Source organism: Bubalus kerabau, chromosome X (genome assembly GCF_029407905.1).
Source record: "Bubalus kerabau isolate K-KA32 ecotype Philippines breed swamp buffalo chromosome X, PCC_UOA_SB_1v2, whole genome shotgun sequence".
In the NCBI taxonomy this organism is placed as follows: Eukaryota; Metazoa; Chordata; class Mammalia; order Artiodactyla; family Bovidae; genus Bubalus; species Bubalus kerabau.
The window spans coordinates 49,238,388-49,382,566 of record NC_073647.1 but is presented as its reverse complement, the minus strand read 5'-3'; the positions used below and the strand labels follow the sequence as shown (position 1 = coordinate 49,382,566).

At 44.5% G+C, this 144,179-nt stretch overlaps 5 protein-coding genes across 7 annotated transcripts; all 5 read left to right on the top strand.

The window, feature by feature from the left end:
- The first annotated feature begins 49,292 nt into the window (after positions 1-49,292).
- Positions 49,293-50,506, top strand: LOC129640000 (EKC/KEOPS complex subunit LAGE3-like). Its single transcript, XM_055565276.1, has 4 exons — positions 49,293-49,400; positions 49,456-49,589; positions 49,913-50,038; positions 50,227-50,506. Exons 1-4 carry the CDS (start codon positions 49,293-49,295, stop codon positions 50,339-50,341), a joined length of 483 nt encoding a protein of 160 aa, XP_055421251.1. The 3' UTR covers positions 50,342-50,506.
- A 21,082-nt stretch (positions 50,507-71,588) lies between these two features.
- Positions 71,589-73,093, top strand: LOC129639412 (cancer/testis antigen 1-like). 2 transcript variants are annotated; one of them, XM_055564554.1, is made up of 3 exons: positions 71,589-72,020; positions 72,488-72,610; positions 72,810-73,093. In XM_055564554.1, the coding sequence occupies exons 1-3, from the start codon at positions 71,680-71,682 to the stop codon at positions 72,946-72,948; spliced, it is 603 nt and encodes a 200-aa protein (XP_055420529.1). In that variant the 5' UTR covers positions 71,589-71,679; the 3' UTR covers positions 72,949-73,093. The 2 variants fall into 2 exon arrangements, with proteins under 2 accessions (XP_055420529.1, XP_055420528.1); XM_055564553.1 differs by having other exon boundaries at positions 72,485-72,610.
- A 21,708-nt stretch (positions 73,094-94,801) lies between these two features.
- LOC129639031 (EKC/KEOPS complex subunit LAGE3-like) lies at positions 94,802-96,273 on the top strand. Its single transcript, XM_055563880.1, has 3 exons — positions 94,802-95,367; positions 95,691-95,816; positions 96,005-96,273. The coding sequence occupies exons 1-3, from the start codon at positions 95,027-95,029 to the stop codon at positions 96,117-96,119; spliced, it is 582 nt and encodes a 193-aa protein (XP_055419855.1). The 5' UTR covers positions 94,802-95,026; the 3' UTR covers positions 96,120-96,273.
- Positions 96,274-117,353: 21,080 nt separating this feature from the next.
- On the top strand, positions 117,354-118,902 carry LOC129639030 (cancer/testis antigen 1-like). Of its 2 annotated transcripts, none has more exons than XM_055563879.1 (3): positions 117,354-117,829; positions 118,297-118,419; positions 118,619-118,902. In XM_055563879.1, exons 1-3 carry the CDS (start codon positions 117,489-117,491, stop codon positions 118,755-118,757), a joined length of 603 nt encoding a protein of 200 aa, XP_055419854.1. In that variant the 5' UTR covers positions 117,354-117,488; the 3' UTR covers positions 118,758-118,902. The 2 variants fall into 2 exon arrangements, with proteins under 2 accessions (XP_055419854.1, XP_055419853.1); XM_055563878.1 differs by having other exon boundaries at positions 117,355-117,829; positions 118,294-118,419.
- A 21,754-nt stretch (positions 118,903-140,656) lies between these two features.
- On the top strand, positions 140,657-142,128 carry LOC129639024 (EKC/KEOPS complex subunit LAGE3-like). Its single transcript, XM_055563830.1, has 3 exons — positions 140,657-141,222; positions 141,546-141,671; positions 141,860-142,128. Exons 1-3 carry the CDS (start codon positions 140,882-140,884, stop codon positions 141,972-141,974), a joined length of 582 nt encoding a protein of 193 aa, XP_055419805.1. The 5' UTR covers positions 140,657-140,881; the 3' UTR covers positions 141,975-142,128.
- Positions 142,129-144,179: the final 2,051 nt, after the last annotated feature.

Sequence of the window (144,179 nt, the reverse complement as noted above, 5' to 3'; positions counted from 1 at the left end):
TATCATTACCATCTTTCTAAATTCCATATATATGCATTAGTATACTGTATTGGTGTTTTTCTTTCTGGCTTACTTCACTCTGTAAAATAGGCTCCAGATTCATTCACCTTATTAGAATGGATTCAAATGTATTCTTTTTAATGGCTGAGCAATACTCTATCATGTATATGTACCACAGCTTTCTTATCCATTCATCTGCTGATGGACATCTAGGTTGCTTCCATGTCCTGGCTATTATAAACAGTGCTGCGATGAACATTGGGGTACACGTGTCTCTTTCAACTATGGTTTCCTCAGTGTGTATGCCCATAAGTGGGATTGCTGGGTCATAAGGCAGTCCTATTTCCAGTTTTTAAAGGAATCTCCACACTGTAATCCATAATGGCTGTACTAGTTTGCATTCCCACCAACAGTGTAAACAGTGTAAACCCTTTTCTCCACAGCCTCTCCAGCATTTCTTGCTTGTAGACTTTTGGATAGCAGCCATTCTGACTGGCGTGAAATGGTACCTCATTGTGGTTTTGATTTGCATTTCTCTGATAATGAGTGATGTTGAGCAGCTTTTCATGTGTTTGTTAGCCATCTGTATGTCTTCTTTGGAGAAATGTCTATTTAGTTCTTTGGCCCATTTTTTCGATTGGGTCATTTATTTTTCTAGAATTGAGCTGCAGGAGTTGCTTGTATATTTTTGAGATTAGCTCTTTGTCAGTTGCTTCATTTGCTATTATTTTGTCCCATTCTGAAGGCTGTCTTTTCACCTTGCTTATAGTTTCCTTTGTTGTGCAGAAGCTTTTAATTTTAATTAGATCCCATTTGTTTATTTTTGCTTTTATTTCCAATATTCCAGGAGGTGGGTCATAGAGGATCCTGCTGTGATTTATGTTGGAGAGTGTTTTGTCTATGTTGTCCTCTAGGAGTTTTATAGTTTCTGGTCTTAGGTTTAGATCTTTAACCCATTTTTAGTTTGTTTTTGTGTATGGTGTTAGAAAGTGTTCTAGTTTCATTCTTTTACAAGTGGTTGACCAGTTTTCCCAGCACCACTTGTTAAAGAGATTGTCTTTTCTCCATTGTATATTCGTGCCTCCTTTGTCAAAGATAAGGTGTCCATAGGTGTGTGGATTTATCTCTGGGCTTTCTATTTTGTTCCATTGATCTATATTTCTGTCTTTGTACCAGTACCAAACTGTTTTGATGACTGTGTCTTTGTAGTAGAGCCTGAAGTCAGGCAGGTTGATTCCTCCAGTTTTATTCTTCTTTCTCAAGATTGCTTTGGCTATTCGAGGTTTTTGTATTTCCATACAAATTGTGAAATTATTTGTTCTAGCTCTGTGAAAAACACTGTTGGTAGCTTGATAGGGATTGCATTGAATCTATAGGTTGCTTTGGGTAGTATACTCATTTTCACTATATTGATTCTTCTGATCTATAAACACGGTATATTTCTCCATCTATTAGTGTCCTCTTTGATTTCTTTCACCAGTGTTTTATAGTTTTCTATATATAGGTCTTTAGTTTCTTTAGGTAGATATATTCCTAAGTATTTTATTCTTTTCATTGCAATGGTAAATGGAATTGTTTCCTTAATTTCTCTTTCTATTTTCTCAATATTAATGTATAGGAATGCAAGGGATTTCTGTGTTTTGGTTTTATACCCTGCAACTTTACTGTATTCATTGATTACCTCTAGTAATTTTCTGGTGGAGTCTTTAGAGTTTTCTATGTAGAGGATCACGTCATCTGCAAACAGTGAGAGTTTTAATTCTTCTTTTCCAATTTGGAATCCTTTTATTTCTTTTTCTTCTCTGATTGCTGTGGCCAAAACTTCCAAAACTATGTTGAATAGTAATGGTGAAAGTGGGCACCCTTGTCTTGTTCCTGACTTTAGGGGAAATGCTTTCATAATTTCACTGTTGACGATAATGTTTGCTGTGGGTTTGTCATATATAGCTTTTATTATGTTGAGGTATGTTCCTTCTATTCCTGCTTTCTGGAGAGTTTTTATCATAAATGGATGTTGAATTTTGTCAAAGGCTTTCGCTGCATCTATTGAGATAATCATATGGCTTTTATTTTTCAATTTGTTAAGGTGGTGTATTATGTTGATTGAGTTGCGGATATTGAAGAATCCTTGCATCCCTGGGATAAAGCCCACTTGGTCCTGGTGTATGATCTTTTTAATGTGTTGTTGGATTCGGTTTGCTAGAATTTTTTAAGGATTTTTGCATCTATGTTCATCAGTGATATTCACCTGTAGTTTTCTTTTTTTGTGGCATCTTTGTCAGATTTTGGTATTAGGGTGATGGTGTCCTCATAGAATGAGTTTGGAAGTTTACCTTCCTCTGCAATTTTCTGGAAGAGTTTGAGTATGATAGGTGTTAGATCTTCTCTAAATTTTTGGTAGAATTCAGCTGTGAAGCCGTCTGGACCTGGGCTTTTGTTTGCTGGAAGATTTCTGATTACAGTTTCAATTTCCATGCTTGTGATGGGTCTGTTACGATTTTCTATTTATTCCTGGTTCAGTTTTGGAAAGTTGTACTTTTCTAAGAATTTGTCCATTTCTTCCATGTTGTCCATTTTATTGGCATATAATTGTTGATAGTAGTCTATTATGATCCTTTGTATTTCTGTGTTGTCTGTTGTGATCTGTCCATTTTCATTTCTAATTTTATTGATTTGATTTTTCTCCCTTTGTTTCTTGATGAGTCTGGCTAATGGTTTGTCAATTTTATTTATCCTCTCAAAGAACCAGCTTTTGGCTTTGTTGATTTTTGCTATGGTTTCTTTTGTTTCTTTTGTATTTATTTCTGCCCTAATTTTTAAGATTTCTTTCCTTCTACTAACCCTGGGGTTCTTCATTTCTTCCTTTTCTAGTTGCTTTAGGTGTAGAGTTAGGTTCCTTATTTGACTTTTCTCTTGTTTCTTGAGATATGCCTGTATTGCTATTAACCTTCTCCTTAGCACTGCTTTTACAGTGCCCCACAGGTTTTGGGTTGTTGTGTTTTCATTTTCATTAGTTTCTATGCATATTTTTATTTCTTTTTTGATTTCTTCTGTGATTTGTTGGTTATTCAGCAGCGTGTTGTTCAGCCTCCATATGTTGCAATTTTTAATAGCTTTTCTCCTGTAACTGAGATCTAATCTTACTGCATTGTGGTCAGAAAAGATGCTTGGAATGATTTCAATTTTTTTTATTTTACCAAGGCTAGATTTATGGCCCAGGATGTGATCTATCCTAGAGAAGGTTCCGGGTGTGCTTGAGAAAAAGGTGAAATTCATTGTTTTGGGGTGAAATGTCCTATAGATATCAATTAGGTCTAACTGGTCTATTGTATCATTTAAAGTTTGTGTTTCCTTGTTAATTTTCTGTTTAGTTGATCTATCCATAGGTGTGAGTGGGCTATTAAAGTCTCCCACTATTATTGTGTTATTGTTAATTTCCCCTTTCATACTTGTTAACACTTGCCTTACATATTGTGGTGCTCCTATGTTGAGTGTATATATATTTATAATTGTTATATCTTCTTGCATTGATCCTTTGATCATTATGTAGTGTCCTTTTTTGTCTCTTTTCACAGCCTTTGTTTTAAAGTCTATTTTATCTGATATGAGTATTGCTACTCCTGCTTTCTTTCGGTCTCTATTTGCGTGGAATATCTCTTTCCAGCCCTTCACTTTCAGTCTGTATGTGTCCCCTGTTTTGAGGTGGGTCTCTTGTAGACAACATATATAGGGGTCTTGTTTTTGTATCCATTCAGCCAGTCTTTGTCTTTTGGTTGGGGTATTCAACCCATTTACATTTAAGGTTAATTATTGATCAGTATCATCCCATTGCCATTTACTTTGTTGTTTTGGGTTCGAGTTTATACACCCTTTTTGTGTTTCCTGTCTAGAGGAGATCCTTTACCATTTGTTGGAGAGCTGGTTTGGTGGTGCTGAATTCTCTCAGCTTTTGCTTGTCTGTAAAGCTCTTGATTTCTCTGTCATATTTGAATGAGATCCTTGCTGGGTACAGTAATCTGGGCTGTAGGTTATTTTCTGTCATCACTTTAAGTATGTCCTGCCATTCCCTCCTGGCCTGAAGAATTTCTATTGAAAGGTCAGCTGTTATCCTTATGGGAATCCCCTTGTGTGTTGTTTGTTGTTTTCCCCTTGCTGCTTTTAATATTTGTTCTTTGTATTTGATCTTTGTTAATCTGATTAATATGTGTCTTGGGGTGTTTCACCTTGGGTTCATCCTGTTTGGGACTCTCTGGGTTTCTTGGACTTTGGTGATTATTTCCTTCCCCATTTTAGGGAAGTTTTCAACTATTATCTCCTCAAGTATTTTCTCATGGTCTTTCTTTTTGTCTTCTTCTTCTGGGACTCCTATGATTCGAATGTTGGGGCATTTAACATTGTCCTGGAGGTCTCTGGGATTGTCCTCATTTGTTTTAATTCGTTTTTCTTTTTTCCTCTCTCATTCATTTCTACCATTCTATCTTCTACTTCACTAATCCTATCTTCTGTCTCTGTTATTCTACTATTTGTTGCCTCCAGAGTGTTTTTGATCTCATTTATTGCATTATTCATTATATATACTGTCTCTTTTTTATTTCTTCTAGGTCCTTGTTAAACCTTTTTGCATCTTCTCAATCCTTGTCTCCAGGCTATTTATCTGTAACTACATTTTGTTTTCAAGATTTTGGATCATTTTTACTATCATTATTTGTAATTCTTTATCAGGTAGATTCCCTATCTCTTCCTCTTTTGTTTGGTTTCGTGGGCATTTATCCTGTTCTGTTACCTGCTAGGTATTCCTCTGTATCTTTATCTTGTTTATATTGCTGTGTTTGGGATGGCCTTTCTGTATTCTGGCAGTTTGTGGAGTTCTCTTTATTGTGGAGTTTCCTTGCTGTGGGTGGGGTTGTACAGGTGGCTTGTCAAGGTTTCCTGGTTAGGGAAGCTTGTGTCCGTGTTCTGGTGGGTGGAGCTGGATTTCTTTTCTCTGGAGTGCAATGAAATGTCCAGTAATGAGTTTTGAGATGTCAGTGGATTTGGAGTGACTTTGGGCAGCCTCTTTATTGAAGCTCAGGGCTGTGTTCCTGTGTTTCTGGAGCATTTGTGTGGTATGTCTTGCTCTGGAACTTATTGGCCCTTGGGAGGTGCTTTGTTTCAGTGTAGGTATTGAGGCATTTGATGAGCTCCTGTCGATTAATGTTCCCTGGAGTCAGGAGTTCTCTGGTGTTTTCAGGATTTGGACTAAGCCTCCTGCTTCTGGTTTTCAGTCTTATTTTTACAGTAGCCTCAAGACTTCTCCATCTATACAGCACTGTTGATAAAACATCTAGGTTAAAGATGAAAAGTTTCTCCACAGTGAGGGACACCCAGAGAGGTTCACAGAGTTACATGGAGAAGAGAAGAGGGAGGAGGGAGTTAGAGGTGACCCGAATGAGATGAGGTGGAATCAAAAGAGGAGAGAGCAGGCTAGCCAGTTATCACTTCCTTATGTGCGCTCCACAGTCTGGACTGCTCAGAGATGTTCACAGAGTTATACAGAGAAGAGAAGAGGGAGGAAGGAGACAGAGGTGACAAGGAGGAGGAAAGGGGGGAATCAAAAGGAGAGAGACAGATCTAGCCAGTAATAAGTTCCCTAAGTGTTCTCCACCATCTGGAACACACAAAGAGATTCACAGAGTTGGGTAGAGAAAAGAAGGGGGAGGGAGGAGATAGAGGCGACCTGGTAGAGAAAAAGGAGAGTCCAAAGGGGGAGAGAGCAGTCAAGCCAGTAATCTTGCTCCCAAGTAAAAATGGGTACTGAAGATTGGGTTCTTAAAAGTACAAAATTGATAACAAATACCAAAAAGCAAAGATTAAAAATCTAGAGTAGAGTTTGGATTTTCAAAAATACAATGTTAAAGGAAAGGAAAAAAAGTCACAGAAAATTATAATATCAATTTATATATATATGAAGTTTGCTTTAAAAAATAGCATCTTTTTTTTGCAAAATAATATTAGGTTATAAAAATGAAAATTAAAAGAGTAATAGAGGACTTAAAAATTAAAAAAAAATAAAAAAGAAAAGAATGATAGTAAAAATATATCTAGGACTCTCTCTGGTGTTGTTGTGGGCAGCGTGGGGTCAGTTCATTTTTGGATAGTTCTTTAGTCCAGCTTATATTTCTCAAGATCTATAGGCCCCTTTCTATGTAGTCGTACTAACTACAGTGTTTTAATCTATTGCACCTGTCACTTCCAAGGTGGGTCCCTCTGTTTTAGCTTCTGTTTGCTGATCTCTTCAGTGTCTTATTTCCAACCTGACACAAGGGGGCAGTGGTGGACACTTTTTTAGGCTCACTTGTTCAGTCGCGCTGTGGGGAGGGAGGAACGCTGCAAACAAATAACACTGGCGTGTGCTCGCAGTGTCTCAGCCACACTGGGCCTGCCCCCACTCATGGTGCGTGTGCCCTCCCTGCCCACACTGCTCAGGCTCTAGGTTGCTCTGCCAGGAACCGTCTGAGGCCGGCCCTGGGCTGCATGCACCTCCCAGGTCTGAGACGCTCAGGTTCAGGCACTCGGGTAGTCCTCAGAGGCGCAGACTCGGTTGAGCCTGCGTTCTGTGCCCTTCCCAGGTCCGAGCAGTTCAGGTGATCAGGTGTTTGGCAAGCACAGTCGCTGTGACTTATTGCCTCCCCCGACCCTCCGGTGCACCTTTTCAGGCAGATGTTGACCATCCAGAACCCCAAGAAGTCTTAGTTAGCAAAGAAGCCTGCTTGCAGTTTGGTAGATAATGCCTCTCTGGGGCTGCGATTGCCCCCTTCCGGCTCTCGCTGCCTGTCACTGGAGGGGGATGGTCTGCAGCCAGCTAGCTCTGTTCAGTTCTTTGTTCTGTGAGCGGGCCTGATGGTGTCTTAAGTTAGGGTTTTTCACGTGGTAGCTATCCCACAGTCTTGTTTGCTAGCCCAAGTTAGTTCCCTCAGATTGCCCTCGGGGCATTCAGGCCTGGTCTTTAAGCAATGCAGCCTGCGCCTCCCTGCCCAGCCCCCGCTTACTTGTGGCGGGTGCCGGCGTCTGGGCTGCTTCTCCGCTGGGGGAGTTACTGTTGGGCACGTAATCTGTGGGTTTTAATTATTTATTTATTTTTCCTCCCAATTATGTTGCCCTCTGTGGTTCCAAGGCTCGCCACAGACTCGGCAGTGAGAGTGTTTCCTGGTGTTTGGAAACTTCTCTCTTTTTAAGACTGTCTTCCCTGGATGGAGCTCTGTCCCTACCTCTTTTGTTTTTCATATTTTTTCCTACCTCCTTTCGAAGACAATGGGCTGCTTTTCTGGGTGCCTGATGTCATCTGCCGGCATTCAGAAGTTGCTTTGTGGAATTTACTCAGCGTTTAAATGTTCTTTTGATGAATTTGTGGGGGAGAACGTGGTCTTCCCATCCTATTCCTCTGCCATCTTAAGACTGCCTCCTCTAATAAGCTTTCTAAACAATAAGTGATAATTCATGTATAGTGACTAATAATGAGTGCAACATGGCTTCATTGGAGGGAATAAAATGAGCTCTGCTATGACCTCGCTACGTGATGAAAAACAAATTTACGTTCTAAATCTTTACCATTCATTTGACAAATATTGACCTAGTGCATCCTATCTAAAAATAAGAGTAGTCTTCCTTCCATCCTATCTAAAAAAAAAAAAAACAAAACAACAACAACAAAAAAAAAAACTAAGGAGAGGTTGTAGGCCCAGCTGTGTTTTTCTTTAAATATTTTTAAAATTAAAAAATAAAAGTCAAAAACATTATAACAATTCAGGAAGCATATTCAGCCATGGCTATGTAGTGGAAAAACAGGATTGATTCTCACTTTGTTGACAAAAGAATAAGATGTCAATTGGTAAAGGAAGGAGGAAATCAAACCTATTTTAGGTGAGGAGCATACACAAAGCAAGGAGATAATGGTGACTTAGTGCAGAGAAAGCAACCGATTTGGACAAGTAGGAGGAGACAAAAAACGTGTGCAGGAAATCACAAAGAGAGGGTGGGGTCTTGTTATGAGGGACACGTTGAACACCTGAGACTTCAAACTCGGAAGGTATTATGACAGGTTTGCAGGAGGGAAGGGATGCTTTTTAGAGGATCATATTACAGAAGTGTGAAGGATGGATTGGAGAAGAGCGAAATCTCTCTTTGTGATCCCATGGACTGTAGCCTACCAGGCTTCTCCATCCATGGAACTTTCCAGGCAAGAGTACTGGAGTGGGCTGCCATTTCCTTCTCCAGGGGATATTCCCAAGCCAGGGATCGAACCCAGATCTCCTGCATTGCAGGCAGATGCTTTACCATCTGAGCTACCGGGGAAGCCCCCTCATTACAGAAGTGTGAAGGATGGATTGGAGAGGAGAGAAATCAGGCAAGAGTTTAACAGAACAAGCAAGGGATGATAAGGTCCTGAATCAGGTAAGGCAGCAGCAGTGGGAATTCAAAGGAAGAAATGAAACAGCTGCAGACTACTGTACTATACATAAAACAGACAGACAACACAGGATTTACTATGTAGCACAGGGAACCATATTTACTATCTTATAATAAGCTACAATGGAAAATGATCTAAATACACACACACACATATATATATGTGTGTGTATGTATATATTTAGATACATAAATACATATATATATGATCTCTCTATATATATGTATATGTATCTAAATATATATGTATGTATAAGATCTACATATATAACCAAGCCAGGCTTTAGCAGTACGTGAACTGTGAAATTTCAGATGTTCAAGCTGGATTTAGAAAAGGCAGAGGAACCAGAGATCAAATTGCCAATATCTGCTAGATCATCGAAAAAACGAGAGTTACAGAAAAACATCTACTTCTGCTTTATTGACTATGCCAAAGCCTTTGACAGTGTGGATCACAACAAACTGTGGAAAATACATATGTATGTGTGTGTGTGTGCATATATATATATATATATATATATATATATATATATATATAAATATATAAAATGAATCACGTTGCTGTATACCAAAAACTAAACACAATGTTGTAAATCAATCATACTTCAATTTTTTTAAAAGAAAGAAATTGCAGTTGCAGAGATAAAAATCGAAGGACCCAGTAATTGCTGGGTGGGAAGGACAAGGGACTTGGAGGTGTCATAGATAACACTAAAGTTAGTACCATAAATGCTGACATTTAGCAATAACCTTTAGAAGCAATCTTCTTTGGTACTTTATCAAATCTTCACACCAATTAGTAGTAAATGGTTCTCAGGGAACATTAGAGCTACACCTTGTCTACTTAGAAACATGTTCAAGATAACTTTATATATATATGATTTTAAAGCTCTTTAAAGATTATCTATTTAAAAGCCTTTAACTATTTTACTTAAGCCATCTCAATTAGTTTAAAAAGAGTGACACATTAACATCTTGGATTTGGACAAGATGATCATTCAAAAGAACACTTCTGCTGCCCCTGCCACCGAAAAGGAAGGGGAATGTGCAGGGTCTCATCACCTCCTGAATAAGTATGTGTATATATATATATATATATATATATATATATATGAAGAAGGGAGGGGGGCAACGGGCACTGAGGACAGTTTGCTAATGTGTGAATATCACAGCAGATCACTCTCAATCCACAAACATCTAGTCCTCTTCTGGGTTTTTCATTCAGTTATACACTTAGACTTTTTCATGTGATTATAAATTTGCATATGAAGTCACTGTTAGTTACTCATATTCTAAAAGCGAATATGCCATAAATGTTCATACAATGCATTTGAAAACAAAAAAGATCTTCACAACTACAACTGCCTGGCTTCATATGTAGCAGCAACAGTTAATAGGAGAAAGGTAAAAGACACCTAGAGATGATTTACAAAATTCCTAAATTTCCACTATATATTTGTCTTCGGCTGATCGCCTACTCATTGCTGAACAAAATAGTTAGGATTAAAGGGTTAATCAATTATCAGTTTTCTTCACCATGTGTATACATCTAGATTAAATCCCCAGTTTGCAGTTCCCCATTTTAAATGACTCCCACAATACTATAGGCTTCCCTGATGGCTCAGATGGTGAAGAATCTGCCTGCAATGTGGGAGACCTGGGTTCAATCCCTGGGTCAGGAAGATCCTTTGGAGAAGGGACTGGCAACCCACCCCAGTATTCTTGCCTGGAGAATTCCATAGACAGGGGAGCCTGGGGGGCTACCATCCATGGGATTGCAAAGAGTCGAACATGACTGAGCGATTAACACTTTTACTTTCACAAAAATATAAAGGAATCCTATAACTAAAAACACATATACCAATTAGGCTGTATTCAGAACAATGAATTCAAAATGGAGAACGGTTTACAAGTTAAAGGCAGGCACAACCTAAATGTTTTTTTTACCCCCCCCCCCGATAAGTTTGGATAGACACAGACTATCTTCTACTTTTATATACACATTGGTTTTATGAGAATGTACTGTGTTACCAAATACAACAGACCTTCAGGAATTGCTCATATGAATTTTTAATTTTTTCAGCCTCTGGCTCTGAAGAAGTCTAGCTTGTTGAAGAACCTTTCATTGCTCTCAAAACATACGCTACAAATATAAAAGAAAAAAGTGATAAAATGTGGGCAACGTTTAATATTTGGAAAGCATGTTTATACATTAAGCTTTAAAGGAACTCTCTCTAACTCAATGCTTGTTAACATTTCCTGTTTTGACAACTTTGATGACCAAGTTGAAGTAACTGTGTTCACCACTACAAGACAGAAACCATATAATAATCCGACCCTATCAGTCACTGAGTAGGAGATTTTCTTTCTTAACAATCTTCAAAACATGTCATTCTTGATGTCAAAATTCACAAATGACCCTTCCAATAATGTCCTTACCACGGGTAGGCAAAATCTACACAGTAATCTTTCCTAACAGTAATTGCTGAGGAGCTATTCTTTCTTAACAATACTCAAAATGTATATTAATTTTTGGCCCTTTCAATATGCACGTAGATGATCCTTCTGATAATGCTATCCTTTCTGTTCTTTGACCTGAACTCCAACAATAATCTTACCCTCTTCCTTACATTAGCCACTCACTTCTATAGTCATATCCCATAGTCATGGGATTCAGTCATTCCCAAGAACTACCCCAGCTATATGATATCAATAAGAGCAAAGACTTATACAGGAACTACGGGTCAGGTATGGTTCCAACCACTTTAATAAACTTCTTCTATATGATCTCATTTTTTTATTCCTCAAAACAACTCTATGAGGTACATACTCTCACTGTCTCACCTTCTATTGATGAGGAAACTGAGGTACACAGATAAACAATCTGTCCTTGGTTTCACAGCTAGCACTGGTCAACCAGAATTGGATCCCAAACATTTACCATTCCAGGGTCCAGGCCTTAGACCACTGTACTATATATACTCTTTTTCCATTTCCTCCAGCATTCAACCAAAACCTCCCTGTTTTATACTTCATTCCCTTTCTTGCTACATACAGGTCAACACTACATCAGGATTAACATCCGTTGATGCCAAGACTGTTCATTGTCCCCAAACCCCACTCTCTTGACTTCCTCTTTCCTCCTTCTCAGCTTAAATCCTGCCATTGATCATTACACCTATGCCCTTGCAAGGTACCTTGGCCCCTTCTCTGTCAGTCTTCATGACTAAACCCCAATCCTGGGAAATCCACCTCTCCAGCTGCTCTGCATCAGCCATGTGGCGCAGTCTCACTTTAAATTCATGATCACTATGACAGCAACCTAAGTTGCACCCATAAATGCTGCTTGGCAATGATATCTCCCTAGTCCTCTCAAGAAACAATTCCAGGCTTCCTTCTCTGTTCCCCAAAGGCAACAACGTATACACCATCTTTAATCCTAAATGGTGACCTTACTACTTCACTAAATAAACAGAGGCACTCCCAACAGAACACTCATTCTCCCTTCGCTACATCTCCCACCCACCTTCACCCATCTGAGTTCAGGGGCTCTACCTTCTCTCCTGAGTGTCATTGCCTGCTGCTGCTGCTGCTAAGTCACTTCAGTCGTGTCCAACTCTGTGCAACCCCATAGACGGCAGCCCGCCAGGCTCCCCCATCCCTGGGATTCTCCAGGCAAGAACACTGGAGTGGGTTGCCATTTCCTTCTCCAATGCATGAAAGTGAAAAGTGAAAGTGAAGTAGCTCAGTAGTGTCTGACCCTCAGCGACCCCATGGACTGCAGCCTTCTAGGCTCCTCCATCCATGGGATTTTCCAGGCAAGAGTACTGGAGTGGGATGCCATTGCCTTCATTGCCTGAGCAATTGCTAATTGAAACTTTGATACAATAAGCTGATTTTAAAGCTAGGGCTGATACTAACAGCTAGTTTTTCTTCTTGTTCCTGGGCTTTCTGCATGTCTATATCCCACTCCCGAAACAAAGTCTGAAACTGCTGAGCATATTTGAGATAAAGATTCTGCCTGTAAAACATAAGAAAGAGCAGTGTCAAACTCCACAAAGATATAAACAAATAGCAACTGTATTTAAAACAAATTTGATTTGACACAATTTACACTATTAATGGAGATGGCAGTAATAGCACAATAGCAGCTGAAATATTCTCACGGGAAACAGAGAGGTTAAGTGGATAACTTACTCTTCAATTCCAAAAGTACTGCTCCTGACTGAATAAATACAAACACTATCACACATGCTCTCTACTTCTTGAAAACTAGTGATGATTTACTGTACTATAAATTTCCCAGAAACATTCATTTTATCTATTAATAAAAGCAGTTTACTTTTCACTTCTTCTTACTGAATAACCTATATGTCCTAATACGATAAGTAAATTCACTGAGTTTATGCTATTTATCAGAGAAGATTACCAAACAAGAATATTTCACTTAACTATTTCCCTTCTTTGGCACAACAATGAGTATTGAAAAAAAAAGAAGAGTAAACACAACTCAGTTAAAAGGTACACATTTTTCACAAATATAAGATTAACCTTTTCTGCATAACTGAATAAAGTTAACTGTCACAATAAAAATGGTTTAAGACATCAGCCTTATGTTCAGCTAGGATAGGTCTGGAAGGAATATAATTTAATACCATAGAATGAAAACTCAATTGTTCTTTGAAAGGGGAAGGAAAAAGGTCATCTTTATGGTCTTCTAGGAAATATATCTCAATTCTCTTAAGGAGTAGGATTACAAAACTAAAGTCTTTACCTGCTTAGGAAAAAAAAACAACAAGAAAAATATGTTTTGCACTGGAAAAATATAATAGTGTTTGTCTTAGGTTATATGCACCATGAGACACTAAGAAATTAGACAAAATATCATTGTGGCACAAAAACTTAAACCACTTTAAATTTGTTCTTGGTGTGTTTTCCAAACACAATCAAGTTTTTCATTAGTGGTTTTGATAGTAGCTTTTGTGTTCATCTCAAACTTTTTTCTCTTTGCAAGAAAAGCCTGTTTCATGTCAACTATATTAAAAAAATATTTACTCATTAAAGTCAAATGTTGAAAATTATTTTGTCCTGATACAGTCAAATCAATATGGGCAAATGCTGCCTCAGTAATATGCAAACACACTTAAAATTTGTAATACAGACACCATTTCAAACAGTAAGATTTGCTCCCTTTTCTCTTGAAAACCTTTCCAGTGATAGTATCACAATTCTAATTTTTCTAAGCAAAGACCACCTTTAGATTTAGAGATACTGGAAAAGTGATAACAATCAAAGAATTTTCAAAGTTTCAAAACTTGTATAAAGAATCTCAAGAGAAAACTTTCCGTTCATTCCTCATCAGAAAACAGTGAAAAGGCAAGTCTTTCTAACTGTGTAAAATATCCTGTAGTTCAAGGGACATGTTTAGATGGATTACCATTAGGATGTGTTGCAGAAAATGCAGAAAAGAACCCTTATGGAACAAAATAGAAAGCCCAGAGATAAATCCACACACCTATGGACACCTTATCTTTGACAAAGGAGGCAAGAATATACAATGGAGAAAAGACAATCTCTTTAACAAGTGGTGCTGGGAAAACTGGTCAACCACTTGTAAAAGAATGAAACTAGAACACTTTCTAACACCATACACAAAAATAAACTCAAAATGGATTAAAGATCTAAACGTAAGACCAGAAACTATAAAACTCCTAGAGGAAAACATAGACAAAACACTCTCCAACATAAATCACAGCAGGATCCTCTATGACCCACCTCCTGGAATATTGGAAATAAAAGCAAAAATAAACAAACGGGACCTAATTAAAATTAAAGCTTCTGCACAACAAAGGAAACTATAAGCAAGGTGAAAAGGCAGCCTTCAGAATGGGAGAAAATAATAGCAAATGAAACAACTTACAAAGAGCTAATCTCAAAAATATACAAGCAACTCCTGCAGCTCAATTCTAGAAAAATAAACGACCCAATCGAAAAAATGGGCCAAAGAACTAAACAGACATTTCTCCAAAGAAGACATACAGATGGCTAACAAACACATGAAAAGCTGCTCAACATCACTTATTACCAGAGAAATGCAAATCAAAACCACAATGAGGTACCATTTCACGCCAGTCAGAATGGCTGCTATCCAAAAGTCTACAAGCAAGAAATTCTGGAGAGGGTGTGGAGAAAAGGGAACCCTCTAACACTGTTGGTGGGAATGCAAACTAGTACAGCCACTATGGAAAACAGTGTGGAGATTTCTTAAAAAGCTGGAAATAGAACTGCCATACGACCCAGCAACCCCACTTTTGGGCATACACACCAAGGAAACCAGAATTGAAAGAGACACGTGTACCCCAATGTTCATCGCAGCACTGTTTATAATAGCCAGGACATGGAAGCAACCTAGATGTCCATCCGCAGACGAATGGATAAGAAAGTTGTGGTACATATACACATGGAATATTACTCAGCCATGAAAAAGAATACATTCTAATGAGGTGGATGAAACTGGAGCCTATTATACAGAGTGAAGTAAGCCAGAAAGAAAAACACCAATACAGTATACTAACACATATATATGGAATTTAGAAAAATGGTAATGATAACCCTGTATGTGAGACAGCAAAAGAGACACAGATGTATAGAACAGTCGTTTGGACTCTGTGGGTGAGGACGAAGGTGGGATGATTTGGGAGAATGGCATTGAAACATGTGTATTAACATATGTGAAATGAATCGCCAGTCCAGGTTCAATGCGTGATACAGGATGCTCGGGGCTGGTGCACTGGGATGACCCAGAGGGATGGTATGGGAGGGAGGTGGGAGGGGTATTCAATATGGGGGACACATGTACATCCATGGCCGATTCATGTCAATGTATGGCAAAACCAATACAATATTATAAAGTAGAAAAAAAAAGTGGTGACTACAGAAATTAAAAAAATAAAAAATAAATAAAAATAAACTCTAAGATTCCCACCAACCTCCACTAAAATCCAAACCGAACAGAAACGATCAGCTTCTGTCAGCCTTTGTGTCCCCTGAAGTACTGTTATCCTCCTAAAGGCATTTACGAGCACTCTTGTGTCAGCTGTGTACTAGGGCCAGGATATGCAAAAGCAAAAGGTGTAGGAGCCCCTGCCTTCATGGAGCTCACAGTCCCCTGGGACCAACATGCATAAAGCAAAAGTTGTACAAACCATCTTATTACAGCTAGAAGCACAAGGACTTATGGGAGAATAGAGCAGGGGCTCCTAACCCAATGTGGAATGACAGCCTGTGAATCGTACAAACTACTGTGTCCCCAGCCTAGCTAAGGGCCAGCACACAGTAAGTACATGAGCAAAACTCTTGAATAAACAACAAATGGAGAACAACGTCTTAACTGATTTGTACCAGATGTTTGGCAACTTGGGATGGGGGGAGTGTGTGAAGAAAGAGAAGAAACAGAAACGAGGAGGGAAGAGAATTTAAGAGTCTGGGATTTGCTTTAAAATATACTGGATGCTTGGGGCTAGTGCACTGGGACGACCCAGAGGGATGGTATGGGGAGGGAGGAGGGAGGAGGGTTCAGGGTCGGGAACACATGTATACCTGTGGCGGATTCATTTTGATATTTGGCAAAACTAATACAATTATGTAAAGTTTAAAAATAAAATCAAATTAAAGAAAAAAATATATCAACAAAGGAAAATGAAATGAAACAACAGTATCTTAACCATTGTTCAATGGGAATTCACTATGCCATTCTCCCGGATTTTTTGTATGTTTGAAAATGTCATTACAATCTTTGCTGAAGAAGCAGAGATCTATTGAGATGATCATGCTGTTTCTACTTCTGGTCCTGCTGGAGAGGTGAATAGCAATGATTTCCCAGTGTTGGGCCAACATTGCCTTTCTGGAGAGGGTCCAGCTTCATTGTCAAGGGTTAGGTTTTTCAGGAAATCCCTTGACTCGGGGTGCTAGTGCTGTGTTTGGGATTTTCATGGAGGAGATTGACCTGTGATTTTCTTTCTTGTGATAACTGAGCCAGGCTTCAGTGGCGTCACTGTCTTGATCACCTGGAATGAGTTAGACTGTGTTCCACTAATTTCTCCGCTCTCTGAGGAGGTGTGTGGTATTGGTGCTATTTCTTTCTTAAATGCTTTTGCCTGCGTACTGTTTAAACATTACTTTCGAATTTGTGACCTGATAGTCATGATTTGTATACTTTATGGCATGTTTTAAAATAATTTTAAAGTACACACTTTTGAAGAAAATGAGTAAGCGAATATCAATGTTTAACTTAGGAACTGTGTCCCTTGTCAGGTAAGGGCAATGCATTCATCTGACCCTAATGACTGGGCCAGAAATCCTACCCTGGCCTGGGTAAAAATCCTTCACACAAACTTGCATTACCACTGTCATTATAACTGACACCTACCGGGTAGGACTATATGGCAGACAGAGTGCTAGATGCCTTGCCAATATTGTTTCCTTTCCTCATCACTGTTAGCCTATGCCAGCATTGCTTCCTGACATTTTCAAAGAGAAAATGGAAGAATACCAAGTGATGTGCAGGATCCAGGACTCGACTTACATGCAGACTCTGTTAGATTCTTCTAACCACAGAAGTCTCCATTATGCCCAAATAGTCATTTCTCAAAAACTTTTTCAACTGTAAATTCTTCACCTCTAAAATGATGCCCACATGCCCCCCTAAATTCCTACCATATGGTAAAACCCTTTTAGATCCCATTTTTCCCAGTAAAAAATAAACATTATCCAGCATGGGATATTACTACACTCTCCTTCCATGGCTTTTCAGTTAATTTTAGCAGAGTTCACTACAGACTAATACATTGTCTTGAACCTGACTCATTGTAGTGTCACTCAAATGACTACTGGATCTGCAAAACAATAAACAACTCATAAAGTACAGTGGTTCATCCATACGATTAACAGCCAGCTTCTCTTCACAAACCATGGAGGCCAGAAAGCAGTGAATGAGTGAATGACATATCTTCAATGATGAAGGTAAAAAGAAAACCTGTCAGCCAGGGTGTCTATTAAATATGTCCAGGGAAATCAAGACACATCCATGTTCAAACAAAGCAAAACAAATAAAGAAAACCTGAAAAAAGAAAACCACAAAAAAACAAAACCTGACAGACTTCATAACTATTAAAACGACCATGCCCAAGAGACTAAAGGGCTAAAATGAGCTTCAAGTTAAAATGAAAGGACACTAGACAGTATCTCAAAATCATATGAAGAAATAAAGAATATCAGCAAAGTTAACCATACAGGTAAAGATAAAATCCTTTAGAAAACTCAGAAGTGGTCACAGGACAGGAAAAGGTCAGGTTTCATTCCAATACCAAAGAAAGGCAATGTCAAACAATGTTCCAACTATCACACAGTTGCACACATTTCACATGCTAGTGAAGTAACACCAAAATCCTTCAAGCTAGGTTCAACCATCCATGACCCCAAAACTTCCAGATGTGTAAGTTAGATTTAGACAAGGCAGAGGAACCAGAGGAAAAATTGCCAACATCTGTTGGATCATAGAACAAGCAAGGGAATTAAAAAAAATCTACTTCTGCTTCAATGACTACACTAAAGCCTTTGACTGTGTGGATCATAAACTGTGGGAAATTCTTTAAGAGATAGGAATACCAGACCACCTTACCTGTCTCCTGAGAAACCTTGTATGCAGTACAAGAACCAAAAGTTAGAACCAGACATGAAACAACAGATTGGTTCAAAAATGGGAAAGGAGTATGACAAAACTGCATATTGTCACGCTGCTTATTTAAATTATATGCAGAGTACATCATGCAAAATGCTGGGCTGGATGACGCACAAGCTGGAATCAAGATAGCAGGGGGAAATGTCAACAACCTCAGATATGCAGATGATATTGCATATTAATGACAAAAAGCAAGAGGAACTAAGAGACTCTTGATGAGGGTGAAAGAGGAGAGTGAAAGAGCTGGCTTGAAACTCAACATTGAAAAAAACAGATCATGGCATCTGGACCTATCACTTCATGGCAAATAGATGGGGTAAAGTTGAAAACTGATAGATTTTATTTTCTTGGGCTCCAAAATCACCGTAGACAGTTACTGCAGTCATGATTAGAAGACGCTTACTCCTTGGAAGGAAAACTATGACAAACCTAGACAGCATATTTAAAAGGCAGATTATCACTTTGCTGACCAAGGTCCATATCATCAATGCTATGGTTTGCCCAGTAGTCACATATGGATGTGAGAGTTGGACCATAATGAAGGCTGAGGGGCAAAGAACTGATGCTTTCAAACTGCAATGCTAGAGAAGACTCTTGAGAGTCCCTTGGATTACAAGGAGATCAAACCAAACCTAAAGGATATCAACCCTGAATATTCATTGGAAGGGCTGATGCTGAAGCTTAAACTCCAATACTTTGGCCACATAATGCGAAGAGCTGACTCACTGGAAAAGATCCTGATGTTGGGCAAGATTGAGGGCAAGAGAAAAAGGGCGTGACAGAGGATGAGATAGATGGATGGCATCACTGACTCAAAAGACAGGTGTTTGAGCAAACTGCAGGAGATAGTGGAGGACAGGGAAGCCTGGGTTGCTGCAGCCCATAGGGTCACACACAGTGGAGCATGACTTAGTGGCTGAACAAAAACAAAGATGTTTAAAATTTAGACACAGGAAAATAACAAGTGTTGTTGAGACTCTGGAGGAACTGGAAGCCTTAGGTACCATTGTTGTTGCTGTTGTTCAGTCTTTAAGTCACGTCCGACTCTTTGCAACCCCATGGATTGTAGCATGCCAGGTTCCTCTGTCCTCCACTATCTCCCAGAGTTTGCTCAAATTCATGTCCACTGAGTTGGTGATGCTACACTGGGGGAATTTAAAATCAAACAGTGGATGTTGAAAACAGTCTGGAGCTTCCTCCAAAGCTTCAACATAGGATTACTATCAGATGTAGTGATTTCACTCTTAGAAATAAAACACCCTCCCCGAAAAAAAGAAAAAAACAACTTTTAAAGCAGGCATTAGAAAAACCCAGGGACTATGTGTTCATAGTAGCATTACTCAAAACAGCCAAAGGGGGAAACAACCCAATTTTCAAGGGACAGAAGGGATAAATGCAAGGTGAACTCTGCATGAAATGGAAAAATATGCAGACAAGGAAAGGAATGTTACAACATGAATCAGTTGGGAAATCACCATTGAAGTGAAATGAGCCACACATAAAAGGACAGATATGGTGTGATTCCATTGAAAGGAGATGTCCCGAAAAAGCCAGTCCATAAAGACTGAAAGCCAATTACTACTTGCCAGGAGATGAGGGTGGGGATGGAGGAGGTGGAAATCAGGAGTGACTTCTTAGTGGGTAAAAGATGTCCTTTAAGACATATGGGAACATGTCATAAGATACAGGGGGTGGCTTCCCAAGCTTGTGAATTTGCTTAATGTCACTGAGTGGAACTACAATCATGGCATCCAATCCTATCACTTCATGGCAAATAAACGAGGGGGAAAAAAATGGAAACAGTAATAGACTTTAGTTTCTTGGGCTCCAAAATCACTGCAGACGGTGATTGCAGCCATGAAATTAAAAGACACGTGCTCCTTGGAAGAAGAGCTATGACCTACATAGACAATGTATTAAAAAGCAGAGACATCACATTGCCGACAAAGGACCATCTAGTCAAAGCTATGATTTCTCCAGTAGTCATGTACAAATGTGAGAGTTGGACCATAAAGAGGGCTGAGCACCAAAGAATTGATGCTTTTGAATTTCTGTGCTGGAGAAGACTTTTTAGAGTCCCTTTGACAGCTAGGAGATCAACCCAGTTAATCCTAAAGGAAATCAATGCTGAATATTCATTGGAAGAACTGATGCTGAAGCTGAAGCTCCAATACTTTGGCCACCTAATGGGAAGAGCCAACTCACTGGAAAAGACCCTGCTGCTCAGAAAGATTGAGGGAAGGAGGAGAAGGGGTGACAGAGGGTGAGATGGTAGGTGGTATCATCGACTCAGTGGGCATGAGTTTTAGCAAACTCTGGGAGACAGTGAAGGACAGGAAAGAGTGGCATGCTTCAGTTCATGTGGTCGCAAAGAGTTGAATATGATTGATTGACCAAACGAGAAGAATAGAGCAAAAAATTTTATAAAATGGAAAGTTTTGCAGTCTGAGAATATCATTAATTTTTTTGTTGTTGTTGAACTATAACGCTCTTCACCCAACGGTAATAAAATCCTTAAGTATTTGGGGGGATTGGAATAAGAAATCCACTCTATAACGTATGCACTGAAGTAAAAAAGCAATATTAACCTTATCATGATGCACATGTGAACATGTTATGCAGGAAAAATAGTGCATTTTTTAAAAGTAAAAAAAAATAGAATTGAAAAGCATGGCATTGTCTTACATTTTCGAAAATGTATTTAATATGTACCTAAAGAGGAAAATGGAGAAGGAAATGGCAACCCACTCCAGTATTCTTGCCTGGAGAATCCCATGGACAGAGGAGCCTGGTGGGCTACAGTCCACAGGGTTGCAAAGAGTTGGACACGACTGAGCGACTTCACTTTCACTTTAAGGAGGAAAAGGCTAAGTTTTCTTTCCTGTGTCTTCGTTCCACCTGTAACAATCTGTTGTTTCTGTAGTGGGGAACCAAGTGAACTGGGTACACAGATACTGAGTAGGGAAATGGAAGACCTCAGTGGTCCCTGATCAAGTTCTCAGGGACTGCTCTGCCTCTCCCACCTCTCTGTCTCAGCTCAGGGTTCCCGAAATGACCACTGGGAAGTGCTTAAGTCCAGTATTCTTTCATGATGTTTAATCATCCCCTTGAGAGTGGAAGCACTGCTAATTGATCTGAACTGCCCCCAGCCCCCACCAACCACCAAAAAAAGAAGTATTGTAGGGAACAGACAATTTAGGACACAAGTTGAGAGTCACATAACTGAGAGGTGCCCAAGCTGAGACTCAAACCCATACCTGTCTTTCAGAAAGTCTCTCTGACTTGAAACCACCAGCCAGGAATGCAACCTGCTACTAGTGAAGGACAGGGTAGCCTGGTGTGCTGCAGTCCATGGGGTTGCAAAGAGTCACACGAGACTTAGCAACTGAACAACAACATAAATATTCTGGATGGCAGGTCCTGGTAGGTCCTTCTCCTTCCTCCACACTAAGAAGTTGTTGAAAGCCTTCATCTGGTTGGTACACAGTGATATGAAAGTCGGCTGGCTCTCCTCTTGTGAGTTGCATGTGGAGAAGCATGGCTTTGTCTTACTCTAGGGTCCCAGGTCCAGAGCTGTCCAGGGGCTGTCGCTAACTAAGGGTCACATCAGGAGAGCTGACTTGGGGCATTCTTGTTTCTCACTTGCCTCCCCCTGACATCCAGGTGTGTTATCCTCACATGTATTCCCCTCTGTGGGTCTTCTCCAGTTGACCCCGAGTCCTTGGATCACAGCTGCACAAACATCCCTGGCCTCGTGGGTCATGGTTCATTGAAAGGAGTATTAATATAAAATGCATTTGGATCCATGCTAAGGGTAGGTGTAATTTAATAGTGTACCAGCAACAATTAAATGATATTTTAATGTCTTTGTGGAAATGGCAATTCATGAGCCCATATCTCAGCATGGATATTTATATACCTAGGCCTGTCCCCTTAATGATTTTTAGCAGTTCAATTTATTCACAAACAGAATCTCAAGTGCTTTTAATAATTTTTCTAAGCCAATGGAGTAGATTTTCCTTTGAAATCACTTTTCCCCACTGGAATTGGCTCTGTAAACCAATGAGTAAATACAAAGGGGATTCACAGTTGAAATAGATTTTATGTTCTTCAGTTTTTCTTTTCCTTAAGGATGAACACTATAACTTTCCACACTGGTGCTTTCCATTTTCTAGGACTGGTACAGAACTGCTGAGGCCAAAACTTAAAATGAAGTCAATTTATTACCAAAAGTTAACTGACAGTGTTAGGGAGAAAACATCTCCATTTGCTACCCAAAGCGTGGAAAGCTTGATCCCTGTACCTGTGAAATTGCTGCTACCCACATACCTGCTTAGGATTCATTTAGTGGTTAACAGAAAAGGATTCTTACACTTAACAAACAAATGATAAACAAGATGTACTGACTGCAACTAGAAAATTTTAGACTATGGCAATGTATAGGTTTGATGAAGTTAATATTACATTTCTATCATATAACTTAGGTTCCAGTTCTTTCTTCAGCGTCATTAGAGGGCAGGTATTGAAAAGACTTCCAAATATTTGCCAGCTCTTGCTGTTGCTGATTCCGAAAAGGAAAGAAATATTAAACATTTGCGTATTATTTAGGTAATGGTTACATACAGTTCATAAAAAAAAATACCTCAAGGTTCATGTTCCTCCATAGTTCTCAATATTAAACATGCACTGCTTACAGCATCCATCACAATTTTGTTTTGCAGCACGGCCATTTCTCATCTAACTTCACTTTGCTCATCAGTCAGAAGATGTTCATGATCTTTCTGAAACTCCTCCATACTCTAAAACAGAAGGCCTAGTCCAGTGACAAAGCACCACTTTTCATTTCACGTTCTAAACACATACAATTAAACTTCAAAGTAACAACTAGTAACAGTCAAAGGATGCTCATTATTTATTTCAAAAATATTATAATTAAAACATGAAGATTGAAACACCCACATAAGAAATCTTTCAAATATTGTATCTGAGTCAAAGATCATTATCATCACACTTTGCTCAAAACAATGGGTTCGTGAATAGCTAAGGTCAAGGTGGACCAAAAAGAAGAAGGAGGAGGCAAAGGGGGAGGAAGGAGAAGAGGAGGAAGAAGAAAGAAAATCACTGACAGTCTCATATCATGAAATGCCATAGTTTAAAAACTCTCTGACAAGCTTTCTAACACCAGGTAACAATGCACCTATAATGACTAATAATCAATGCAGCATGGCTCCATTAGAAGGAAAAGATGATCTGTCATAGGACCTCATTAAAATATGAAAAACAAACGTGTTCTAAACTTTTACTATTCATTCAACCAATAGGAATCTGCTGCACCCTATATAAAAAGCATTCTGTTAAGTGCCCTGGAGGAATTAGAAAATGAGTGCATAATCTCTTCCTTATTCCAGTGAGAATTAAAAACATGTAAACATAAAGTAACACAAAAACAGTATAACAATTCAGGAAGCACATTTTGCTGTGGCTATGTAGTGGAAAATAGGATGGTTCCTGATTTTGTTGGCAAATATAAGATGTCAATAGGTAAAAGAAGAAAGGAATCAAGCCTATGCAGGCGAGAAGTATACACAAGGCAAGGAGGTAATGATGACTTAGTGCAGAGAAAGCAACCAATCTGGACAGGTGGGAGTAGACAAAGAATGTATGTGGGAGACAACAAAGGGGGGGCTTTTTATGGGGGACACATTGAACACCTGAGATTTCAAACTGGGAAGACATTATGACAGGTTTGCAGGAGGGAAGGGATACTTTTTGGAGGATCATATTACAGAAGTGTGAAGGATGGATTGGAGAGGAGAGAAGTCAGGCAAGACTTTAATAGAACAAGCAAGGGACGATGAGGCTCTGAACCAGGTAGGGCAGCAGCAGTGGGAATTCAAAGGAAGAAATTAAAGTACAGTTGCAGAGGTGAAAATTTCAGGGCCGAGTAATAGGTGGGTGGGAAGGACAAGGAACTTAGGGGAGTCAAAGACAACACTGAAGTCACCAAACTGATATCTTCTTTGGTACTTTATCAAATCTTCACATCAATTAATAGCCAGTTACCAGGGAGCATTAGAATAACACATTTGTCCACTTGGAAACACTTCTACAATAACGCTTTTTTTCACTAAATGATTCTAAAGTTCTTTAAGGGATATTTATTTTATTTTATTTTTTTCTCAGTTCTTTCTGCAAAGATGATTTATTTTTTTTAATTTTTAAATTATTATTATTATTTTACTTTACAATATTGTATTGGTTTTGCCATACATCAACATGCATCCGCCACGGGTGTACACGTGTTCCCCATCCTGAACTCCCCTCCCACCTCCCTCCCCATACCATCCCTCTGGGTCATCCCAGTGCACCAGCCCCAAGATTCCTGTATCCTGCATCGAACCTGGACTGGTGATTTGTTTCTTATATGATATTATACATGTTTCAATGCCATTCTCCCAAATCATCCCACCCTCGCCCTCTCCCACAAAGTCCAAAAGACTGTTCTATACATCTGTGTCTCTTTTGCTGTGTCGCATACAGGATTGTCATTACCATCTTTCTAAATTCCATATATATGCGTTAGTATACTGTATTGGTGTTTTTCTTTCTGGCTTACTTCACTCTGTGTAATAGGCTCCAGTTTCATCCACCTCATTAGAACTGATTCAAATGTATTCTTTTTCATGGCTGAGTAATACTCCATTGTGTATATGTACCACAGCTTTCTTATCCATTCATCTGCTGATGGACATCTAGGTTGCTTCCATGTCCTGGCTATTATAAACAGTGCTGCGATGAACATTGGGGTACACTACTAATTTACTTAAACTATTTTAAGTAGTTTAGAAAAGTGACATATTAACATGTATTTGAGCAAGGTAATGAAATGGAACATCCCATCAAAATAAGAAGGGGTGTATATCTGGGATTCCATTGCTTCCTGAATAAGTATGGATCTGTATGAAGCAGAGAACAGCGTCATGAAAACAATCTGCTAGTGGGAGAATAGCATGCTAGATGATTCTCATTTCACAAGCTTTTTGTCCACCTCTGGCTTTTTCACACTGCTATGCATTCCAGGCTTCCTCCTGTGACTACGCATTTGCATATAAAGCCATTTTTAGTCACTGTAGCAATTCTGCATTGTCAAGTAATTCTCTTCCAATTAAAATAAACACATTAAAAACTAAAAGCAAATATGCCAAAAAACACTCACATAATATATTTGAAAATAAAAGAGATATTCAGAAATTACAATTGCTACTTACTATTTTTCACATACACCACTGAACTACACAGAAGTAAAAGACATTAGGACTTAATCACTGACTTCCGACTTTCCATGATAGTTGTCACTGACTCCCAAAAAACTGACTGCTGAACATAAAATTAGGATTAAAGTATTGATTTTAATCACAATTTTATTTTTTAATGGTGATTTATTTATTTATTTAATTTAGATTTGTTTATTTTAATTGGAGGCTAATTACTTTTTAAAAAAATATAAATTTATTTACTTTAATTGGAAGTCAATTACTTTACAATATTGTATTGGTTTTGCCACATATCAACATGAATCCACCACAGGTGTACACGTGTTCCCCATCCTGAACTCCCCTCCCACCTCCCTCCCCATACCATCCCTCTGGGTCATCCCAGTGCACCAGCCCCAAGCATCCTGTATCCTGCATCGAACCTGGACTGGCGATTTGTTTCTTATATGATATTAAACATGTTTCAATGCCATTCTCCCAAATCATCCCACCTTCGCCCTCTCCCACAAAGTCCAAAAGACTGTTCTATACATCTGTGTCTCTTTTGCTGTGTCGCATACAGGATTGTCATTACCATCTTTCTAAATTCCATATATATGCGTTAGTATACTGTATTGGTGTTTTTCTTTCTGGCTTACTTCACTCTGTGTAATAGGCTCCAGTTTCATCCACCTCATTAGAACTGATTCAAATGTATTCTTTTTCATGGCTGAGTAATACTCTATTGTGTATATATACCACAGCTTTCTTATCCATTCATCTGCTGATGGACATCTAGGTTGCTTCCATGTCCTGGCTATTATAAACAGTGTTGCAATGAACACTGGGGTACACGTGTCTCTTTCAATTCTGGTTTCCTTGATGTTTATGCCCAGCAGTGGGATTGCTGAGTCATAAGGCAGTTTTATTTCCAGTTTTTTAAGGAATCTCCACACTGTTCTCCATGAGATTAGTTGTTTATCAGTTGCTTCATTTGCTATTATTTTCTCCCATTCTGAAGGCTGTCTTTTCACCTTGGCTATAGTTTCCATTGTTGTGCAGAAGCTTTTAATTTCTTTTTTAATTTTATTTTATTTTTAAAATTTACATAATTGTATTAGTTTTGCCAAATATCAAAATGAATCCACCACAGGTATACATGCGTTCCCCATCCTGAACCCTCCTCCCTCCCCATTCCATCCCTCTGGGTCGTCCCAGTGCACCAGCCCCAAGCATCCAGTATCGTGCATTGAACCTGGACTGGCGACTCGTTTCATACATGATATTTCACATGTTTCAATGCCATTCTCCCAAATCTTCCCACCCTCTCCCTCTCTCACAGAGTCCATAAGACTGTTCTATACATCAGTGTCTCTTTTGCTGTCTCGTACACAGGGTTATTGTTACCATCTTTCTAAATTCCATATATATGCGTTAGTATACTGTATTGGTGTTTTTCTTTCTGGCTTACTTCACTCTGTATAATAGGCTCCAGTTTCATCCACCTCATTAGAACTGATTCAAATGTATTCTTTTTAATGGCTGAGTAATACTCCATTGTGTATATGTACCACAGCTTTCTTATCCAGTCATCTGCTGATGGGCATCTAGGTTGCTTCCATGTCCTGGCTATTATAAACAGTGCTGCGATGAACATTGGGGTACACGTGTCTTTTTCAATTCTGGTTTCCTCAGTGTGTATGCCCAGCAGTGGGATTGCTGGATCATAAGGCAGTTCTATTTCCAGTTTTTTAAGGAATCTCTGCACTGTTCTCCATAGTGGCTGTACTAGTTTGCATTCCCACCAACAGTGCAAGAGGGTTCCCTTTTCTCCACACCCTCTCCAGCATTTATTACTTGTAGACTTTTGGATCACAGCCATTCTGACTGGTGTGAAATGGTACCTCATAGTGGTTTTGATTTGCATTTCTCGGATAATGAGTGATGTTGAGCATCTTTTCATGTGTTTGTTAGCCATCTGTATGTCTTCTTTGGAGAAATGTCTATTTAGTTCTTTGGCCCATTTTTTGATTGGGTCATTTATTTTTCTGGAGTTGAGCTGTAGGAGTTGCTTGTATATTTCGAGATTAGTTGTTTGTCAGTTGCTTCATTTGCTATTATCTTCTCCCATTCTGAAGGCTGTCTTTTCACCTTGCTAATAGTTTCCTTTGATGTGCAGAAGCTTTTAAGGTTAATTAGGTCCCATTTGTTTATTTTTGTTTTTATTTCCAATATTCTGGGAGGTGGGTCATAGAGGATCCTGCTGTGATTTATGTCGGAGAGTGTTTTGCCTATGTTCTCCTCTAGGTGTTTTATAGTTTCTGGTCTTATGTTTAGATCTTTAATCCATTTGAGTTTATTTTTTGTGTGGTGTTAGAAAGTGTTCTAGTTTCATTCTTTTACAAGTGATTGACTAGTTTTTCCAGCACCACTTGTTACAAAGATTGTCTTTTCTCCATTGTATACTCTTGCCTCCTTCATCAAAGATAAGGTGTCCAAAGGTGTGTGGATTTATCTCTGGGCTTTCTATTTTGTTCCATTGATCTATATTTCTGTCTTTGTGCCAGTACCATACTGTCTTGATGACTGTGGCTTTGTAGTAGAGCCTGAAGTCAAGCAGGTTGATTCCTCCAGTTCCATTCTTATTTCTCAAGATTGCTTTGGCTAGTCAAGGTTTTTTGTATTTCCGTACAAATTGTGAAATTATTTGTTCTAGTTCTCTGAAAAATACTGTTGGTAGCTTCATAGGGATTGCATTGAATCTATAGAATGCTTTGGGTAGTATGCTCATTTTCACTATATTAATTCTTCTGATCCATGAACATGGTATTTTTCTCCATCTATTAGTGCCCTCTTTGATTTCCTTCACCAGTGTTTTATAGTTTTCTATATATAGGTCTTTAGTTTCTTTAGGTAGATATATTCCTAAGTATTTTATTCTTTCCATTGCAACAGTAAATGGAATTGTTTCCTTAATTTCTCTTTCTATTTTCTCAATATTAATGTATAGGAATGCAAGGGATTTCTGTGTGTTGGTTTTATATCCTGCAACTTTACTATATTCATTGATTACCTCTAGTAATTTTCTGGTGGAGTCTTTAGGGTTTTCTATGTAGAGGATCATGTCATCTGCACACAGTGAGAGTTTTACTTCTTCTTTTCCAATTTGGATTCCTTTTATTTCTTTTTCTGCTCTGATTGATGTGGCCAAAACTTCCAAAACTATGTTGAATAGTAGTGGTGAAAGTGGGCACCCTTTCTTTAGGGGAAAGCTTTCAATATTTCACCATTGAGGATAATGTTTGCTGTGGGTTTGTCATATATAGCTGTTATTATGTTGAGGTATGTTCCTTCTATTCCTGCTTTCTGGCGAGTTTTTATCGTAAATGGATGTTGAATTTTGTCAAGGGCTTTCTCTGCATCTATTGAGATAATCATATGGCTTTTATTTTTCAATTTGTTTAGGTGATGTATTACGTTGGTTGAGTTGAGGATATTGAAGAATCCTTGCATCCCTGGGATAAAGCCCACTTGGTCCTGGTGTATGATCTTTTTAATGTGTTGTTGGATTCTGATTGCTAGAATTCTGTTAAGGATTTTGCATCTATGTTCATCAGTGATATTGGCCTGTAGTTCTCTTTTTTTGTGGCATCTTTGTCAGATTTTGGTATTAGGGTGATGGTGTCCTCATAGAATGAGTTTGGAAGTTTACCTTCCTCTGCCATTTTCTGTAAGAGTTTGAGCAGGATAGGTGTTAGCTCTTCTCTAAATTTTTGGTAGAATTCAGCTGTGAAGCCGTCTGGGCCTGGGCTTTTGTTTGCTGGAAGATTTCTGATTACAGTTTCAATTTCCGTGCTTGTGATGGGTCTGTTAATATTTTCTATTTCTTCCTGGTTCAGTTTTGAAAAGTTATACTTTTCTAAGAATTTGTCCATTTCTTCCAAGTTTCCATTTTATTGACATATCGTTGCTAATAGTAGTCTCTTATGATGGTTTGTATTTCTGTATTGTTTGTTGTGATTTCTCCATTTTCATTTCTAATTTTGCTGATTTGATTTTTCTCCTTTTGTTTCTTGATGAGTCTGGCTAATGGTTTGCCAATTTTATTTATCTTCTCAAAGAACCAGCTTTCAGCTTTGTTGATTTTTGCTATGGTCTCCTTTGTTTCTTTTGCATGTACTTCTGCCCTAATTTTTTTATATTAAATTTATTTATTTTAATTGGAGGCTAATTACTTTACAATATTGTATTGGTTTTGCCACACATCAACACGAATCCTCCACAGGTGTTCTGCCATAATTTTTAAGATTTCTTTCCTTCTACTAACCCTGGTGTTCTTCATTTTTTCCTTTTCTAGTGGCTTTAGATATAGAGTTAGGTTATTTATTTGACTTTTTTCTTTTTTTTTTTTTAAGGTAAGCCTGTATTGCTATGAACCTTCCCCTTAGCACTGCTTATATAGTGTCCCATAGGTTTTGGCCCAGACATCCTGGAATGTGAAGTCAAGTGGGCCTTAGAAAGCATCACTATGAACATAGCTAATGTAGGTGATGGAATTCCAGTCGAGCTATTTCAAATCCTGAAGGATGATGCTGTGAAAGTGCTGCACTCAATATGCCAGCAAATTTGGAACATTCAGCAGTGGCCACAGGACTGGAAAAGGTCAGTTTTCATTACAATCCCAAAGAAAAGTAATGTCAAAGAATGCTCAAACTACCGCACAATTGCAGTCATCTCACATGCTAGTAAAGTAATGTTCAAAATTCTACAAGCCAGGCTTCAGCAATACGTGAACTGTAAACTTCCATATGTTCAAGCTAGTTTTAGAAAAGGCAGAGGAACCAGAGATCAAATTGCCAACATCTGCTGGATCACTGAAAAACCAAGACAGTTCCAGAAAAACATCTATTTCTGCTTTATTGACTATGCCAAAGTCTTTGACTGTGTGGATCACAATAAACTGTGGAAAATTCTGAAAGAGATGGGAATACCAGACCACCTGACCTGCCTCTTGAGAAACCTATATGCAGGTCAGGAAGCAACAGTTAGAACTGGACGTGGAACAACAGACTGGTTCCAAATAGGAAAAGGAGTACATCAAGGCTGTATATTGTCACCATGTTTATTTAACTTATATGCAGAGTACGTCATGAGAAATGCTGGGCTGGAAGAAGCACAGGCTGGAATCAAGATTGCCGGGAGAAATATCAATAACCTCAGATATGCAGATGACATCACCCTTATGGCAGAAAGTGAAGAGGAACTAAAAAGCCTCTTGATGAAAGTGAAAGAGGAGAGTGAAAAAGTTGGCTTAAAGCTCAACATTCAGAAAACAAAGATCATGGCATCTGGTCCCATCACTTCATGAGAAATAGATGGGGAAACAGTGGAAACAGTGTCAGACTTTATTTTTTTCGGCTCCAAAATCACTGCAGATGGTGACTGCAGCCATGAAATTAAAAGACGCTTACTCCTTGGAAGGAAAGTTATGACCAACCTAGATAGCATATTCAAAAGCCAGAGACATTACTTTGCCAACAAAGGTCCATCTAGTCAAGGCTATGGTTTTTCCAGTAGTCATGTATGGATGTGAGAGTTAGACTGTGAAGAAAGCTGAGCACCAAAGAATTGATGCTTTTGAATGTGGTGTTGGAGAAGACTCTTTAGAGTCCCTTGGACTGCAAGGAGATCCAACCTGTCTATTCTAAAGAAGATCAGTTCTGGGTGTTCTTTGGAAGGACTGATGCTAAAACTGAAACTTCAGTACTTTGGCCCTCATGAGAAGAGTTGACTCATTGGAAAAGACTCTGATTCTGGGAGGGATTGGGGACAGGAGGAGAAGGGGCGACAGAGGATGAGATGGCTGGATGGCATCACTGACTCGATGGACGTGAGTTTGAGTGAACTCTGGGAGTTGGTGTTGGACAGGGAGGACTGGCATGATGCAATTCATAGGGTTGCAAACAGTCAGACACGACTGAGTGACTAAAATGAACTGAACTGAACTGACAGGTTTTGGAGTGTTTTTTTTTTTTTAATTTTCATTCGTTTCTATGCATATTTTGATTTCTTTTTTGATTTCTTCTCTGATTTGTTGGTTATTCAGCATGTTGTTCAGCCTCCATATGCTGGAATTTTTAATAGTTTTTCTCCTGTAATTGACATCTAATCTTACTGCCTTCTGGTCAGAAAAGATGCTTGGAATGATATCAAATTTTTGAATTCACCAAGGCTAGATTTATGGCCCAGTGTGTGATCTATCCTGGAAAAGGTTCCATGTGCACTGGAGAAAAAGTTGAAATTCATTGTTTTGGGTTGAGACTCACACACAATGAGGGAGAAACAAAGACACTGAGATAGAGACATACACATTGAGAGAGAGATACACACACACTGCGAGAGACACACATACACTGGGAGAGGAAGACACACACACACTGGCAGAAGGAGACACACACACACTGGCAGAGGGAGACACACAATGACACAGAGAGACACACATGCAATGAGTGACACACACAATGACTAACACACACACACACACAATGAGAGACCCAAACACACACTGAATGTGATGGAATCACTGAGAGAGTGAGACAGTCTGTGAAAGAGACCCACACACTGAGAAAGACACACACACACACACTGAGAGAGACACACATACAGAGACAGACACAATACACACACAGAGAGAAACATAATAGCACTGAGAGACACACACATACAGAGAGAGACACAACACACACTGAAAGAGACACACACACACACTGAGATACACAAATACACACTGTGAGAGAGACACACACACACTGAGAGAGAGAGATACACACTGAGAGATACATAATTACACAAACTAGAGAGACCCACACACTGAGACAAACACACACATACTGAGAGGGTCACACACACAGAGATACACATACCATGAAAGACACACATACAGAGAGAGAGTCACAGACACAATGAGAGACAAACACACACACTCTAAATTGGATGGAAACACAGACAGGGACACACACCCTGAGAGACAGACTCACACAGTGAGAGAGACACACATACACAGTGAGAGAGAGACACACACACACACTGAGAGACACACACACATACAGATACACATTGAGAGAGACACACAGACACATTGAGAGACACACACATATATAGAGAGATACATGCACACAGTAAGAGAGAGACACACACAAAGTGAGAACACACACACACTGTGAGAGAGACACACACATTGAGAGAAACACACACTGAGCGAGACACACAGTGAGAGAAATTTGCACAACGACAGAGACACACATACTGATAGATATGCACACTGAGAGACAGACACTCACTCACTGAGAGAGACATACACACACAGAAACACTGAGAGACACACACAGAGACAAACAGAGACACACACAATGAGAGAGAGACACACAATGGGACAGAGACACACAAAAACACTGAGACACACATGCACTGAGAGATAAACATACACACTGAAAGAAACACACACAATGAGAGAGACACACACATGAGAGAGAGACACACAAACACACTGAAAGAGCCACATACACACAAACTGAGAGAAAGGAGACCCACACATACAGAGTGAGGCACACACACACTGAAATACAGACACACACAGTGAGAGACACACACAGACACTGAGAGAGAGAAACACACAGAAATTCACACACACAGACAGAGAGACACACACACTGTGAGAGAGACACACACACATGCACACTGAGAGAGAGGCACACAACGAAAGAGGGACACTCACACACTGACAGACACACAGAGATACATAGACACACAAAGACACACACTGAGAGAGACAAACACACACAGAGGCACACACTGAGCCAGAAACACACACACACACACAGAGAACACACACTCACACAGACACACAGAGACAAAGATCCTGAGAGAGAGACACACACAAACACTGAGACACACACAGAGAGGCACACACAATGAGAGTGAGAAGCACACAATGAGACAGGGACACACAATCACAGTGAGAGAGCCACACACACTGAGAGACAGACTCAAACATACTGATAGGAGACAGATACACACACTGAGAGAGACTCACACACACAGAGGGAGAAACACAAACACTGAGATAGAGACACACACATTAAGAGAGAGACACACACACACTGAGAGAGACACACACACACTGGGAGAGGGAGACACACACACTGGCAGAGGGAGACACACACTGACACAGACAGACACACATGCAATGATAGACACACACATACAGACACACACACACAGACACACACACACACACACACACACACACTTAGAGACCCAAATACACACTGAATAAGATGGAGTCACTGAGAGAGTGACACACTCTGAGAGAGAGAGACTCACACACTGAGAAAGACACACACACACACTGAGAGAGACACACAAACACACTGAGACACATATGTACTGAGACACAACACTCACTAAGACAGACACACACATACTGAGATACACAAATACCCACTGTGAGAGAGACACACACATGGAGTGACAGAGAGAGAGAGAGAGAAATACACACTGAGAGATACATAATGACACAAACTGAGAGAGATGCACACACTGAGAGTGAGATACACACACTGATACAAACACACACATACTGAGAGGGTCACACACACAGAGATACACACACCATAAAAGACACACACATACAGAGAGCACACAGACACACTGAGAGATACCCCCCCCACACACACTCTAAATTGGACGGAAACACTGGGACAGGGACACACCCCATGAGAGAGAGACCCACACAGTGAGAGAGACACACACACATAGTGAGAGAGAGACACACACACTGAGAGACAATCACACACATACAGACACACATTGAGAGAGACACATAGACACACAAAGAGAGAGAGACACACAGACACACTGAGAGACACACACATATAGAGAGAGGTACATGCACACAGTGAGAGAGACACACACAAACAGTGAGAACTAGCACACACACTGTTAGAGAGACACACACACTGAGAGAAACACACACTGAGCGAGACACACAAACAGTGAAAGAAATTCGCACAATGACAGAGACACACACACTGATAGATACACACGCTGAGAGAGACACTCACACACTGAGAGAGACATACACACACAGAAACACTGAGAGACACACAGAGACAAACAGAGACACACACAATGAGAGAGAGACACACAATGGGGCAGAGACACACAAAAACACTGAGAGAAACAATACACAAGCATACACACTGAAAGAAACACACACAATGAGAGAGACACACAGAGACACACACAATGAGAGAGAGAAACACACAATGAGACAGGGACACAAAATCACACTGAGAGAGCCACACACACTGAGAAAGAGACACAAACAAACTGATAGTGAAACACATACACTGAGATAGAGACTCACACACACAGTGAGACATACAAACACTGTGATAGAGACTCACACACACAGTGAGACATACAAACACTGTGATAGAGACATACACACTGAGAGAGACACACACAGACACTGAGAGAGAAACACACAGAAATACACACACACAGACAGAGAGGCACACACAAACTGAGAGACACCAGCACACAAACATAGAGACAGAGACATACACACTGAGAGAGAATCATAAACACTGAAAGATAGAAACACACACACTGATAGACACAAACATACAGAGACACATACACACACTGAAAGACACAGACACACACACTGAGAGACACATATTGTGAAAGAGACACACACACATGTGCACTGAAAGAGAAGCACACGAGAGTAGGCATGCACACACTGACACAGACACATACACAGACACACACCAAGAGACATACACACTGAGAGAGAGGCCACACACACACAGACACACAGGAACACAGACACTGGGAGAGAGACACACACACACAAAACCTGAGAGACACACACACACATATAGACACACACACACATAGACACACACAATGAGACAGAGAAACACACAATGAGACAGAGACACACAAACACACTGAGAGAGCCACAGACTTGAGAGACACACAAAGACACTGAAAGAGCCACATACACACAAACTGAGAGAAAGAGAGACCCACACATACAGAGTGAGACACACACACACTGAAATACAGACACACACAGTTGGAGACACACACACACAGACACAGAGAGAGAAACACACAGAAATTCACACGCTGAGAGACACTCACACTGTGAGAGACACACACACATGCACACTGAGAGAGAGGCACACCACAAGAGAGGGACACTCAAGCACTGACAGACACACACAGATACACAGACACACAGAGAAATAGACAGTGAGAGAGACACACACACAAACACTGAGACACACACAATGAGAGAGAGAAACACACAATGAGACAGGGACACACAATCACTCTGAGAGAGCCACACACACTGACAGACAGACTCAAACATACTGATAGTGAGACACACACACACACACTGAGAGAGACACACACACTGGCAGAGGGAGACACACACTGGCACAGACAGACACAGACACAATGAGAGACACACACATACAGAGACACACACACACTGAGAGACCCAAACACACACTAAATGGGATGGAATCACTGAGAGAGTGACACAGTCTGAGAGAGAGACCCACACCCTGTGACAGTCACACACACACACACACACACAAACACACTGAGAGACACACTCATACAGAAGGACACACAATACACACTGAGAGACAAACACATACTGTGATACACAAATACACACTGTGAGAGAGACACACAGACTGGGAGACACACACACACTGAGAGAGAGATACACACTGAGAGATACATATTGACACAATCTAGAGAGATGCACACACTGAGAGTGAGACACACACACTGAGACAAACACACACATACTGAGAGGGTCACACACATATACTGAGAGGTTCACACACACACGGAGATACACACACCATGAAAGACACACACATATATATAGAGAGAGACATAGACATACTCTAAATTGGATGGAAACACTGCGAGAGGGACACACACAGTGAGAGAGACACACACAAACAAAGTGAGAGAGAGACACACACACACTGAGAGACACTCACACACACATGCAGACACACACTGAGAGAGACACACAGACACACTGAAAGAGGGACACACAGACACACCGAGAGACACACACATATATATAGAGATACACACACACAGTGAGAGACACACACACACACACAGTGAGAGCACACACACTCAGTGAGAAAGACACACACACTGAGAGAAACACACACTGAGCAAGAAACAAAAAACAGTGAGAGAAATTCAAACAATGACAGAGACAAACACACTGATAGATGCGCACACTGAGAGACAGACACTCACTCACTGAGAGAGACATACACACACAGAAACACTGAGAGACACACACAGAGACAACAGAGAAACAGAAAATGAGAGAGAGACACACAATGGGACAGAGACACACAAAACCACTTAGAGAGACACACATACTGAGAGAGAGACACACACAAACTGATAGTGAGATATATACACTGAGAGAGAGACTCACACACACAGAGTGAGACATACAAACACTGAGATCAAGACATACACACTGAGAGACACACACACACATTGAGAGAGAAACACACAGAAATACACACACACACAGAGACACACACAAACTGAGAGACACCAGCACACAAACATAGAGACAGAGACACACACACACTGAGAGAGAATCATAAACACTGAAAGATAGAAACACACACACACTGATAGACACAAACATACAGAGACACATACACACACTGAAAGACACAGACACACACACTGAGAGACACATACTCTGAAAGAGACACACACACATGTGCACTGAAAGAGAGGCACACAACGAGAGAAGGCACGCACACACTGACACACACACAGACTCACACAGACACACACTGAGAGAGAGACATACACACTGAGACAAAAACACACACACACTCTGAGACACACACACTGAGAGACACAGACACACACTGAGAGAGAGGCCACACACACAGGCACACAGAGACACAGGAACTGGGAGAGAGAGACACACACACAAAACCTGAGAGACACACACACACATAGACACACATAATGAGTCAAAGAAACACACAACGAGACAGAGACACACAAACACACTGAAAGAGCCACATACACACAAACTGAGAGAAAGAGAGACCCACACATACAGAGTAAGGCACACACACACTGAAATACAGACACACACAGTGAGAGACACACACAGACACTGAGAGAGAGAAACACACAGAAATTCACACACAGACAGAGAGACACACACTTGAGAGAGACACACACACACATGAACACAGAGAGAGGCACACAATGAGAGAGGGACGCTCACACACTGACAGACACACACAGATGCACAGACATACACAGAAACACAAAGAGAGAGACAGACACACACAAAGGCATACACACTGAGTTAGAAACACACACACACTGAGAGACCACACACACACACAGACACACAGAGACACAGACACTGAGAGAGAGATACACACAAACACTGAGACACACACAGAGAGACACACACAATGAGAGACAGAAACACATAATGAGAAATTCACACACACAGATACATACACACAGACAAATTCACACACACAGACAGAAACACAGACACACAATCACAGTGAGAGAGCCACACACACTGAGAGACAGACTGAAACATACTGATAGTGAGACATACACACACTGAGAGAAAGAGACACACACACACAGAGGGAGAAACACAAACACTGAGATAGAGACATACACATTGAGAGAGACACACACACACACTGAGACAGACACACACACACTGGGAGAAGAGGACACACACACTGGAAAAGGGAGACACACACTAACAAGGAGAGCCACACAAGCACTGAGAGACACACACATACAGACACACACACACACACACACACACACACACACACACACTGAGAGACCCAAACACACAATGAAAGGGATGGAATCGCTAGAGAGTGACACACTCTGAGAGAGAGACCCACACACTGAGAAAGACACACACACACACACACACACACTGAGAGACACACACAAACACACTGAGATACACACACATACAGAGAGAGACAATACACACAGAGAGAGACACACAATCACACTGAGAGACACACACTTACAGAGAGAGACATACACACACAGAGAGAGAAATACACACTGAGAGATACATAATGACACAAACTGAGAGAGACGCACACACTGAGAGTGAGACACACACACTGAGACAAACACACACATACTGAGCGGGTCACACACATACAGATACACACACCATGAAAGACACACACATACAGAGAGAGACACAGACACCCTGAGAAACACACACACTCTAAATTGGATGGAAACACTGAGACAGGGACACACACCCTGAGAGAGAGACCCACACAGTGAGAGACACACACAGACTGAGAGACACTCACACACACATGCAGACACACATTGAGAGAGACACACAGACACACTGAGAGACACACACAGACACACTGAGAGACACACACATATAGAGAGGGATACACGCACACACTGAGAGAGAGACACACACAGTGAGAACACACACACACTGTGAGAGAGATACACACTGAGAACAACACACACTGAGTGAGACACACAAACACTGAGAGAAATTCACACAATGAAAGAGACACACAACTGATAGATACACACACTGAGAGACAGACACTCACACACTGAGAGAGACACACAACACAGAAACACTGAGAGACACGCACAGAGATAAACAGAGACACACACAATGAGAGAGAGACACACATAATGGGACAGAGACACACATGCACTGAGAGATAAACATACACACTGAAAGAAACACACACAATGAGAGAGAGAAACACACAATGAGACAAGGACACAAAATCACACTGAGAGAGCCACACACACTGAGAGAGAGACACACACAAACTGATAGTGAGACACATACACCAAGAGAGAGACTCACACACACAGAGTGAGACATACAAACACTGAGATCGAGACATACACACTGAGAGACACACACACACACATTGAGAGAGAAACACACAGAAATATGCACACACAGACAGAGAGACACACACAAACTGAGAGACACCAGCACACAAACATAGAGACAGAGACACACACACACTGAGAGAGAATCATAAACACTGAAAGATAGAAACACGCACACACTGATAGACACAAACATACAGAGACACATACACACACTGAAAGACACAGACACACACACTGAGAGACACATACTGTTTAAGACACACACACACATGTGCACTGAGAGAGAAGCACAAAATAAGAGAAGGCACGCACACACTGACACACACACATACACAGACTCACACAGACACACACTGAGAGAGAGACATACACACTGAGACAAAAACACACACACACTCTGAGACACACACACTGAGAGACACAGACGTACACACTGATAGAGAGGCCACACACACAGAGACACACAGAGACATGGGCACTGGGAGAGAGAGACACACACACAAAACCTGAGAGTCACACACACACATAGACACACACAATGAGTCAGAGAAACACACAATGAGACCGAGACACACAAACACACTGAGAGAGCCACACACATTTGAGAGACACACACAAACACACTGAAAGAGCCACATACACACAAACTGAGAGAAAGAGAGATCCACACATACAGCGTGAGACACACACACACTGAAATAAAGACATACACAGTGAGAGACACACACACACAGACACTGAGAAAGAGAAACACACAGAAATTCACAGAGAGACACACACTGTGAGACAGACACACACACATGCACACTGAGAGAGAGGCACACAATGAGAGAGGGACACACACACACTGACAGAAACACACAGATACACAGACACACACAGACACACACTGATAGAGACACACACACAGAGGCACACACACTGAGCTAGAAACACACATGCACACTGAGAGAGAGACCACACACACACACAGACACTGAGAAAGAGACACACACAAACTGAGGCACACACAGAGAGACACAAACAATGAGAGAGAAACACACAATGAGACAGGGACACACAACCACACTGACAGAGGCACACACACTTAGAGACAGACTCAAAGATACTGATAGTGAGACATATACACACTGAGAGAGAGACACACACACACTGAGAGAGACACACACACCCTGGGAGAGAGAGACATACACTGGCAGAGGGAGACACACACGGACACAGAGAGACACACACGCAATGAGAGACACACACATACAGAGACACGCATACACACACACTGAGACACCCAAACGCACACTAATTGGGATGGAATCACTGAGAGAGTGACACAGTCTGTGAGAGAGACCCACACACTGAAAAAGACCCAGACACACACACTGAGAGAGACACACATACAAGGAGAGACACAATACACACAGAGAGAGACACACAATCATACTGAGAGATCCACACACATGAGAGAGAGACACATAAAGAAACTGAAAGAGCCACATACACACAAACTGAGAGAAAGAGAGACCCACACATACAGAGGGAGACACACACACTGAAATACAGAAACACACAGTGAGAGACACACACACACAGACACTGAGAGAGAGAAACACACAGAAATTCACACACACACACAGACACACACACTGTGCGAGACACACACACACACATGCACACTGAGAGAGAGGCACACGAGAGAGGGACACACACACTGACAGACACACACAGATACACAGACACACACAGACCCACACTGAGAGAGACACACACACACACAGGCACACACACTGAGCTAGAAACACACAAACACTGAGAGAGAGACCACACACAGACACACAGAGACAGAAGAACTAAGAGAGACACACACACAAACACTGAGACACACACAGAGAGACACACACAATGAGAGAGAGAAACACAATGAGACAGGGACACACAACCATACTGACAGAGGCACACACGCTGAGAGACAGACTCAAAGATACTGATAGTGAGAGACATACACACACTGAGAGAGACACACACACACACACACTGAGAGAGATACACACAGACTGGGAGAGGGAGACACACACACTGGCAGAGGGAGACACACTTGACACAGAGAGACACACATGCAATGAGAGACACATACACAGTGAGATACCCAAACACACACTGAATGGGATGGAATCACTGAGTGACACAGTGTATGAGAGAGACCCACACACTGAGAAAGATACACACACACACACTGAGAGAGACACACATACAAGGAGAGACACAATACACAGAGAGAGAGACACACAATCATACTGAGAGATCCACACACATGAGAGAGAGACACACAAACACACCAAAAGAGCCACATACACACAAACTGAGAGAAAGAGAGACCCACACATACAGAGTAAGACACAAACAAAGTGAAATACAGACACACATAGTGAGAGATACACACACACAGACACTGAGAGAGAGAAACACACAGAAATTCACACACACTGACAGAGAGACACACACTGTGTGAGAGAGACACACACAAATGCACACTGAGAGAGAGGCATACGAGAGAGGGACACTCACATCCTGACAGACACACACAGATACACAGACACACAGACACACACTGAGAGAGACACACACACAGTGGCACACACACTGAGCTAGAAACACACACACACTGAGACAGATATCACACACACACACACACAAAGAGACACAGACACTGAGAGAGAGAGACACACACAAACACTGAGACACACAATGAGAGAGAGAAACACACAATGAGACAGGTATACACAATCACATGAGACAGCCACACACTCTGAGAGACAGACTCAAACATACTTATAGTGAGACACATACACACTGAGAGAGATTCACACACACAGAGGGAGAAACACAATCACAGAGATAGAGACATACAAATTGAGTAAGAGACACACACACACTGAGAGAGACACACACACTGGGAGAGGGAGACACACACACACACTGGCAGAGGGAGACACACACGGACACAGAGAGACACACACACAATGAGAGACACACACATACAGACACACACACACACACACACACTGAGAGACCCAAACACACACTGAATGGGATGGAATCACTGAGAGAGTGACACACTCTGAGAGAGAGACCCACACATTGAGAAAGACACACACACACACTGAGAGAGACACACAAATATACAGAGTGACACAAACATACAGAGAGAGACACAAGACACATTGAGAGAGACACACACACACTGAGATACAGAAATACACACTATGAATGAGACACACACACTGAGAGACACACACACACTGAGAGAGAGAAATACACACTGAGAGATACATAATGATACAAACTGAGAGAGATGCACACACTGAGAGTGAGACACACACTGCGACAAACACACACATACTGAGGGGGTCACACACACAGAGATACACACACCATGAAAGACACACACATACAGAGAGAGATACAGATACACTGAGACACACACACACACACATATACACTAAATGGGACGGAAACACTGAGACAGGGACACACACCCCGAGAGAGAGACCCACACAGTGAGAGAGACACACACACAGTGAGAGAGAGACACACACACACAATGAGAACACACACACACACTGTGAGAGAGACACACACACTGAAAGCAACACACATTGAGCGAGACACACAAACACTGAGAGAAATTTACCCAATGACAGAGACACACACACTGATAGATACACACACTGAGCAACAGACACTCACACACTGAGAGAGAGACCCACATACACACACACTGTGAGAGAGACACACACACTGAGATACAGAAATACACACTGTGAGAGAGACACACATACTGAGAGAGAGAAATATACACTGAGAGATACATAATGACACAAACTAGAGAGACGCACACACTGAGACGCACACACACATACTGAGAGGATCACACACACAGAGATACACACACCATGAAAGACACACACATACACAGAGAGAGACAGACACACTGAGAGACACACACGTACACTCTAAATTGGACGGAAACACTGAGACAGGGACACACCCCCTGAGAGAGAGACCCACACAGTGAGAGAGACACACACACACACAGTGAGAGAGAGACACACACACACTGAGAGAGAGACACACAGACACACTGATAGACACACACATATAGAGAAAGATACACGCACACACTGAGAGACAGACACACACACAGCGAGAACACACACACACACACACTGTGAGAGAGACACACACACTGAGAGAAACACACACTGAGCGAGACACACAAACACTGAGAGAAATTCACACAATGAAAGAGACACACACACTGATAAATACACACCCTGAGAGACAGACACTCACACACTGAGAGAGAGACACACACACTGCAATAAACACATACATACTGAGAGGGTCACACACACACATAGATACACACACCATGAAAGACACACACATACAGAGAGAGGCACAGATACACTGAGACACACACACACACACACACACATACACTAAATGGGACGGAAACACTGAGACAGGGACACACACCCTGAGAGAGAGACCAACACAGTGAGAGAGACACACACACACAGTGAGAGAGAGACACACACACACACTGAGAGACACACACACACTGAGAGACACACACATATAGAGAGATACACTCACACACTGAGAGAGAGACATATACACACTGAGAACACACACACACTGTGAGAGAGACACACATACTGAGAGAAACACACACTGAGCGAGACACACAAACACTGAGAGAAATTCACACAATGACAGAGACACACATACTGAGAGACAGACACTCACACACTGAGAGAGAGACCCACACACACACAGACACATGGATAGCCAGACACTTAGAGCGCTGCTGCTGTTGCTGCTGCTGCTAAGTTGCTTCATTCATGTCCAACTCTGCGTGACCCCATAACAGGCAGACCACCAGGCTCCCCAGTCCCTGGGATTCTCCAGGCAAGAACACTGGAGTGGGTTGACATTTCCTTCTCCAATGCATGAAAGTGAAAACTGAAAGGGAAGTTGCTCAGTTGTGTCCGACTGTTAGCGACCCAGTGGACTGTAGCCTACTAGGCTCCTCTGTCGATGGGATTTTACAGGCAAGAGTACTGGAGTGGGGTGCCATTGCCTTCTCCGCTTAGAGAGAGACACACACACAAAAACACTGAGAGACAAACACACACAGTGACACACACACACACACACACACACACAAAGAAACTGTTTCCATTGCTTCTCCATGTATGTGCCAAGAAGTGATGGGACTATGCAGAGTACATCATGAGAAACGCTGGACTGGAAGAAACACAAGCTGGAATCAAGATTGCCGGGAGAAATATCAGTAACCTCAGATATGCAGATGACACCACTCTTATGGCAGAGGGTGAAGAGGAACTCAAAAGCCTCTTGATGAAAGTGAAAGTGGAGAGTGAAAAAGTTGGCTTAAAGCTCAACATTCAGAAAACGAAGATGATGGCATCCAGTCCCACAACTTCATGGGATATAGAAGGGGAAACAGTAGAAACAGTGTCAGACTTTATTTTTCTGGGCTCCAAAATCACCACAGATGGTGACTGCAGCCATGAAATTAAAAGACACTTACTCCTTGGAAGAAAAGTTATGACCAACCTAGATAGCATATTCAAAAGCAGAGACATTACTTTGCCAACAAAGGTCCGTCTAGTCAAGGCTATGGTTTTTCCTGTGGTCATGTATGGATGTGAGAGTTGGACTGTGAAGAAGGCTGAGAGCCAAAGAATTGATGCTTTTGAACTGTGGTGTAGGAGAAGACTCTTGAGAGTCCCTTGGACTGCAAGGAGATCCAACCAGTCCATTCTGAAGGAGATCAGCCCTGGGATTTCTTTGGAGGAATGATGCTAAAGCTGAAACTCCAGTACTTTGGCCACCTCATGCGAAGAGCTGTCTCATTGGAAAATAACCTGATGCTGGGAGGGATTGGGGGCAGGAGGAGAAGGGGACAACAGAGGATGAGATGGCTGGATGGCATCACCGGCTCGATGGACATGATTTGGGTAAATTCTGGGAGCTGTTGATGGACAAGGAGGCCTAATGTGCTGCGGTTCATGGTGTTGCAAAGAGTCGGACACGACTGAGTGACTGAACTGAACAGACTTACAAATTGGACCACCTGAATCATTTCCCCTAGGAGTTCACTGACACCACCCACTCATGCCTGCTGTGTGTCTCCTACCACTCCTTTCACACAGGTCCAGCTTAGCATCTGAGGCCTTTGACCCATCACCATTACATGTGTTTCAACCTAAATAACAGCTTTATTACTGATGCAACTGATTGGGAAGAACGTGGCTTGGGCATCTGAGCCAAATCAAGTTGATGACTTTCTCCAGACTGTCTGAGTCCTGGGGATGGCCACCCTCAGGGAAACATGCGCCCTGAGGAGTGAGCCACCATCCCAGGGTGCTGCCTCCCACAGTCAGCTTCATTCCCTCTCACACTCTGACATGTGTGACAGACCCATTTTCTTCCATACATATTATCTCTCAGATTTGCTTTCTCATACTGAGTCAGATTATCTGTCACACACACTCTTTCTGTAATATTCCTGTGTCACTCTATAATGCTTTTTCCATCACACTTATTCTCTCTCACACCTGATCTCTCCTATACTCTATCTCTGACACTTTGTGTGCCACACACCCACACTGTCATGATATCTGTGAGAGAGTTAACTTAAGTTGCTAGGGAGACCAAGGATATTTAAGGAGGAGGTGAACATTCTTTCTTTTTTTTTTTTTAGCAGCCATAAATATTTTTGTAATTTTATTTTATTTTAAAATTTACAAAATTGTATTAGTTTTGCCAAATATCAAAATGAATCCGCCACACACTCTTTCTTTTTCACATTCTTTTTTTTATTTATTTTTTTTAATTTTATTTTTAAACTTTACATAATTGTATTAGTTTTTCCAAACATCAAAATGAATCCGCCACAGGTATACATGTGTTCCCCATCCTGAACCCTCCTCCCTCCTCCCTCCCCATACCATCCCTCTGGGTCGTCCCAGTGCACCAGCCCCAAGCATCCAGTATCGTGCATCGAACCTTTCACATTCTTTTTCCTTAGACATGGAGGCCTAGTAGGCAGCCGAATCTCTTGCTCAAGGACATGCTTTTTTTGAGCTCAGAACCTGTGTTATGGGAGAAGATCTAGGTAAAACTTCCAAGGCCCTGAGCTCTGGGTTAATCCATTTCTTCTAGTTAATATCCTGCCTATGTCATCCTCGGATATATGTTATGGGAAAGGGTCTGGGCAAAAGTTTCATAGCCTAGAGTCATCCTTTTATCTATTTTCAGTCAGTAGCAGAAAAGTATATAATGCTCTGCTTAAACTAGCAAATGTGGTACTCTTACTACCCCATTCTGATATCTATGTCAGAAGCTTTTTCTATCACTTTCACTTTAATAAAATTTCTACTACACAAAGTACTGAGTGACTGGAACTGCATCTTTTGGTTACGGAATTAAATGCTTTCCTTTGGAGACAATGAATCCGGTGGACCATTCACCATTCGCTGTACATGTTAAGTTATCATCTACCATCTTGGGGCCTCGCTACCACCATCAGTATCATCTGCATCTTAATCTCTTCCCATCACTTTCTGTCCTTTTAAATTCCTGTCCCAATCACACATTCCCTCTGTCACACTCACTCAAAACCATGCACCTGTCACAGTCGCAAACTCTCTGAGAAACTCATTCTATCATACAGTGTCTTTCCTTCATACTTCTGTCACTCTCTTGTCACACACATTATGTGTCATTGAGATTATCATTTTCCTTTGTAGATCTCACCGTTCAGACCCAAGTTAAGTCCTGTGCCTGATGGAGCACTACAGTCATCATAGTTTTGAGAAATGCAGAAACCAAAATGCACAAGACTTTGAGTCACAGGTGTTGGGGAGAGAGTGGGTGTGTGTGATTTTTGTGGAGGAGACCTGCATCATGGGAGACTGGATACCGACATGGCAATACTGTCTGAAAACTGACTTGATGGAAGAAAATATGGGAAGTATATGAAACATCGTATGGACTGTAGCAAGTGTTAGCTATCACTATGGATGAAGAGCACAGGTGAAGATGTGCAGTGGGCAGAGGAAGGATGCTCGTGGGTCCTGTGGTTTAGCCCCTTGCCCTCGAATCCATCGTAGTTAGTGAGCCCCCTTCTACAGCATGACTATCCTTACAAATGTCCCCCCAAACTGACAGTGGGCCCCTGAGGGAAAGATGTGCCCAGGTTCACTGCTGGGGTCCTCTAGGCCACAGAGCAGGGGACAGACACAGGCAGTAGACAGGGTCTACTCACGCCCTAAAACTGACTTGGAACCACAGTGCAGAGAAACTGGGAGGGTGGGAAGGCGGGACAGGGATGCCCCACCCACAGGGAAGGGTCAGCCACAGCTGGTGCCTCTCCCCCTTCAGTGGGGTTGTGGGAACGCTGCCGGCCTTGGATTTGAGAGCTGAGAGGACTCTCCAGCCAGGGGGTGGGGATCAGGGACAGGAGAGAGCAAGTGACTGGGCAATGTCCAGGGGAGCATTGCCCTTCCCCCAGTCCTGAGTCTAGCCGGTTCCTCCAGTGCTTCTGAGGGGCCCCAGGCAAGCCCACAGACTGGAGTCCCTGCAGTCTATGTGCCTGGAGCCCCAGGCATCCCAGCCCCATGCCATCCCCAGTGAGCTCAACAACAGGGCCCCCACCCAGGTGGGCAGGCACAGCAAGCTCTGCATCCCTGGTATCATGCCTCCAGGGCCAGGCCACCCCACCCCCATGTGAAGGCACCTGTGCAAGCAGGCACGCAGACACATATGCCCATGTGAATGTGTTCAATAGTGCTCTCTTTGACGCACACACACACATGCACAGAGGGACACACCCTTGTGCATGCAAGTGACCACACACTCGCTCATGACGATACATATATGCCCATGTGCAAGCACCTCCACACAGAGACACATGCACACGCCAATGGGCAGGCACCTGTGTAAGGGCACTCTCTCAGGCACACACACAGATATGCACAGTCACACGCCTGTGTGCATGAATCTGTTCACATGCTCTCTCTCACAAACACACCCATACACACGCCCATGTGCATGCACTTGCCCATGTGTTCACGCACACAGACGCACATACACACACGTGAGCACCAGAGGGACAGACCGGCCCTGACCCAGGGGTGGCCGACTCCCTTCTGGGAATCGATGACAAGGACCTGCACTCAGCATGATGGTCACCTGTGAGCAACACAAGGTTGGCAGTAGCGCAGGCTTGGAGGTGCACAGGTACCATGGCTCACTTGGGGTTTGCAGGTTTGGAGTGGAAACAGTCACGTGCCCTGAGGAATGGGGTGGGGTGTGTTTGAGCATGCGCACTAAGGAGGTGGCGCCACAGTAAAGGCTGGAGCGGCACCCAGAGGCCTCACGGCTGATCCGTTTTCCTGTTTTCTGGGTGCGAGGCAGGGCTGACTTAGAGGGCACAGACCACATGGGTGTGTGTCTGCGCACGCACATTGGGGCAACATGGCGTGCGAACGTCATGTAACTTCAGCAGGAAGCGCCCATTGCCCGAGAGCCTGCAGTTATCGCGGGAACCAATGGTTGGTGGGAGCCAATCGTGAGGCAGGACCAGAGTGTGTGTGTGCAGGTGCTCTGCCTATGCTGAGTTGCAGGTCGCATTTCAGTCTTTCCCTCCGAGGAGGGAGGGGGAGAGCGGTTCAAGATGGAGTCCGAGGCACACGGTGAAGGAGCCATGAGGGTAGCCAATGAAGACGCAGGTGCTGTGGCCTCTGCAGCGGGCACAGCATGTGGTGGCCAAGGTGTGCTGGGTGGTGCTGCTGGCCGCGATGGCCCTGGCGACCCAGCTGGCCTTGGTGACACTGTCAGTCGAGGAATCCCTGGTGACTCCGGCGACCTAGCTGATCCCAGAGACCCCAGCGCTGCAGGAAGTCAGGTGGCACAGCCAGTGCCATTCTGCAGATCCCGTGGGCACCCCACGCACCAGGGTCTGGTGGAGACCCTGCACCCGGAGCAGGAGTTCTGAGTAACCGAGTCTTCCAGTTGTATCCTATTCCAGGAGCCCCGGTGGGCCGGGCGGCTGAGGGGGTGGGGGTGGGCGAGGGGTGGTTTGGGGGTTTCAGGCAGCAAGGCCTAAAGTGTAGTAGGAGGGTACTCTGGGGGGCTGGAGGGTACGGGTCAGCGGTGGTCTGGCGACCAGGGGATGGTGGTGAGGAAAAGCAACCTGAAGGGATCCAGAGGGTTCGGCAGTCATATGCAGGGTGTCGGGTGGCTGCCTTGTGGGAGAAGGTGGGTTTCCGTGAGCAGGGAGCCTGACATACAGAAAAAGTGATTAGTGTGGATGGTGCCTTAACCGCATCTCCACCAGCAGCCTTGCGGTGCCTTTCTCATCGCGTGCGCAGGCGGGCTATGCCTGCCACCTCCTGACTCGACCTACTGAACTGCAGTGGCCGGTTCGGAGGGAGCTCTACGTTCATGGCCGCATGTTGGTTCTGTAAGTTCCAAAGGGGGCCGGGGTGAGGGAGGGAGTGGTGGGTGGTGACCAGTCTTGGCCCAGGAAGAGCCATAATGGAGGGTTAAGCCTAGAGTAGAAGTGTGATTCTCTGGGCTTGTAGGTGTGCAGGGACAGACCTCTTCTTCCTTCTCACCGGGAACTTGAATTTCATTATTGCTCCCTTTTAGCCGTTTGACTGCTGAAGACAATGCCCTGCTTGAGACAGCCGTCGCCTTCTTTCTGGAGAAGCTTTCCCTGGTGAGGTGGACCTTGCAGCACTTTGTGCACCCCCTTTTTGCCTAGGCTCAGCACAGAAGAGGGGTTGAAACCTTGCCCATGTGCCCTAGCCTCAAGTGTCCTTCCCGAAGGCATTTCTTTCTGCAGTAGTTTGAGCAGGCTTCACCTTGTGCCTGTGGTGCTATTTGGGGCCTCAGGGTCCACATATTTTTTGGTGATTATTACCTGAAGAAAATAAAACTGAGCTACTGTGCTGTCTCTGACTTTAGTTTTAGCTTGTTCACTTCCTAATACTGCATTCATCTTCCGGGTGGAGGGGAGGTTCTGAGATCCAGATATTCAAGGAGTACAATATCAGTGAAGACAATGTAAAAGTGGGAGAATAAGAAAGTTGGGTACTGCCATTCAGTATTCATTTTGAAATATACTGTCGTTCTATAGTTACATTTATATCTTAAGATATAATACCAGAACGTTTTTATTATTGTTCAGTCTCTGAGTAGTGTCCAACTCTTTGCAAACCAGAACTGTAGCAAACCAGGCTCTGTGTCCCTACTGTCTCCTGGAGTTTGCTTAAGTTCATGTCCATTGAATGGGTTATGCTGTCAAACCATCTCATCCTCTGTCCTCCCATTCTCCTTTTGCCTTCAATCTCTCCCAACAGCAGGGTCTTTTCCAGCGAGTCAGCTTTTTGCATCTGCTGGCCAAAGTGTTGAAGCGTCAGCTTTAGCGTCAGTCCTTCCAATGCAAATTCAGGACTGATTTCCTTTAGGATTGACTGGTTTGATCTTGCAGTCCGAGGCACTCTCAAGAGTATCCTTATATCCTGAAACCATGTTAAACTCATTAATTAATTGTAATAGCTCTTTTGTAGATCCCATTGACCTTTCTACATAGACAATCATTTTGTCTGTAAATAATTTCACATTTATTTCTTCCTTAACAATTGATGCATTTTAACTCATATTTGTTAAAATGAAAATCTCCAAAACTTTGTCCACCTGATGTGACGAGCCAACTCATTGCCAAAGACCCAGATGATGGGAGAGATTGAAGGCAGGAGGAGAAGGGAATGACAGAAGGTGAGATGGTTGGGTGGCATCATGACTCCACGGATACGAGTTTGAGCAAGTTCTGGGAGATGGTGAAGGACAGGGAAGCCTGGCAAGATATAGTCCGTGTGGTCGCAAAGAGTTAGGCTCTATTGAGTGGCTGAACAACAACACACTGATTTCTGTTATAATGGATTGGAGTTTCCTGCTTCTTTGCCTCCTGGTATTTTTACATTGGATGCCAAGCATTATCAAATTTCCCTTGCATGCTTGATATTTTTCTCTTCCTAAACTTATTCTTGAGCTTTATTCTGGACTGCTGTTAAGATGCTTGGAAACAGTTTGATCCTTTTGGGTCTTACTTTTTAAGATTGGCTCTGTTGGACCAGATGTTAGTGTAGGATGAACTTAATTAACTGAAATCGTCCATGTCTGAGAAGGCTATAGCTGGAAACAAGGACTCTTTTTAAAATTTTTTTATGAAAATTATTTATTTTGGGGTGTGTCACCTCTTGTTAACTCTGTGCAGGTTTTCTGTGCTTGAAGCCATCGGGGGCTACTCTCTGCTGAGCTCAGGCTTCTCATGCAGAGCCTTCTCTCGTTGAGGAGCAGGGACTCTAGATCGGGGTGAGCTCAGGAGATGTGGCACACCGGCTTAGTTGCACTGGGCATGTGGGATCTTCCTGGCCCAGGGATCGAACCCACGTGGCTCGCATTGGCAGGCAGATTGTTAACCACTGGGTCCGCCAGGGAAGCCAAAACAAGGAGTCCTATACAGTATGAGAGTGAGTTTATGTTTGTGTATGTGTTAGGAAGTGCTGTAATTTCATTATTTTACATGTAGCTGTCCAGTTTTCCCAGCACCATTTCTGTAGAAATTGATGAGCTGATTTCTTAAACAAATATTTTCTTTCTTTCTTTCGCCCCATGGGGCCTTATTTGGGGAATGTGGAAAATCATTGTGTCACACGGGATCTTTTACTGCAGCGCACAGACACTCCATTCGCGATGCCAAGGCTCAGTAGTTGCCCCACTGCATGTAGGATCTTAGCTCCCTGACCAGAGATCGAAGTGATGTGCCCCGCATTTTGAGGCAGGTTCTTTCTTAAAAGATTCATTTGTTTGTTTATGTAATTTTGTCTGGGCTGGGTCTTTGCTGCTGCACACATGGGGTTTTTCTGGTTTTGGTGAGTGGGGGCTACGCTCTAGTTGTCGCAGATAAACTTCTCATTGGGGTGACCTCGCTTGTTGCAGAGCACAGGCTCTAGGCACTCTGGCTTCAGTAGTTGGCAGCTGTTGGGCTCTAGAGCATAGGCTCAGCCATTGTGGTGCTTGGGCTTAGTGGCCTTTTAGCTTGTGGGATCTTACCAGAGCAGAGATCAAACCCATGTTGCCTGAATTGGCAGGTTGAGTGTCAACCACCGGACAACCAGAGAGGTCCCTGAGAAGCTGATACTGAAATTTATGTAAGAAGAGAAGCCCAATGATGGCCCAAAGAATTGTGACTATACACAGATAAAAAGACTAAGACAGTCAATTTCATAGCTTACTGTACATGTCCAGCACTGGAGCTGTGGCTCCATGGGACAAGACTGACAATCCAGAAGCATTTCCAACTTTTAAGTTTAATCAGGTCCCACTTGTTTACTTTTGCTTTTATTTCTGTTACTCTAGGAAATGGGCCATAGTGGATCTTGGTTTGATTTATGTCATAGAGTGTTCTGCCTGTGTTTTCCTCTAAAAGTTTTATAATAGTTTCTAGTCTTCCACTTAGGTCTGTAATCCATTTTGCATTTATCTTTATGTATGGTGTTTGGAAGTGTTCTAATTTCACTCTTTTACATGTAGCTGTCCAGTTTTCCCAGCACCATTTATTGAAGAGGCTGTCTTTGTTCCATTGTACATTCTTGCCTCCTTTGTCAAAAATAAGGTACTGGGGTGGTCCTAAAATGATGGAGGAATAGGACTGGGAGACCACTTTCTCCCCCACCACAAATTCATCAAAAGATCATCTGAATGCTGAAGAACTTCCATGAAACAACTTCTGAACACTGGCAGAGAACACCAGGCTCCCAGAAAGGAATCCCATTCTCTTCAAAAGGAGGTAGGACAAAATATAACAGACAAAAAGAGAGGCAAAACGGTTAGGGACAGAGACAGTCCTAGGGAGGGATTCATGAAGGAGGAGAAGTTTCCAAACAGCTGGAAACCAAGTTTCCAAACAGCCGGAAACCCTCTCACCTGCGGATCTGTGGGGAGTTTGGAATCTCAGAGGCCAACATAACTGGGAGAAAGAACAAAAATCCCCACAGAATAGGCGCCTAACCACAACTCCCAGTGGAAAAGTCGCCCAGACGCTTACGTCTGCCACGAGCGAGCAGGAGCTGGATAGGGAGGTGTGGGTTCCATGCTTAGGGTAAGGACCAGGCCTGAATGGCCTGAGGACAATCTGTGGGAGCTATCATGAGATAGCAACCCCAACTGTGGGATGGCCAAAGAGAAACAAAGAGAGAGAGAGCGAACTTTCCAGCAAAAGGCTGTAACCAAAGGTACAGCCTGGCCCTGGCCACTCAGAGAACAAAGGACTGAGCGAATACCAAAGGAGAACTGGCTGGCTGCGGGACGGCCCCTCGCCCGCCAGAGGCAGAGAGGCAGGCATGTGACAGCCGTAGCCAGAAGGCGAGGGGCCATCTCGGCCGCGGAGATGGCATCCTCCACCAAACTGTGAGCAGGCGCCCAGTTGCTAACCATGTCTTCCTGGGATCCTGGACGGTTGACATCTGCCCGGAGGGTCACAGCCTGAGATCAGCTTCCTAGACAAGACATAGGCACACCTGAGATGGTGCCCTCCCAGTGCACCCGGGAAACCAAGCAGCCAGACCAGGGAGGTGATTAAGATGCACGGTCCACCTGGGACTGTGCGCTCGCCAAGCACCTGGCTGGCTGAGGTGCTCAGACCTGGGAAGGGCACAAAACTCATGCCCAACCAAGTCTGTGCCCTTGTGCAATACCCAAGAACCTGAACCTGAGCAGCTCAGCTCTGTGAGGTGCACGAAACACAGGGTCTGCTTTGGACAGTTCCCCTGCAGAGCAACTTGGAGCCTAAGCAGTGTAGACCGGGAAAGCACATGCCGTGGTGAGCTGGGGCTAACCCAGTGTGGTCCGTACACTGCGAGCACTCCCCACACACGCCAGTGATGTTTGTTTGCTGTGTTCCTCCCTCCCCACAACACAACGGAACAAATGAGCCTAAATAAGTGACCACCCTGCCCCCTTGTGTGAGGTCAGAAATTAGACACTGAAGAGACTTGCAAATAAAGGAAGCCAAAATAAACAAAGAAGAGGGAACCACTCTGGAACTGACAGGAGCAACAAATTAAAACCCTGTAGTTAGCATTGACTAAGTATTGGAAGGGGCCTATAGACCTTGAGAAGAAGTATAAGCTGGAACAAGGAACTATCTGAAACTGAACTGACCCCACATAGCCCTCAACAGCTCCAGAGAAATTCCACGATAAATTTTTACTATTATCATTTTTTATAATAATAACACCCATAATTCATTGAATTTCTGCACTTGACATATTTTATATACTTTGGAATCCACAAAAATACCCTTACATCTTTGAATTGCTCTTATTTTTAAGTTCTTTATTACTCCTTTAATTTTCATTTTTGCAACCTACTATTACCTTACCAAAAAAAGACCCTATTTTTAAAGCAAATTTCATATATATATATATCTTTTATAATATTTGTGATGGATTTTATTTCATGTTTTTAATATTGTATTTTTGAGAGTCTAAATTCTACTCTAGATTTTTCCTATTTGATTTTTTGTACTTGTTATCAATTTTGTACCTTTAAGAATCTAATATTCAGTATCCATTTCACTTAGGGATGTGATTACTGGCTTGATTGCTCTCTCCTCTTTTGACTCTCCCCTTTCTCCCCCAGGTCACCTCTATCTCCTCCCTCCCCTTCTCTTCTCTACTTAACTCTGTGAATCTCTCTGGGTGTTCCAGGCTGTGGAGAACACCTAGGGAACTGATTACTGGCTAGATTGGGCTCTCCCACTTTGACTCCCTTTCTTCTCCTCCTGGTCACCTCTATCTCCCTCCTCCCTCTTCTCTTCTCTATATAACTCCGTGAACCTCTCTTTGTGCTCCAGACAGTGGAGAGCACATGGTCAAAGAATATTAGGAAAAGCAAAGAAAGGAATAAATGTAGAAAAAAAACAATTAAAAAAAATAAAATTTAAAAAATATAAAAGGAAAAATAAAGTAAAATTCCACAGAACTGAAACAGCCCAATGTAGAGGCACAGGATTATAACAACAATAAAAACTGTTACTAAGGAAAACAAAACCAAAAAAAAAAAAAACTTCAAAAGTTTAATTAGATTTCATAGTGCCAATAAAATAGACAACTGCAACACAGGGTGAAAACAAAAGGGGAAAAAAAATGAAAAAATATCCAAAAGAGTCTACAGAGCAAGTGAAAACACAAGAATAATGTTTTTCTTGAATCAATGCTCAGAGTCCTTTCCCTCACTGGGAATCACAATCCACCTCACCTCCCTAGGATGCCCTCCAAAACTGTGCTGATCTCTGGACCTGTTGTGGGGCCAGCTCAGATTCTAATCTGGCCCTACTGTTTGTTCTTGTGTGTTCTTGTGTGAATCTGTGTGTTTTTGCCTCCAATGTCCACAGCTATCAGAACCAGTGAGTTTTGTTTTGTGGGAGCTCTCAATGTTGTTTATATATTCCATAGACATAGAGTCTGCCTAGCTGATTGTGTGGATTTAATCTGCAGCTTGTACAGCTTACTGGAAGGTTTTAGGTCTTCTTGCTTAGACACACTGCCCCTGGCTTTCCATTATGCTTTTATTTTCACCTCTGCATGTGGAAACCAGTATTGCCCAATATGCTCCAGTATTCTTTCCTGGAGAAAACCCCTGACAGAGAAGCCTGACAGGGCACAGCCTACAGGGTCACAAAGAGTTGGGCACGGCCAAAGTGACCCTGTGTGCATTGACGCAAGATTTTTTTGCCTGGGGCACCTCCGCCCCAGGGACAGTTAAGTGTGAAGGTGGTGCAGCTGCTTGGCTTGCGGGGAACGTGTCAGCACAAAGTGTGCAGGTACACAAACTGCCTCCACCCCAAGAGTTATGGACCTTAATTCATTTCAGTCGCTCAGTCATGTCTGACTATTTGTGACCCCATGGACAGCAGCATGCCAGGCTTCCCTGTCTTATCACCAACTCCTGGAGCTTACTCAACTTCATGTCCATCGAGTCAATGATGCCATCCAACCATCTCATCCTCTTTCATTGCCTTCTCCTCCCGCCTTCAATCTTTTCCAGCATCAGGGACTTTTCCAATGAATTAGTTCTTCACATTAGGTGGCCAAGTACTGGAGATTCAGCTTCAGCATCAGTCCTTCCAGTGAATATTCAGGACTGATTTCCTTGAGGATTGGCTGGTTTGATCTCCTAGCAGGCCAAGGGACTCTCAAGAGTCTTCTCCAACACCACAGTTCAAAAACATAAATTCTTTGGCGCTAAGCTTTCTTTATGGTCCAACTCTCACATCCATACATGACTACTGGAAAAACCACAGCTTTGACTAGACGGACATTTGCTGGCAAAATAACATCTCTGCTTTTTAATACACTCTCTGGGTTGGCCGTAACTTTTCTTCCAAGGACCAAGCCTCTTTTAATTTCATGGGTGCAGTCACCATCTGTAGTGATTTTGAAGCCCCCAAAACTGAAGTCTCTCACTGTTTCCATTGCTTCTCCATGTATTTGCCAAGAAGTGATGGGACCAGATGCCACAATCTTTGTTTTCTGAATGTTGAGTTTTAAGCCACCTGTTTTATCTCTCCTCTTTCACTTTCATCAAGAGGCTCTTTAGTTCTTCTTCAGTTTCTGCCATAAGGGTGGGGGCATCTACGTATCTGATGTTATTCATATTTCTCCCAGCAATCTTGATTGCAGCTTGTGCTTCATCCAGCCCAGCATTTTGTGTGATGTACACTGCATATAAGTTAAACAAGCAGGGTGACAATATACAGTCTTGATATACTGCTTTCCCTCTTTGGAAACAGTCTGTTGTTCCACGTCCAGTTCTAACTGTTGCTTCTTGGCTGGCATACAGATTTCTAAGGGGACAGATCAGATGGTCTGGTATTCCCATCTCTTGAAGAATTTTCCACAATTTGCTGTGACCACACTGTCAAAGACTTTAGTGTAGTCAATAAAGCAGAAGTAGATGTTTTTCTGGAACTCTCTTGCTATTTAATTTCATACTGTTCATGGGGTTCTCAAGGCAAGAAAACTGAAGTGGTTTGCCATTCCCTTCTCCAGAATTCCCTTCTCCCTTCTCTAACAGAAGCAGAAGATATTAAGAAGAAGTGGCAAAAATACAGAGAAGACCTGTACAGAAAAGAGCTTCACGACCCAGATAGTCACGATGGTGTGATCACTCACCTAGAGCCAGACATCCTGGAAGGTGAAGTCAAGTGGGCCTTAGGAAGCATCACAACAAACAAAGCTAGTGGAGGTGATGGAATTCCAGTTGAGGTATTTCAAATCCTGAAAGATGATGCCGGGAAAGTGCCGCATTCAATATGCCAGCAAATTTGGAAAACTCAGCAGTGGCCACAGGACCGGCAAATGTCAGTTTCATTCCAATCCCAAAGAAAGGTGATGCCAAAGAATGCTCAAACTACCGCACAATTGCACTCAACTCACACACTAGTAAAGTAGTGCTCAAAATTCTGCAAGCCAGGCTTCAGTATTACGTGAACCATGAACTTCCAGATGTTCAAGCTGGTTTTAGAAAAGGCAGAAGAACCAGAGATCAAATTGCCAACACCCATTGAATCATGAAAAAAGCAAGAGAGTTCCAGAAAAAAACATCTATTTCTGCTTTATTGACTACACCAAAGCCTTTGACTGTGTGGATCACAATAAACTGTGGGAAATTCTGAAAGAGATAGGAATACCAGACCACCTGACCTGCCTCTTGAGAAACCTATATGCAGGTCAGGAAGCAACAGTTAGAACTGGACATGGAACAACAGACTGGTTCCAAATAGGAAAAGGAGTACGTCAAGGCTGTATATTGTCACCTTGCTTATTTAACTTATATGCAGAGTACATCATGAGAAACGCTGGGCTGGAAGAAGCACAAGCTGTAATCAGGATCACCGGGAGAAATATCAATAACCTCAGATATGCAGATGACACCACCCTTATGGCAGAAAGTGAAGAGGACCTAAAAAGCCTCTTGATGAAAGTCAAAGAGAAGAGTGAGAAAGTTGGCTTAAAGCTCAACATTCAGAAAACTAAGATCATGGCATCTGGTCCCATCACTTCATGGCAGATAGATGGGCAAACAGTGGTAACAGTGTAAGACTTTATTTTTGTGGGCTCCAAAATCACTGCAGATGGTGACTGCAGCCATGAAATTAAAAGACGTTTACTCCTTGGAAGGAAAGTTATGACCAACCTATATAGCATATTGAAAAGCAGAGATATTACTTTGCCAACAAAGGTCCATCTATTCAAGGCTATGGTTTTTCCAGTGGTCATGTATGGATGTGAGAGTTGGACTGTGAAGAAAGCTGAGTGCTGAAGAATTAATGCTTTTGAACTGTGGTGTTGGAGAAGACTCTTGAGCGTCCCTTGGACTGCAAGGAGATCCAACCAGTCCATCCTAAAGGAGATCAGTTCTGGGTGTTCATTGGAAGGGCTGATGCTGAAGCTGAAACTCCAGTACTTTGGCCACCTCATGCGGAGAGTTGACTCATTGGAAAAGACCCTTATGCTGGAAGGGATTGGGGGCAGGAGTAGAAGGGGATGACAGAGGATGAGATGGCTGGATGGCATCACTGTCTCAAAGGACATGAGTCTGAGTGAACTCTGGCAGTTGGTGATGGACAGGGAGGCCTGGCCTGCTGTGACTCTTGGGGTCGCAAAGAGTCAGACACGACTGAGTGACTGAACTGAACTGAACTGAACTTGCTTTTTCAATGATCCAACAGATGTTGGCAATTTGATCTCTGGTTCCTCTGCCTGCTCTAAATGTAGCTTGAACCTCTGGAAGTTCACATTTCACATACTCTTGAAGCCTCAGTTGGAGAATTTTGAGCATTACTTTGCTAGCGTGTGAGACAAGTGCAGTTGTGGGGTAGTTTGAGCATTCTTTAGCATTGCCTTTCTTTGGGATTCGAATGAAAACTGACCTTTTCCAGTCCAGTGGTCATGGCACAGTTTTCCAAATTTCTTTGGAGATTTCCAAAATTGCTGCCATATTGAGTGCAGCACTTTCACAGCATCATCTTTTAGGATTCGAAATAGCTCAACTAAAATTCTTTCACTTCCACTAGCTTTGTTCTTAGTGATGTTTCCTAAGGCCCATTTGACTTCGCATGCCAGGATGTCTGGCTCTAGGTGAGTGATCATACCCTCATGGTTATCTGGGTCATGAAGACCTTTTTTGTATAGTTCTTCTGTGTATTCTTGCCACCTCTTCTTAATATCTTCTGCTTCTGTTAGATCCATATGACTTCTGTTCTTTATTGTGCCCATCTTTTCACGAAATGTTCCCTTGGTATCTCTAATTTTCTTGAAGTGATCTCTAGGCGTTCCCATTCCATTGTTTTCTTCTATTTCTTGGCATTGATCAATGAAGAAAGGTTTTTTTATCTCTCCTTGTTATTGTTTGGAACTCTGCATTCAAATGGGTACTATAGATTTCCGTTTCACCTTCGCCTTTAGCTTCTCTTCTTTCCTCAGCTATTTGTAAGGCCTCCACAGACAACCATTTTGCCTTTTTGCATTTCTTTTTCTTGGGGATGGTCTTGATCACTGCCTCCTGTACAACGTCACAAACCTCTGCCCATAGATGTCAGGCACTCTGTCTATCAGATCTAATGCCTTGAATCTCTTTGTCACTGCCACTGTATTATCATAAGGGATTTGATTTAGGTCATACCTGAATGGTCTAGTAGTTTCCCCTACTTTCTTCAATTGAAGTCTAAATTTGGCAATAAGGAGTTCATGATCTGAGCCACAGTCAGCTCCCAGTCTTGTTTTTGCTGATTGTATAGTACTTCTCCATCACTGGCTACAACGAATATAATCAATCTGATTTTAGTATTGACCATCTGGTGATGTCCATGTGTAGAGTCTTCTCCTGTGTTGTTGGAAGAGGGTGTTTGCTATGTGACCAGTGGGTTCTCTTTGTAAAACTCTGTTAGCCTTTGCCCTGCTTCATTTTGTGCTCCAAAGCCAAATTTCCCTGTTACTCCAGTATCTCTTGACTTTCTACTTTTGCATCCCAGTTCCATATAATGTAAAGGAATCTTTTTTGGGGTGTTAGTTCTAGAAGGTCTTGTAGGTCTTCATAGAGCTGTTCAACTTCAGCTTCTTCAGCATTGCTGGTTGGGGCATGGTTATGTCATTGCTGGTCATGGCCCTATCTGAGTCTTTTTGTGAGCCTCTTGTATCGGACGATCAGAAGATCTCTTTGGCCAGTCTGTCTCTGTAGCTCTGCCCATTTAAGCAGTTAGAGGGCTCCCTTGCCTGAAGTCCTTCTTGTTGTTTCACACATCAGGCACTTAAAGGGTCCCCCTGGATGGGATCCTACTCTGTAGACCAGCACATTAGGCACGTAAAAGGGGACCCTGGGTGGGGTCCTACTCTGCAGTTCAGTGCATCAGGCGTTTGATGGGTGAGCTTCTCTATTATTCAGCTCTGGATGCTGGCAGGTGGGGAGAGAAAGGCTATGGTTACCTGTGACTCAGCAGTATCACCTTGCTTCCGTGGCTGCTCGAGTTTCTCCACAGGCATTTCCCACCACAGACTCCTCCCTCACATCCCCTCTATCCATCTCTCCACAGTCAACAGCAGCCCTCTCCCTGGGATTGTTCCACAAACCCTAAGTTCCAGCTCCCAGCCCCTGTTCTTCCAGGGGACCTGTGTTCTTGTCAGGGCTATCTATGGCTGAAGCAAGGACTGTCTGATTCCCTTTCCATTTAGCGTGCTGCACAGACCAGCTCTTTCACTCCCAGCCTTAAATGTTTCTCCTCTGTCTCAGACAATTGCCCCGATGTGGGTATCGGACCCCTTCTTCAGTTCTCCCACCCACTGAGTTCAGTTCTAGTCCTACAAATACTCCTCTTTTTTTCCCACTTGTTCTTTCTTCCTCCCGAGTTTTGTGAGGTTCCATATATTCTTTCCCACTGGTCAGGTACTCCTGTCAGCTCTCAGCTGGTGTTCTGCATGCACTTCTGGGTCTCAAGGTGTATTTCTGATGTATCCATGGTGAGAGATGTACTCCATATCTACCTATTCCTCCACCATCTTCTTCTCCCGCAGTTTTTCATTTCTTGATAGTCTCTCCAGACTAGTCTGTAACCTCCATGGAGACCAGAAATGGTGTCCAACAAAAAATGTTCCTTGAATTACCGAATAGATAAAACTATTATAGAAAAATACAAGAAAATAGCCTTGTGAGCTAAGAGTAGGGAAGTACTTCCTAAACATTGTTTTAAGCCCATAACAGATTAATATCAAGAATATACAAGTATTTTTAATATCCTATTATCATCAAGAAGCTAAGGGCAATTGCAATTTACAGAAATGGGCAAAGGACACAAATAGGCTAGTTATAGAAGATAAAACCCCCAAAAGTTGCAGGATACGGTAGGAATGGAGATGGTTGCAGCCATAGCAGGGAGCATCCTGGCATGACTGAATCCAGTGAAGCCTGCACATCCCTGAACTCCAGCATTTATGCCCTGGGAAACTGTGACAAGTCCCCTCAGTGGGGTGTATGAGGGTGCCCTCACGGTGTCGTCTGTGGAGGCAGGAGTAAATACCCTAGATCCTTGCATGAGACGTTCTTTGGGCTTTCCTCCCACATGTCTGACCAGAGTGTCCACACTTACTCTCTGCATTCTCATGTGATTCTGGATCTGCCTTGACACAGTTTGTCTCCAGGAATGATGGTGGAAACACATCAATATCTGCTAAACTTACAACTGAAACTGTCACAACGTCTGCTCATGGCTCCCCCTTTGCAGCACCCACAGGAAGACTGGGACAGAGAGCTCATTTGGTCATCTATAAGCAACTGCGAGGCTTTATTTTCCACTTGGTTTTCGTACAGGATCCCTAGCCCAGCTCTGCCCTGCTTTTTACTCAGAGAGGCTGGCCCACTCTCCTCCCCTCCTGTGGATTTTATTGATTAATTTTTGCATATGTTGGATCTTCTTCCTTCCTTCCTTTCAGGCTTTCTCTAGTTGTAAGAAGTGGGGGCTAAATTCTCGTTGCTGTGCACAGGCTTCTCACTGTGGTCACTTCTCTTATTGCAGAACATGGGCTCTAGAGCACAGGCTCAGTAGGTATGGGGCATGGGCTCAGTTGCTCCGTGGCATGTTGGATCTTCCCAGAGCAGGCATCAAAGCAATGTCCCTTGTATTGGCAAGTGTATTCCGGACCACTGAACCCCCAAGGAAGTCCTACACAGGTTTTATCTTGCTCTGTCCTGAACTGTAACCACTACTCTAACCTCTGCTTTCTCCTGGATTAAAAATATATGTGTATATGTGTGTGTGTGGGCTCAATCGGTTCTGGCTCTTTGTGACCCATGGAGTGGAACCCGCCAGGCTCCCTGTCCATGGGATTTTCCAGGCAAGAATACTGGAGTGAGTTCCCATTTCCTTCTCCAGGGGATCTTCCCCACCAAGAGATTGAACCTGTGTCTGTTGTGTCTCCTTCCTTGGCAGTCTGATCCTTTACCACTAGCAGCACCTTTCTTTTGAAAGTCTGAAAGAAAGTGTGTGGCTTCATAAGCTGGACCACCTGAATCATTTCCCCTACAAGGAGTTCACTGACACCACTCACTCACGCCTGCAGCGTGTCCCTTACGACTCCTTTCACATAGGTCCGTCCAGCTTAGCATCAGCAGCCTTTGACACATCCCCCTTGCATGTGTTTCAACCTGAATACCAGCTTTATTACTGGTGAAACTTATTGGGAAGAACGTGGCTTTGGCAGCTGTTGTTGTTGTTCAGTCGCCCAGTCGTGTCTGACTATTTGCAACCCCATGGACTGCAGCTCGCCAGGCCTCTCTTTCCGTTGCCGTCCCCCAGAGTTTGCCCAAGTGCGTGTTCCTTGCGTCTCTGATGCCACCCAGCCATCTCATCCTCTGACATCCTCTTCTCCTTCTGCCCTCAGACTTTCCCAGCACCAGGGACTCTGCCAGTTCTGTCCTCCCTCTGCCACCCTCTCCTCTCTGGTGCGCTGCCTGCTAGCTCCAACAGCCTCTGCTCTGTGATTCCCCCTCGACACCCAGGGAGCCGGCTGGACATAGCCTGGGCAGTCTGTGTAGACAGCAAGCTGGGGAAGCTGCACAGCTCATCTCTTAAGTGTCTCAGCTCCCAGAGATCACTGCTGATCCTCCCTGGCCTGATGCCCACTTTTTTCACAGCCTGAGCTTCATATAGTTTGGGCGCTTTTAAGAGGATCTTTGAAGCCAGTGGCAGGGCAGAGCCTTTCCTGTTCCTCCATATGTGTGAACAGAGTCTGCCGTGACAGAACCCGGAGAGCTCTGCCTCCATGCACTGGAGGGAGGCAGGTGTTGCTTCCGGGGATGGTGGCAATGGTCCTGGGTGTGACGGTGATGGAGTCTCTCACCCGCCAGCACCCAGCAGCGCTAGTGGCTACAGTGATGCTTCCTTTCAAAATGTAAGCCAGATGTGTCTCCCCTGTTCAGTTCCCTTCACTGGATTTATTCTCACTCAGAGTATAAGCCAGAGGTCCTTATAATGACCAGGTAGGACCCACATGCTCATCTGTGAACCCCCACTGCCTCTGTACCTCCTCTGCAGTGCTCACTCTTGCTCACCCCATGCCGACCACACTGGCCGCTTGGCTGCACCCTCAACATTCCAGGTTTGCTGATGAATTAGTGCTTTTGCACGGTCTGTTCTCCCTGCCTTGACTATGCTCTCAAATATAGCTCCTGGCCACCTCCGTCATCTCCGAGTCTGCACAGGTCTCACCTTCTCACCTGACTTCCTCCTGCATCCACCCTCCCCACAGCCTGGTGGGCAGTCAGTCTGCTTCATCCTGTTCTTTCCCACATTGCTCATCACTTTCTGTAATACACTATAATTTACAAATTTGTTTTCCTTCCAGCCTCTTCCCAATAGGGATAATCGCTATTCTGACTTCTATCACCATAGAGTATGAAAATGAATTAAAAGTCATGTTGAAGACCAAAGTAAAGGGAATATTAAAATTTCAAGACAGATATGAAACAATTAGGTTGTGTTCTTTTCCGTGTAATAAACAGATGCTAAAACTTATTCAAATAAGTGGTTTTTACCATGAAACACAGACCATGAGAACACAGTGCTGGACAGAAGCCAAATGAAGGGACACATCCCATGGATTTGCCTCCCTTCCCCACTGAGGTCTCCCAGGAAGCAATGTCCGTGTGTGGTGCCAGAGTGGGATCAGGTTCACAGTCAGAATTGTGGAGTTCCAGTGACTGGCAGCCTTGATTGGAAAGGCCACCCTGTCCCTTAGGCCTTCCAGCACCCCATCTGCCATCAGTGAGATGCCCATGTGGTAGCGTCTGTCTCAGCTCTGCTCTCTCCCATCGGGACCCCTGCTGCAGCCTGCACAGTGCCACTCTGTCTCAGAAAATAAAAACTAATTAAAAAAAACAAATGGCACAATTAAAATAAAGAAATAATAATAAATGCAATTTAAGATCAAAGAAAATAAAGTAGAAAGGTGGAAACTTAAGGAGGCGCCTGGTGGATTAAAGGGGCCAGAGCTCAAAGAGCCTGGGGCTCAGGTTAGGTTTCCTGGCCCTTGCTTCTTAGGTTAGCGTTGTGGGCCAAAATACCCTTCTTTAGACTGGGGGTTGGTCTGGAGTGTCAGGAGAAACCATTCACAGTAATCAGCCTGGTCTTTGACCAGGGTAAGGAAGTTCACGTGGCTTCCCCTCCTTTTTCTCAGCACCAGGATTCGCCTTGGCTGTAGGGTCTGTGCCTTTGGCCTGGTTCCCCCAAACCCAAGCCCCAGCTACTCTGGTTGTCTTTGCCTTACATCATGGCCTAGAGACACTGCTGACCCAGCACCCAGGGCAGCTGGGAGCATCCATCAGCCATGGGGAAAAGAGAGGTGAGGACACAAGAGACCCCTACTGTGGGGAGGCAGGCTGGCTACTCTTGCCTTCTAATGTCAGTACCAAGGGTCACCTTATCTGTGGTATCTGGCAGGGCCGTTGATTTTACTGTCAACTACGGAAGCTAGTTTCTGACCCAGAAAAAAGACGTGGTTTGGCTGATCAGATGCAGTGCTTGTTCCAGCCACCTGCTGAACGGCTTGCAGCGAAGTAACATGGATGTGGGGCATTCCATGTGAGTCAGGTTAGGCCTGTTGTACTTGAAAACATCAGCGAAGTCTATTTTCAACACTCAGCCTTCAAAACATGTTCTGAGTTTTTATCAGAGGTCATTACATAAAACAAATAAGAGGACACTTAGGTTATGATTCTTCCTTATAACTTTTATTAATGCCAGAAATGAAATAGTAAAAACACAGTGAGTTTTTCAAAATGGCATGATTCTGTCACATTCTCTGGCTCCAGGGCTTGGGACTTCAACATCTTTTCCTGGGGACACAATCCAACCCACAGCCACCCTCCACCACCTCCCACTTCGCTCTGAGCACAAGCCCTCAGCATGTCCCCTGAGGCCTCCACATCCAGTCCCTGTCAGCTCTCGGCCCCCTGTCCTGCTGCTCTCCTCTTGACCTACTCTGCTCTGGCCACACTGGCCTCCTCACACTCCCAAACCTCCCTCAAGTCCTCACTCAGTCTCTGTTTCAAACTGAAGCCGACCCCAACCACCTGGTTGAAAATGGAAAACCACTCCTCCAAGTGCCCCCTCTCTTTTTTCTTGTTGCACTTCAGGCCAGAGTTCTCACCACCTTCCCATAGGCTACATAGTGTAGTTCTTTTCTTGTTTCTTAACAGTCCTTCCTGGCTGGACTGGAACCTCTGCGGAGGCCTGGAAAGGTGTCCAGTCAAAATTGTTCCTTGAGTTACCAAATAAATAAAGCTGCTATAGAAAATGTAAGTAAATATCCTTGTGTGCTAGGAGTAGGGAAGTACTTCCTAAACATTGTTTTAAGCCCATAACAGATCAAATCAAGAATATACTGATATTTTTGATATCCTGCTTATCATCAAGAATATAACTACAATTCTGATTTGTGCAAATGGGCAAAGGATACAAATAGGCTAGTTACAGAAGAGGAAACCCACAAAGGTTGCAGGATACGGTAGGAGTGCAAATGGGTACAATCATAGCAGGAAGCATCCTGGCAGGACTGAATCCAGTGAAGCCTGCACATCCCTGAACTCCAGCATTTCTGCTCCTGTGACCAGTCCCCTCAGTGGGGTGTATGAGGGCGTCCACACGGTGTCGTCTGTAGAGGTGGGAATCAGAGCCACCTAGGCGTCCCACTGACTCTCCTTCTGCCCTAATGTCTGACCTTCAGGTGGCTCTGGTTAATTCATGAGTTTCCACTTGTGGGATGGATGACAACAGAAGCTAGACCCTTCCTCCAAATGTTCTTTGGGCTTTCCTCCCCCATGTCTCACCGAAGTGTCCACACCTACTTTACCTACCCATGTGAATCTGGTTCTGCCCTGACCTGGTTTTTCTCCAGGGATTATGGTGAAAACATATTAATATCTGCTAAACCTACAACTAAAAGTCTGCTCATGGCTCCCTCTTTGTAGCACCCACAGGGGAGCCTGGGACAGAGAGCTCATTTTGCTGTCTATAAGCGACTTGGAGGCTTCACCTCCCACTTGGCTTTCGTACAGGATCCCTAGCCCAGCTCCGCACTGCCCTTTACTTGGAGAAGCTGGCCTGCTCTCCTCTTGCAACATCGACTTTATTTATATACTTTTGCCTGTGCCCAGTGTTTGTTGATGCACACGGGCTTTCTCTAGTTCTGGCCAGTGGCGTCTATACTCTAGTTGCTGAGCACAGGCTTCTCATAGCATTGCCTTCTCTTATTGCAGAACATGGGCTCTAGAGCCCAGGCTCAGTAGTTGTGGGGCATGGGCTCAGTTGTTCTGTGGCTTGGTGAATCTTCCTTGTCCAGGCCTCGAAGCAGTGTCCCTTGCACTGACAGGTGGATTCCTGTCCACTGAACCCCCAGGGAAGTCCTCCTCATGTTTTATCTTGCTCTGTCCTGAACTGTAACCACTTCTCTAACCTCTGCTTTCTCCTGGATTAAAAGTATATGTGTATATGTGTGTATGGGCTCAGTCGTGTCTGACACGTTGTGACCCATGAACTCGCCCCCTCCGTCCATGGGATTTCAAGGCAAGAATACTGGAGTGGGTTCCCATTTCCTTCTCCAGGGGATTTGCCCACCCAGGGATTGAACCTGTATCTGTTGCATCTCTTGTGTTGGCAGGCAGATTCTTTACCATTAGCATCACCTGTCTTTCAAAAGCCTGAAAGAAAGTGTGTGGCTTTACAAATTGGACCACCTGAATAACTTCTTCTACAAGGAGTTCACTGACACCATCCACTCACGCCTGCTTGGAGTCCTTTTCCACTCCTTTCAAACTGGTCCAGCTCAGCATCTGCAGCCTTTGACACATCCCCCTTGCATGTGTTTCAACCTAAATATCAGCTTTATTACTGATGAAACTGATTGGGAAGAACGTGGCTTGGGCATCTGAGCCAAGTCAAGTTGCTGACTTTCCCCAGACTGGCTGAGACATGGGGATGGCCACCCTCAGGGAAACATGGGCCCCGAGGACTGCTCCACCTTCCCAGGCTGCTGCATCCCATGGTAAGCTTCATTTCCTGTCACACTCTGACATGTGTGACAGACCCATTTTCTTCCATACATATTATCTCTCAGATTTGCTTACTCATACTGAGTCAGATTATCTGTCACACACACTCTTTCTGTAATATTCCTGTGTCACTCTATAATGCTTTTTCCATCACACTTTTTCTCTCTCACACCTGATCTCTCCTAGACTCTATCTCTGACACTTTGTGTGCCACACACTCATGCTGTCATGGTATCTGTGAGAGAGTTAACTCAGTCAGGTTGCTAGGGAGACCAAGGCTTTTAAGGAGGAGGTGAACACTCTTTCTTTTTCACATTCTTTTTCCTTAGACATGGAGGCCTGGCAGGCAGCAGAATCTCTTGCTCAAGAACATGCTTTGTTTGAGCTCAGAACCTGTGTTATGGGAGAAGGTCTGGGTAAAACTTCCATGGCCTTGAGCTCTGGGTTAACCCATTTCTTCTGATGAATATCCTGGTGAATATCCTGCTGATGTCATCCTCGGATATATGTTCTAGGAAAGAGTCTGGGCAAAATTTTCATAGCCTTGAGTTATCCTTTTCTCTATACTGATCCTTTTTCTCTGTTCCCAAGCCACGTTCTTCCCAATCAGTTTCATCAGTAATAGAGCTGATATATAGGTTGAAACACAAGCAAGGAGGATGTGTCAAAGGCTGCAGATGGTAAGCTGGACCTGTTTGAAAGGAGTGAGAAAGGACTCCCAGCAGGCGTGAGTGAATGGTGTCAGAAAAGTATATAATGCTGTGCTTAAACTAGCAAACTGGGTACTCTTTCTACCCTGTTCTGATATCGATCTTAGAAGCTTTTTCTGTAACATTCACTTTAATTAAATTTCTACTACACAAAGCTCTGAGTGACTGAACCTGCGTCTCTTGGTTCTGGAATTAAATGTTCTCCTTTGTTCACCATTCGCTGTACACATTAAGTTATCATCTATCAATCTGGGGGCTTGCTACCTCTATACTATCATCTGCATCGTAGTCTCTTCCCGTCACATTCTGTCCTTTGAAATTCCGGTCCCAATCACACATTCCCTCTGTCGCACTCACTCAAAACCATGCACCTGTCACAGTGGTAGACTCTCTGAGAAACTCATTCTATCATAGTGTCTTTCCTTCATACTTCTGTCACTCTCTTGCCACACACAGTACTTGTCACTGGCATTATCATTTTCCTTTGCAGATCTCACCATTCAGACCCAAGTTGAGTCCCGTGCCTGATGGAGCACTATGGTCATCATAGGTTTGAGAAATGCAGGAACCAAAATGCACAAGACTTTGAGCCGCTGGTGTTGGGGAGAGAGTGGGTGTGTGTGATTTGTGTGGAGGAGACCTGCATCATGGGAGACAGGATACCGACATGGCAATACTGTCTGAAAACTGACTTGATGGATGAACACATGGAAAGCACATGAAACAGTGCATGGGCTGCAGCAAGTGTTAGCTATCACTACGGATGCAGAGCACAGGTACAGATGTGGAGTGGGCAGAGGGAGGACGCTGGTGGGTCATGTGGCTTAGTCCCTTGCCCTCTAAGCCATCATAGTCTAGTGAGCCCCCTTCTACAGCATGACTATCCTTACAAATGTCCCCCCAACCTGACAGTGGGCCCCCGAGGGAGAGATGTGTCCAGGTCCCCCGCTGGGGTCCTCTAAGCCACAGAGCAGGGAACAGACACAGGCATTAGACAGGATCTACCCACACCCTAAAACTGACCTGGAGCCAGATTGGAGAGAAACTGGGTAGGTGTGAAGGTGGGACAGGGATGCCCCACCCCTGGGCAGCCACTGCCCGGTCCTCTCTCCCTGCACTGTGGGTGGGGAAAGGCTGCTGGCCTTGGATTTGAGAGCTGAGCGGACTCTCCAGCCAGGGGGGTGAGGCTCAGGGACGGGAGAGGGCAAGAGCCTGGGCAGTGTCCAGGGGAACATTGCTCTTCCCCCAGTCCTTGAGCGTATCAGGTTCCTCCGGTGCTTCTGAGGGGTCCCTGCATTCTGTGTGCCTGGAGCCCCAGGCAGCCCAGCCCCATGCCATCCCCAGTGAGTGCAACAGCAGTCCCCGCTTCCCTCCCCCAAGCAGGCAGGCACAGCAGGCTCCGCATCCCTGGTATCATGCCTCCAGGGCCGGGCCACCTCAGTCCCACGTGAAGGCACCTGTGTAAGCACACAAGCAGACACATATGCCCATGTGAATGCATCTCAACCATGCTCTCTTTGACACACACATGTACACAGGGACACACCCATGTGCATGCACCTGACCACACACTCTCTTGCAACCATACATGCCCATGTGCAAGCACCTCCACACACACACACATGCACACGCCTATGTGCTGGAATCTGTGTATGTGCTCTCTCTCTGAAACACACCCACGCACACGCCGATGGGCAGGCACCTATGTAAGGGTACTCTCTCGGGCACACACACAGATACACACATTCACATGCCTATGTGTGTGATCTGTGCACGTGCTCTCTCTTACAAACACACCCATACAGATGCCCATCTGCATGCACTTGCCCCTGCGCTCATGCACACAGACGCACATACATGCACGTGAGCTATGTGTGAGACACCAAAGGGACAGACCAGCCCGGACCCAGGGGTGCCCGACTCACTTCTGGGAGTCGATGACAGGGGCCTGCGCTCAGCAGGATGGTCACCTGTGAGCGACGCCAGGCTGGCTGCAGCACAGACATGGAGGTGCACAGGGACCAGGGCTTACTTGGGGTTTGCAGGCTTGGAGTGGAAAGAGTCAGGTTCCCTGAAGAGTGGGGCAGGGTCTGTTTGAGCATGCGCACTGAGGAGCTGTCCCCACACTAAAGGGTGGCTGCTGCTAAGTCGTTTCAGTCGTGGCCGACTCTGTGCGACCCCATAGACGGCAGCCCACCAGACCCCCCGTCCCTGGGATTCTCCAGGCAAGAACACTGGAGTGGGTTGCCATTTCCTTCTCCAATGCATGAAAGTGAAAAGGGAAAGTGAAGTCGCTCAGTCGTGTCCGACTCTTAGCGACCCCATGGACTGCAGCCCACCAGGCTCCTCCGTCCGTGGGATTCTCCGGGCAAGAGTACTGGAGCGGGGTGCCATTGCCTTGGAGCACCACCATTTACCAGGTTTCCAGGCCCGAGGCAGGGCTGACACAGAGAGCCCAGACCACGTGGGTATGTGCGTCTGCGCATGCGCATCGGGGCTACACGGCACGCTAACGCGTGAACTTTCAGCAGGGGGCACCCGTTGCCTGAGAGCCTGCGGTCATCACGGGAACCGACGGTTGGTGGGAACCAATCGTGAGGCAGGACCAGAGTGTGTGTGCGCAGGCGCTCTGCCCGTGCTGAGTTTCAGGTCACAGTACAGAGCTGGGATCTGTAGGGACGGTTCAGTCTTTCCCGACGCGGAGGGAGGCAGAGAGGGCTTCAAGATGGAGTCCGAGGCACATGGTGGAGGAGCCATGAGGGAAGCCGATGAAGACGCAGGTGCTGTGGCCTCTGCAGCGGGTACAGCACATGGCGGCCAAGGTGTGCCGGGTGGTGCTGCTGGCCCCAATGGCCCTGGCATGCCAGCTGGCCCTGGAGACGCCGTCAGTCGAGAAGTCCCTGCCGGCTCCGGTGACATGGCTGATCCCAGAGGCCCCAGCGCTGCAGCAGAGTCAGGTGGCGCAGCCGCTGCCATTCCGCAGATCCCGGGGGCACCCAACGCACCAGGGCCTGGTGGAGACACTGCGCCCGGAGCCGGAGTTCTGAGTAACCGAGTCTTCCAGTTGTATCCTATTGCAGGAGCCCCGGTGGGCCAGGCGGCTGCGGGGGTCGGGGTGTGGGCTAGGGGTGGTTTGGAGGGTTGCAGGCTGCGGAGCCTAAAGTATAGGAGGAGGGTACTCTGGGAGGCTGGAGGGTATGGGTCAGGGGTGGTCTGGCTCTCAGTGCATGGTGGTGAGGAAAAGCACCCTGAAGTGATCCGGAGGGTTGAGCGGTGATGTGCAGGGAGTCCTGTGGTGGCCTTGTGGGAGAAGGTGGGTCTCCGTGAGCAGGGAGCCTGACGTACAGGCAAAATGACGAGTGTGGATAGTGGTGAGGAAAAGCAATCTGAAGGGAACTAGAGGGTCGGGCGGTGATATGCAGGGTGTTTGGCGGTGGCCATGAGGGAGAAGGCGGGTCTCCACGAGCAGGGAGCCTGAAATACAGCCAAAATGACTGGTGTGGATGGTGCCTTAACCGTATTTCCACCAGCAGCTTAGGCATACCTTTCTCATCATACGCGGAGGCGGACAACGCGCGCCGCATCCTGACTCGACTTACTCAACTGCGATGGCCGGTTCAGAGGGAGCTCTACATTAATGGCCGCATGTTGGTTCTGTGAGTTCTGAAGGGGGCCGGGGCGAGGGAGGGAGTGGTGGGTGGTGAGCAGTCTAGGCCCAGGAGGAGCCATAATGGTGGGTTAAGCCTAGAGGAGAAGTGTGGTGCTCTGGGCTTCGTCAGTGAGCGGGGACAGAGGGAGGACATGCTCCTCTTCCTCCTCAGCGGGAACATGAATTTCATTTTCCCTCCCTTTTAGCCGATTGACTGCTGAAGACCATGCCCTGCTCCAGATGGCCGTCCGCTTCTGTCTGGAGCAGGCTTCCCTGGTGATGTGGATCTTGCAGAACTTCGTGCCCCACCTTTTTCCTCAGTCTCAGCACAGAAGAGGGCCTTAAAACTAGCCTATGTGCCCCAGTCTCAAGTATCATTCCCAAGGGCATTGCTTTCTGCAGTAGTTTGATCAGGCTTCATCTTGTGCCTGTGCTGCTGCTTGTGGGCTCAGGGTCCACATAGTTTGTTTGGCGATTGTGAACTGCAGAAAATAAAAATGAGCTGTCTCTGACTTTAGTTTTAGCTTGTTCACTTCCTAATGTTGCATTCATCTTCTGGTTGGAGGGAAGGTTCTCAGATCCAGATATCCAAGGAGTACAACCCAAGTGAAGACGATGTATGTAAGAAGTGGGAGAATAAGAAAGTTGTTTATTGCCATTCCGTATTGATTTTTAAATATTTTGTCAGTTCTATAGTTACATTTATATATGAAGATATAATAGCAGAACATTGCTGTTCAGTCTCTAACTAGTGTCCAACGCTTTGCAACCCCATAGACTGTAGCACACCAGGCTCTGTGTCCCTGCTTTCTCCTGGAGTTTGTTCAGGTTCGTGCCCATTGAGTGAGTTATGCTGTCAAACCATCTCATCCTCTATCCTCCCATCCTCCTTTTGCCTTCAATCTCTCCCAACATCAGGGTCTTTTCCAGTGAGTCACCTTTTCACATCTGCTGGCCAAAGTGTTGACGCTTCAGGTTCAGCATCAGTCCTTCCAATGCAAATTCAGGACTGATTTCCTTTAGGATTGACTGGTTTGATCTTGTAGTCCAAGGCACTCTTAGGCGTATCCTTGAACCCTGAAACCATGCTAAACTCATTAATTAATTGCAATAGCTATTTTGTAGATCTCATTGACCTTCCTACGTAGAGAGTCATTTTGTCTGTAAATAAATACACATTTATTTCTTCCTTTCCAATTAATGCATTTTAACTGGTTTCTGTTAAAATGAAATTGCCAACACTTTGGCACCTGATGTGAAGAGCCAATGACCCCGAATATGGGAGAGATTGAAGGCAGGAGGAGAAGGGAATGACAGAAGATGAGATGGTTGGATGGCATCACGTCTCAATGGACATGAGTTTAAGCAAGTTCTGGGAGATGGTGAAGGACAGGGAAGCCTGGCGAGAAGCACTCCGTGGGGTCGTAAAGTGTTAGACTCGACTGAGTGACTGAACAACGACACGCTGATTTCTGTTATAATGGATTGGAGTTTCCTGCTTCTTTGCCTCCTGGTAATTTTACATTGGATGTCAAACATAATCAGATTTCCCTTGCGTGCTTGATATTTTTCTATTCCTAAACTTATTCTTGAGCTTTATTCTGGACTGCTGTTAAGATGCTTGGAAACAGTTTGATCCTTTTGGGTCTTACTTTTTAAGATTGGCTCTGTAGGACCAGAGCAGATCTTAGTGTAGGATGAACTTAATTAACTGAAACCGTCCACGTCCAAGAAGGCTATAGCTTGAAACAAGGACTCTTTTTAAAAATTTTAATTATGAAAACAAATTTTTTTTTTATTTTTGGGTGTGCCACCTCTTAAGCGCTTACAGCCTTTCTGTGCTTGCAGCCATCGGGGGCTCCTCTGTAATTGCTCTGCTCAGGCTTCTCATTGCGGAGGCTTCTCTTGTTGAGGAGCAGGGACTCTAGATCGGGGTGAGCTCAGGAGATGTGGCACACCGGCTTAGTTGCACTGGGCATGTGGGATCTTCTTGGCCCAGGGATCAAACTCGTGTGCCCTGCGTTGGTTGGCAGATTCTTAACCACCGGACCTCCAGGGAAGCCAAAACAAGGAGTATCAGAGTGATAGTAAAATCTATCTGGACATTTGATTGGGCACTCTCCTATTACATTTTAAGATGCTCATATCCTTTGACCCAGTTTTCAGAATCGATCATAGGAAAATTCTTGTATATGTGAGCAAGGCAAAATCGACCACAGTATTCATTACTGCATTGTTTGTCACTGTGAAAAACTGGTAGACTGTAAACCCAGGGGGAAACATTGAGTAAACGATGGTAATTCCATCCTGCTGGAATGACATATGGCAATCAGACAGCAAACCAGATAGCTGGGAACTAATATGGAAAGAGATGAAAGCAAATTGCAGAATTCTGGGTCTGGCATATTCCTGTCTTTTCAGGACTTCCTGACCCTATGAACATGCAGGGAAATGCGGAGTAGAACCCCCCAGAATAAGCACCACCCCCTCAACTGTCAGTGTTATCACCGGACATTAGGGAAAATCATTCCTGTATTTAGATTTCCATGTTGTTTAACTATCTTCATAAAGAATCATGACTTTTGAAATGATGTTGCTTTGGAACATAAAGGTCTGCTCCATTTGCCCATTGGAAAAAAAGCACTTCCTTAGAAACTTTAATTCAGCGAAGGTCTGTGAGGGAGCATGGGGAAGAGGATACCCCCAAGAAGTGGATGTGGACCCCCAGAGTCAGGGGATGGAAGCTGATGGGAGGGTCAGTAGCAGGGACCATGCTTGCATTAATGACAAATCTTTCCTATCTCGCTTAAAAAAAAAAACAACAACACACATTAGAAACTGATTTTGAATTTGACGAAAAGTGTATACCACCATCGAGGACATCTGTGGGTTTTGTCACCTGGTGCCCATTTTCCTTCTTTTGGTTCTGGTATCCTCCTGTCACCCTGGGAAATCACCCCTTTCATTTTCTCTCACCCAATATGATTATGATAGAGTTGATTTCACCTCCAATTCCAGGAGTGGGCATGTAGCTCAGGCCTGGCCAATTGGAGCACTGCTTTCCTACAGCTGTGTTGATATCATCCAACCAATGATACTTTGGGAGCTGTAGGGGAGGCAGGCAGGCAAGGGAGAGAGGGGGAGCTGGAGCAAGAAGGCAGATCTCAGGGAACCAAATGCTGGATCCAGCCTTTCCTGAAGACAGAAACTACCTCTGTACCTTGTAGGTAGACCCATAAAGTCTCCCTTTGGCCTAAACCAAGGTGGTTATTTTGTATTGATGTGTTCCTTTTTTCACTTGCAATAGCAAAGTCTTCACTATTATTGAATTGAGGTACCACAGTTTTATTGATTGCTTAATTTTCTTGCTTAGAAATTGGCTCTTAGGTAAGAAATAGCCAAGCTGTATTGTAGAAAAGGAGACAAATGAGAGTATTTGTGGGTAAATCGCCAAAGAGGGAGGGGAGGATTTACAATGGGCAGATGAAGGAAAGGGCAAAAGCTGGAGAAGGGGCACTGGGGACAGCCCTTTATAGACAATGCTCCCCAAACTGGCCCAAAATGGTGAAGTCAGTCCACTAGTGGGATGGGGCTCCCATCTGATTCTTCCTTGCTCAGCCAGCAAACTTGGAACCATTCAGCTACTTTGACCCCATACATGGACTGCTGAAGCTGCTAGGTTCCTTTAAAACGTGTCAGGTCCTGAAGTTATTCAGTTCCAACCCTCCAACAGGCTCCCTCTCAGTCAGAGTTGAAGCCACAGCCTTCCAGTGGACTGAAAAGTCCTACATGGTCCAGCCTGCATCTTCTCTGGCTTCATATCTACTGTTTCCAGTACCCCTTTGCCTAGTTGACTCCAGACACTTAGGGCTCCTTGCCCTTTATGAACATTAGGGTGCATTTAAGAAAATGTGTCACACACCACCATGGGGGAAATTGAAGAAGACCTAAAAATGCAGAGATGTATCACGTGCATGTTTTTCAATCATATTTGATTAGAAGAAGTGATATTGCTCAAGGCTCAATTTCCCCCAAACTCATCTATCAGTTCAGTTCAGTTTAGTTCAGTTCAGTCGCTCAGTCGTGTCCGACTCTTTGCGACCCCATGAACTGCAGCACGCCAGGCCTCCCTGTCCATCACCAACTCCCAGAGTTCACCCAAACTCATGTGCATCGAGTCAGTGATGCCATCCGGCCATCTCACCCTCTGTCGTCCCCTTCTCCTCCTGCCCCCAATCCCTCCCAGCATCAGGGTCTTTTCCAACGAGTCAACTCTTCACATGAGGTGGCCAAAGTACTGGAGTTTCAGCTTTAGCATCATTCCTTCCAAAGAAATCCCAGGACTGATCTCCTTTAGAATGGACTAGTTGGATCTCCTTGCAGTCCAAGGGACTCTCAAGAGTCTTTTCCAACACCACGGTTCAAAAGCATCAATTCTTCAGCGCTCAGCTTTCTTCACAGTCCAACTTTCACATCCATACATGACCACTGGAAGAACCATAGCCTTGACTAGATTGACCTTTGTTGGCAAAGTAATGTCTCTGCTTTTCAATATGCTATCCAGGTAGGTCATAACTTTCCTTCCAAGGAGTAAGCGTCTTTTAATTTCATGACTGCAATCACCATCTGCAGTGATTTTGGAGCCCCCCAAAATAAAGTCTGACACTGTTTCCACTCTTTCTGCATCTATTTCCCATGAAGTGATGGGACCAAATGCCATGATCTTAGTTTACTGAATGTTAAGCTTTAAGCCAACTTTTTCACTCTCCTCTTTCACTGTCATCAAGAGGCTTTTTAGTTCCTCTTCACTTTCTGCCATAAGGGTGGTGTTGTCTGCATATCTCAGGTTGTTGATATTTCTCCCGGCAATCTTGATTCCAGCTTGTGCTTCTTCCAGCCCAGCGTTTCTCATGATGTACTCTGCATAGAAGTTAAATAAGTAGGGTGACAATATACAGCCTTGACGTACTCCTTTTCCTATTTGGAACCAGTCTGTTGTTCCATGTCCAGTTCTAACTGTTGCTTCCTGACCTGCATATAGGTTTCTCAAGAGGCAGGTCAGGTGGTCTGGTATTCCCATCTCTTTCAGAATTTTCCACAGTTTATTGTGATCCACACAGTCAAAACTCATCTATAAAAATGTCCATAAATGTCCATAAAAATGACAGCAAAGATTTTTGTAAAAATTGATGAGCTGATTTCTTAAAGAAATAATTTCTTTATTTTGCCCAATCAGGTCTTATTTGGGGAATGTGGAAACTTTATTGTGTCATGTGGGATCTTTCGTTGCAGTGCACAGAGACTCCAGTTGTGATGCCCAGGCTCAGTACTTGCTCCACTGCATGTAGGATCTTAGTTCCCTGACCAGCGATCGAAGTGATGTCCCTCACATTGTGAAGCAGGTTGTTTTTTTAACAGATTCATTTGTTTTTTTTTTTTTTTTATGTAATTTTGGTTTGGCTGGGTCTTTGATGCTGCACACATGGGTTTTTTCTGGTTGTGGTGAGTGGGGGCTATGCTTTAGTTGCAGCAGAGAAGCTTCTCATTGCAGTGACTTCTCTTGTTGTGGAGCACAGGCTCTAGGCCCTTCAGCTTCAGTAGTTGCAGCTGGCGGGCTCTAGAGCACAGGCTCAGGCATTGTGGTGCTTGGGCTTAGTGGCCTTGCACCTTATGGGATCTTCCCAGAACAGGGATTGAACCCATGTTCCCTGCATTGGCAGGTAGAGTCTCAATCACTGGACAACCAGAAAAGTCCGTGATGAGCTGATATTGAAATTTATGTGAGAGGAGAAACCTGATGATAGCCTGAAGAATTGTGACTATACACAGATAAAAAGACTAACACAGCCTAATTACATAGCTTATTCTACATGTCCAGTACTGGAGCTGTGGATCCATGGGACAGGACTGAAAATCCAGAAGCGTTTCCAACTTTTAAGTTTAATCAGGTCCCACTTATTTACTTTTGTTTTAATTCTGTTACTCTAGGAAATGGGTCATAGTGGATCTTGCTTTTATTTATGTCATAGAGTGTTCTGCCTGTGTTTTCCTCTAAGAGTTTTATAATAGTTTCTAGTCTTCCATTTAGGTCTGTAATCCATTTTGCATTTATCTTTATGTATGGTGTTTGGAAGTGTTCTAATTTAATTCTTTTACATGTAGCTGTCCAGTTTTCCCAGCACCATTTATTGAAGAGGCTGTCTTTGTTCCATTGTACATTCTTGTGTCCTATGTTAAAAGTAAGGTACTGGAGTGGTCCCAAAATGGTGGAGGAATAGGACTGGGAGACCACTTTATCCCCCACAAATATATCAAAAGATCATTTGAAAGCTGAAGAACTTACATGAAACAACTTCTGAACGCTGGCAGAGGACACCAGGCACCCAGAAAGGCAGCCAGTTCTCTTCGAAAAGAGGTAGGACAAAATATAACAGACAAAAAGAGAGGCAAAAGAGTTAGGAACAGAGACCCGTCCTGAGGAGGGATCCGTGAAGGAGGAGAAGTTTCCAAACAGCTGGAAACCCTCTCACCAGTGGGTCGGTGGGGAGTTTAGAATGTCAGAGGGCAACATAACCGGGAGGAAAACAAAAACAAAAACACAGAATAGGCGACTAACTGCAACTCCCAGCAGAGAAGCAGCCCAGACACTCGCAGCCGCCACCCGCGAGCAGAGGCTGGATAGGGAGGTGTGGGTTGCATGCTTAGGGTAAGGACTGGGTTTGAATGCCCTGAGGACAATCTCAGGGAGCTAACATGAGATAGCAACCCAAACTGTGGGATCGCCAAAGAGGAAAAAAGAGAGAGAGAGAGAGAGAGAACTTTCCTGCAGAAGGCTCTAACCTAAGGTACAGCCTGGCCCGCTCACAGAACAAAGCACTGTGCAATCACCAAAGGAAAGCTGGCTGGCTGCAGACCGGCCCCTCACCCGCTGGAGGCAGAGAGGCAGGCATGCAACAGCCAGAGCCGGAAGGCGAGGGGCCATCTCAGCCCCAGAGCCGGCATCCTCCAACAACTGTGAGCAGGCTCCCAGTTGTTAACCATGCCTTCCTAGTATCCTGGACGGTTGAATTCTTCCAGGAGGGACACAGCCTGAGATCAGACCCCCAGAGGAGACACATGGCACACCTGAGTCGCTGCTCTCGCGGTGCACCTGGGAAGCCAAGGTGCCAGGACCAGGTAGGCGATTAAGATGAACGGTGCACCTGGGACTGTGCACTCGCCAAGCACCTGGTGGCCTGAGATGTTCAGACCTGGGAAGGGCACAAAACGCACACCCAACCAAGTCTGTGCCCTTGTGGAGTACCCTAAACCTGAACCTGAGCAGCTCAGACCTGGGAAGTGTGTGAAACACAGCGTCTGCTTTGGACAATTCCCCTGCAGAGCAACTTGCAGCCTGAGCAGTGTAGACCTGGTAAGCACATGCCGTGGTGAGCTGGGACTAACCCAGTGTGGTCCATACACTATGAGCACTCCCCACACACACGAGTGATGTTTGTTTGCCGTGTTCCTCCCTCCCCACAACACAACTGAACAAGTGAGCCTAAATAAGTGACCACCATCACCCCTTTGTGTCAGGGTGGAAACTAGACACTGAAGAGACTTGCAAAACAGAGGAAGCCAAAATAAAGAAGAGGGAACCACTTTGGAAGTGACAGGAGCAACACATTAAAACCCCGTGGTTAGCATTGACTGAGCATTGGAAGGGGCCTATAGACCTTGAGAAGAAGTATCAGCTGGAACAAGGAACTATCTGAAACTGAACTGTCCCCACACTGTCCGCAACAGCTCCAGAGAAATTCCTAGATATATTTTTACTATTATCATTTTTAAATAATTTTTTATTTTGAAGATCTTTATTACTCCTTTAATTTTCATTTTTATAACCTACTATTAGCTTGCAAAAAAAGACCCTATTTTTAAAGCAAATTTCATATATGTATTTTTTTCTTTTTGTAATTGGTTTTGTTTCATATTTTTAATATTGTGTTTTTGAGAGTTTAATCTCTACTCTAGATTTTTCTTCTTTGCTTTTTGTTATTTGTTTTCAATTTTGTACCTTTAAGAATCTAATCTTCGGTATCCATTTTCACCTAGGGGTGTGATTACTGGCTTGATTGCTCTCTCCTCTTTTGACTCTCCCCTTTCTCCCCCAGGTCACCTCTATCTCCTCCCTCCCCCTTCTCTTCTCTACTTAACTCTGTGACTCTCTCTGGGTGTTCCAGGCTGTAGAGAACACTTAGGGAACTGATTGCTAGCTAGATTGGTCTCTCCCACATTGACTCCCTCTCTTCTCCTCCTGGTCACCTCTATCATCCTCCTACCTCTTCTCTTCTTTATGTAACTCCGTGAACTTCTCTGGGTGTTCCAGACAGTGGAGAGCACATGGGCAAAGAATATTAGGAAAAGCAAAGAAAGGAATAAATGTAGAAAAAATAATAATAAGCTTAAAAAAATAAAATTTAAAAAAGAGAAAAGGAAAAAAAAGGAAATTGCATAGACCTGCCAAAGCACAATGTAGCGGCGGAAGTTTATAACAACAATTTAAAAATGTGACTGAGGAAAACAAAAAAAGAGCTCAAAAGCTTAATTAGATTCCATAGTGCCAATAAAATAGACAACTACAACAGAGGGCGAAAACAAAAGGAAAAAACATCCAAAAGAGTCTACAGAGCAAGTGAAAACATAAGAAAAATATATGTTTTTCTTCAATCAAATCTCAGAGTCCCTTCCCTTTCTGGGAATCACAGTTCACCTCACCTCCCCAGGATGCCCTCCAATACTGTGCTGATCTCTGGACCTGTTGTGGGGGCAGCTCAGATTCTAATCTGGTCCTACTGTGTGTTCCTGCGTGTTCGTGTGTGAATCTGTGTGTTCTTGCCTCATATGTCGACAGCTATCAAAAACTGTGTTTTCTTTTGTGGGAGCTCTCAATGTCCTTTTATATATTCCATAGACACAGAGTCTGCCTAGTTGATTGTGTGGATTTAATCTGCAGCTTGTACAGCTGGCAGGAAGATTTTGGGTCTTCTTGCTTAGCCACACTGCCCCTGGGTTTCAATTATGTTTCTTTTTCCACCTCTGCATGTGGCTTGTCCACAGGGGTTTTCTCCCGAGGCTGCCTTGGAGGACTTGGGTTTGCCCCCGTGAGGGCCAGGTGTGGAGGTGGTGCAGCTGCCTGGGTTGCATGGGTTCTGGCAGAACCAGGTACTCAGGGGAGTTGGGGACTAGGGAAGCAGGATATATACTGATCTAGAAGCATATGGAAACCAGTATTGGCCAATACGCTCCAGTATTGTTGCCTGGAGAAGCCCCCTGACAAAGAAGCCTGACAGGCCACAGTCTACAGGGTCTCAAAGAGTTGGGCACGACCAAAGTGACCCTGCACACATAGATGCAAGATATTTTTGCCTGTTGCAGCTCTACGCCAGTGAGATTTGAGCATGAAGGGGGCACAGCTGCTTGGCTTGTGGGGACCCTGGCAGCACAAAGTGTGCAGGGACATGGACTGCCTCTGCCCCAGGAGTTATGGCCCTCATTGCAGTTCAGTCACTCAGTTGTGCCCAACTAGTTGTGACACCGTGGACTGCAGCACACCACGCTTCCCTGTCTATCACCAGCTCCTGGAGCTTACTCAATCTCATGTCCATTGAATCGGTGATGCCATCCAACCATCTCATCCTCTGTCATCCCCTTCTCCTCCCGCCTTCAATCTTTCCCAGCATCAGGGTCTTTTTCAATGAGTTAGTTCTTTGCATCAGGTGGCCAAAGTATTGGAGATTCAGCTTCATCATCAGTCCTTCCAATGAATATTCAGGACTGATTTCCTTGAGGATTGACTGGTTTGATCTCTGTGCAGTCCACGGGACTCTCAAGAGTCTTCTCCAATCCCACAGTTCAAAAGCATCAATTCTTCAGCAGTCAGCTTTCTTTATGGTCCAACTCTCACATCCGTACATGACTACTGTTAAAATCACAGCTTTGACTAGATGGACATTTGTTGGCAAAATAATGTCTCTGCTTTTTAATATGCTGTCTAGGTTGGTCATCGTTTTTCTTCCAGGGAGCAAGCATCTTTTATTTATTTATTTTGCTTCAAATACTTTATTTACAGTGAATTTTAAAGCAGTGCTTAGGAATTCAACTATATCAGTCAATTTCATATTAAAGGACTATAGGTTGTCAGTGGGAAGAGGTCACTTACAAAATGGAGATGTAAGAAACTGCTAAGCTTCCCAGAGTTGAATGTTTTTTGAAAACCCTTGCCAATAAGAACAAAACAACCGTTTAGGTTGGAATTTGCCAAGAGTACGGGAAAGAAAGGGCTTCCCACGTGGCTTAGTGGTGAAGAATCTACTGCCAATGCCGGTGCTGCAGGAGCCCCAAGAGGTTGATTGGGTTCAATCCCTGGGTCAGTAATATCCCCTGGAGAAGGCAATGCAACCCACTCCATATTCTAGCGGGGATAATCTCATAGACAGAGGAGCCTGGTGGGCTACAGTCCATGGAATTGAAAAGAGTTGGTTGCAACTGAGCACACATCCACTGGTTAATCTAACATGGCCTCTCAGTACTTTGGCTGCATGCTCTACTTTCTCACTATCCAGGATTATTCTTTCTATAAAATATGATTTCAGATCTCTCCTTTAAGAACATCCTCTATGAGAACTTTCTATGCCTTTAGCCCTCTCATTCAGCTACTCCTATCACATCTTGTCTTTGACCTTGTCAAGACCTCCATCCCATGATGTTGCTACTATCTATCAACCCCCTCCTGTTTTAATTTCCTTCCCATCAGCTGACTCCCATTTCACCCCTCCCCAAAAGCAGAGACATTACTTTGCCAACAAAGGTCTGTCTAGTCAAGGCTATGGTTTTTCCAGTAGTCATGTGTGGATGTGAGAGTTGGACTGTGAAGAAAGCTGAGTGCCGAAGAATTGATGCTTTTGAACTGTGGTGTTGGAGAAGACTCTTGAGAGTCCCTTGGACTGCAAGGAGATATAACCAGTCCATTCTAAAGGAGATCAGGCCTGGGTGTTCATTGGAAGGACTGATGCTAAAGCTGAAACTCCAGTACTTTGGCCAACTCGTGAGAAGAGTTGACTCATTGGAAAAGACTCTGATGCTGGGAGGGATTGGGGGCAGGAGGAGAAAGGGATGCCAGAGGATGAGATGGCTGGATGGCATCACCGACTCGATGGACATGAGTTTGGATGAACTCTGGGAGTTGGTGATGGGCAGGGAGGCCTGGCGTGCTGTGATTCATGGGGTGGCCAAGAGTCGGACATGACTGAGCGACTGAACTGAACTGAACGGAACGGAATCACTCTCATGCTCATATTCTCAATTCTATTTTTGAATTTTCCTTCACTCTGGGATTTCCTTTACCTCCTGATGAAACTCCACATTAGATACATATTTTTATCTAGTTAAATTATTCAATAAAAATTCTCTTTTCTCTTACACCTGGGATGCTGCACTCTATAAAACAAAGCTTAGAAAATAATCAGTACTATCACCACTAAGGTTATCACAGTCAAAAGTAATTAGGCTTTCAAGATCAAGAAATCTTTTTTTTAAATATATTTTCCAAAGTAGCATTCTCTTTTACTGTTGATAACAACCACTTCAAACCTACTTATCTTACTTTAAAATTCTTACCCTACTACTTACATGCCCCTTTTTAGCAGATGAACTGGCTTAATATCTTAAAGAGAAAACAGAATCCATCAGATGGGAATCATCTTAATTTCCAATCCCCAAACCTATACTCTTGATAGCATATGGACTTGTAATTTCCTCTGCTGGGTTCCCATCCACGTAAGTTCAACTCCTTCCTATGTGCTGAATCCTGTCTTTGACAACCTTCTAGGGGCTTAACACTGATAATATCCTTTCTTGTATTTTTAAATTTTCTCCCTCTTTACTCAGTACTGCAAATCAGAATTTTAAAAACATTTCTCTAGGCTTAAAAAACCCTCTTGAGTCTAAATTCCCCTCAAGATACGAATCTACTTTTTTCTTTTGCAGCTAAATTTCTCAAAAGGATTTGCATTTTTGCTTTCTTATCCTTCTCGCTTTTTTTTTTTTAAATTTTAATTGGAGGCTAATTACTTTAAAATATTGGGGTGTACTCATTTTCACTATGTTGATTCTTCCAATCCATGAACATGGTATATTTCTCCATCTATTAGTGTCCTCTTTGATTTCTTTCACCAGTGTTTTATAGTTTTCTATATATAGGTCTTTAGTTTCTTTAGGTAGATATATTCCTAAGTATTTTATTCTTTTCGTTGCAATGGTGAATGGAATTGTTTCCTTAATTTTTCTTTATATTTTCTCATTATTAGTGTATAGGAATGCAAGGGATTTCTGTGTGTGGATTTTATATCCTGCAACTTTACTATATTCATTGATTACCTCTAGTAATTTTCTGGTGGAGTCTTTAGGGTTTTCTATGTAGAGGATCATGTCATCTGCAAACAGTGAGAGTTTTACTTCTTCTTTTCCAGTTTGGATTCTTTTTATTTCCTTTCCTGCTCTGATTGCTATGGTCAAAACTTCCAAAACTATGTTGAATAGTAGCGATGAGAGTGGGGACCCTTGTCTTGTTCCTGACTTTAGGGGAAATGCTTTCAATTTTTCACCATTGATGATAATGTTTGCTATGGGTGTGTCATATATAGCTTCTATTATGTAAAAATATGTTCCTTCTATTCCCACTTTATGCAGGTTTTTTTTAATCATAAATGGATGTTGAGTTTTCTCAAAGGCTTTCTCTGCATCTATTGAGATAATCATATGGCTTTTATTTTTCATTTTGTTAATGTGGTGTATTACATTGATTGATTTGCAGATATTGAAGAATGTTTGCATCCCTGGGATAAAGCCCACTTGGTGATGGTGTATGATCTTTTTAATGTGTTGTTGGATTCTGATTGCTAGAATTTTGTTAAGGAGTTTTGCATTTATGCTCATCAGTGAGATTGGCCTGTAGTTTTCTTTTTTTGTCGCATCTTTGTCAGGTTTTGGTATTAGGGTGATGGTGGCCTCATAGAATGAATTTGGAAGTTTACCTTCCTGTGAAATTTTCTGGAAGAGTTTCAGTAGGATAGGTGTTAGCTTTTGTCTAAATTTTTGGTAGAATTCAGCTGCGAAGCTGTCTGGACCTGTGTTTTTGTTTGCTGGAAGATTTCTGATTACAGTTTCAATGTCCTTGCTTGTGATGGGTCTGTTAAGATTTTCTATTTCTTCCTGGTTCAGTTTTGGAAAGTTGTACTTTTCTAAGAATTTGTCCATTTCTTCCAAGTTGTCCATTCTATTGGCATATAGATGCTGATAGTAGTCTTTGACGATGCTTTGTATCTGTGTGTTGTCTTTTGTGATCTCTCCATTTTCATTTCTAATTTTATTGATTTTATTTCTCTCCCTTTGTTTCTTGATGAGTCTGTCTAATGGTTTCTCAATTTTATTTATCCTCTCAAAGAACCAGCTTTTGGCTTTGTTGATTTTTGCTATCATCTCTTTTGTTTCTTTTGCATTTATTTCTGCCCTAATTTTTAAGATTTCTTTCCTTCTACTAACCCAGGGGTTCTTCATTTCTTCCTTTTCTAGTTGCTTTAGGTGTACAGTTAGGTTATTTATTTGACGTTTTTCTTGTTTCTTGAGGTATGCCTGTATTGCTATGAACCTCCCCCTTAGCACTGCTTTTATGCATAGGTTTTGGGTTGTGTTTTCATTTTTATTCGTTTCTATGCATATTTTGATTTATTTTTTGATTTATTCTGTGATTTGTTGGTTATTCAGCAGCGTGTTGTTCACCCTCCATATGTTTGAATTTTTAATAGTTTTTCTCCTGTAATTGAGATCTAATCTTACTGCATTGTGGTCAGAAAAGATGTTTGGAATGATTTCAATGTTTTTGAATTTACCAAGGCTAGATTTATGGCCCAGGATGTGATCTATCCTGGAGAAGGTTCTGTGTGTGCTTGAGAAAAAGTTGAAATTCATTGTTTTGGGGTGAAATGTCCTATAGATATCAATTAGGTCTAACTGGTCTATTGTATCATTTAAAGCTTGTGTTTCCTTGTTAACTTTCTGTTTACTTGATCTATCCATAGGCGTGAGTGGGGTGTTGAAGCCTCCCACTATTATTGTGTTATTGTTAATTTCCCCTTTCATACTTGTTAGCATTTGTCTTACATATTGTGGTGCTCCTATGTTGGGTGCATAAATATTTATAATTGTTATATCTTCTTCTTGGATTGATCCTTTGATCATTATGTAGTGTCCTTCTTTGTCTCTTTTCATAACTTTATTTCAAAGTATATTTTATCTGATGTGAGTATTGCTACTCCTGCTTTCTTTTGGTCTCTATTTGTGTGGAATATCTTTTTCCAGCCCTTCAACTTTCAGTCTGTATGTGTCCCTTGTTTCGAGGTGGGTCTCTTGTAGACAACATATATAGGGGTCTTGTTTTTGTATCCATTCAGCCAGTCTTTGTCTTTTGGTTGGGGCATTCAACCCACTTACATTTAAGGTAATTATTGATAAGTATGATCCCGTTGCCATTTACTTTATTGTTTGGGGTTTGAGTTTGTACATCCTTTTTGTGTTTCCTGTCTAGAGAAGATCCTTTAGCATTTGCTGAAGAGCTGGTTTGGTGGTGCTGAATTCTCTCAGCTTTCACTTGTCTGTAAAGCTTTTGATTTCTCCTTCATATTTAAATGAGATCCTTGCTGGGTACAGTAATCTTGGCTGTAGGTTATTTTCTTTCATCACTTTAAGTATATCCTGCCATTCGCTCTTGGCCTGAAGAGTTTCTACTGAAAGATCAACTCTTATCCTTATGGGGATCCCCTTGTGTGTTATTTGTTGGTTTTCCCTTTCTGCTTTTAATATTTGTTCTTTGTGTTTGATCTTTTTAATTTGATTAAAATGTGTCTTGGGGTGTTTCGCCTGGGGTTTATCCTGTTTGGGAGTTTCTGGGTTCCTTGGACTTGGGTAGCTATTTCCTTCCCCATTTTAGGGAAGTTATCAACTATTATCTCCTCAAGTATTTTCTCATGGCTTTTCTTTTTGTCTTCTTGTTCTGGGACTCCTGTGATTCGAATGTTGGGGCATTTAACATTGTCCCAGAGGTCTTCTTTTTTCATTTGTCCTCTCTGCTTTGTTTATTTGCACCATTCTATCTTCCACCTCACTTATCCTATCTTCTGCATCAGTTATTCTTCTGTTGGTTCCCTCCAGAGTGCTTTTGATCTCCGTTATTGCATTATTCATTATATACTGACTCTTTTTTATTTCTTCTAGGTCCTCGTTAAACTTTTCTTGCATCTTCTCAATCCTTGTCTCCAGACTATTTATCTGTAACTTCATTTTGTTTTCAAAATTTTGGATCATTTTTACTATCATCGTTCTCAGTTCTTTTTCAGTTAGTCTCCTCTCTTCAGTTCTCTCTTCCTCTTTTGTTTGGATTGGTGGGCATTTATCATGTTCCTTTCCCTGCTGAATATTTCTCTGCCTTGTCATCTTGTTTAGGTTGCTGTGTTTTGGGTGGCCTTCCTGTATGCTCGAAGTTTGTGGTTCCTCTTTACTGTGGAGGATCCTCCCTGTGGGTGGGGTTGGCCCAGTGCTTGTCAAAGTTTCCTGGTTAGGGAAGTTTGCGTCAGTGTTCTGGTGGGTGGAGCTGGATCTCTTCTCTCTGGAGTGCAGTGAAGTGTCCAGTAGTGAGTTTTGAGGTGTCTATGGGTTTGGTGTGACTTTTGGCCACCTGTATTTTTGTGCTCAGGGTTATGTTCCTGCTTTGTTGGAGAATTAGCTTGAAATGTCTTGCTCTGAAACTTGTTGGCTCTTGGGTGGAGCTTGGTTTCCGTGTAGATATAGAGGCTTTTGTATGAGCTTTGGTCAATTAATGGTCCCTGGAGCCAGGAGCTTTCTGGTGTTCTCAAATTTTGGATTTAGGCCCCCTGTCCCTGTCTTTCAGTCTTATTCTTATAGTAGCCTCAAGTCTTCTTCATCCATACAGCTCCAGTAATAAAACATCTAGGTTAATGGCGAAAAGATTCTCCACAGTGAGGACACCCAGGAGGTTCACAGAGTTACACGAAGAAGAGAAGAGCGAGGAGGGAGATAGAGGTGATCTACTTAGTAGGAGAAGAGAGGGAATCAAAAGGGGAGAGAGCAGTCTGGCCAGTAATCAGTTCCCTATTGAGCAATCGTCTTTTAATTTCATGGCTGCAGTCACCATCTGCAGTGATTTTGGAGCCCCAAAAAACTAAAGTCTCTCACTGTTTCCATTGCTTCCCCATTTATTTGCCATGAAGTGATGGGAACAGATGCCACGATCTTGGTTTTCTGAATGTTGAGTTTTAAGCAAACTTTTTCACTCTGGTCTTTCACTTTCATCAAGAGGCTCTTTATTTCCACTTCAATTTCTGCCATAAGAGTGGTGTCATCTATATTTCTGAGGTTATTGATACTTCTCATGGCAATCTTGATTCCAGCTTGTGTTTCACCCAGCCCAGCATTTCTCATGATGTACTCTGCATATAAGTTAAACAAGCAGGGTGACAATATACAGCCTTGAAGTATTCCTTTCCCCATTTGGAACCAGTCTGTTGTTCCATGTCCACTTCTAACTGTTGCTTCTTGACCGGAACACAGATTTCTCAGGAGGCAGGTCAGGTGGTCTGGTATTCCCATCTCTTGAAGAATTTTCCACAGTTTGTGTGATCCACAGAGTCAAAAGGCTTTAGTGTGGTCAATAAAGCAGAAGTAGATGTTTTTTTTCTGGAACTCTCTTGCTTTTTGGATGATCCAACAGATGTTAGTAATTTGATCTCTGGTTCCTCTGCCTTTTCTAAATGTAGCTTGAACATCTGGAAGTTCACATTTCACGTACTGTTGAAGCCACGGTTGGAGAATTCGGAGCATTACTTTGCTAGCGTGTGAGACAAGTGCGATTGTGGAGTAGTCTGAACATTCTTTGGCATTGCCTTTCTTTGGGATTGGAATGAAAACTGACCTTTCCCAGTGCGGTGCTCATGGCACAGTTTTCCACATTTTTGGAAAACATTTTTTTCCGAATTTTTTTGGAGATTTCCAAATTTGCTGCCCTTTTGAGTGCAGCACTTTCACAGCATCACCTCTTAGGATTAGAAATAGCTCAACAGGAATTCCATCATTTCCACTAGCTTTGTTCTTAGTGATGCTTCCTAAGGCCCATTTGATTTCACATTCCAGGATATCTGGCTCTCGGTGAGTGATCACACCCTCGTGTTTATCTGGGTCATGAAGATCTTTTCTGAATATTGCTTCTGTATATTCTTGCCACCTCTTCTTAATATCTTTTCCTTCTCTTAGAACCATACCACTTCTGTGCTTTAGTGTGCCCATCTTTGCATGGAATATTGCCTTGGTATCTCTAATTTTCTTGAATAGATCTCTAGTCTTCCCCATTCCATTGTTTTCTTCTATTTCTTAGCATTGATCAGTGAGGAAGGGTTTCTATCTCTCTTTCTTATTCTTTGGAACTCTGCATTCTAATAGGTTTATCTTTCCTTTTCACCTTTGTCTTTAGCTTCTCTTCTTTTCTCAATTATTTATAAGGCCTCCTCAGACAACCATTTTACCTTTTAGCATTTCTTTTTCTTAGGGATGGTCTTGATCACTGCATCCTATACAATGTCACGGTGTCTTCTGTGTAGGCAGGAGTCAGAGCCACCAGGATGTTCCACTGACTCTCCTGCTGCCCTAATGTTAGACCCTCAGGTGGGTCTGGTTAATTCATGAGTTTCCACTTGTGGGATGGACGACAGCAGAAATCAAAATGCTAGACCCTTGCACGGTACATTCTTTGGGCTTTCCTCCCACATGTCTGACCAGAGTGTCCACACCAACTCTACGTACCCACGTGAGTCCAGACCTGCCCTGATGCAGTTTCTCTCCAGGAATGATGGTGGAAACATATCAACATCTGCTAAACTTACAACTGAAACTGTCACAACATCTGCTCACAGCTCCTCCTTTGTAGCACCTGCAGGAAGACTGGGACAGAGAGCTCATTTAGTCATCTGTAAGCAACTGCAAGGCTTTATTTCCCACTTGGTTTTCATACAGGACCCCTGGCCCAGCTCCGCACTGCCCATTACTGAGAGAAGCTAGCCTACTCTCCTCCCCTCCTGTTGATTTTATTGATTTATTTTTGCATGTGTTGGGTCTTCCTTGCTGTGCCCAGGCTTTCTCTAGTTGTAGGGACTGGGGGCTTTGTGTGGATGTGGCTCTTTCAGTGTGTTTGTGTGTCTCTGTCTCATGAGTTTGGCTCTCTCAGTGTGTTTGTGTGTCTCTGTCTCATTGTGTGTGTCTATGTGTATGTGTGTGTCTCAGGGTTTCTGTGTGTGTGTCTCTCTCCGGTGCCTGTGTCTCTGTGTGTGTGTGGCCTCTCTCTCAGTGTGTATTTCTCTGTCTCTCACTGTGTGTGTCTGTATTTCAGTGTGTGTGTGTCTCACTCTGTATGTGTGTGTCTCCGTTGCTCTCAGTTTGTGTGCATGTGGCTCTTTCAGTGTGTTTGTGTGTCTCTCTCTCATGTGTGTGGCTCTCTCAGTGTATTTGTGTGTCTCTGTCTCATTGTGTGTTTCTCTGTCTCATTGTGTGTGTCTATGTGTGTGTGTCTCTCACGTTTGTGTGTATGTGTGTGTGTGTCTCTCCTAGTGTCTGTGTCTCTGTGTGTCTGTGTGTGGCCTCCCTCAGTGTGTATGTCTCTCTCTCAGCGTGTGTCTGTGTGTGTCTGTGTCTGTGTATGTGTCAGTGTGTGTGTGCTTTCTCTCGTTGCGTGCCTCTCTCTCAGTTTCATGTGTGTGTGTCTCTTTCACAGTATGTGTCTCTCAGTGTGTGTGTGTGTGTGTGTCTTTCAGTGGGTGTATGTGTCTCTGTATGTTTGTGTCTATCAGTGGGGTCAACAGAGGATGAGACAGTTGGATGGCATCACCGACTCAATGGACATGATTTGGGTAAATTCTGGGAGTTGTTGATGGACAGGGAGACCTAACGTGCTGCGGTTCATGGTGTTGCAAAGAGTTGGACCCGACTGAGTGACTGAACTGAACAGACTTACAAATTGGACCACCTGAATCATTTCCCCTAGGAGTTCACTGACACCACCCACTCATGCCTGCTGTGTGTCTCCTACCACTCCTTTCACACAGGTCCAGCTTAGCATCTGAGGCCTTTGACCCATCACCATTACATGTGTTTCAACCTAAATAACAGCTTTATTACTGATGCAACTGATTGGGAAGAACGTGGCTTGGGCATCTGAGCCAAATCAAGTTGATGACTTTCTCCAGACTGTCTGAGTCCTGGGGATGGCCGCCCTCAGGGAAACATGCGCCCTGAGGAGTGAGCCACCATCCCAGGGCGCTGCCTCCCACAGCCAGCTTCATTCCCTCTCACACTCTGACATGTGTGACAGACCCATTTTCTTCCATACATATTATCTCTCAGATTTGCTTTCTCATACTGAGTCAGATTATCTGTCACACACACTCTTTCTGTAATATTCCTGTGTCACTCTATAATGCTTTTTCCATCACACTTATTCTCTCTCACACCTGATCTCTCCTATACTCTATCTCTGACACTTTGTGTGCCACACACCCACACTGTCGTGGTGTCTGTGAGAGAGTTGACTTAGGTTGCTAGGGAGACCAAGGATCTTTAAGGAGGAGGTGAACACTCTTTCTTTTTCACATTCTTTTTCCTTAGACACAGAGGCCTAGTAGGCAGCAGAATCTCTTGCTCAAGGACATGCTTTTTTTGAGCTCAGAACCTGTGTTATGGGAGAAGATCTAGGTAAAACTTCCAAGGCCTTGAGCTCTGGGTTAATCCATTTCTTCTAGTTAATATCCTGCCTATGTCATCCTCGGATATATGTTATGGGAAAGGGTCTGGGCAAAAGTTTCATAGCCTAGAGTCATCCTTTTATCTATTCTCAGTAAGTAGCAGAAAAGTATATAATGCTCTGCTTAAAGTAGCAAATGTGGTACTCTTACTACCCCATTCTGATATCTATGTCAGAAGCTTTTTCTATCACTTTCACTTTAATAAAATTTCTACTACACAAAGTACTGGGTGACTGGAACTGCGTCTTTTGGTTCCGGAATTAAATGCTTTCCTTTGGAGACAACGAATCCGGTGGCACCATTCACCATTCGCTGTACATGTTAAGTTACCATCTATCATCTTGGGGGCTCGCTACCACCATCAGTATCATCTGCATCTTAATCTCTTCCCATCACTTTCTGTCCTTTTAAATTCTTGTCCCAAGCACACATTCCCTCTGTCACACTCACTCAAAACCATGCACCTGTCACAGTCGCAAAGTCTCTGAGAAACTCATTCTATCATACAGTGTCTTTCCTTCATACTTCTGTCACTCTCTTGTCACACACATTATGTGTCATTGAGATTATCATTTTCCTTTGCAGATCTCACCGTTCAGACCCAAGTTAAGTCCTGTGCCTGATGGAGCACTACAGTCATCATAGTTTTGAGAAATGCAGAAACCAAAATGCACAAGACTTTGAGTCACAGGTGTTGGGGAGAGAGTGGGTGTGTGTGATTTTTGTGGAGGAGACCTGCATCATGGGAGACTGGATACCGACATGGCAATACTGTCTGAAAACTGACTTGATGGAAGAAAATATGGGAAGTATATGAAACATCGTATGGACTGTAGCAAGTGTTAGCTATCACTATGGATGAAGAGCACAGGTGAAGATGTGCAGTGGGCAGAGGAAGGATGCTCGTGGGTCCTGTGGTTTAGCCCCTTACCCTCGAATCCATCGTAGTTAGTGAGCCCCCTTCTACAGCATGACTATCCTTACAAATGTCCCCCCAAACTGACAGTGGGCCCCTGAGGGAAAGATGTGCCCAGGTTCACTGCTGGGGTCCTCTAGGCCACAGAGCAGGGGACAGACACAGGCAGTAGACAGGGTCTACTCACGCCCTAAAACTGACTTGGAACCACAGTGCAGAGAAACTGGGAGGGTGGGAAGGCGGGACAGGGATGCCCCACCCACAGGGAAGGGTCAGCCACAGCTGGTGCCTCTCCCCCTTCAGTGGGGTTGTGGGAACGCTGCCGGCCTTGGATTTGAGAGCTGAGAGGACTCTCCAGCCAGGGGGTGGGGATCAGGGACAGGAGAGAGCAAGTGACTGGGCAATGTCCAGGGGAGCATTGCCCTTCCCCCAGTCCTGAGTCTAGCCGGTTCCTCCAGTGCTTCTGAGGGGCCCCAGGCAAGCCCACAGACTGGAGTCCCTGCAGTCTATGTGCCTGGAGCCCCAGGCATCCCAGCCCCATGCCATCCCCAGTGAGCTCAACAACAGGGCCCCCACCCAGGTGGGCAGGCACAGCAAGCTCTGCATCCCTGGTATCATGCCTCCAGGGCCAGGCCACCCCACTCCCATGTGAAGGCACCTGTGCAAGCAGGCACGCAGACACATATGCCCATGTGAATGTGTTCAATAGTGCTCTCTTTGACGCACACACACACATGCACAGAGGGACACACCCTTGTGCATGCAACTGACCACACACTCGCTCATGACGATACATATATGCCCATGTGCAAGCACCTCCACACAGAGACACATGCACACGCCAATGGGCAGGCACCTGCGTAAGGGCACTGTCTCAGGCACACACACAGATATGCACAGTCACACGCCTGTGTGCATGAATCTGTTCACATGCTCTCTCTCACAAACACACCCATACACACGCCCATGTGCATGCACTTGCCCATGTGTTCACGCACACAGACGCACATACACACACGTGAGCTATGTGTGAGACACCAGAGGGACAGACCGGCCCTGACCCAGGGGTGCCCAACTCCCTTCTGGGAATCGATGACAAGGACCTGCACTCAGCATGATGGTCACCTGTGAGCAACACAAGGTTGGCAGTAGCGCAGGCTTGGAGGTGCACAGGTACCATGGCTCACTTGGGGTTTGCAGGTTTGGAGTGGAAACAGTCACGTGCCCTGAGGAATGGGGTGGGGTGTGTTTGAGCATGCCCACTAAGGAGGTGGCGCCACAGTAAAGGCTGGAGCGGCACCCAGAGGCCTCACGGCTGATCCGTTTTCCTGGTTTCTGGGTCCGAGGCAGGGCTGACTTAGAGGGCACAGACCACATGGGTGTGTGTCTGCGCACGCACATTGGGGCAACATGGCGTGCGAACGTCATGTAACTTCAGCAGGAAGCGCCCATTGCCCGAGAGCCTGCAGTTATCGCGGGAACCAATGGTTGGTGGGAACCAATCGTGAGGCAGGACCAGAGTGTGTGTGTGCAGGTGCTCTGCCTATGCTGAGTTGCAGGTCACATTTCAGTCTTTCCCTCCGAGGAGGGAGGGGGAGAGCGGTTCAAGATGGAGTCCGAGGCACACGGTGAAGGAGCCATGAGGGTAGCCAATGAAGACGCAGGTGCTGTGGCCTCTGCAGCGGGCACAGCATGTGGTGGCCAAGGTGTGCTGGGTGGTGCTGCTGGCCGCGATGGCCCTGGCGACCCAGCTGGCCCTGGTGACACTGTCAGTCGAGGAATCCCTGGTGACTCCGGCGACCTAGCTGATCCCAGAGACCCCAGCCCTGCAGGAGAGTCAGGTGGCACAGCCAGTGCCATTCCGCAGATCCCGTGGGCACCCCACGCACCAGGGTCTGGTGGAGACCCTGCACCCGGAGCAGGAGTTCTGAGTAACCGAGTCTTCCAGTTGTATCCTATTCCAGGAGCCCCGGTGGGCCGGGCGGCTGAGGGGGTGGGGGTGGGCGAGGGGTGGTTTGGGGGTTTCAGGCAGCAAGGCCTAAAGTGTAGTAGGAGGGTACTCTGGGGGGCTGGAGGGTACGGGTCAGCGGTGGTCTGGCGACCAGGGGATGGTGGTGAGGAAAAGCAACCTGAAGGGATCCAGAGGGTTCGGCAGTCATATGCAGGGTGTCGGGTGGCTGCCTTGTGGGAGAAGGTGGGTTTCCGTGAGCAGGGAGCCTGACATACAGAAAAAGTGATTAGTGTGGATGGTGCCTTAACCGTATCTCCACCAGCAGCCTTGCGGTGCCTTTCTCATCGCGTGCGCAGGCGGGCTATGCCTGCCACCTCCTGACTCGACCTACTGAACTGCAGTGGCCGGTTCGGAGGGAGCTCTACGTTCATGGCCGCATGTTGGTTCTGTAAGTTCCAAAGGGGGCCGGGGTGAGGGAGGGAGTGGTGGGTGGTGACCAGTCTTGGCCCAGGAAGAGCCATAATGGAGGGTTAAGCCTAGAGTAGAAGTGTGATTCTCTGGGCTTGTAGGTGTGCAGGGACAGACCTCTTCTTCCTTCTCACCGGGAACTTGAATTTCATTATTGCTCCCTTTTAGCCGTTTGACTGCTGAAGACAATGCCCTGCTTGAGACAGCCGTCGCCTTCTTTCTGGAGAAGCTTTCCCTGGTGAGGTGGACCTTGCAGCACTTTGTGCACCCCCTTTTTGCCTAGGCTCAGCACAGAAGAGGGGTTGAAACCTTGCCCATGTGCCCTAGCCTCAAGTGTCCTTCCCGAAGGCATTTCTTTCTGCAGTAGTTTGAGCAGGCTTCACCTTGTGCCTGTGGTGCTATTTGGGGGCTCAGGGTCCACATATTTTTTGGTGATTATTACCTGAAGAAAATAAAACTGAGCTACTGTGCTGTCTCTGACTTTAGTTTTAGCTTGTTCACTTCCTAATACTGCATTCATCTTCCGGGTGGAGGGGAGGTTCTGAGATCCAGATATTCAAGGAGTACAATATCAGTGAAGACAATGTAAAAATGGGAGAATAAGAAAGTTGGGTACTGCCATTCAGTATTCATTTAGAAATATACTGTCGTTTTATAGTTACATTTATATCTTAAGATATAATACCAGAACGTTTTTATTATTGTTCAGTCTCTGAGTAGTGTCCAACTCTTTGCAAACCAGAACTGTAGCAAACCAGGCTCTGTGTCCCTACTGTCTCCTGGAGTTTGCTTAAGTTCATGTCCATTGAATGGGTTATGCTGTCAAACCATCTCATCCTCTGTCCTCCCATTCCCCTTTTGCCTTCAATCTCTCCCAACAGCAGGGTCTTTTCCAGCGAGTCAGCTTTTTGCATCTGCTGGCCAAAGTGTTGAAGCGTCAGCTTTAGCGTCAGTCCTTCCAATGCAAATTCAGGACTGATTTCCTTTAGGATTGACTGGTTTGATCTTGCAGTCCGAGGCACTCTCAAGAGTATCCTTATATCCTGAAACCATGTTAAACTCATTAATTAATTGTAATAGCTCTTTTGTAGATCCCATTGACCTTTCTACATAGACAATCATTTTGTCTGTAAATAATTTCACATTTATTTCTTCCTTAACAATTGATGCATTTTAACTCATATTTGTTAAAATGAAAATCTCCAAAACTTTGTCCACCTGATGTGACGAGCCAACTCATTGCCAAAGACCCAGATGATGGGAGAGATTGAAGGCAGGAGGAGAAGGGAATGACAGAAGGTGAGATGGTTGGGTGGCATCATGACTCCACGGATACGAGTTTGAGCAAGTTCTGGGAGATGGTGAAGGACAGGGAAGCCTGGCAAGATGTAGTCCGTGTGGTCGCAAAGAGTTAGGCTCTATTGAGTGGCTGAACAACAACACACTGATTTCTGTTATAATGGATCGGAGTTTCCTGCTTCTTTGCCTCGTGGTAATTTTACATTGGATGCCAAGCATTATCAAATTTCCCTTGCATGCTTGATATTTTTCTATTCCTAAACTTATTCTTGAGCTTTATTCTGGACTGCTGTTAAGATGCTTGGAAACAGTTTGATCCTTTTGGGTCTTACTTTTTAAGATTGGCTCTGTTGGACCAGATGTTAGTGTAGGATGAACTTAATTAACTGAAATCGTCCATGTCTGAGAAGGCTATAGCTGGAAACAAGGACTCTTTTTAAAATTTTTTTTATGAAAATTATTTATTTTGGGGTGTGTCACCTCTTGTTAACTCTGTGCAGGTTTTCTGTGCTTGAAGCCATCGGGGGCTACTCTCTGCTGAGCTCAGGCTTCTCATGCAGAGCCTTCTCTCGTTGAGGAGCAGGGACTCTAGATCGGGGTGAGCTCAGGAGATGTGGCACACCGGCTTAGTTGCACTGGGCATGTGGGATCTTCCTGGCCCAGGGATCGAACCCATGTGGCTCGCATTGGCAGGCAGATTGTTAACCACTGGGTCCGCCAGGGAAGCCAAAACAAGGAGTCCTATACAGTATGAGAGTGAGTTTATGTTTGTGTATGTGTTAGGAAGTGCTGTAATTTCATTATTTTACATGTAGCTGTCCAGTTTTCCCAGCACCATTTCTGTAGAAATTGATGAGCTGATTTCTTAAACACATATTTTCTTTCTTTCTTTCGCCCCATGGGGCCTTATTTGGGGAATGTGGAAAATCATTGTGTCACGCGGGATCTTTTACTGCAGCGCACAGACACTCCATTCGCGATGCCAAGGCTCAGTAGTTGCCCTACTGCATGTAGGATCTTAGCTCCCTGACCAGAGATCGAAGTGATGTGCCCCGCATTGTGAGGCAGGTTCTTTCTTAAAAGATTCATTTGTTTGTTTATGTAATTTTGTCTGGGCTGGGTCTTTGCTGCTGCACACATGGGGTTTTTCTGGTTTTGGTGAGTGGGGGCTATGCTCTAGTTGTCGCAGATAAACTTCTCATTGGGGTGACCTCGCTTGTTGCAGAGCACAGGCTCTAGGCACTCTGGCTTCAGTAGTTGGCAGCTGTTGGGCTCTAGAGCATAGGCTCAGCCATTGTGGTGCTTGGGCTTAGTGGCCTTTTAGCTTGTGGGATCTTACCAGAGCAGAGATCAAACCCATGTTGCCTGAATTGGCAGGTTGAGTGTCAACCACTGGACAACCAGAGAGGTCCCTGAGAAGCTGATACTGAAATTTATGTAAGAAGAGAAGCCCAATGATGGCCCAAAGAATTGTGACTATACACAGATAAAAAGACTAAGACAGTCAATTTCATAGCTTACTGTACATGTCCAGCACTGGAGCTGTGGCTCCATGGGACAAGACTGACAATCCAGAAGCATTTCCAACTTTTAAGTTTAATCAGGTCCCACTTGTTTACTTTTGCTTTTATTTCTGTTACTCTAGGAAATGGGCCATAGTGGATCTTGGTTTGATTTATGTCATAGAGTGTTCTGCCTGTGTTTTCCTCTAAAAGTTTTATAATAGTTTCTAGTCTTCCACTTAGGTCTGTAATCCATTTTGCATTTATCTTTATGTATGGTGTTTGGAAGTGTTCTAATTTCACTCTTTTACATGTAGCTGTCCAGTTTTCCCAGCACCATTTATTGAAGAGGCTGTCTTTGTTCCATTGTACATTCTTGCCTCCTTTGTCAAAAATAAGGTACTGGGGTGGTCCTAAAATGATGGAGGAATAGGACTGGGAGACCACTTTCTCCCCCACCACAAATTCATCAAAAGATCATCTGAATGCTGAAGAACTTCCATGAAACAACTTCTGAACACTGGCAGAGAACACCAGGCTCCCGGAAAGGAATCCCATTCTCTTCAAAAGGAGGTAGGACAAAATATAACAGACAAACAGAGAGGCAAAACGGTTAGGGACAGAGACAGTCCTAGGGAGGGATTCATGAAGGAGGAGAAGTTTCCAAACAGCTGGAAACCAAGTTTCCAAACAGCCGGAAACCCTCTCACCTGCGGATCTGTGGGGAGTTTGGAATCTCAGAGGCCAACATAACTGGGAGAAAGAACAAAAATCCCCACAGAATAGGCGCCTAACCACAACTCCCAGTGGAAAAGTCGCCCAGACGCTTACGTCTGCCACGAGCGAGCAGGAGCTGGATAGGGAGGTGTGGGTTCCATGCTTAGGGTAAGGACCAGGCCTGAATTGCCTGAGGACAATCTGTGGGAGCTATCATGAGATAGCAACCCCAACTGTGGGATGGCCAAAGAGAAACAAAGAGAGAGAGAGCGAACTTTCCAGCAAAAGGCTGTAACCAAAGGTACAGCCTGGCCCTGGCCACTCAGAGAACAAAGGACTGAGCGAATACCAAAGGAGAACTGGCTGGCTGCGGGACGGCCCCTCGCCCGCCAGAGGCAGAGAGGCAGGCATGTGACAGCCGTAGCCAGAAGGCGAGGGGCCATCTCGGCCGCGGAGATGGCATCCTCCACCAAACTGTGAGCAGGCGCCCAGTTGCTAACCATGTCTTCCTGGGATCCTGGACGGTTGACATCTGCCCGGAGGGTCACAGCCTGAGATCAGCTTCCTAGACAAGACATAGGCACACCTGAGATGGTGCCCTCCCAGTGCACCCGGGAAACCAAGCAGCCAGACCAGGGAGGTGATTAAGATGCACGGTCCACCTGGGACTGTGCGCTCGCCAAGCACCTGGCTGGCTGAGGTGCTCAGACCTGGGAAGGGCACAAAACTCATGCCCAACCAAGTCTGTGCCCTTGTGCAATACCCAAGAACCTGAACCTGAGCAGCTCAGCTCTGTGAGGTGCACGAAACACAGGGTCTGCTTTGGACAGTTCCCCTGCAGAGCAACTTGGAGCCTAAGCAGTGTAGACCGGGAAAGCACATGCCGTGGTGAGCTGGGGCTAACCCAGTGTGGTCCGTACACTGCGAGCACTCCCCACACACGCCAGTGATGTTTGTTTGCTGTGTTCCTCCCTCCCCACAACACAACAGAACAAATGAGCCTAAATAAGTGACCACCCTGCCCCCTTGTGTGAAGTCAGAAATTAGACACTGAAGAGACTTGCAAACAAAGGAAGCCAAAATAAACAAAGAAGAGGGAACCACTCTGGAACTGACAGGAGCAACAAATTAAAACCCTGTAGTTAGCATTGACTAAGTATTGGAAGGGGCCTATAGACCTTGAGAAGAAGTATAAGCTGGAACAAGGAACTATCTGAAACTGAACTGACCCCACATTGCCCTCAACAGCTCCAGAGAAATTCCACGATACATTTTTACTATTATCATTTTTTATAATAATAACACCCATAATTCATTGAATTTCTGCACTTGACATATTTTATATACTTTGGAATCCACAAAAATACCCTTACATCTTTGAATTGCTCTTATTTTTAAGTTCTTTATTACTCCTTTAATTTTCATTTTTGCAACCTACTATTACCTTACCAAAAAAAGACCCTATTTTTAAAGCAAATTTCATATATATATCTTTTATAATATTTGTGATGGATTTTATTTCATGTTTTTAATATTGTATTTTTGAGAGTCTAAATTCTACTCTAGATTTTTCCTATTTGATTTTTTGTACTTGTTATCAATTTTGTACCTTTAAGAATCTAATATTCAGTATCCATTTCACTTAGGGGTGTGATTACTGGCTTGATTGCTCTCTCCTCTTTTGACTCTCCCCTTTCTCCCCCAGGTCACCTCTATCTCCTCCCTCCCCTTCTCTTCTCTACTTAACTCTGTGAATCTCTCTGGGTGTTCCAGGCTGTGGAGAACACCTAGGGAACTGATTACTGGCTAGATTGGGCTCTCCCACTTTGACTCCCTTTCTTCTCCTCCTGGTCACCTCTATCTCCCTCCTCCCTCTTCTCTTCTCTATATAACTCCGTGAACCTCTCTTTGTGCTCCAGACAGTGGAGAGCACATGGTCAAAGAATATTAGGAAAAGCAAAGAAAGGAATAAATGTAGAAAAAAAATAATTAAAAAAAATAAAATTTAAAAAATATAAAGGGAAAAATAAAGTAAAATTCCACAGAACTGAAACAGCCCAATGTAGAGGCACAGGATTATAACAACAATAAAAACTGTTACTAAGGAAAACAAAACCAAAAAAAAAAAAAACTTCAAAAGTTTAATTAGATTTCATAGTGCCAATAAAATAGACAACTACAACACAGGGTGAAAACAAAAGGGGAAAAAAATGAAAAAATATCCAAAAGAGTCTACAGAGCAAGTGAAAACACAAGAATAATGTTTTTCTTGAATCAATGCTCAGAGTCCTTTCCCTCACCAGGAATCACAATCCACCTCACCTCCCTAGGATGCCCTCCAAAACTGTGCTGATCTCTGGACCTGTTGTGGGGCCAGCTCAGATTCTAATCTGGCCCTACTGTTTGTTCTTGTGTGTTCTTGTGTGAATCTGTGTGTTCTTGCCTCCAATGTCCACAGCTATCAGAACCAGTGAGTTTTGTTTTGTGGGAGCTCTCAATGTTGTTTATATATTCCATAGACATAGAGTCTGCCTAGCTGATTGTGTGGATTTAATCTGCAGCTTGTACAGCTTACTGGAAGGTTTTAGGTCTTCTTGCTTAGACACACTGCCCCTGGCTTTCCATTATGCTTTTATTTTCACCTCTGCATGTGGAAACCAGTATTGCCCAATATGCTCCAGTATTCTTTCCTGGAGAAAACCCCTGACAGAGAAGCCTGACAGGGCACAGCCTACAGGGTCACAAAGAGTTGGGCACGGCCAAAGTGACCCTGTGTGCATTGACGCAAGATTTTTTTGCCTGGGGCACCTCCGCCCCAGGGACAGTTAAGTGTGAAGGTGGTGCAGCTGCTTGGCTTGCGGGGAACGTGTCAGCACAAAGTGTGCAGGTACACAAACTGCCTCCACCCCAAGAGTTATGGACCTTAATTCATTTCAGTCGCTCAGTCATGTCTGACTATTTGTGACCCCATGGACAGCAGCATGCCAGGCTTCCCTGTCTATCACCAACTCCTGGAGCTTACTCAACTTCATGTCCATCGAGTCAATGATGCCATCCAACCATCTCATCCTCTTTCATTGCCTTCTCCTCCCGCCTTCAATCTTTTCCAGCATCAGGGACTTTTCCAATGAATTAGTTCTTCACATTAGGTGGCCAAGTACTGGAGATTCAGCTTCAGCATCAGTCCTTCCAGTGAATATTCAGGACTGATTTCCTTGAGGATTGGCTGGTTTGATCTCCTAGCAGGCCAAGGGACTCTCAAGAGTCTTCTCCAACACCACAGTTCAAAAACATAAATTCTTTGGCGCTAAGCTTTCTTTATGGTCCAACTCTCACATCCATACATGACTACTGGAAAAACCACAGCTTTGACTAGACGGACATTTGCTGGCAAAATAACGTCTCTGCTTTTTAATACACTCTCTGGGTTGGCCGTAACTTTTCTTCCAAGGACCAAGCCTCTTTTAATTTCATGGATGCAGTCACCATCTGTAGTGATTTTGAAGCCCCCAAAACTGAAGTCTCTCACTGTTTCCATTGCTTCTCCATGTATTTGCCAAGAAGTGATGGGACCAGATGCCACAATCTTTGTTTTCTGAATGTTGAGTTTTAAGCCACCTGTTTTATCTCTCCTCTTTCACTTTCATCAAGAGGCTCTTTAGTTCTTCTTCAGTTTCTGCCATAAGGGTGGGGGCATCTACGTATCTGATGTTATTCATATTTCTCCCAGCAATCTTGATTGCAGCTTGTGCTTCATCCAGCCCAGCATTTTGTGTGATGTACACTGCATATAAGTTAAACAAGCAGGGTGACAATATACAGTCTTGATATACTGCTTTCCCTCTTTGGAAACAGTCTGTTGTTCCACGTCCAGTTCTAACTGTTGCTTCTTGGCTGGCATACAGATTTCTAAGGGGACAGATCAGATGGTCTGGTATTCCCATCTCTTGAAGAATTTTCCACAATTTGCTGTGACCACACCGTCAAAGACTTTAGTGTAGTCAATAAAGCAGAAGTAGATGTTTTTCTGGAACTCTCTTGCTATTTAATTTCATACTGTTCATGGGGTTCTCAAGGCAAGAAAACTGAAGTGGTTTGCCATTCCCTTCTCCAGAATTCCCTTCTCCCTTCTCTAACAGAAGCAGAAGATATTAAGAAGAAGTGGCAAAAATACAGAGAAGACCTGTACAGAAAAGAGCTTCACGACCCAGATAGTCACGATGGTGTGATCACTCACCTAGAGCCAGACATCCTGGAAGGTGAAGTCAAGTGGGCCTTAGGAAGCATCACAACAAACAAAGCTAGTGGAGGTGATGGAATTCCAGTTGAGGTATTTCAAATCCTGAAAGATGATGCTGGGAAAGTGCCACATTCAATATGCCAGCAAATTTGGAAAACTCAGCAGTGGCCACAGGACCGGCAAATGTCAGTTTTCATTCCAATCCCAAAGAAAGGTGATGCCAAAGAATGCTCAAACTACCGCACAATTGCACTCAACTCACACACTAGTAAAGTAGTGCTCAAAATTCTGCAAGCCAGGCTTCAGTATTACGTGAACCATGAACTTCCAGATGTTCAAGCTGGTTTTAGAAAAGGCAGAAGAACCAGAGATCAAATTGCCAACACCCATTGAATCATGAAAAAAGCAAGAGAGTTCCAGAAAAAAACATCTATTTCTGCTTTATTGACTACACCAAAGCCTTTGACTGTGTGGATCACAATAAACTGTGGGAAATTCTGAAAGAGATAGGAATACCAGACCACCTGACCTGCCTCTTGAGAAACCTATATGCAGGTCAGGAAGCAACAGTTAGAACTGGACATGGAACAACAGACTGGTTCCAAATAGGAAAAGGAGCACGTCAAGGCTGTATATTGTCACCCTGCTTATTTAACTTCTATGCAGAGTACATCATGAGAAACGCTGGGCTGGAAGAAGCACAAGCTGTAATCAGGATCACCGGGAGAAATATCAATAACCTCAGATATGCAGATGACACCACCCTTATGGCAGAAAGTGAAGAGGACCTAAAAAGCCTCTTGATGAAAGTCAAAGAGAAGAGTGAGAAAGTTGGCTTAAAGCTCAACATTCAGAAAACTAAGATCATGGCATCTGGTCCCATCACTTCATGGCAGATAGATGGGCAAACAGTGGTAACAGTGTAAGACTTTATTTTTGTGGGCTCCAAAATCACTGCAGATGGTGACTGCAGCCATGAAATTAAAAGACGTTTACTCCTTGGAAGGAAAGTTATGACCAACCTATATAGCATATTGAAAAGCAGAGATATTACTTTGCCAACAAAGGTCCATCTATTCAAGGCTATGGTTTTTCCAGTGGTCATGTATGGATGTGAGAGTTGGACTGTGAAGAAAGCTGAGTGCTGAAGAATTAATGCTTTTGAACTGTGGTGTTGGAGAAGACTCTTGAGCGTCCCTTGGACTGCAAGGAGATCCAACCAGTCCATCCTAAAGGAGATCAGTTCTGGGTGTTCATTGGAAGGGCTGATGCTGAAGCTGAAACTCCAGTACTTTGGCCACCTCATGCGAAGAGTTGACTCATTGGAAAAGACCCTTATGCTGGAAGGGATTGGGGGCAGGAGTAGAAGGGGATGACAGAGGATGAGATGGCTGGATGGCATCACTGTCTCAAAGGACATGAGTCTGAGTGAACTCTGGCAGTTGGTGATGGACAGGGAGGCCTGGCCTGCTGTGACTCTTGGGGTCGCAAAGAGTCAGACACGACTGAGTGACTGAACTGAACTGAACTGAACTTGCTTTTTCAATGATCCAACAGATGTTGGCAATTTGATCTCTGGTTCCTCTGCCTGTTCTAAATGTAGCTTGAACCTCTGGAAGTTCACATTTCACATACTCTTGAAGCCTCAGTTGGAGAATTTTGAGCATTACTTTGCTAGCGTGTGAGACAAGTGCAGTTGTGGGGTAGTTTGAGCATTCTTTAGCATTGCCTTTCTTTGGGATTCGAATGAAAACTGACCTTTTCCAGTCCAGTGGTCATGGCACAGTTTTCCAAATTTCTTTGGAGATTTCCAAAATTGCTGCCATATTGAGTGCAGCACTTTCACAGCATCATCTTTTAGGATTCGAAATAGCTCAACTAAAATTCTTTCACTTCCACTAGCTTTGTTCTTAGTGATGTTTCCTAAGGCCCATTTGACTTCGCATGCCAGGATGTCTGGCTCTAGGTGAGTGATCATACCCTCATGGTTATCTGGGTCATGAAGACCTTTTTTGTATAGTTCTTCTGTGTATTCTTGCCACCTCTTCTTAATATCTTCTGCTTCTGTTAGATCCATATGACTTCTGTTCTTTATTGTGCCCATCTTTTCACGAAATGTTCCCTTGGTATCTCTAATTTTCTTGAAGTGATCTCTAGGCATTCCCATTCCATTGTTTTCTTCTATTTCTTGGCATTGATCAATGAAGAAAGGTTTTTTATCTCTCCTTGTTATTGTTTGGAACTCTGCATTCAAATGGGTACTATAGATTTCCGTTTCACCTTCGCCTTTAGCTTCTCTTCTTTCCTCAGCTATTTGTAAGGCCTCCACAGACAACCATTTTGCCTTTTTGCATTTCTTTTTCTTGGGGATGGTCTTGATCACTGCCTCCTGTACAACGTCACAAACCTCTGCCCATAGATGTCAGGCACTCTGTCTATCAGATCTAATGCCTTGAATCTCTTTGTCACTGCCACTGTATTATCATAAGGGATTTGATTTAGGTCATACCTGAATGGTCTAGTAGTTTCCCCTACTTTCTTCAATTGAAGTCTAAATTTGGCAATTAGGAGCTCATGATCTGAGCCACAGTCAGCTCCCAGTCTTGTTTTTGCTGACTGTATAGTGCTTCTCCATCACTGGCTACAACGAATATAATCAATCTGATTTTAGTATTGACCATCTGGTGATGTCCAAGTGTAGAGTCTTCTCCTGTGTTGTTGGAAGAGGGTGTTTGCTACGTGACCAGTGGGTTCTCTTTGCAAAACTCTGTTAGCCTTTGCCCTGCTTCATTTTGTGCTCCAAAGCCAAATTTCCCTGTTACTCCAGTATCTCTTGACTTCCTACTTTTGCATTCCAGTTCCATATAATGTAAAGGAATCTTTTTTGGGGTGTTAGTTCTAGAAGGTCTTGTAGGTCTTCATAGAGCTGTTCAACTTCAGCTTCTTCAGCATTGCTGGTTGGGGCATGGTTATGTCATTGCTGGTCATGGCCCTATCTGAGTCTTTTTGTGAGCCTCTTGTATCGGATGGTCAGAAGATCTCTTTGGCCAGTCTTTCTCTGTAGCTCTGCCCATTGAAGCAGTTAGAGGGCTCCCTTGCCCGGGGTCCTTCTTGTTGTTTCACACATCAGGCACTTAAAGGGTCCCCCTGGATGGGATCCTACTCTGTAGACCAGCACATTAGGCACGTAAAAGGGGACCCTGGGTGGGGTCCTACTCTGCAGTTCAGTGCATCAGGCGTTTGATGGGTGAGCTTCTCTATTATTCAGCTCTGGATGCTGGCGGGTGGGGAGAGAAAGGCTATGGTTACCTGTGACTCAGCAGTATCATCTTGCTTCCGTGGCTGCTCGACTTTCTCCACAGGTATTTCCAACCACAGACTCCTCCCTCACATGCCCTCTATCCATCTCTCCACAGTCAACAGCAGCCCTCACGCTGGGATTGTTCCACAAACCCTAAGTTCCAGCTCCCAGCCACTGTGCTTCCAGGGGACCTGTGTTCTTGTCAAGGCTATCTATGGCTGAAACAAGGACTGTCTGATTCCCTTTCCACTTACCCTGCCGCACAGACCAGCTGTTTCACTCCCAGCCTTAAATGTTTCTCCTCTGTCTCAGACAATTGCCCCGATGTGGGTATCGGACCCCTTCTTCAGTTTTCCCACCCACTGAGTTCAGTTCTAGTCCTACAAATACTCCTCTTTTTTTCCCACTCGTTCGTTCTTCCTCCCGAGTTTTGTGAGGTTCCATATATTCTTTCCCACTGGTCAGGTACTCCTGTCAGCTCTCAGCTGGTGTTCTGCATGCACTTCTGGGTCTCAAGGTGTATTTCTGATGTATCCATGGTGAGAGATGTACTCCATATCTACCTATTCCTCCACCATCTTGTTCTCCTGCAGTTTTTCATTTCTTGATAGTCTCTCCAGACTAGTCTGTAACCTCCATTGGAGACCAGAAATGGTGTCCAACAAAAAATGTTCCTTGAATTACCGAATAGATAAAACTATTATAGAAAAATATAAGAAAATAGCCTTGTGAGCTAAGAGTAGGGAAGTACTTCCTAAACATTGTTTTAAGCCCATAACAGATTAATATCAAGAATATACAAGTATTTTTAATATCCTATTATCATCAAGAAGCTAAGGGCAATTGCAATTTACAGAAATGGGCAAAGGACACAAATAGGCTAGTTATAGAAGATAAAACCCCCAAAAGTTGCAGGATACGGTAGGAATGGAGATGGTTGCAGCCATAGCAGGGAGCATCCTGGCATGACTGAATCCAGTGAAGCCTGCACATCCCTGAACTCCAGCATTTATGCCCTGGGAAACTGTGACAAGTCCCCTCAGTGGGGTGTATGAGGGTGCCCTCACGGTGTCGTCTGTGGAGGCAGGAGTAAATACCCTAGATCCTTGCATGAGACGTTCTTTGGGCTTTCCTCCCACATGTCTGACCAGAGTGTCCACACTTACTCTCTGCATTCTCATGTGATTCTGGATCTGCCTTGACACAGTTTGTCTCCAGGAATGATGGTGGAAACACATCAATATCTGCTAAACTTACAACTGAAACTGTCACAACGTCTGCTCATGGCTCCCCCTTTGCAGCACCCACAGGAAGACTGGGACAGAGAGCTCATTTGGTCATCTATAAGCAACTGCGAGGCTTTATTTTCCACTTGGTTTTCGTACAGGATCCCTAGCCCAGCTCTGCCCTGCTTTTTACTCAGAGAGGCTGGCCCACTCTCCTCCCTCCTGTGGATTTTATTGATTAATTTTTGCATATGTTGGGTCTTCTGCCTTCCTTCCTTCCTTCCTTCCTTCCAGGCTTTCTCTAGTTGTAAGAAGTGGGGGCTAAATTCTCGTTGCTGTGCACAGGCTTCTCACTGTGGTCACTTCTCTTATTGCAGAACATGGGCTCTAGAGCACAGGCTCAGTAGGTATGGGGCATGGGCTCAGTTGCTCCGTGGCATGTTGGATCTTCCCAGAGCAGGCATCAAAGCAATGTCCCTTGTATTGGCAAGTGTATTCCGGACCACTGAACCCCCAAGGAAGTCCTACACAGGTTTTATCTTGCTCTGTCCTGAACTGTAACCACTACTCTAACCTCTGCTTTCTCCTGGATTAAAAATATATGTGTATATGTGTGTGTGTGGGCTCAATCGGTTCTGGCTCTTTGTGACCCATGGAGTGGAACCCGCCAGGCTCCCTGTCCATGGGATTTTCCAGGCAAGAATACTGGAGTGAGTTCCCATTTCCTTCTCCAGGGGATCTTCCCCACCAAGAGATTGAACCTGTGTCTGTTGTGTCTCCTTCCTTGGCAGTCTGATCCTTTACCACTAGCAGCACCTTTCTTTTGAAAGTCTGAAAGAAAGTGTGTGGCTTCATAAGCTGGACCACCTGAATCATTTCCCCTACAAGGAGTTCACTGACACCACTCACTCACGCCTGCAGCGTGTCCCTTACGACTCCTTTCACATAGGTCCGTCCAGCTTAGCATCAGCAGCCTTTGACACATCCCCCTTGCATGTGTTTCAACCTGAATACCAGCTTTATTACTGGTGAAACTTATTGGGAAGAACGTGGCTTTGGCAGCTGTTGTTGTTGTTCAGTCGCCCAGTCGTGTCTGACTATTTGCAACCCCATGGACTGCAGCTCGCCAGGCCTCTCTTTCCGTCGCCGTCCCCCAGAGTTTGCCCAAGTGCGTGTTCCTTGCGTCTCTGATGCCATCCAGCCATCTCATCCTCTGATATCCTCTTCTCCTTCTGCCCTCAGACTTTCCCAGCACCAGGGACCCTGCCAGTTCTGTCCTCCCTCTGCCACCCTCTCCTCTCTGGTGCGCTGCCTGCTAGCTCCAACAGCCTCTGCTCTGTGATTCCCCCTCGACACCCAGGGAGCCGGCTGGATATAGCCTGGGCAGTCTGTGTAGACAGCAAGCTGGGGAAGCTGCACAGCTCATCTCTTAAGTGTCTCAGCTCCCAGAGATCACTGCTGATCCTCCCTGGCCTGATGCCCACTTTTTTCACAGCCTGAGCTTCATATAGTTTGGGCGCTTTTAAGAGGATCTTTGAAGCCAGTGGCAGGGCAGAGCCTTTCCTGTTCCTCCATATGTGTGAACAGAGTCTGCCGTGACAGAACCTGGAGAGCTCTGCCTCCATGCACTGGAGGGAGGCAGGTGTTGCTTCCGGGGATGCTGGCAATGGTCCTGGGCGTGACGGTGATGGAGTCTCTCACCCGCCAGCACCCAGCAGCGCTAGTGGCTACAGTGATGCTTCCTTTCAAAATGTAAGCCAGATGTGTCTCCCCTGTTCAGTTCCCTTCACTGGATTTATTCTCACTCAGAGTATAAGCCAGAGGTCCTTATAATGACCAGATAGGACCCACATGCTCATCTGTGAACCCCCACTGCCTCTGTACCTCCTCTGCAGTGCTCACTCTTGCTCACTCCATGCCGACCACACTGGCCGCTTGGCTGCACCCTCAACATTCCAGGTTTGCTGATGAATTAGTGCTTTTGCACGGTCTGTTCTCCCTGCCTTGACTGTGCTCTCAAATATAGCTCCTGGCCACCTCCGTCATCTCCGAGTCTGCACAGGTCTCACCTTCTCACCTGACTTCCTCCTGCATCCACCCTCCCCACAGCCTGGTGGGCAGTCAGTCTGCTTCATCCTGTTCTTTCCCACATTGCTCATCACTTTCTGTAATACACTATAATTTACAAATTTGTTTTCCTTCCAGCCTCTTCCCAATAGGGATAATCGCTATTCTGACTTCTATCACCATAGAGTATGAAAATGAATTAAAAGTCATGTTGAAGACCAAAGTAAAGGAAATATTAAAATTTCAAGACAGATATGAAACAATTAGGTTGTGTTCTTTTCCGTGTAATAAACAGATGCTAAAACTTATTCAAATAAGTGGTTTTTACCATGAAACACAGACCATGAGAACACAGTGCTGGACAGAAGCCAAATGAAGGGACACATCCCATGGATTTGCCTCCCTTCCCCACTGAGGTCTCCCAGGAAGCAATGTCCGTGTGTGGTGCCAGAGTGGGATCAGGTTCACAGTCAGAATTGTGGAGTTCCAGTGACTGGCAGCCTTGATTGGAAAGGCCACCCTGTCCCTTAGGCCTTCCAGCACCCCATCTGCCATCAGTGAGATGCCCATGTGGTAGCGTCTGTCTCAGCTCTGCTCTCTCCCATCGGGACCCCTGCTGCAGCCTGCACAGTGCCACTCTGTCTCAGAAAATAAAAACTAATTAAAAAAAACAAATGGCACAATTAAAATAAAGAAATAATAATAAATGCAATTTAAGATCAAAGAAAATAAAGTAGAAAGGTGGAAACTTAAGGAGGCGCCTGGTGGATTAAAGGGGCCAGAGCTCAAAGAGCCTGGGGCTCAGGTTAGGTTTCCTGGCCCTTGCTTCTTAGGTTAGCGTTGTGGGCCAAAATACCCTTCTTTAGACTGGGGGTTGGTCTGGAGTGTCAGGAGAAACCATTCACAGTAATCAGCCTGGTCTTTGACCAGGGTAAGGAAGTTCACGTGGCTTCCCCTCCTTTTTCTCAGCACCAGGATTCGCCTTGGCTGTAGGGTCTGTGCCTTTGGCCTGGTTCCCCCAAACCCAAGCCCCAGCTACTCTGGTTGTCTTTGCCTTACATCATGGCCTAGAGACACTGCTGACCCAGCACCCAGGGCAGCTGGGAGCATCCATCAGCCATGGGGAAAAGAGAGGTGAGGACACAAGAGACCCCTACTGTGGGGAGGCAGGCTGGCTACTCTTGCCTTCTAATGTCAGTACCAAGGGTCACCTTATCTGTGGTATCTGGCAGGGCCGTTGATTTTACTGTCAACTACGGAAGCTAGTTTCTGACCCAGAAAAAAGACGTGGTTTGGCTGATCAGATGCAGTGCTTGTTCCAGCCACCTGCTGAACGGCTTGCAGCGAAGTAACATGGATGTGGGGCATTCCATGTGAGTCAGGTTAGGCCTGTTGTACTTGAAAACATCAGCGAAGTCTATTTTCAACACTCAGCCTTCAAAACATGTTCTGAGTTTTTATCAGAGGTCATTACATAAAACAAATAAGAGGACACTTAGGTTATGATTCTTCCTTATAACTTTTATTAATGCCAGAAATGAAATAGTAAAAACACAGTGAGTTTTTCAAAATGGCATGATTCTGTCACATTCTCTGGCTCCAGGGCTTGGGACTTCAACATCTTTTCCTGGGGACACAATCCAACCCACAGCCACCCTCCACCACCTCCCACTTCGCTCTGAGCACAAGCCCTCAGCATGTCCCCTGAGGCCTCCACATCCAGTCCCTGTCAGCTCTCGGCCCCCTGTCCTGCTGCTCTCCTCTTGACCTACTCTGCTCTGGCCACACTGGCCTCCTCACACTCCCAAACCTCCCTCAAGTCCTCACTCAGTCTCTGTTTCAAACTGAAGCCGACCCCAACCACCTGGTTGAAAATGGAAAACCACTCCTCCAAGTGCCCCCTCTCTTTTTTCTTGTTGCACTTCAGGCCAGAGTTCTCACCACCTTCCCATAGGCTACATAGTGTAGTTCTTTTCTTGTTTCTTAACAGTCCTTCCTGGCTGGACTGGAACCTCTGCGGAGGCCTGGAAAGGTGTCCAGTCAAAATTGTTCCTTGAGTTACCAAATAAATAAAGCTGCTATAGAAAATGTAAGTAAATATCCTTGTGTGCTAGGAGTAGGGAAGTACTTCCTAAACATTGTTTTAAGCCCATAACAGATCAAATCAAGAATATACTGATATTTTTGATATCCTGCTTATCATCAAGAATATAACTACAATTCTGATTTGTGCAAATGGGCAAAGGATACAAATAGGCTAGTTACAGAAGAGGAAACCCACAAAGGTTGCAGGATACGGTAGGAGTGCAAATGGGTACAATCATAGCAGGAAGCATCCTGGCAGGACTGAATCCAGTGAAGCCTGCACATCCCTGAACTCCAGCATTTCTGCTCCTGTGACCAGTCCCCTCAGTGGGGTGTATGAGGGCGTCCACACGGTGTCGTCTGTAGAGGTGGGAATCAGAGCCACCTAGGCGTCCCACTGACTCTCCTTCTGCCCTAATGTCTGACCTTCAGGTGGCTCTGGTTAATTCATGAGTTTCCACTTGTGGGATGGATGACAACAGAAGCTAGACCCTTCCTCCAAATGTTCTTTGGGCTTTCCTCCCCCATGTCTCACCGAAGTGTCCACACCTACTTTACCTACCCATGTGAATCTGGTTCTGCCCTGACCTGGTTTTTCTCCAGGGATTATGGTGAAAACATATTAATATCTGCTAAACCTACAACTAAAAGTCTGCTCATGGCTCCCTCTTTGTAGCACCCACAGGGGAGCCTGGGACAGAGAGCTCATTTTGCTGTCTATAAGCGACTTGGAGGCTTCACCTCCCACTTGGCTTTCGTACAGGATCCCTAGCCCAGCTCCGCACTGCCCTTTACTTGGAGAAGCTGGCCTGCTCTCCTCTTGCAACATCGACTTTATTTATATACTTTTGCCTGTGCCCAGTGTTTGTTGATGCACACGGGCTTTCTCTAGTTCTGGCCAGTGGCGTCTATACTCTAGTTGCTGAGCACAGGCTTCTCATAGCATTGCCTTCTCTTATTGCAGAACATGGGCTCTAGAGCCCAGGCTCAGTAGTTGTGGGGCATGGGCTCAGTTGTTCTGTGGCTTGGTGAATCTTCCTTGTCCAGGCCTCGAAGCAGTGTCCCTTGCACTGACAGGTGGATTCCTGTCCACTGAACCCCCAGGGAAGTCCTCCTCATGTTTTATCTTGCTCTGTCCTGAACTGTAACCACTTCTCTAACCTCTGCTTTCTCCTGGATTAAAAGTATATGTGTATATGTGTGTATGGGCTCAGTCGTGTCTGACACGTTGTGACCCATGAACTCGCCCCCTCCGTCCATGGGATTTCAAGGCAAGAATACTGGAGTGGGTTCCCATTTCCTTCTCCAGGGGATTTGCCCACCCAGGGATTGAACCTGTATCTGTTGCATCTCTTGTGTTGGCAGGCAGATTCTTTACCATTAGCATCACCTGTCTTTCAAAAGCCTGAAAGAAAGTGTGTGGCTTTACAAATTGGACCGCCTGAATAACTTCTTCTACAAGGAGTTCACTGACACCATCCACTCACGCCTGCTTGGAGTCCTTTTCCACTCCTTTCAAACTGGTCCAGCTCAGCATCTGCAGCCTTTGACACATCCCCCTTGCATGTGTTTCAACCTAAATATCAGCTTTATTACTGATGAAACTGATTGGGAAGAACGTGGCTTGGGCATCTGAGCCAAGTCAAGTTGCTGACTTTCCCCAGACTGGCTGAGACATGGGGATGGCCACCCTCAGGGAAACATGGGCCCCGAGGACTGCTCCACCTTCCCAGGCTGCTGCATCCCATGGTAAGCTTCATTTCCTGTCACACTCTGACATGTGTGACAGACCCATTTTCTTCCATACATATTATCTCTCAGATTTGCTTACTCATACTGAGTCAGATTATCTGTCACACACACTCTTTCTGTAATATTCCTGTGTCACTCTATAATGCTTTTTCCATCACACTTTTTCTCTCTCACACCTGATCTCTCCTAGACTCTATCTCTGACACTTTGTGTGCCACACACTCATGCTGTCATGGTATCTGTGAGAGAGTTAACTCAGTCAGGTTGCTAGGGAGACCAAGGCTTTTAAGGAGGAGGTGAACACTCTTTCTTTTTCACATTCTTTTTCCTTAGACATGGAGGCCTGGCAGGCAGCAGAATCTCTTGCTCAAGAACATGCTTTGTTTGAGCTCAGAACCTGTGTTATGGGAGAAGGTCTGGGTAAAACTTCCATGGCCTTGAGCTCTGGGTTAACCCATTTCTTCTGATGAATATCCTGGTGAATATCCTGCTGATGTCATCCTCGGATATATGTTCTAGGAAAGAGTCTGGGCAAAATTTTCATAGCCTTGAGTTATCCTTTTCTCTATACTGATCCTTTTTCTCTGTTCCCAAGCCACGTTCTTCCCAATCAGTTTCATCAGTAATAGAGCTGATATATAGGTTGAAACACAAGCAAGGAGGATGTGTCAAAGGCTGCAGATGGTAAGCTGGACCTGTTTGAAAGGAGTGAGAAAGGACTCCCAGCAGGCGTGAGTGAATGGTGTCAGAAAAGTATATAATGCTGTGCTTAAACTAGCAAACTGGGTACTCTTTCTACCCTGTTCTGATATCGATCTTAGAAGCTTTTTCTGTAACATTCACTTTAATTAAATTTCTACTACACAAAGCTCTGAGTGACTGAACCTGCGTCTCTTGGTTCTGGAATTAAATGTTCTCCTTTGGAGACCACGGATCTGGCGGCACCGTTCACCATTCGCTGTACACATTAAGTTATCATCTATCAATCTGGGGGCTTGCTACCTCTATACTATCATCTGCATCGTAGTCTCTTCCCGTCACATTCTGTCCTTTGAAATTCCGGTCCCAATCACACATTCCCTCTGTCGCACTCACTCAAAACCATGCACCTGTCACAGTGGTAGACTCTCTGAGAAACTCATTCTATCATAGTGTCTTTCCTTCATACTTCTGTCACTCTCTTGCCACACACAGTACTTGTCACTGGCATTATCATTTTCCTTTGCAGATCTCACCATTCAGACCCAAGTTGAGTCCCGTGCCTGATGGAGCACTATGGTCATCATAGGTTTGAGAAATGCAGGAACCAAAATGCACAAGACTTTGAGCCGCTGGTGTTGGGGAGAGAGTGGGTGTGTGTGATTTGTGTGGAGGAGACCTGCATCATGGGAGACAGGATACCGACATGGCAATACTGTCTGAAAACTGACTTGATGGATGAACACATGGAAAGCACATGAAACAGTGCATGGGCTGCAGCAAGTGTTAGCTATCACTACGGATGCAGAGCACAGGTACAGATGTGGAGTGGGCAGAGGGAGGACGCTGGTGGGTCATGTGGCTTAGTCCCTTGCCCTCTAGGCCATCATAGTCTAGTGAGCCCCCTTCTACAGCACGACTATCCTTACAAATGTCCCCCCAACCTGACAGTGGGCCCCCGAGGGAGAGATGTGTCCAGGTCCCCCGCTGGGGTCCTCTAAGCCACAGAGCAGGGAACAGACACAGGCATTAGACAGGATCTACCCACACCCTGAAACTGACCTGGAGCCAGATTGGAGAGAAACTGGGTAGGTGTGAAGGTGGGACAGGGATGCCCCACCCCTGGGCAGCCACTGCCCGGTCCTCTCTCCCTGCACTGTGGGTGGGGAAAGGCTGCTGGTCTTGGATTTGAGAGCTGAGTGGACTCTCCAGCCAGGGGGGTGGGGCTCAGGGACAGGAGAGGGCAAGAGCCTGGGCAGTGTCTAGGGGAACATTGCTCTTCCCCCAGTCCTTGAGCGTATCAGGTTCCTCCGGTGCTTCTGAGGGGTCCCTGCATTCTGTGTGCCTGGAGCCCCAGGCAGCCCAGCCCCATGCCATCCCCAGTGAGTGCAACAGCAGTCCCCGCTTCCCTCCCCCAAGCAGGCAGGCACAGCAGGCTCCGCATCCCTGGTATCATGCCTCCAGGGCCGGGCCACCTCAGTCCCACGTGAAGGCACCTGTGTAAGCACACAAGCAGACACATATGCCCATGTGAATGCATCTCAACCATGCTCTCTTTGACACACACATGTACACAGGGACACACCCATGTGCATGCACCTGACCACACACTCTCTTGCAACCATACATGCCCATGTGCAAGCACCTCCACACACACACACATGCACACGCCTATGTGCTGGAATCTGTGTATGTGCTCTCTCTCTGAAACACACCCACGCACACGCCGATGGGCAGGCACCTATGTAAGGGTACTCTCTCAGGCACACACACAGATACACACATTCACATGCCTATGTGCGTGATCTGTGCACGTGCTCTCTCTTACAAACACACCCATACAGATGCCCATCTGCATGCACTTGCCCCTGCGCTCATGCACACAGACGCACATACATGCACGTGAGCTATGTGTGAGACACCAGAGGGACAGACCAGCCCGGACCCAGGGGTGCCCGACTCACTTCTGGGAGTCGATGACAGGGGCCTGCGCTCAGCAGGATGGTCACCTGTGAGCGACGCCAGGCTGGCTGCAGCACAGACATGGAGGTGCACAGGGACCAGGGCTTACTTGGGGTTTGCAGGCTTGGAGTGGAAAGAGTCAGGTTCCCTGAAGAGTGGGGCAGGGTCTGTTTGAGCATGCGCACTGAGGAGCTGTCCCCACACTAAAGGGTGGCTGCTGCTAAGTCGTTTCAGTCGTGGCCGACTCTGTGCGACCCCATAGACGGCAGCCCACCAGACCCCCCGTCCCTGGGATTCTCCAGGCAAGAACACTGGAGTGGGTTGCCATTTCCTTCTCCAATGCATGAAAGTGAAAAGGGAAAGTGAAGTCGCTCAGTCGTGTCCGACTCTTAGCGACCCCATGGACTGCAGCCCACCAGGCTCCTCCGTCCGTGGGATTCTCCGGGCAAGAGTACTGGAGCGGGGTGCTATTGCCTTGGAGCACCACCATTTACCAGGTTTCCAGGCCCGAGGCAGGGCTGACACAGAGAGCCCAGACCACGTGGGTATGTGCGTCTGCGCATGCGCATCGGGGCTACACGGCACGCTAACGCGTGAACTTTCAGCAGGGGGCACCCGTTGCCTGAGAGCCTGCGGTCATCACGGGAACCGACGGTTGGTGGGAACCAATCGTGAGGCAGGACCAGAGTGTGTGTGCGCAGGCGCTCTGCCCGTGCTGAGTTTCAGGTCACAGTACAGAGCTGGGATCTGTAGGGACGGTTCAGTCTTTCCCGACGCGGAGGGAGGCGGAGAGGGCTTCAAGATGGAGTCCGAGGCACATGGTGGAGGAGCCATGAGGGAAGCCGATGAAGACGCAGGTGCTGTGGCCTCTGCGGCGGGTACAGCACATGGCGGCCAAGGTGTGCCGGGTGGTGCTGCTGGCCCCAATGGCCCTGGCATGCCAGCTGGCCCTGGAGACGCCGTCAGTCGAGAAGTCCCTGCCGGCTCCGGTGACATGGCTGATCCCAGAGGCCCCAGCGCTGCAGCAGAGTCAGGTGGCGCAGCCGCTGCCATTCCGCAGATCTTGGGGGCACCCAACGCACCAGGGCCTGGTGGAGACACTGCGCCCGGAGCCGGAGTTCTGAGTAACCGAGTCTTCCAGTTGTATCCTATTCCAGGAGGCCCGGTGGGCCAGGCGGCTGCGGGGGTCGGGGTGTGGGCTAGGGGTGGTTTGGAGGGTTGCAGGCTGCGGAGCCTAAAGTATAGGAGGAGGGTACTCTGGGAGGCTGGAGGGTATGAGTCAGGGGTGATCTGGCTCTCAGTGCATGGTGGTGAGGAAAAGCACCCTGAAGTGATCCGGAGGGTTGAGCGGTGATATGCAGGGAGTCCTGTGGTGGCCTTGTGGGAGAAGGTGGGTCTCCGTGAGCAGGGAGCCTGACGTACAGGCAAAATGACGAGTGTGGATAGTGGTGAGGAAAAGCAATCTGAAGGGAACTAGAGGGTCGGGCGGTGATATGCAGGGTGTTTGGCGGTGGCCATGAGGGAGAAGGCGGGTCTCCACGAGCAGGGAGCCTGAAATACAGCCAAAATGACTGGTGTGGATGGTGCCTTAACCGTATTTCCACCAGCAGCTTAGGCATACCTTTCTCATCATACGCGGAGGCGGACAACGCGCGCCGCATCCTGACTCGACTTACTCAACTGCGATGGCCGGTTCAGAGGGAGCTCTACATTAATGGCCGCATGTTGGTTCTGTGAGTTCTGAAGGGGGCCGGGGCGAGGGAGGGAGTGGTGGGTGGTGAGCAGTCTAGGCCCAGGAGGAGCCATAATGGTGGGTTAAGCCTAGAGGAGAAGTGTGGTGCTCTGGGCTTCGTCAGTGAGCGGGGACAGAGGGAGGACATGCTCCTCTTCCTCCTCAGCGGGAACATGAATTTCATTTTCCCTCCCTTTTAGCCGATTGACTGCTGAAGACCATGCCCTGCTCCAGATGGCCGTCCGCTTCTGTCTGGAGCAGGCTTCCCTGGTGATGTGGATCTTGCAGAACTTCGTGCCCCACCTTTTTCCTCAGTCTCAGCACAGAAGAGGGCCTTAAAACTAGCCTATGTGCCCCAGTCTCAAGTATCATTCCCAAGGGCATTGCTTTCTGCAGTAGTTTGATCAGGCTTCATCTTGTGCCTGTGCTGCTGCTTGTGGGCTCAGGGTCCACATAGTTTGTTTGGCGATTGTGAACTGCAGAAAATAAAAATGAGCTGTCTCTGACTTTAGTTTTAGCTTGTTCACTTCCTAATGTTGCATTCATCTTCTGGTTGGAGGGAAGGTTCTCAGATCCAGATATCCAAGGAGTACAACCCAAGTGAAGACGATGTATGTAAGAAGTGGGAGAATAAGAAAGTTGTTTATTGCCATTCAGTATTGATTTTTAAATATTTTGTCAGTTCTATAGTTACATGTATTGATTTTTAAATATTTTGTCAGTTCTATAGTTACATTTATATATGAAGATATAATAGCAGAACATTGCTGTTCAGTCTCTAACTAGTGTCCAACGCTTTGCAACCCCATAGACTGTAGCACACCAGGCTCTGTGTCCCTGCTTTCTCCTGGAGTTTGTTCAGGTTCGTGCCCATTGAGTGAGTTATGCTGTCAAACCATCTCATCCTCTATCCTCCCATCCTCCTTTTGCCTTCAATCTCTCCCAACATCAGGGTCTTTTCCAGTGAGTCACCTTTTCACATCTGCTGGCCAAAGTGTTGACGCTTCAGGTTCAGCATCAGTCCTTCCAATGCAAATTCAGGACTGATTTCCTTTAGGATTGACTGGTTTGATCTTGTAGTCCAAGGCACTCTTAGGCGTATCCTTGAACCCTGAAACCATGCTAAACTCATTAATTAATTGCAATAGCTATTTTGTAGATCTCATTGACCTTCCTACGTAGAGAGTCATTTTGTCTGTAAATAAATACACATTTATTTCTTCCTTTCCAATTAATGCATTTTAACTGGTTTCTGTTAAAATGAAATTGCCAACACTTTGGCACCTGATGTGAAGAGCCAATGACCCCGAATATGGGAGAGATTGAAGGCAGGAGGAGAAGGGAATGACAGAAGATGAGATGGTTGGATGGCATCACGTCTCAATGGACATGAGTTTAAGCAAGTTCTGGGAGATGGTGAAGGACAGGGAAGCCTGGCGAGAAGCACTCCGTGGGGTCGTAAAGTGTTAGACTCGACTGAGTGACTGAACAACGACACGCTGATTTCTGTTATAATGGATTGGAGTTTCCTGCTTCTTTGCCTCCTGGTAATTTTACATTGGATGTCAAACATAATCAGATTTCCCTTGCGTGCTTGATATTTTTCTATTCCTAAACTTATTCTTGAGCTTTATTCTGAAATCCTGTTAAGATGCTTGGAAACAGTTTGATCCTTTTGGGTCTTACTTTTTAAGATTGGCTCTGTAGGACCAGAGCAGATCTTAGTGTAGGATGAACTTAATTAACTGAAACCGTCCACGTCCAAGAAGGCTATAGCTTGAAACAAGGACTCTTTTTAAAAATTTTAATTATGAAAACAAATTTTTTTTTTATTTTTGGGTGTGCCACCTCTTAAGCGCTTACAGCCTTTCTGTGCTTGCAGCCATCGGGGGCTCCTCTGTAATTGCTCTGCTCAGGCTTCTCATTGCGGAGGCTTCTCTTGTTGAGGAGCAGGGACTCTAGATCGGGGTGAGCTCAGGAGATGTGGCACACCGGCTTAGTTGCACTGGGCATGTGGGATCTTCTTGGCCCAGGGATCAAACTCGTGTGCCCTGCGTTGGTTGGCAGATTCTTAACCACCGGACCTCCAGGGAAGCCAAAACAAGGAGTATCAGAGTGATAGTAAAATCTATCTGGACATTTGATTGGGCACTCTCCTATTACATTTTAAGATGCTCATATCCTTTGACCCAGTTTTCAGAATCGATCATAGGAAAATTCTTGTATATGTGAGCAAGGCAAAATCGACCACAGTATTCATTACTGCATTGTTTGTCACTGTGAAAAACTGGTAGACTGTAAACCCAGGGGGAAACATTGAGTAAACGATGGTAATTCCATCCTGCTGGAATGACATATGGCAATCAGACAGCAAACCAGATAGCTGGGAACTAATATGGAAAGAGATGAAAGCAAATTGCAGAATTCTGGGTCTGGCATATTCCTGTCTTTTCAGGACTTCCTGACCCTATGAACATGCAGGGAAATGCGGAGTAGAACCCCCCAGAATAAGCACCACCCCCTCAACTGTCAGTGTTATCACCGGACATTAGGGAAAATCATTCCTGTATTTAGATTTCCATGTTGTTTAACTATCTTCATAAAGAATCATGACTTTTGAAATGATGTTGCTTTGGAACATAAAGGTCTGCTCCATTTGCCCATTGGAAAAAAAGCACTTCCTTAGAAACTTTAATTCAGCGAAGGTCTGTGAGGGAGCATGGGGAAGAGGATACCCCCAAGAAGTGGATGTGGACCCCCAGAGTCAGGGGATGGAAGCTGATGGGAGGGTCAGTAGCAGGGACCATGCTTGCATTAATGACAAATCTTTCCTATCTCGCTTAAAAAAAAAAACAACAACACACATTAGAAACTGATTTTGAATTTGACGAAAAGTGTATACCACCATCGAGGGCATCTGTGGGTTTTGTCACCTGGTGCCCATTTTCCTTCTTTTGGTTCTGGTATCCTCCTGTCACCCTGGGAAATCACCCCTTTCATTTTCTCTCACCCAATATGATTATGATAGAGTTGATTTCACCTCCAATTCCAGGAGTGGGCATGTAGCTCAGGCCTGGCCAATTGGAGCACTGCTTTCCTACAGCTGTGTTGATATCATCCAACCAATGATACTTTGGGAGCTGTAGGGGAGGCAGGCAGGCAAGGGAGAGAGGGGGAGCTGGAGCAAGAAGGCAGATCTCAGGGAACCAAATGCTGGATCCAGCCTTTCCTGAAGACAGAAACTACCTCTGTACCTTGTAGGTAGACCCATAAAGTCTCCCTTTGGCCTAAACCAAGGTGGTTATTTTGTATTGATGTGTTCCTTTTTTCACTTGCAATAGCAAAGTCTTCACTATTATTGAATTGAGGTACCACAGTTTTATTGATTGCTTAATTTTCTTGCTTAGAAATTGGCTCTTAGGTAAGAAATAGCCAAGCTGTATTGTAGAAAAGGAGACAAATGAGAGTATTTGTGGGTAAATCGCCAAAGAGGGAGGGGAGGATTTACAATGGGCAGATGAAGGAAAGGGCAAAAGCTGGAGAAGGGGCACTGGGGACAGCCCTTTATAGACAATGCTCCCCAAACTGGCCCAAAATGGTGAAGTCAGTCCACTAGTGGGATGGGGCTCCCATCTGATTCTTCCTTGCTCAGCCAGCAAACTTGGAACCATTCAGCTACTTTGACCCCATACATGGACTGCTGAAGCTGCTAGGTTCCTTTAAAACGTGTCAGGTCCTGAAGTTATTCAGTTCCAACCCTCCAACAGGCTCCCTCTCAGTCAGAGTTGAAGCCACAGCCTTCCAGTGGACTGAAAAGTCCTACATGGTCCAGCCTGCATCTTCTCTGGCTTCATATCTACTGTTTCCAGTACCCCTTTGCCTAGTTGACTCCAGACACTTAGGGCTCCTTGCCCTTTATGAACATTAGGGTGCATTTAAGAAAATGTGTCACACACCACCATGGGGGAAATTGAAGAAGACCTAAAAATGCAGAGATGTATCACGTGCATGTTTTTCAATCATATTTGATTAGAAGAAGTGATATTGCTCAAGGCTCAATTTCCCCCAAACTCATCTATCAGTTCAGTTCAGTTTAGTTCAGTTCAGTCGCTCAGTCGTGTCCGACTCTTTGCGACCCCATGAACTGCAGCACGCCAGGCCTCCCTGTCCATCACCAACTCCCAGAGTTCACCCAAACTCATGTGCATCGAGTCAGTGATGCCATCCGGCCATCTCACCCTCTGTCGTCCCCTTCTCCTCCTGCCCCCAATCCCTCCCAGCATCAGGGTCTTTTCCAACGAGTCAACTCTTCACATGAGGTGGCCAAAGTACTGGAGTTTCAGCTTTAGCATCATTCCTTCCAAAGAAATCCCAGGACTGATCTCCTTTAGAATGGACTAGTTGGATCTCCTTGCAGTCCAAGGGACTCTCAAGAGTCTTTTCCAACACCACGGTTCAAAAGCATCAATTCTTCAGCGCTCAGCTTTCTTCACAGTCCAACTTTCACATCCATACATGACCACTGGAAGAACCATAGCCTTGACTAGATTGACCTTTGTTGGCAAAGTAATGTCTCTGCTTTTCAATATGCTATCCAGGTAGGTCATAACTTTCCTTCCAAGGAGTAAGCGTCTTTTGATTTCATGACTGCAATCACCATCTGCAGTGATTTTGGAGCCCCCCAAAATAAAGTCTGACACTGTTTCCACTCTTTCTGCATCTATTTCCCATGAAGTGATGGGACCAAATGCCATGATCTTAGTTTACTGAATGTTAAGCTTTAAGCCAACTTTTTCACTCTCCTCTTTCACTGTCATCAAGAGGCTTTTTAGTTCCTCTTCACTTTCTGCCATAAGGGTGGTGTTGTCTGCATATCTCAGGTTGTTGATATTTCTCCCGGCAATCTTGATTCCAGCTTGTGCTTCTTCCAGCCCAGCGTTTCTCATGATGTACTCTGCATAGAAGTTAAATAAGTAGGGTGACAATATACAGCCTTGACGTACTCCTTTTCCTATTTGGAACCAGTCTGTTGTTCCATGTCCAGTTCTAACTGTTGCTTCCTGACCTGCATATAGGTTTCTCAAGAGGCAGGTCAGGTGGTCTGGTATTCCCATCTCTTTCAGAATTTTCCACAGTTTATTGTGATCCACACAGTCAAAACTCATCTATAAAAATGTCCATAAATGTCCATAAAAATGACAGCAAAGATTTTTGTAAAAATTGATGAGCTGATTTCTTAAAGAAATAATTTCTTTATTTTGCCCAATCAGGTCTTATTTGGGGAATGTGGAAACTTTATTGTGTCATGTGGGATCTTTCGTTGCAGTGCACAGAGACTCCAGTTGTGATGCCCAGGCTCAGTACTTGCTCCACTGCATGTAGGATCTTAGTTCCCTGACCAGCGATCGAAGTGATGTCCCTCACATTGTGAAGCAGGTTGTTTTTTTAACAGATTCATTTGTTTTTTTTTTTTTTTTTTTTTTATGTAATTTTGGTTTGGCTGGGTCTTTGATGCTGCACACATGGGTTTTTTCTGGTTGTGGTGAGTGGGGGCTATGCTTTAGTTGCAGCAGAGAAGCTTCTCATTGCAGTGACTTCTCTTGTTGTGGAGCACAGGCTCTAGGCCCTTCAGCTTCAGTAGTTGCAGCTGGCGGGCTCTAGAGCACAGGCTCAGGCATTGTGGTGCTTGGGCTTAGTGGCCTTGCACCTTATGGGATCTTCCCAGAACAGGGATTGAACCCATGTTCCCTGCATTGGCAGGTAGAGTCTCAATCACTGGACAACCAGAAAAGTCCGTGATGAGCTGATATTGATATTTATGTGAGAGGAGAAACCTGATGATAGCCTGAAGAATTGTGACTATACACAGATAAAAAGACTAACACAGCCTAATTACATAGCTTATTCTACATGTCCAGTACTGGAGCTGTGGATCCATGGGACAGGACTGAAAATCCAGAAGCGTTTCCAACTTTTAAGTTTAATCAGGTCCCACTTATTTACTTTTGTTTTAATTCTGTTACTCTAGGAAATGGGTCATAGTGGATCTTGCTTTTATTTATGTCATAGAGTGTTCTGCCTGTGTTTTCCTCTAAGAGTTTTATAATAGTTTCTAGTCTTCCATTTAGGTCTGTAATCCATTTTGCATTTATCTTTATGTATGGTGTTTGGAAGTGTTCTAATTTAATTCTTTTACATGTAGCTGTCCAGTTTTCCCAGCACCATTTATTGAAGAGGCTGTCTTTGTTCCATTGTACATTCTTGTGTCCTATGTTAAAAGTAAGGTACTGGAGTGGTCCCAAAATGGTGGAGGAATAGGACTGGGAGACCACTTTATCCCCCACAAATATATCAAAAGATCATTTGAAAGCTGAAGAACTTACATGAAACAACTTCTGAACGCTGGCAGAGGACACCAGGCACCCAGAAAGGCAGCCAGTTCTCTTCGAAAAGAGGTAGGACAAAATATAACAGACAAAAAGAGAGGCAAAAGAGTTAGGAACAGAGACCCGTCCTGAGGAGGGATCCGTGAAGGAGGAGAAGTTTCCAAACAGCTGGAAACCCTCTCACCAGTGGGTCGGTGGGGAGTTTAGAATGTCAGAGGGCAACATAACCGGGAGGAAAACAAAAACAAAAACACAGAATAGGCGACTAACTGCAACTCCCAGCAGAGAAGCAGCCCAGACACTCGCAGCCGCCACCCGCGAGCAGAGGCTGGATAGGGAGGTGTGGGTTGCATGCTTAGGGTAAGGACTGGGTTTGAATGCCCTGAGGACAATCTCAGGGAGCTAACATGAGATAGCAACCCAAACTGTGGGATCGCCAAAGAGGAAAAAAGAGAGAGAGAGAGAGAGAGAACTTTCCTGCAGAAGGCTCTAACCTAAGGTACAGCCTGGCCCGCTCACAGAACAAAGCACTGTGCAATCACCAAAGGAAAGCTGGCTGGCTGCAGACCGGCCCCTCACCCGCTGGAGGCAGAGAGGCAGGCATGCAACAGCCAGAGCCGGAAGGCGAGGGGCCATCTCAGCCCCAGAGCCGGCATCCTCCAACAACTGTGAGCAGGCTCCCAGTTGTTAACCATGCCTTCCTAGTATCCTGGACGGTTGAATTCTTCCAGGAGGGACACAGCCTGAGATCAGACCCCCAGAGGAGACACATGGCACACCTGAGTCGCTGCTCTCGCGGTGCACCTGGGAAGCCAAGGTGCCAGGACCAGGTAGGCGATTAAGATGAACGGTGCACCTGGGACTGTGCACTCGCCAAGCACCTGGTGGCCTGAGATGTTCAGACCTGGGAAGGGCACAAAACGCACACCCAACCAAGTCTGTGCCCTTGTGGAGTACCCTAAACCTGAACCTGAGCAGCTCAGACCTGGGAAGTGTGTGAAACACAGCGTCTGCTTTGGACAATTCCCCTGCAGAGCAACTTGCAGCCTGAGCAGTGTAGACCTGGTAAGCACATGCCGTGGTGAGCTGGGACTAACCCAGTGTGGTCCATACACTATGAGCACTCCCCACACACACGAGTGATGTTTGTTTGCCGTGTTCCTCCCTCCCCACAACACAACTGAACAAGTGAGCCTAAATAAGTGACCACCATCACCCCTTTGTGTCAGGGTGGAAACTAGACACTGAAGAGACTTGCAAAACAGAGGAAGCCAAAATAAAGAAGAGGGAACCACTTTGGAAGTGACAGGAGCAACACATTAAAACCCCGTGGTTAGCATTGACTGAGCATTGGAAGGGGCCTATAGACCTTGAGAAGAAGTATCAGCTGGAACAAGGAACTATCTGAAACTGAACTGTCCCCACACTGTCCGCAACAGCTCCAGAGAAATTCCTAGATATATTTTTACTATTATCATTTTTAAATAATTTTTTATTTTGAAGATCTTTATTACTCCTTTAATTTTCATTTTTATAACCTACTATTAGCTTGCAAAAAAAGACCCTATTTTTAAAGCAAATTTCATATATGTATTTTTTTCTTTTTGTAATTGGTTTTGTTTCATATTTTTAATATTGTGTTTTTGAGAGTTTAATCTCTACTCTAGATTTTTCTTCTTTGCTTTTTGTTATTTGTTTTCAATTTTGTACCTTTAAGAATCTAATCTTCGGTATCCATTTTCACCTAGGGGTGTGATTACTGGCTTGATTGCTCTCTCCTCTTTTGACTCTCCCCTTTCTCCCCCAGGTCACCTCTATCTCCTCCCTCCCCCTTCTCTTCTCTACTTAACTCTGTGACTCTCTCTGGGTGTTCCAGGCTGTAGAGAACACTTAGGGAACTGATTGCTAGCTAGATTGGTCTCTCCCACTTTGACTCCCTCTCTTCTCCTCCTGGTCACCTCTATCATCCTCCTACCTCTTCTCTTCTTTATGTAACTCCGTGAACTTCTCTGGGTGTTCCAGACAGTGGAGAGCACATGGGCAAAGAATATTAGGAAAAGCAAAGAAAGGAATAAATGTAGAAAAAATAATAATAAGCTTAAAAAAATAAAATTTAAAAAAGAGAAAAGGAAAAAAAAGGAAATTGCATAGACCTGCCAAAGCACAATGTAGCGGCGGAAGTTTATAACAACAATTTAAAAATGTGACTGAGGAAAACAAAAAAAGAGCTCAAAAGCTTAATTAGATTCCATAGTGCCAATAAAATAGACAACTACAACAGAGGGCGAAAACAAAAGGAAAAAACATCCAAAAGAGTCTACAGAGCAAGTGAAAACATAAGAAAAATATATGTTTTTCTTCAATCAAATCTCAGAGTCCCTTCCCTTTCTGGGAATCACAGTTCACCTCACCTCCCCAGGATGCCCTCCAATACTGTGCTGATCTCTGGACCTGTTGTGGGGGCAGCTCAGATTCTAATCTGGTCCTACTGTGTGTTCCTGCGTGTTCGTGTGTGAATCTGTGTGTTCTTGCCTCATATGTCGACAGCTATCAAAAACTGTGTTTTCTTTTGTGGGAGCTCTCAATGTCCTTTTATATATTCCATAGACACAGAGTCTGCCTAGTTGATTGTGTGGATTTAATCTGCAGCTTGTACAGCTGGCAGGAAGATTTTGGGTCTTCTTGCTTAGCCACACTGCCCCTGGGTTTCAATTATGTTTCTTTTTCCACCTCTGCATGTGGCTTGTCCACAGGGGTTTTCTCCCGAGGCTGCCTTGGAGGACTTGGGTTTGCCCCCGTGAGGGCCAGGTGTGGAGGTGGTGCAGCTGCCTGGGTTGCATGGGTTCTGGCAGAACCAGGTACTCAGGGGAGTTGGGGACTAGGGAAGCAGGATATATACTGATCTAGAAGCATATGGAAACCAGTATTGGCCAATACGCTCCAGTATTGTTGCCTGGAGAAGCCCCCTGACAAAGAAGCCTGACAGGCCACAGTCTACAGGGTCTCAAAGAGTTGGGCACGACCAAAGTGACCCTGCACACATAGATGCAAGATATTTTTGCCTGTTGCAGCTCTACGCCAGTGAGATTTGAGCATGAAGGGGGCACAGCTGCTTGGCTTGTGGGGACCCTGGCAGCACAAAGTGTGCAGGGACATGGACTGCCTCTGCCCCAGGAGTTATGGCCCTCATTGCAGTTCAGTCACTCAGTTGTGCCCAACTAGTTGTGACACCGTGGACTGCAGCACACCACGCTTCCCTGTCTATCACCAGCTCCTGGAGCTTACTCAATCTCATGTCCATTGAATCGGTGATGCCATCCAACCATCTCATCCTCTGTCATCCCCTTCTCCTCCCGCCTTCAATCTTTCCCAGCATCAGGGTCTTTTTCAATGAGTTAGTTCTTTGCATCAGGTGGCCAAAGTATTGGAGATTCAGCTTCATCATCAGTCCTTCCAATGAATATTCAGGACTGATTTCCTTGAGGATTGACTGGTTTGATCTCTGTGCAGTCCACGGGACTCTCAAGAGTCTTCTCCAATCCCACAGTTCAAAAGCATCAATTCTTCAGCAGTCAGCTTTCTTTATGGTCCAACTCTCACATCCGTACATGACTACTGTTAAAATCACAGCTTTGACTAGATGGACATTTGTTGGCAAAATAATGTCTCTGCTTTTTAATATGCTGTCTAGGTTGGTCATCGTTTTTCTTCCAGGGAGCAAGCATCTTTTATTTATTTATTTTGCTTCAAATACTTTATTTACAGTGAATTTTAAAGCAGTGCTTAGGAATTCAACTATATCAGTCAATTTCATATTAAAGGACTATAGGTTGTCAGTGGGAAGAGGTCACTTACAAAATGGAGATGTAAGAAACTGCTAAGCTTCCCAGAGTTGAATGTTTTTTGAAAACCCTTGCCAATAAGAACAAAACAACCGTTTAGGTTGGAATTTGCCAAGAGTACGGGAAAGAAAGGGCTTCCCACGTGGCTTAGTGGTGAAGAATCTACTGCCAATGCCGGTGCTGCAGGAGCCCCAAGAGGTTGATTGGGTTCAATCCCTGGGTCAGTAATATCCCCTGGAGAAGGCAATGCAACCCACTCCATATTCTAGCGGGGATAATCTCATAGACAGAGGAGCCTGGTGGGCTACAGTCCATGGAATTGAAAAGAGTTGGTTGCAACTGAGCACACATCCACTGGTTAATCTAACATGGCCTCTCAGTACTTTGGCTGCATGCTCTACTTTCTCACTATCCAGGATTATTCTTTCTATAAAATATGATTTCAGATCTCTCCTTTAAGAACATCCTCTATGAGAACTTTCTATGCCTTTAGCCCTCTCATTCAGCTACTCCTATCACATCTTGTCTTTGACCTTGTCAAGACCTCCATCCCATGATGTTGCTACTATCTATCAACCCCCTCCTGTTTTAATTTCCTTCCCATCAGCTGACTCCCATTTCACCCCTCCCCAAAAGCAGAGACATTACTTTGCCAACAAAGGTCTGTCTAGTCAAGGCTATGGTTTTTCCAGTAGTCATGTGTGGATGTGAGAGTTGGACTGTGAAGAAAGCTGAGTGCCGAAGAATTGATGCTTTTGAACTGTGGTGTTGGAGAAGACTCTTGAGAGTCCCTTGGACTGCAAGGAGATATAACCAGTCCATTCTAAAGGAGATCAGGCCTGGGTGTTCATTGGAAGGACTGATGCTAAAGCTGAAACTCCAGTACTTTGGCCAACTCGTGAGAAGAGTTGACTCATTGGAAAAGACTCTGATGCTGGGAGGGATTGGGGGCAGGAGGAGAAAGGGATGCCAGAGGATGAGATGGCTGGATGGCATCACCGACTCGATGGACATGAGTTTGGATGAACTCTGGGAGTTGGTGATGGGCAGGGAGGCCTGGCGTGCTGTGATTCATGGGGTGGCCAAGAGTCGGACATGACTGAGCGACTGAACTGAACTGAACGGAACGGAATCACTCTCATGCTCATATTCTCAATTCTATTTTTGAATTTTCCTTCACTCTGGGATTTCCTTTACCTCCTGATGAAACTCCACATTAGATACATATTTTTATCTAGTTAAATTATTCAATAAAAATTCTCTTTTCTCTTACACCTGGGATGCTGCACTCTATAAAACAAAGCTTAGAAAATAATCAGTACTATCACCACTAAGGTTATCACAGTCAAAAGTAATTAGGCTTTCAAGATCAAGAAATCTTTTTTTTAAATATATTTTCCAAAGTAGCATTCTCTTTTACTGTTGATAACAACCACTTCAAACCTACTTATCTTACTTTAAAATTCTTACCCTACTACTTACATGCCCCTTTTTAGCAGATGAACTGGCTTAATATCTTAAAGAGAAAACAGAATCCATCAGATGGGAATCATCTTAATTTCCAATCCCCAAACCTATACTCTTGATAGCATATGGACTTGTAATTTCCTCTGCTGGGTTCCCATCCACGTAAGTTCAACTCCTTCCTATGTGCTGAATCCTGTCTTTGACAACCTTCTAGGGGCTTAACACTGATAATATCCTTTCTTGTATTTTTAAATTTTCTCCCTCTTTACTCAGTACTGCAAATCAGAATTTTAAAAACATTTCTCTAGGCTTAAAAAACCCTCTTGAGTCTAAATTCCCCTCAAGATACGAATCTACTTTTTTCTTTTGCAGCTAAATTTCTCAAAAGGATTTGCATTTTTGCTTTCTTATCCTTCTCGCTTTTTTTTTTTTAAATTTTAATTGGAGGCTAATTACTTTAAAATATTGGGGTGTACTCATTTTCACTATGTTGATTCTTCCAATCCATGAACATGGTATATTTCTCCATCTATTAGTGTCCTCTTTGATTTCTTTCACCAGTGTTTTATAGTTTTCTATATATAGGTCTTTAGTTTCTTTAGGTAGATATATTCCTAAGTATTTTATTCTTTTCGTTGCAATGGTGAATGGAATTGTTTCCTTAATTTTTCTTTATATTTTCTCATTATTAGTGTATAGGAATGCAAGGGATTTCTGTGTGTGGATTTTATATCCTGCAACTTTACTATATTCATTGATTACCTCTAGTAATTTTCTGGTGGAGTCTTTAGGGTTTTCTATGTAGAGGATCATGTCATCTGCAAACAGTGAGAGTTTTACTTCTTCTTTTCCAGTTTGGATTCTTTTTATTTCCTTTCCTGCTCTGATTGCTATGGTCAAAACTTCCAAAACTATGTTGAATAGTAGCGATGAGAGTGGGGACCCTTGTCTTGTTCCTGACTTTAGGGGAAATGCTTTCAATTTTTCACCATTGATGATAATGTTTGCTATGGGTGTGTCATATATAGCTTCTATTATGTAAAAATATGTTCCTTCTATTCCCACTTTATGCAGGTTTTTTTTAATCATAAATGGATGTTGAGTTTTCTCAAAGGCTTTCTCTGCATCTATTGAGATAATCATATGGCTTTTATTTTTCATTTTGTTAATGTGGTGTATTACATTGATTGATTTGCAGATATTGAAGAATGTTTGCATCCCTGGGATAAAGCCCACTTGGTGATGGTGTATGATCTTTTTAATGTGTTGTTGGATTCTGATTGCTAGAATTTTGTTAAGGAGTTTTGCATTTATGCTCATCAGTGAGATTGGCCTGTAGTTTTCTTTTTTTGTCGCATCTTTGTCAGGTTTTGGTATTAGGGTGATGGTGGCCTCATAGAATGAATTTGGAAGTTTACCTTCCTGTGAAATTTTCTGGAAGAGTTTCAGTAGGATAGGTGTTAGCTTTTGTCTAAATTTTTGGTAGAATTCAGCTGCGAAGCTGTCTGGACCTGTGTTTTTGTTTGCTGGAAGATTTCTGATTACAGTTTCAATGTCCTTGCTTGTGATGGGTCTGTTAAGATTTTCTATTTCTTCCTGGTTCAGTTTTGGAAAGTTGTACTTTTCTAAGAATTTGTCCATTTCTTCCAAGTTGTCCATTCTATTGGCATATAGATGCTGATAGTAGTCTTTGACGATGCTTTGTATCTGTGTGTTGTCTTTTGTGATCTCTCCATTTTCATTTCTAATTTTATTGATTTTATTTCTCTCCCTTTGTTTCTTGATGAGTCTGTCTAATGGTTTCTCAATTTTATTTATCCTCTCAAAGAACCAGCTTTTGGCTTTGTTGATTTTTGCTATCATCTCTTTTGTTTCTTTTGCATTTATTTCTGCCCTAATTTTTAAGATTTCTTTCCTTCTACTAACCCAGGGGTTCTTCATTTCTTCCTTTTCTAGTTGCTTTAGGTGTACAGTTAGGTTATTTATTTGACGTTTTTCTTGTTTCTTGAGGTATGCCTGTATTGCTATGAACCTCCCCCTTAGCACTGCTTTTATGCATAGGTTTTGGGTTGTGTTTTCATTTTTATTCGTTTCTATGCATATTTTGATTTATTTTTTGATTTATTCTGTGATTTGTTGGTTATTCAGCAGCGTGTTGTTCACCCTCCATATGTTTGAATTTTTAATAGTTTTTCTCCTGTAATTGAGATCTAATCTTACTGCATTGTGGTCAGAAAAGATGTTTGGAATGATTTCAATGTTTTTGAATTTACCAAGGCTAGATTTATGGCCCAGGATGTGATCTATCCTGGAGAAGGTTCTGTGTGTGCTTGAGAAAAAGTTGAAATTCATTGTTTTGGGGTGAAATGTCCTATAGATATCAATTAGGTCTAACTGGTCTATTGTATCATTTAAAGCTTGTGTTTCCTTGTTAACTTTCTGTTTACTTGATCTATCCATAGGCGTGAGTGGGGTGTTGAAGCCTCCCACTATTATTGTGTTATTGTTAATTTCCCCTTTCATACTTGTTAGCATTTGTCTTACATATTGTGGTGCTCCTATGTTGGGTGCATAAATATTTATAATTGTTATATCTTCTTCTTGGATTGATCCTTTGATCATTATGTAGTGTCCTTCTTTGTCTCTTTTCATAACTTTATTTCAAAGTATATTTTATCTGATGTGAGTATTGCTACTCCTGCTTTCTTTTGGTCTCTATTTGTGTGGAATATCTTTTTCCAGCCCTTCAACTTTCAGTCTGTATGTGTCCCTTGTTTCGAGGTGGGTCTCTTGTAGACAACATATATAGGGGTCTTGTTTTTGTATCCATTCAGCCAGTCTTTGTCTTTTGGTTGGGGCATTCAACCCACTTACATTTAAGGTAATTATTGATAAGTATGATCCCGTTGCCATTTACTTTATTGTTTGGGGTTTGAGTTTGTACATCCTTTTTGTGTTTCCTGTCTAGAGAAGATCCTTTAGCATTTGCTGAAGAGCTGGTTTGGTGGTGCTGAATTCTCTCAGCTTTCACTTGTCTGTAAAGCTTTTGATTTCTCCTTCATATTTAAATGAGATCCTTGCTGGGTACAGTAATCTTGGCTGTAGGTTATTTTCTTTCATCACTTTAAGTATATCCTGCCATTCGCTCTTGGCCTGAAGAGTTTCTACTGAAAGATCAACTCTTATCCTTATGGGGATCCCCTTGTGTGTTATTTGTTGGTTTTCCCTTTCTGCTTTTAATATTTGTTCTTTGTGTTTGATCTTTTTAATTTGATTAAAATGTGTCTTGGGGTGTTTCGCCTGGGGTTTATCCTGTTTGGGAGTTTCTGGGTTCCTTGGACTTGGGTAGCTATTTCCTTCCCCATTTTAGGGAAGTTATCAACTATTATCTCCTCAAGTATTTTCTCATGGCTTTTCTTTTTGTCTTCTTGTTCTGGGACTCCTGTGATTCGAATGTTGGGGCATTTAACATTGTCCCAGAGGTCTTCTTTTTTCATTTGTCCTCTCTGCTTTGTTTATTTGCACCATTCTATCTTCCACCTCACTTATCCTATCTTCTGCATCAGTTATTCTTCTGTTGGTTCCCTCCAGAGTGCTTTTGATCTCCGTTATTGCATTATTCATTATATACTGACTCTTTTTTATTTCTTCTAGGTCCTCGTTAAACTTTTCTTGCATCTTCTCAATCCTTGTCTCCAGACTATTTATCTGTAACTTCATTTTGTTTTCAAAATTTTGGATCATTTTTACTATCATCGTTCTCAGTTCTTTTTCAGTTAGTCTCCTCTCTTCAGTTCTCTCTTCCTCTTTTGTTTGGATTGGTGGGCATTTATCATGTTCCTTTCCCTGCTGAATATTTCTCTGCCTTGTCATCTTGTTTAGGTTGCTGTGTTTTGGGTGGCCTTCCTGTATGCTCGAAGTTTGTGGTTCCTCTTTACTGTGGAGGATCCTCCCTGTGGGTGGGGTTGGCCCAGTGCTTGTCAAAGTTTCCTGGTTAGGGAAGTTTGCGTCAGTGTTCTGGTGGGTGGAGCTGGATCTCTTCTCTCTGGAGTGCAGTGAAGTGTCCAGTAGTGAGTTTTGAGGTGTCTATGGGTTTGGTGTGACTTTTGGCCACCTGTATTTTTGTGCTCAGGGTTATGTTCCTGCTTTGTTGGAGAATTAGCTTGAAATGTCTTGCTCTGAAACTTGTTGGCTCTTGGGTGGAGCTTGGTTTCCGTGTAGATATAGAGGCTTTTGTATGAGCTTTGGTCAATTAATGGTCCCTGGAGCCAGGAGCTTTCTGGTGTTCTCAAATTTTGGATTTAGGCCCCCTGTCCCTGTCTTTCAGTCTTATTCTTATAGTAGCCTCAAGTCTTCTTCATCCATACAGCTCCAGTAATAAAACATCTAGGTTAATGGCGAAAAGATTCTCCACAGTGAGGACACCCAGGAGGTTCACAGAGTTACACGAAGAAGAGAAGAGCGAGGAGGGAGATAGAGGTGATCTACTTAGTAGGAGAAGAGAGGGAATCAAAAGGGGAGAGAGCAGTCTGGCCAGTAATCAGTTCCCTATTGAGCAATCGTCTTTTAATTTCATGGCTGCAGTCACCATCTGCAGTGATTTTGGAGCCCCAAAAAACTAAAGTCTCTCACTGTTTCCATTGCTTCCCCATTTATTTGCCATGAAGTGATGGGAACAGATGCCACGATCTTGGTTTTCTGAATGTTGAGTTTTAAGCAAACTTTTTCACTCTGGTCTTTCACTTTCATCAAGAGGCTCTTTATTTCCACTTCAATTTCTGCCATAAGAGTGGTGTCATCTATATTTCTGAGGTTATTGATACTTCTCATGGCAATCTTGATTCCAGCTTGTGTTTCACCCAGCCCAGCATTTCTCATGATGTACTCTGCATATAAGTTAAACAAGCAGGGTGACAATATACAGCCTTGAAGTATTCCTTTCCCCATTTGGAACCAGTCTGTTGTTCCATGTCCACTTCTAACTGTTGCTTCTTGACCGGAACACAGATTTCTCAGGAGGCAGGTCAGGTGGTCTGGTATTCCCATCTCTTGAAGAATTTTCCACAGTTTGTGTGATCCACAGAGTCAAAAGGCTTTAGTGTGGTCAATAAAGCAGAAGTAGATGTTTTTTTTCTGGAACTCTCTTGCTTTTTGGATGATCCAACAGATGTTAGTAATTTGATCTCTGGTTCCTCTGCCTTTTCTAAATGTAGCTTGAACATCTGGAAGTTCACATTTCACGTACTGTTGAAGCCACGGTTGGAGAATTCGGAGCATTACTTTGCTAGCGTGTGAGACAAGTGCGATTGTGGAGTAGTCTGAACATTCTTTGGCATTGCCTTTCTTTGGGATTGGAATGAAAACTGACCTTTCCCAGTGCGGTGCTCATGGCACAGTTTTCCACATTTTTGGAAAACATTTTTTTCCGAATTTTTTTGGAGATTTCCAAATTTGCTGCCCTTTTGAGTGCAGCACTTTCACAGCATCACCTCTTAGGATTAGAAATAGCTCAACAGGAATTCCATCATTTCCACTAGCTTTGTTCTTAGTGATGCTTCCTAAGGCCCATTTGATTTCACATTCCAGGATATCTGGCTCTCGGTGAGTGATCACACCCTCGTGTTTATCTGGGTCATGAAGATCTTTTCTGAATATTGCTTCTGTATATTCTTGCCACCTCTTCTTAATATCTTTTCCTTCTCTTAGAACCATACCACTTCTGTGCTTTAGTGTGCCCATCTTTGCATGGAATATTGCCTTGGTATCTCTAATTTTCTTGAATAGATCTCTAGTCTTCCCCATTCCATTGTTTTCTTCTATTTCTTAGCATTGATCAGTGAGGAAGGGTTTCTATCTCTCTTTCTTATTCTTTGGAACTCTGCATTCTAATAGGTTTATCTTTCCTTTTCACCTTTGTCTTTAGCTTCTCTTCTTTTCTCAATTATTTATAAGGCCTCCTCAGACAACCATTTTACCTTTTAGCATTTCTTTTTCTTAGGGATGGTCTTGATCACTGCATCCTATACAATGTCACGGTGTCTTCTGTGTAGGCAGGAGTCAGAGCCACCAGGATGTTCCACTGACTCTCCTGCTGCCCTAATGTTAGACCCTCAGGTGGGTCTGGTTAATTCATGAGTTTCCACTTGTGGGATGGACGACAGCAGAAATCAAAATGCTAGACCCTTGCACGGTACATTCTTTGGGCTTTCCTCCCACATGTCTGACCAGAGTGTCCACACCAACTCTACGTACCCACGTGAGTCCAGACCTGCCCTGATGCAGTTTCTCTCCAGGAATGATGGTGGAAACATATCAACATCTGCTAAACTTACAACTGAAACTGTCACAACATCTGCTCACAGCTCCTCCTTTGTAGCACCTGCAGGAAGACTGGGACAGAGAGCTCATTTAGTCATCTGTAAGCAACTGCAAGGCTTTATTTCCCACTTGGTTTTCATACAGGACCCCTGGCCCAGCTCCGCACTGCCCATTACTGAGAGAAGCTAGCCTACTCTCCTCCCCTCCTGTTGATTTTATTGATTTATTTTTGCATGTGTTGGGTCTTCCTTGCTGTGCCCAGGCTTTCTCTAGTTGTAGGGACTGGGGGCTTTGTGTGGATGTGGCTCTTTCAGTGTGTTTGTGTGTCTCTGTCTCATGAGTTTGGCTCTCTCAGTGTGTTTGTGTGTCTCTGTCTCATTGTGTGTGTCTATGTGTATGTGTGTGTCTCAGGGTTTCTGTGTGTGTGTCTCTCTCCGGTGCCTGTGTCTCTGTGTGTGTGTGGCCTCTCTCTCAGTGTGTATTTCTCTGTCTCTCACTGTGTGTGTCTGTATTTCAGTGTGTGTGTGTCTCACTCTGTATGTGTGTGTCTCCGTTGCTCTCAGTTTGTGTGCATGTGGCTCTTTCAGTGTGTTTGTGTGTCTCTCTCTCATGTGTGTGGCTCTCTCAGTGTATTTGTGTGTCTCTGTCTCATTGTGTGTTTCTCTGTCTCATTGTGTGTGTCTATGTGTGTGTGTCTCTCACGTTTGTGTGTATGTGTGTGTGTGTCTCTCCTAGTGTCTGTGTCTCTGTGTGTCTGTGTGTGGCCTCCCTCAGTGTGTATGTCTCTCTCTCAGCGTGTGTCTGTGTGTGTCTGTGTCTGTGTATGTGTCAGTGTGTGTGTGCTTTCTCTCGTTGCGTGCCTCTCTCTCAGTTTCATGTGTGTGTGTCTCTTTCACAGTATGTGTCTCTCAGTGTGTGTGTGTGTGTGTGTCTTTCAGTGGGTGTATGTGTCTCTGTATGTTTGTGTCTATCAGTGGGGTCAACAGAGGATGAGACAGTTGGATGGCATCACCGACTCAATGGACATGATTTGGGTAAATTCTGGGAGTTGTTGATGGACAGGGAGACCTAACGTGCTGCGGTTCATGGTGTTGCAAAGAGTTGGACCCGACTGAGTGACTGAACTGAACAGACTTACAAATTGGACCACCTGAATCATTTCCCCTAGGAGTTCACTGACACCACCCACTCATGCCTGCTGTGTGTCTCCTACCACTCCTTTCACACAGGTCCAGCTTAGCATCTGAGGCCTTTGACCCATCACCATTACATGTGTTTCAACCTAAATAACAGCTTTATTACTGATGCAACTGATTGGGAAGAACGTGGCTTGGGCATCTGAGCCAAATCAAGTTGATGACTTTCTCCAGACTGTCTGAGTCCTGGGGATGGCCGCCCTCAGGGAAACATGCGCCCTGAGGAGTGAGCCACCATCCCAGGGCGCTGCCTCCCACAGCCAGCTTCATTCCCTCTCACACTCTGACATGTGTGACAGACCCATTTTCTTCCATACATATTATCTCTCAGATTTGCTTTCTCATACTGAGTCAGATTATCTGTCACACACACTCTTTCTGTAATATTCCTGTGTCACTCTATAATGCTTTTTCCATCACACTTATTCTCTCTCACACCTGATCTCTCCTATACTCTATCTCTGACACTTTGTGTGCCACACACCCACACTGTCGTGGTGTCTGTGAGAGAGTTGACTTAGGTTGCTAGGGAGACCAAGGATCTTTAAGGAGGAGGTGAACACTCTTTCTTTTTCACATTCTTTTTCCTTAGACACAGAGGCCTAGTAGGCAGCAGAATCTCTTGCTCAAGGACATGCTTTTTTTGAGCTCAGAACCTGTGTTATGGGAGAAGATCTAGGTAAAACTTCCAAGGCCTTGAGCTCTGGGTTAATCCATTTCTTCTAGTTAATATCCTGCCTATGTCATCCTCGGATATATGTTATGGGAAAGGGTCTGGGCAAAAGTTTCATAGCCTAGAGTCATCCTTTTATCTATTCTCAGTAAGTAGCAGAAAAGTATATAATGCTCTGCTTAAAGTAGCAAATGTGGTACTCTTACTACCCCATTCTGATATCTATGTCAGAAGCTTTTTCTATCACTTTCACTTTAATAAAATTTCTACTACACAAAGTACTGGGTGACTGGAACTGCGTCTTTTGGTTCCGGAATTAAATGCTTTCCTTTGGAGACAACGAATCCGGTGGCACCATTCACCATTCGCTGTACATGTTAAGTTACCATCTATCATCTTGGGGGCTCGCTACCACCATCAGTATCATCTGCATCTTAATCTCTTCCCATCACTTTCTGTCCTTTTAAATTCTTGTCCCAAGCACACATTCCCTCTGTCACACTCACTCAAAACCATGCACCTGTCACAGTCGCAAAGTCTCTGAGAAACTCATTCTATCATACAGTGTCTTTCCTTCATACTTCTGTCACTCTCTTGTCACACACATTATGTGTCATTGAGATTATCATTTTCCTTTGCAGATCTCACCGTTCAGACCCAAGTTAAGTCCTGTGCCTGATGGAGCACTACAGTCATCATAGTTTTGAGAAATGCAGAAACCAAAATGCACAAGACTTTGAGTCACAGGTGTTGGGGAGAGAGTGGGTGTGTGTGATTTTTGTGGAGGAGACCTGCATCATGGGAGACTGGATACCGACATGGCAATACTGTCTGAAAACTGACTTGATGGAAGAAAATATGGGAAGTATATGAAACATCGTATGGACTGTAGCAAGTGTTAGCTATCACTATGGATGAAGAGCACAGGTGAAGATGTGCAGTGGGCAGAGGAAGGATGCTCGTGGGTCCTGTGGTTTAGCCCCTTACCCTCGAATCCATCGTAGTTAGTGAGCCCCCTTCTACAGCATGACTATCCTTACAAATGTCCCCCCAAACTGACAGTGGGCCCCTGAGGGAAAGATGTGCCCAGGTTCACTGCTGGGGTCCTCTAGGCCACAGAGCAGGGGACAGACACAGGCAGTAGACAGGGTCTACTCACGCCCTAAAACTGACTTGGAACCACAGTGCAGAGAAACTGGGAGGGTGGGAAGGCGGGACAGGGATGCCCCACCCACAGGGAAGGGTCAGCCACAGCTGGTGCCTCTCCCCCTTCAGTGGGGTTGTGGGAACGCTGCCGGCCTTGGATTTGAGAGCTGAGAGGACTCTCCAGCCAGGGGGTGGGGATCAGGGACAGGAGAGAGCAAGTGACTGGGCAATGTCCAGGGGAGCATTGCCCTTCCCCCAGTCCTGAGTCTAGCCGGTTCCTCCAGTGCTTCTGAGGGGCCCCAGGCAAGCCCACAGACTGGAGTCCCTGCAGTCTATGTGCCTGGAGCCCCAGGCATCCCAGCCCCATGCCATCCCCAGTGAGCTCAACAACAGGGCCCCCACCCAGGTGGGCAGGCACAGCAAGCTCTGCATCCCTGGTATCATGCCTCCAGGGCCAGGCCACCCCACTCCCATGTGAAGGCACCTGTGCAAGCAGGCACGCAGACACATATGCCCATGTGAATGTGTTCAATAGTGCTCTCTTTGACGCACACACACACATGCACAGAGGGACACACCCTTGTGCATGCAACTGACCACACACTCGCTCATGACGATACATATATGCCCATGTGCAAGCACCTCCACACAGAGACACATGCACACGCCAATGGGCAGGCACCTGCGTAAGGGCACTGTCTCAGGCACACACACAGATATGCACAGTCACACGCCTGTGTGCATGAATCTGTTCACATGCTCTCTCTCACAAACACACCCATACACACGCCCATGTGCATGCACTTGCCCATGTGTTCACGCACACAGACGCACATACACACACGTGAGCTATGTGTGAGACACCAGAGGGACAGACCGGCCCTGACCCAGGGGTGCCCAACTCCCTTCTGGGAATCGATGACAAGGACCTGCACTCAGCATGATGGTCACCTGTGAGCAACACAAGGTTGGCAGTAGCGCAGGCTTGGAGGTGCACAGGTACCATGGCTCACTTGGGGTTTGCAGGTTTGGAGTGGAAACAGTCACGTGCCCTGAGGAATGGGGTGGGGTGTGTTTGAGCATGCCCACTAAGGAGGTGGCGCCACAGTAAAGGCTGGAGCGGCACCCAGAGGCCTCACGGCTGATCCGTTTTCCTGGTTTCTGGGTCCGAGGCAGGGCTGACTTAGAGGGCACAGACCACATGGGTGTGTGTCTGCGCACGCACATTGGGGCAACATGGCGTGCGAACGTCATGTAACTTCAGCAGGAAGCGCCCATTGCCCGAGAGCCTGCAGTTATCGCGGGAACCAATGGTTGGTGGGAACCAATCGTGAGGCAGGACCAGAGTGTGTGTGTGCAGGTGCTCTGCCTATGCTGAGTTGCAGGTCACATTTCAGTCTTTCCCTCCGAGGAGGGAGGGGGAGAGCGGTTCAAGATGGAGTCCGAGGCACACGGTGAAGGAGCCATGAGGGTAGCCAATGAAGACGCAGGTGCTGTGGCCTCTGCAGCGGGCACAGCATGTGGTGGCCAAGGTGTGCTGGGTGGTGCTGCTGGCCGCGATGGCCCTGGCGACCCAGCTGGCCCTGGTGACACTGTCAGTCGAGGAATCCCTGGTGACTCCGGCGACCTAGCTGATCCCAGAGACCCCAGCCCTGCAGGAGAGTCAGGTGGCACAGCCAGTGCCATTCCGCAGATCCCGTGGGCACCCCACGCACCAGGGTCTGGTGGAGACCCTGCACCCGGAGCAGGAGTTCTGAGTAACCGAGTCTTCCAGTTGTATCCTATTCCAGGAGCCCCGGTGGGCCGGGCGGCTGAGGGGGTGGGGGTGGGCGAGGGGTGGTTTGGGGGTTTCAGGCAGCAAGGCCTAAAGTGTAGTAGGAGGGTACTCTGGGGGGCTGGAGGGTACGGGTCAGCGGTGGTCTGGCGACCAGGGGATGGTGGTGAGGAAAAGCAACCTGAAGGGATCCAGAGGGTTCGGCAGTCATATGCAGGGTGTCGGGTGGCTGCCTTGTGGGAGAAGGTGGGTTTCCGTGAGCAGGGAGCCTGACATACAGAAAAAGTGATTAGTGTGGATGGTGCCTTAACCGTATCTCCACCAGCAGCCTTGCGGTGCCTTTCTCATCGCGTGCGCAGGCGGGCTATGCCTGCCACCTCCTGACTCGACCTACTGAACTGCAGTGGCCGGTTCGGAGGGAGCTCTACGTTCATGGCCGCATGTTGGTTCTGTAAGTTCCAAAGGGGGCCGGGGTGAGGGAGGGAGTGGTGGGTGGTGACCAGTCTTGGCCCAGGAAGAGCCATAATGGAGGGTTAAGCCTAGAGTAGAAGTGTGATTCTCTGGGCTTGTAGGTGTGCAGGGACAGACCTCTTCTTCCTTCTCACCGGGAACTTGAATTTCATTATTGCTCCCTTTTAGCCGTTTGACTGCTGAAGACAATGCCCTGCTTGAGACAGCCGTCGCCTTCTTTCTGGAGAAGCTTTCCCTGGTGAGGTGGACCTTGCAGCACTTTGTGCACCCCCTTTTTGCCTAGGCTCAGCACAGAAGAGGGGTTGAAACCTTGCCCATGTGCCCTAGCCTCAAGTGTCCTTCCCGAAGGCATTTCTTTCTGCAGTAGTTTGAGCAGGCTTCACCTTGTGCCTGTGGTGCTATTTGGGGGCTCAGGGTCCACATATTTTTTGGTGATTATTACCTGAAGAAAATAAAACTGAGCTACTGTGCTGTCTCTGACTTTAGTTTTAGCTTGTTCACTTCCTAATACTGCATTCATCTTCCGGGTGGAGGGGAGGTTCTGAGATCCAGATATTCAAGGAGTACAATATCAGTGAAGACAATGTAAAAATGGGAGAATAAGAAAGTTGGGTACTGCCATTCAGTATTCATTTAGAAATATACTGTCGTTTTATAGTTACATTTATATCTTAAGATATAATACCAGAACGTTTTTATTATTGTTCAGTCTCTGAGTAGTGTCCAACTCTTTGCAAACCAGAACTGTAGCAAACCAGGCTCTGTGTCCCTACTGTCTCCTGGAGTTTGCTTAAGTTCATGTCCATTGAATGGGTTATGCTGTCAAACCATCTCATCCTCTGTCCTCCCATTCCCCTTTTGCCTTCAATCTCTCCCAACAGCAGGGTCTTTTCCAGCGAGTCAGCTTTTTGCATCTGCTGGCCAAAGTGTTGAAGCGTCAGCTTTAGCGTCAGTCCTTCCAATGCAAATTCAGGACTGATTTCCTTTAGGATTGACTGGTTTGATCTTGCAGTCCGAGGCACTCTCAAGAGTATCCTTATATCCTGAAACCATGTTAAACTCATTAATTAATTGTAATAGCTCTTTTGTAGATCCCATTGACCTTTCTACATAGACAATCATTTTGTCTGTAAATAATTTCACATTTATTTCTTCCTTAACAATTGATGCATTTTAACTCATATTTGTTAAAATGAAAATCTCCAAAACTTTGTCCACCTGATGTGACGAGCCAACTCATTGCCAAAGACCCAGATGATGGGAGAGATTGAAGGCAGGAGGAGAAGGGAATGACAGAAGGTGAGATGGTTGGGTGGCATCATGACTCCACGGATACGAGTTTGAGCAAGTTCTGGGAGATGGTGAAGGACAGGGAAGCCTGGCAAGATGTAGTCCGTGTGGTCGCAAAGAGTTAGGCTCTATTGAGTGGCTGAACAACAACACACTGATTTCTGTTATAATGGATCGGAGTTTCCTGCTTCTTTGCCTCGTGGTAATTTTACATTGGATGCCAAGCATTATCAAATTTCCCTTGCATGCTTGATATTTTTCTATTCCTAAACTTATTCTTGAGCTTTATTCTGGACTGCTGTTAAGATGCTTGGAAACAGTTTGATCCTTTTGGGTCTTACTTTTTAAGATTGGCTCTGTTGGACCAGATGTTAGTGTAGGATGAACTTAATTAACTGAAATCGTCCATGTCTGAGAAGGCTATAGCTGGAAACAAGGACTCTTTTTAAAATTTTTTTTATGAAAATTATTTATTTTGGGGTGTGTCACCTCTTGTTAACTCTGTGCAGGTTTTCTGTGCTTGAAGCCATCGGGGGCTACTCTCTGCTGAGCTCAGGCTTCTCATGCAGAGCCTTCTCTCGTTGAGGAGCAGGGACTCTAGATCGGGGTGAGCTCAGGAGATGTGGCACACCGGCTTAGTTGCACTGGGCATGTGGGATCTTCCTGGCCCAGGGATCGAACCCATGTGGCTCGCATTGGCAGGCAGATTGTTAACCACTGGGTCCGCCAGGGAAGCCAAAACAAGGAGTCCTATACAGTATGAGAGTGAGTTTATGTTTGTGTATGTGTTAGGAAGTGCTGTAATTTCATTATTTTACATGTAGCTGTCCAGTTTTCCCAGCACCATTTCTGTAGAAATTGATGAGCTGATTTCTTAAACACATATTTTCTTTCTTTCTTTCGCCCCATGGGGCCTTATTTGGGGAATGTGGAAAATCATTGTGTCACGCGGGATCTTTTACTGCAGCGCACAGACACTCCATTCGCGATGCCAAGGCTCAGTAGTTGCCCTACTGCATGTAGGATCTTAGCTCCCTGACCAGAGATCGAAGTGATGTGCCCCGCATTGTGAGGCAGGTTCTTTCTTAAAAGATTCATTTGTTTGTTTATGTAATTTTGTCTGGGCTGGGTCTTTGCTGCTGCACACATGGGGTTTTTCTGGTTTTGGTGAGTGGGGGCTATGCTCTAGTTGTCGCAG

Excerpts from the sequence above, each read along its gene's own strand:
- LOC129639031 (XM_055563880.1), top strand. The coding sequence starts at position 95,027 with ATGGAGTCCGAGGCACACGGTGAAGGAGCCATGAGGGTAGCCAATGAA. Across the intron at positions 95,368-95,690 it reads AGTAACCGAGTCTTCCAGTT|CAGCCTTGCGGTGCCTTTCT; the intron begins GTATCCTATTCC and ends TATCTCCACCAG. Across the intron at positions 95,817-96,004 it reads CATGGCCGCATGTTGGTTCT|CCGTTTGACTGCTGAAGACA; the intron begins GTAAGTTCCAAA and ends GCTCCCTTTTAG.
- LOC129639024 (XM_055563830.1), top strand. The coding sequence starts at position 140,882 with ATGGAGTCCGAGGCACACGGTGAAGGAGCCATGAGGGTAGCCAATGAA. Across the intron at positions 141,223-141,545 it reads AGTAACCGAGTCTTCCAGTT|CAGCCTTGCGGTGCCTTTCT; the intron begins GTATCCTATTCC and ends TATCTCCACCAG. Across the intron at positions 141,672-141,859 it reads CATGGCCGCATGTTGGTTCT|CCGTTTGACTGCTGAAGACA; the intron begins GTAAGTTCCAAA and ends GCTCCCTTTTAG.
- LOC129639030 (XM_055563878.1), top strand. The coding sequence starts at position 117,489 with ATGGAGTCCGAGGCACATGGTGGAGGAGCCATGAGGGAAGCCGATGAA. Across the intron at positions 117,830-118,293 it reads AGTAACCGAGTCTTCCAGTT|CAGCTTAGGCATACCTTTCT; the intron begins GTATCCTATTCC and ends TATTTCCACCAG. Across the intron at positions 118,420-118,618 it reads AATGGCCGCATGTTGGTTCT|CCGATTGACTGCTGAAGACC; the intron begins GTGAGTTCTGAA and ends CCTCCCTTTTAG.
- LOC129639412 (XM_055564553.1), top strand. The coding sequence starts at position 71,680 with ATGGAGTCCGAGGCACATGGTGGAGGAGCCATGAGGGAAGCCGATGAA. Across the intron at positions 72,021-72,484 it reads AGTAACCGAGTCTTCCAGTT|CAGCTTAGGCATACCTTTCT; the intron begins GTATCCTATTGC and ends TATTTCCACCAG. Across the intron at positions 72,611-72,809 it reads AATGGCCGCATGTTGGTTCT|CCGATTGACTGCTGAAGACC; the intron begins GTGAGTTCTGAA and ends CCTCCCTTTTAG.
- LOC129640000 (XM_055565276.1), top strand. The coding sequence starts at position 49,293 with ATGAAGACGCAGGTGCTGTGGCCTCTGCAGCGGGCACAGCATGTGGTG. Across the intron at positions 49,401-49,455 it reads TGGCGACCCAGCTGGCCTTG|AGACCCCAGCGCTGCAGGAA; the intron begins GTGACACTGTCA and ends AGCTGATCCCAG. Across the intron at positions 50,039-50,226 it reads CATGGCCGCATGTTGGTTCT|CCGTTTGACTGCTGAAGACA; the intron begins GTAAGTTCCAAA and ends GCTCCCTTTTAG.